This window comes from Furipterus horrens, unplaced genomic scaffold, assembly GCF_987537825.1.
Source record: "Furipterus horrens unplaced genomic scaffold, mFurHor1.1.pri manual_scaffold_1, whole genome shotgun sequence".
Classification (NCBI taxonomy): Eukaryota; Metazoa; Chordata; class Mammalia; order Chiroptera; family Furipteridae; genus Furipterus; species Furipterus horrens.
The window spans coordinates 181,818,144-181,933,335 of record NW_028327171.1 but is presented as its reverse complement, the minus strand read 5'-3'; the positions used below and the strand labels follow the sequence as shown (position 1 = coordinate 181,933,335).

Here is a 115,192-nt window from a genome sequence, read left to right as displayed (position 1 = left end):
AGCAAGACAACTTATACTTAGCCTATTATACAAGAAGTTAATGAACCAGCACAATATTCCCAGTTTGTTCCAGAGGGACAACATAAATTCCTATAGATTGGTGTCCTATGACAGTTAACAAACTAGCTGTCTTTGAAATACTTCCTGTTGTGGGAAATCCTGCTGTATTCAATGATTAAACAGTTAGCTGGTTTGTTTCAGAGAATGTTGTTATGAAATCACTTGAAAATGTGGCCCTTTCATTACTGTGAGGCCACCAGTCACTAGCTGGGCTGAAGGTAGTTTTCTGTTCTCTAACTATGTGCTTAGGTTTACAAAAGAATAACAATGTCTTCTTCTTGTTCCTAAGAAACCACAGTCATAATTCCATGAATGTTTTAGTCTGTGATATTAGGAAATACATAAAGTGCAGAGATCAAAATTTTCTTGGAAAAACAATATTCCACGGCTGGCATAACGAAGTATCACAGACCCAGTGACTTGAATAGCAAATTTATTTTCTCACAATTCTAAAGACTAGAAGTCCAAGATCTAAGGGTTCCTTCTGAGGCTGTGAGGGAAGGATCTGTCCCAGGCCCCTCTCCTTGGCTTATAGATGGGCATCTTCTCCTTGTGTCTTCACATTGTCTCCTTCTGTACATGCCTATGTCTAAATTTCCTCTTCTTACAAGGACAAAAGTAATATTGAATTGGGCCTACCCATTTTAATTTAATTACCTCTTTAAAGACCCTATCTTCAAATACTATTTCATTCTGAAGTACTGGAATGTTAAAACTTCAACATATGAATTTTTAGGGAGACACAATTCACCCTATAACATCAAGAGATTAGGCTAAAGGTCTTTAGCCCCTACTTGAGTCAGTGTAGGCCATGGGCTCTCAGGCAAAGGGACTCAAATGTGTCCCCAAACTATACTAGCATTGCCTGGAATGCACCCTAGGATTTCTATATCCTACTTCTTTTTCTTCAACTCCCACTTCCCCACATCTGCTCCTTACAAGGCTGCTTGGAAAAGGCTCACTGTGGCCACCAGCCTATGGGATCTCCAGAGTCTTTGTCCAAGATACAGGGTCTGCTCTTGTAACTGGTAGTCCTTGGGGTGTCACAGACATGCTCTAACCACATTTGTCATTGGGGCTCCTAAAGCTCTATGCCTGTACTCAGGGTCTCACAAAATCTCTGTGACTAACTCGCTCAGCTTCAGCCTCCAACCCTTTACCACACAGAGAGCTCCAAACCAGTCCAAGGGATTTGGAGCGGAGACTTTCTTCTGCCCAGTCCATCCTACAAAATGTCCTCATAGTTTGAAGACATGGACTATAATCTTGAAGAATGGAAACAAGCAACCTCTGGCATAAGACATACATGGGGTCTGAAGGTGGGAAGAAAGGGTGGTGACATGCTGTGCAGGAGTGAGGAGGTGTGTGGTGTGTTTATATGTATATAAAGTATTGGTTATTTTAGCACAGAATTAGATTTTTCAATACCAGCTGTCAGAATGATCAGTCTGTAGCCCTCTATCGCTGTGGTGATATAAAAAGAATCATAGAATGTTAATAAGAAAACTGAGAGATGCTTTTGCTAGTATCTTGGTAGTTCAAGTGAAAAAACTGGGACACAGAAATAGTGTGTCCAAGGTTACATAAGAGTTCATGAAAGAGTAAATGTATAAGACTGAAAGCTAAGATGTGTCATGATCTGGTACTATGAATTATAACTGTGTAAAGTTTAATATGAAAGCACATTGGAGTATCTTCCCAGTTCACATTTCCCCCATATAAGGTGGATGAACTACACCCCTCTTTCCACCATTGGTTAAATTGGAATGGACACCTGACCCAGGCTAAGCCAATCAGAATCCCTTCCCTGGGAATTTGGAATTGAAATTGGAGACAGAGAGCAGCAATCTATGTTGCTGGACCTTGTGACAAAGTCAGGTTCCCCACTGTCCAGTAGTATCCAAGTACAGGGGCAATGGCATCCTTTCCCCACTACCACCACCCCCTTCTGGGGCCAGGGCCCTCCTTCTACGGTGAAAGATTGAGGAATGTCCTGCTCTGTTGAAAAAATCTATTATCCACGTTGGGCAGGTCAGATAGAGATCCTCAAATTCCTGAGTCTGGAAGGCTCCCCCTCTGTTGGACAGGCCAAGGTAATGTGATATACTACCTGCTATCAGTGAAAGGGCAGCTACAGGTAGCAAAGTAACAAAGTTTAGCTAATTGTGGCTCCTTGATACAAAACAAAAGACAAAAAAAACAGGACAAGTGTGGGCTCACTCTAGCGGTGACTCATGGTCTACAGGCCTGGTGGGGCTCCCCCATGTGGCTCCCAGACCTGGTGAATAAGGTACTCACAGTCTCTCAAGGCCAACTCTTCCTCTATCCATGTGACTCCTCCAAGGTCCTGGTCCCCCATCCCAGGCACCACTGACCTTACCTTCCTTCTCCCTGGGGAGGGGATAATTATAGTCAGGGTCTTTTTCCAGCCTCTTTTCAATGTATTACTGTTAGGACATAAATTCTATGCCTCGCTTCCTTCAAGATTTTTCTCTTCAATTTTCACAATCCTTTTTTCTCTCAACAAAACTTACCTCATTCAAATTGAAAGCTTTGGTTTCTGTGCATGTGTGGAGGCAGTGAATTCATAGGGAATCTCTGTACCTTTCCCTCCATTTTGCTCTGAACCTTAAACATCTCTAAAAAAAAAGTAAAGTCCTACTGAAAAAACAACAGCTAACGCTGTGGCTCCCAGAACTATTGTTTCTGCTAGGCTCTTACAAAAAAGCCATTTTGTAAATTTAAAAAATATTTTTTAATAAAAAGCAAGTATTGACTGTTTCTTTATCTTTGCATACTAGCTGAAACCTTCCTAATTCTGTTTTAGTCAATGTGGATGGCTCTAGGGGAGCAGAAGGAAGGATAAAACTCACACACACATTCGTATTCCAAGAAAACACCTCACTACGTGGGCAAACACACTATTGTTGGCAGTCATACTCCACCCTGTGAGGTAGGCAGCAGGTAGAAGCCAGATGCCGGGGATAATAATGAAGAGGACTCCCAAAGAGAAACGGAGAAGACAATGGTGAGAGGACTATCTGTGGTCCTGATACTTTTTAGTTTCCCAGTTTCTGCCAAACTGGAGCTGCCCTTTTATCCCCATCTACTTATATGTCACTGTACTTTCAATATTTTTAATTTTTCTTAAGCTAGCTCAAGTGAGCTTATATATTTAGCAACCAAAACAGTGCTCGTCGTCGTCGGCAGCCGTCCGTCTCGAGAGACGATGGTGTAGCTTCTTAAGAGTCTATCTGCACCACCGAGAATGGCTGTGCAGTCCGACTCGGGAGTGACACGGTATCTGTCTCCTCCCGTGTTGAATCGACATCTTGCGATGACGCTGGAGTGTCCTCTCCAGTGAAGCTGAAGCTACAGAGCCTGGGCAGGGTGATATGTAGGGTCTGCTGTTGCCCATGCAGCAGATCCCCCCTCTCTTCGCAGCTGAAGGGTCCAAGGGAAAGACGGAGTCAATACAGCTTGGCTTCAGGTGCGCCGCAGGAGTTGCCGGTGTTGACTACAACGTCAAACCGCCTTAGGGACTCCGGCTCCGGATTTTCTGTCGGGGTTTACTCCCTTAGCCTTTCCCCTGAAGAGGTATGCCGCAAGGCAGCGGAGGTTTTTTGGAGTCAGAGTTTTCCTTCTCTGATGTGCCCTGACTGGAAGATCGAACCAGCGACACTTAGCTTGCAGGCCGACGCTCAATCCACTGAGCCAAACCAGCCAGATGCAAATACTACACTGTTTTATATAAAGGTTCTTGAGCATTCAGATTCTGGGAAAACAGTGCTAATTAACAGTTTTATAGTTTCAAAGCTAATCTATATTTTCCCAAGTGTCTTTTTCAAAACACTTTCAAGATTAACATTAATAGGTGAGTCAATGGTTCTATAACATTTATTATGAAAGTCTGTGTTATTTATTGCTATTTTGTAGTTAACATTTTCCTGTTGAAGATTTCAGAATGTGATTGCAACATAAAATCTTTAGTGTTGGTATCCATCTGGAAAAAGATATGAACAAGATAATAGACTAGCTCCCCATGCTAACTGGTAGTTGCTGGACTATGAACATCTCCAGATAAAGGCTTTCTGAGAGCACTGAGGAGTGGCAAGAAGAGCCTGGACCTTGAGAGCAGTAACAGTACTGCCTTCTCAGTCAGTCACCAGGTGCCCTGATATTGATTCTCTGCCCTTGATCTGAGGTCTGTCACCTAGTAGGGATGAAAGTCATTTTCTTTCCCTGTAATTTTCAACTGTACCCCCCAACACTCTCTTTTTTAGGGAAACTCTGCAAGTGCCCTTCTTGGGAATTTTGCTCCTATGGCACCTACTAAGTAGGTGGTAATATGGCCCAAGATCTCAGTTCCTCAGAAGAAATTCCTGCCGTAGGCTGGAGCAATCAAATTCTCCCTGTAGGGAATCTGGAATTGGGCTTTTGGAGACTCCCATTAGTCTTGGTTGGATCTGGGCAGAAAGTCATTGAGAGGCTAAGCCCAGCAGCCATGAGCATCCTGAAGCAGACACTGCTGACTGTGAGCAGAGCAGACAGACAGAGGGAAGGGGAAATGAGGAAATACTCGGCCTCTCAGAACTGAAGAGTCTTTGCTTCTGAATTTCTAGCTTCTTGGGCCTCAGATCTAGCTGAGGTTATGCTAATTCCTGTCCTGGGTTCCTTGAGATAGTCTTGCATTCTTCCAAAAAACTTCCCTGTATGCTTAAACTGATTTGAATGGGCTCTATTCCAGTCAACCAAGAGCTCACTGTAGGGGTCAGTCGTTACACAATTGGTAAGAGTATGTAGCTTGTCACCTATGCACCTGATTCTCGAAACAGGTAATAGCAGAGAAAAATAACATAATCCAAGTTCATTTCTTCCCTCTCCACATATGTATCTTCTCAAGCAGAAGGGCGTTTTGATTTCTTGAATTTGCTTTTTAACATGAACAGAGGTTGAAGAATTTGTTTTACACAGTGCCATTTTATTTTAGTTGCAGGCCTAGATGTGAGAGCTAAAAATTATCTATGCTTAAGATATGGATGACATATTCAGGAGTTCTCATTTTAAATAATATTGAGGTCATGAGATCCTTTTCCTCACAAATTTCAACTATTTGTGGGGTGACACTGTGCCAGAAAGTTCCTACCATCTGTAGAGGTCAGATTGAACACTAATGAAAAAAAAAAAAAGCTAACTGAGAATGGAGTGCCATCTTTGTCCAAAATAGATGGTGACAGCTTGGCTGTAGTTTTCCTAGATTATTAAAGCTAGAAGACATCAACGAGGTTAGGGCTTCTTAACCTGGAGTCCATTATATATCAGGTGAGGCTGTGAGTCCACTGAAATTTATGCAGAAGTTGAGGCCTGTGTATTTTATGAGGAGAGGATCAATACACTTCATCAGATTATCAGAAGGGCACATGACACAAAACATGAACAACCAGTGAAAGCCCAACTTCTTGTACATATGAGGAAATGAAGGCACAGCAAAGATGTGACCCGGCAAGTCACACATAAAGACAATGGCAGAGTCAAGGACTGGGACCCAGGTGTCCTGAACCTTATCCAGTATTCTTTTGCTGCATGACAGCACCTCTTGAGTGCTCGAATAAAAGCCCGTTTATTTTTTAAGTAGGATTGTAATGAATAAGTAAAGCATGTTCTTCAATGGAAAGAAAAATTGCGGACTCGAAGAATTTCTTTCTTAGCAACAATTAGCCATAACTTAAATATTTTTAAGGATAGCCTCATGATTCTTGGGGCTACTCATGAAATCTGGTAAGGTAGTATCTGTACCTCACGAAAGACTGTGCCCATTTTAGAGCAACTTTATGTCCTTTATATGCCATAATTCCACCATAATCCTGGGATTTGGAGATCTCATGGTTCACATTTTATAAGTGAGAAAACTGAAGGTCAAAAAGCTTTAATGATTTGCTTAGAAGTCATGTCACTTGAAGATAAAACCAGTTACAAAACAGGGGGCTTTTTGACCCCTGGTCAAGTGTAGTTCTCTGGATAAGGGACATGCAGCTATGGACCTGGAGATACTAGGTGACTTGGTGGCAGTCAAATAAATGGTAGAGGAGCCAGGACTCAAGAGTCATGTTACCTAAGTTTTCTCTATTTGGGGATATAATAAAAAATCTTACCTTGTGGTGAGGTGGGGTGGTGTGCTAGACTGGGGAGAAAGGGACTTGGGTTTTTGCCCTGATTCTGTCGCTTATTGGCTGTGAGACCATTAATAAGTCATTTAACAGCTGGGCCTGGGTTCATTTTGGGACTTGAACAGGTGATCTCAACATTCTACACTCTTCCATCTGTAGGTGAGTATCATAGACCATGTGGTAACATTTACCTCATTAGAATTCTGGTATCCCCATCTGCAGACAAACATACATAAATCGGGGATTTTGTGAGAGAGTTTGATGGAATGAAGTGCATTTTAAGTTATTTTTATTGTTAAAAACAGCAAGTTTCAAAGAATGAAGCTAATTAGCCTAATTTCCTTAACTCACAGACTTTTTTTTGGTAAAAGTTTGTACTTTAGCTCAAGAATTGTAGGCAACTGAAATTTTTTTATAGACCTTTACTTCCAATTCCTACTTCTTTGAGTTTAGGCACATCCTATCTTCCCAAACTGCCAAGGTACATACTCCTTTTAGGCCATACATTCCGTCCTTTGGTGGCAAAAACTAAGAACAGATATATCAAGTTTAATTTTATGGAATTAAAGTAATTAAAAGTCATAATTTCTGTAAGATTAGGAAGAATAGTTTTAGGGTGAAGCACAGCTACTAGAGTGTTCTATTCATACTTCAGAACTGCTCTTACCATAGCAGGAGGAAAACAAATACATTTTAGGGGTTAAATACATATATCTAATCTTAAAAATATATATTCATTGGTGAATTGTTATTGTTCTATTTTAAACATTATCTTTGTTCTTGATTTTTGCTATTTTTGAAGCCATAAAAACTGCAAATTAGCAGTGATCAAATAAATGTAGTGTTTTAAAACAAAGAAAACAAGGTTATTGTAAACAGCTGATGCTTTCGATGGTAGCTTGGCATCATGGGTCAAGAATCGTTAGTGTTTTACAATATTTTCTACACGTTACTGAAATGTATAGAAAAACAAATAAAATAAAAACAACCACAAATGTTTTCTTTTACACAGATCTGCTCTCCTGTAAAGTTTGTGTGTTCATAATCGGTTGTTATGGGATTCTATCTACTTCAGCCTTTTGAGATGCAGACTGTGACAGGGACTAGGATGAGAAGCTAAAGCTTTCTAGATGCATTGAATTCTGCCATCCATAGTGAGCTTGGATAGGTCAATTGGCAATAAGTAAATCTGTGGTATTTATTAAGAAATAAGCAACCTTTTGATTTGAATAAGAGATGGCTTATATCAGATCCATTACTAATTTTCATACTTTTATCAACATTGTTTTACTTTAGCAAATTGCTTTTAAAAACTGCATTAATTATTCTTCCCAATTAATGTGTTTGGTAGTACTCTCTTAAAAGGTTAACAACGATCTCCTTAATATCTAATCCAATAGCCTGTTCCCATCCTATTAGACTCGTACCTAATCTGACATTACCGACGACCTCTACTTAGTGGCTTCCAGGATTTCCTCCTGACCCCCATCTCTCTAACTGCCTTTTCTTAGTATAGTTGGTGGCTCTTGTCATTCTGCACTCTATTTAATATTCTCCAGGAGGCTATCTGTAACTATCTTCTATTTTTAACCATTCTCATCCACTCCCATGGCTTCAACTATAATTTATGAAATACCAGTAACTTCCAAATCTATGAGCTCCAGGCTTTTGTTTCTAAGGAAATCCTACATTGCTCCACTAAGATAAACTGAAGACCTCTATTTGCTCATCTGCAAACTGGGTGTGAAAACAATTACCTTCTGGAGTTGCAGAAAGGATTAAATGTATAGTACTTGGTCTAGTGCTAGGAAATGGTAAATTTGATACATAGCACTACTACAAATTACTACTAGATTAAGAGTATAAACTTCAGTTTGCCTTGACAGGTGTGGCTCAACTTGCTGGGCATCTTCCCAGGAAGCGGAAGGTCACCAGTTTGATTCTCTGTCAGGACACATGCCTGGGCTGCAGGTTTGGTCCCTTGTTGGGGTGTGTTAAGAGAGGCAACCGATCTTGCATTGATGTTTCTCTCCCTTTCTTCCTCCCTTCCGCTCTAAAAATAAATAAGAAAATTTTTTTTTAAAAAAAGAGTATAAGCCTCAGTTTGAGATCATTTGCTTTACAAAGAATTAGTTCTTGTCTTTTTAATAAGGGAAAAGTAAAAGAAAGTAACATTTCTTCTGTAAACTATCATTAGCTATTGTATTTAAAGCCTTGGGAAGTGAGATCCTTCTCATTTTTAAATTTTTTTTTCTTCTCTTTGAATAAATTAACCTCAAAATCATTTCACTTTGAAATGCTAACTTCTTAGAAGTATAAATTGCCTTTTAAGTACCTACAGTTAAGTACCTGGATGTATCTGTGATATCTGTCTATCCCTTATATGAGCTGTTTTGTCTTCTCATCAATAAAAATCAGAAAGATTTGGCCTAATTTCAGAATTAGCCAATGCATGCAAAAGTAAGTCATTCAATATATGGACATGTTCTTCCTGATGATAGAATAACTGGCTGAATTCAGAAAGGAAAAGGATAATCTAGTCCATTTTCACTATTGATGGAAAACATCCCTACATTGTCTTGCCAGGGACCCAAGTGTGGAAAGTGTGTACAGCCCTTGAACAACATGGGGTGCTGACCCTCGCAGTCAAAAATCCATATATAAATTTTGACTCTTCAAAAACTTAACTCCTAATAGCTGACTGTTAACTGGAAGCCTTAACTGATAACATGAACAGTTAACACATACTTTGTTACATGTCTTATATACTGTGTTCTTACAATAAACTGTAGAGAAAATGTTAGTAAAACCATAAAATACAGTTACAGTGTTGAGGAAAAAAACTGTATAAGTGGACCCACATAGTTCAAACCTGTGTTCAAGGGTCAACTACACTTTTTTTTTTTTTTTTTGGAAACATAACTGGAATTATGAGATCTGGAGGGCCAATAATATGAGGATATGGTACCAAACAAATCACGTTGTCTTCCAGCAAGGATAATAGTAGGGTATGGGGCTAGACCACATATGTTTGGTTTAACAGTTCACAGGTGGGGCTGGTAGGCAGTCTCAGAAAATTATAAAATTCCTCTGCTGAGCCAGTTACCGGTAAGATTCCACCTACGTACGTGCTACTTATCTTCCTACATACTTGAGCCCAAGTGACCTGTCAGCAGAGGATGTCTGTGACAGTTATGATGGCCTTACTAGTTTTGGATTGTGTGTGGGTGTTGAACATGGTACTTCAACATAAATTTATGAGGTGCAAACTTTTAATGCACAGATGACTCATAAGGTTTCAGAATGTGTAAACATGAAGCACAATCTAATTTATACCGTCACTGGTGCTCACCCACAGCAAAACTAGCCTGGGTTAATAACCAAATTGGATTACCAGGAAATTCACAAAATTTGTTGAGAAAAATTCTTGGGTTGATTTTAACATTTGTGTGGCATTACCATCTTGAGGCATTGTTCAATGTACCTAATCTGAATTTTGCAACATTGTTTGATTGCAGCATTGACTTAACTCTCTATTTCTCTGATATTGTGAAGTCAATCCTTTTGAGACCTAACACTGAAAATCCTATGGACAGAAATTGTATAATAAAAAAAATTAAACACAGGCACTTTCTCACTGAAGTGTTTTGAATCAGGCAATAAAACAAAGAAGTATCATAAGTAAACATTTCATATGAGTGTTGAAATAAAACTAAGATTCGTACTCTATGATTCATTTCCAATATTCCTTGTTTGAGAGTTTTATCCAATTACTACAAAAATGCCATAAAATTTCCTTTAATTGGAGATGAACTGGTAAAGACTATACCTTTAACACTATTGAAGTAGCTTATTTAGCTATCGGACAAATAACCTTGGAAATTGTGACCAAATAGACACCACCAGGAGACCCAGGATTCAATAGGATGTTATAATAATTTAAAAAAAATTTTGGCCCTTAAAACACAAAAAGAATATGAAAGAATAAAGAAATAGAGGAGTTTAATTAACCAATTTTGTAAATGGAACCAATCATTATTCATAGTTCCCATTAAAGTAGCTGATAAAATTTGATAAACTTATAAAGATTTGTAAGTTGAACTTAAAAAATAAATTCCTATCTTTTTCTGAACAAAAATATAAAGAACACTTTTGAAGTGTTTTTTCCTTTTTACATTTTCACAGGTCAGTAGAAACAGATGCTAGAAGAGGTTTTAAGGATGCAAACGTTTGTTGCATACTCAAAAATTGAATTGAAAACCCTTAGTCCTCCCATTTAGCTTTTGATCACTTCTGTGTAAAGCAATAATCATCTGGCAGAGTCCTATATAGTTAACAGCAAAGTTTCTTTACATTGGATCATTCTTTTATTAACTTTGTAGGCCCACTTGAGAATCTATTTATGAAGACACCCACAGACAATAATGAATAAATAAACCTGGATTCCCTGAAACAACACCCATGCACACAGCTGGACCATAAGGTGGTTTTTAGTTAAATAGCAGCTACCATATTTGGTCATATGCTTCAAACTGTAACAAACACAGAACACTTGCTCAGTATTAACTTCAGCTATTTACCAACTGAATTCATGTCCCATAAGAGACAGACCTAGTTTCATTAGGTTAATACCTTGGTTCATTTTCATTTGAAGATTCAGTGCAGTATTAAGGAGTCATAAACAAAATAGGTACTGTGTCAATAATAAACATTTGAGTAGCCAACCAACAAAATACATGTTAGGGAATTCCATGCATGTTTATTTAGGTTTTAAGTCTTAAATACCATCCATTGTAACTGTAAAGATACACTAGCTACTAGTAGCCTCGTAATCACTAAATTCTAAAGCTTTTACCCAAGTGGTTTTACTGATTAAGAACAGGGAAAGCCCATTTTTTCCTCCTGTCTTTTAACAGATTCAGTGAACTGTTAAAAGAATGACTATCCTGGTAAGATCTAACTGGCATTTAGCCTCAAAATAAAGCGGTAATGACTTTCTTTAAAAAGTAGCCTCAAAGTGGAACGCACTACCACTATGGTTTTATATCACATCCTACAACTTTCTGTTAACTATTTCACTCCTGATCTCTTCTGAGTCTCACTCACTAATGGGCTTTCTTTCACCTGTAAAGTGCCTACCAAACATCAAATGCACTTAAATGTCAGCTCCTTATTCAACTCGTCTGTAACACAAAAATTTGTATTTTTAACTGAGTGACGTGTTTCAATTCAACTAGGTATTGTGTTCCCAAAGGGCAAGGGTCATGTCTTCTATTTCTGTGGTCTCCACACTCACCACATCACCTAGCACAATGCTTGACACATTGCAGCTCTTCATTAATCTTCTAAGCTCATCAGTTAAAACTTTGTTATAGCCCTGGCCAGTGTGGCTCAGTTGGTTGGAGCATCGTCCCATGAACTGAAAAGTCACAGGTTCAATTCCCGGTCTGGGCACATGCCTAGGTTGCAGAGGCCTGCCCTGGTTAGGACATGTACAAATATAAAGGAGGCAACTGATTGATTTTTCTCTCCCTCTCTCTAAAATCAATCAGAATATCCTTGGATGAGAGGGGGAAAAAACACAACACTTTGTTGCAAAACTTCTGCTAATTTTCTACAACAGGTTAGCTCAATTGCATATAATTAGCTTAATATACTGAAGCCAAACCACATTAACACTTTAAACAGTATATTATAAATGTTAAATCCTAATTTTCCTTTTATTTATTAAATACTTAGTTGGTTAGCTATCGTTTTTAAAATGTCTTTGTAAACTTCTTGTTAGAACAAACTAAAACTCTCTCTGATAGACCAGAGTCAACTGAGTACCCGTTTGCCAAATAACTTTCTAGGAATAAAGGTAGCTGACAATAATATTTAGTCTTGACTTAAGACATAAGCCTCTGGTCCCTAAATCCCAAGCCCAGACCAAGTACTCAAAGAAGGAGGCAAAGTAGCTACTATCACCTACTGTGGAAAGAACTATGCAGAAAGTTCTATAAACATAAATGTGTGAGGCACAGAAAATCTTTATTGCCACAGGAAGCAAGAGCACTCATCCCACCTCACCAATAGCTTTAAGAGTCACAGAAACAAAAGACTTCACATAATAAGATACAACACAGGCTGAAGGAGAAATGGTCCCTTGTACTATATTGGCTGTAATACTGAGGTAATTAATTGACCTTGTTAGGTGAAAATACCTCTAACAGAATGAAAAAAATCAACCTGTTATAACATCTAACTCATATACACAATTCAAATAAAAATATATATTATTTGCTTCAATGTATAGCAAGTTTAATACATTAGTGTTTACAAAATAAAAACTGTATTCTACTGAAATTTTTGTTGTGCTTCCCTGTTATCACTAAGCTTGAAAGACCAGAAAAGTACGATGCTTAAGGAAACTTATTTACGGATTTAAAGATGCAGTTTATGGGGGCCATGAAAAATGGATAAATATTAGTTGGAAGATTATAGCATCTTTAAAAACTGTCGCTTATTAAAATCTACAAACTTGAACTATGTGACACAATTTTAAAAAACCCACAAAATTTCTCAACATAGATTAGAATACAGGAAACGTTTCATGAAACTACTGAGATACTAACCAGTTCTATGGCTAATATTAAAAACTGAACAATCTATTTAAATCGTACTCATACTATTTATACACACATTGAACAAATACAACCACAATAATCAACCTCAAGCTAGCAACAAAGTTGCAAGGTCCATAAAAAATTCGTCAGTGGGCAAAACACTATGGTACAATTAAAACATTTAGGAAGGGAAAAATGCTTTTTAATAGTATAGAAGTTGTTTACTGGTGTTTCTACTGTAAAATTATTCTACAAACCAACATGAAAAAGCAATTATATATGTGACAGTGATCAGAGACTACAGTACAGACATTTCATCTAACATTTGGCTGATGAATTTTAGTGTAACAGATTATGACTGGATATTTTTCAAACAATTATGACCTAAAGCAGAACTGAGAACAAAAAAACACATATTCCAAGTCAATATGCTCTTCTCAGAATATCTGGGTTTAGATGAATCTTAAGGAAGTAGGTAAAGTTGTCAAATATCTTCTTTTAAGCCAACAGAAAAAAATATGTTGGTAATAGTATCTTTTTTTACTATGGATTCTAATGTGAAATTCTCATAAGTATGCAAATATACTATTAACATTTAAGCACCCCCCCACATATATGCACATAGCCCATTAATGAGGGGGAATTAAAATATATTTTCAAGTGAAAATGAATTAAAAAAACCTGCATTCACAATTCTGAAAGGTGTATAAAAATGAAATAGTAAAATAAATAATGAATATGTCAACTAAACCACCATGAAAATATGCCTGCAAATGTAGATGCAGTGATTGTCCACACTTGTAAAGGTTTGGGTGGGAAGATAGTCCCTAGGGAGAGCAATCTAGTTTCTCTGACTCCAGTACATAGAGAAAAATTTCTGGATATAAAATGGTATTTACTTTATTATATATTACAGTCTGTTAACAGTCACCATCCTTATCACATTTAGGGTTAACTTACTTTATCTTACTCTATTTAACACATTCTGAAATAGCAATGTTTAAGTCAAGGCTTTTACACATCAGTCCACTTGTTTCAAGTTCTCTGTCCAAGGAATAGTTCCCTATTTTTGTTATTTTAAAGTAGCTATCATATAATGCAATCTGGGTCAACTAGGTAAGAAATATTTTCTACTATATTTCTCATCTTTTAAACTCTACTCCAATATTTTCTAATTGTGTACATATATCTGATTAAGTCAGTAAAAATGACATTTTACTACTGAAGAGGACACACTTCCTATTAAACAAAATGTTTCATCAAATATTAAATCCACAGTATTTTCCTTGGTTTAAACTGTTTGCTAAATTCCATTTTTCCAAAGTCACTGCAAGCTTGCCAATAACTACATTACTTAAACTTCCCTTTTTATGACTGCAAAGATTCTAAACTCTGGCACATAATAATATTTATGCTAAATACACTTAAAGTAGACAATGAAATTTCAAGTAAAATAAACTGTATCCACATCTACTGGACCAAACAGGTCTCAACATCTAGATTTTACTTCTATAAATTACACAAACACATTGTACATTCTTAAATAATAAATGCTTACAATATTAATTTGTAAGCCTTTCCACATAAAATGACTTACACAGGAATGTGAATGGATCAATATTTGTTACAACATTCTTTAAATTTTTTCTTTTGTGGCTATTGTTTTGTCTTCCTGGTTTCCACAGACTACTGTATTAGTCCTTACTTATACTTTGGCTATGAAATCTGTTTGCGCTGAATGAGGCAACATTGGTTATTAAGGCTTATTTCTATGATGGAGCATTATCCTTAAAACTGATGCCATTTCCAGAGAACAATGCGAAAATCACAGCTATCTTGAATCTTCAGGCTCTGTTTTAATGACTTTCTTTTCCAAAGTAAAAGCTGAGTGAGGGTAGTCTTTTAAAATCCCAAGGCTCTCTGCATAAAAATGGAAACACAAAGTATATTGATATTTTAAATCAGTGGATCACAAAAAACACACTCAAACAAATTTATAAAACCCCCAAACTCCAGAGCAAACAGTATCAATTATTCAAAATTCTGCAATTTCATATAAAATCTTTATATAGAGTTGTGGTCAAGAACTTGGATTCCATTTAAGTTCCATCTCTGCCAATTACTAGCTGTATCTATCTCTGGGCAATTACACATCTCTCTAGCATTAGTGTCTTCATCTATAAACTAGGGATAGTATCTCTATAGGGTGGTATGTGAGTTACATCATGAAATGCACGTAAAGCAGTTAGCATATAGAACATATTTTTATTTAATGCTTGGTTCAGTACGATAAATCACAAATATAAAATAAAACCAGTCACTTATAAACAACAAAGTTACTAGCTAAAATATTTATGATCACTGAAGAAAATAAGACATAAAAAACATCTTCCATGTTTAAACATGAACTATTTTTAAGTTTCTCTAGCCATAAAACATTAAGGTGGGAGAAAGTGGAATAAAAGAATGAAAACTACTTTCACAAGGAATCATTCCTTGGAGTTATGCATGTATAGTTATTTCGATCTCACACAAACACTACAGAATGACAATAAAATGTAATGTTTATGTGAAGTACTAATATTAGGGGATACATGATACACATACACATGCACACATGTGTGCACATACACCATACTGAAAAGGACTCTAGAAAGGTAACCAATACTAACAGCTTATCTGATAGGCAGTTCAATTTATGAATTTACTCTCCCTAAACAGAAGTAGATTTTGAATTCAGCAAAGAAGAGTAGTAAAAATAGTAGCCACCATTTATTAAATTCCTAACATTCCGGCAATTCATATACACTATCTTGTCTAATCCTCATAAATACTTATGAGGATGAAATTACTTCTATTTTACAGATGAAGCAACTAACTTTAAGTGACTGCTAATGTTACTTTAACTTAAAGAATGAATGACACCAGATTCTTTCAAATGGTGTTGGTCTCTAACAATTTAACTTTGTCTAACCTAACTCACTTTACTTGGGTAAAAATATGTAAACATCTAACTATAGTAAGGAACAGCTTATCCTTTTATGGAGTTCAGTTCACTTCTGAACTATGAATATCATCTCCAAATGTATCTGCATGGAATATTTAAATTTTGAAACACAAGGTTTTATTAGCATGAGAGCAAACATATAATCCATCAGTTTTGTATTAAGAAAGGGCAGGAAAAAAGACAGTTACGTAACTCACACCAGCCATTTATTATTTGGTTTAAATTTTTATATTAAGTCACCATTCATGTAATAGCTAATCAAAATAATCTCAACCTTCCTGAGATTTTTTTCCCTGCCAACTTTTTGGAATACCATGTTCTCAAAAAGACCGGCTATTATTATGCCAATTGATTATTTCTTCCAAGGGGAGAAAAACTTGACTAGTAACATTGTTAGTAATGAGCTTTTTAGGGGGGTGGAGGGGGAACAGTGGGAGGCAGAAGAATAGAATTTAAAGATGCTTTATTCAAGTTTTTCTCTCTCTAATCATATCCCACAGTCTCACCTGATGAGTGGGACTTGGACTCACTGGAATAAAGTCTATTCAGCTCCCCATCCACCACAAAATGATGTGGTTGTCTGTTCTGTAAATTAGGCATTCGGAGATTCAGAGGTCTTTCTCCTAATGAAAAGGAGAGAAAAAGCAGTATGAATAATATTAAAATTACACCATGGTTTTTAAAAAAAATAACTTTCACAAATTGCCTCAACACTCCTTAAGAAAGGAATAAGGAAAGTCAACAGGCACTGCAGAATTTAAGTAATAGTTGGAGAAATATTTTACAAAATAATATAGGAGGAAAATGGCAATTCATATTAGCCCCAAGATTTACAATTCTTACAGGACATTTCAAGTAAGCACTCCAACTTTGGCATATACTACATCTCTGTAAGGTAATTTTTTACTAGTGGACCATTTTGCCAAGGCATGTATGTCATTAACCACATAATAACAAATACTAGAGAAACAGAGATGGCTTCAAGCCAACTGGCCATTATTAAAAACAATAACAAAACCTATTAAAAATCCATGAAAAAATAGAATTATCACTGATTTGGTAAAAATGATGTGAACACCAAAGCATATTCTGTCATAAACTTAAATCCATCACACTTAGCAAATTGCCACCCCACACTGAATTATCCTGGTGTCACAAAGCAGTCATCAAAATCTTTCATTACTGCTTTTGCTTCTTAACTCTAAAGTCTTAACTGTCAAGGATAACTGAAGAAGTTAAACAAGACCTCAACTAAAGTTTCTGTAACGTTTAAAAAAAGGAAGAATATTCTCTGCCACTACTCTGATCTGCTGACATAATATTTTACTCTACAGCTGGAGAATGCTTAATATGATATTCTTACTTAAAAAATCTTTTTTTTTTTGACAATAGTAACCACTCTCTACAAAAGTATAACAATAATACATTTGAAAAGTCCTACAAAATTAGTTTTTCTTCATTTATTGTTATTTGAAACTAGAGGACACATTTCTATAGTTATATACTGCACATCTCCTTGCACTAGAGTGTAAGCTCCAAGTGAGCAGCGATTTTATCTTGTTCACTGCTATATCCACAGTGCCTAGAAGCGTGCCTAGCACATAGGAGATATGAACAAAATCTGTTGAGTGAGTGAATGACAATGACTTGAGATTTTCTTCACGTGTGAAAAAGAAAAAAAAAGGAAATAATTTTTTAAATGGTAAAAATACTCATAAATCATAGTTTCCTAACCTAAGAGTTTAAGAGAACAATTTCCAAAGGGCACACCACATAAAATATTTTTATAGGGACTGTAGGACAATATGAAGCTTGAGAGTAGACAAAATTGCTTCAAGTCTCTCCATTCCTTCTTTTAAAAATTTTTTTAAAATTTATTTTTAGAGAGGGGGGAAGGGAAGGAGAAAGAGAGGGAGAGAAACATCAGTGTGTGGTTGCCTCTTGCACACCCTCACCAAGTCTCTCCCTTCTTATACTGTCTCTTCAAACCTCTGGGCTCTGTCATAACACTTTAGGAAAGTGTCACCATATTCTCTTAGGAACCAAATGTTATAAATTTCACAGACAAATCTGTTTTTGAAGTAAAAAGAATAGGAAGTTTTGATCTTTTAAAAAACCTTTTTACAATATTTCTCATGGACTTCATTTCTTTGAGAAAAATGATCTGTACAATCAGCGCTCTTTATCCACGAGTTCCACATCTGCAGACCACTGCAGATCAAAAATATTTAGAAAAAAAATGGGTTTTTTTGCTGACATGTAGTATGGAGTTAGGTCTACGATGACTGCATCTGTACTAAACATGTATGAAGCTTTTTATTTTGTCATTATTCCCTAAACAATAGAGTATAACAACTATTTGTATAGCATTTACATTATATTAGGTATTATAAGTAATCTTGAGATTATTTAAAGTACACTGGAGGATGTGTACAGGTTATATGCAAATACTCGTCGTCGGCAGCCGTCCGTCTCGAGAGACGATGGTGTAGCTTCTTAAGAGTCTATCTGCACCACCGAGAATGGCTGTGCAGTCCGACTCGGGAGTGACACGGTATCTGTCTCCTCCCGTGTTGAATCGACATCTTGCGATGACGCTGGAGTGTCCTCTCCAGTGAAGCTGAAGCTACAGAGCCTGGGCAGGGTGATATGGAGGGTCTGCTGTTGCCCATGCAGCAGACCCCCCCTCTCTTCGCAGCTGAAGGGTCCAAGGGAAAGACGGAGTCAATACAGCTTGGCTTCAGGTGCGCCGCAGGAGTTGCCGGTGTTGACTACAACGTCAAACCGCCTTAGGGACTCCGGCTCCGGATTTTCTGTCGGGGTTTACTCCCTTAGCCTTTCCCCTGAAGAGGTATGCCGCAAGGCAGCGGAGGTTTTTTGGAGTCAGAGTTTTCCTTCTCTGATGTGCCCTGACTGGAAGATCGAACCAGCGACACTTAGCTTGCAGGCCGACGCTCAATCCACTGAGCCAAACCAGCCAGATGCAAATACTACACTGTTTTATATAAAGGTTCTTGAGCATTCAGATTCTGGTATCCACAGGGGGTCCTGAAACCAATCCTCCAGATACCCAGGAACAACTGCACCATTTACATCTCCCGTTCCCACCCAACCTTTACGAAATACCTATCAGCTGTATGTGCCAGCTATTATTTAAGAATGATAATGTTAAAAAAAACTTCAAAAATTAAATTTGCAGAGTGAATTTCTTCCTTTTTTGAAAAAGGGACAATTTGAAAACTAATTTTGATAGAGAACCTTTAAGATAATCTCCTAAAAATATCAATTTTAAAATCAGCAATTTTTGTTTCTCTTTGAAGTGCACATAATAGCTGGCTCTAAAGGTGTAGGTCTTTCTAAGAGATGTACCTTGTCCATCAGAGTTATCAGAAGTCAAGCCATTAGGGCTATGTTCTTCTGAGTTTTGCCTGTAAAGTCCTGTAGACAGTCTCCTTTCAGCATGCTGCAGTCTCTCATAGCCAGCTTGGGTGCAAAGGAACTCCATCTGCTTTGCCATCACCTTTTCAGGCTGCTAGTAAGTAAAGCAAAAATAAAATCAGTGACTAAAACATTCTAGATTTTTTAATGGTTTAAAGATGCCAATTTCAGAATCCAGCAAATATATTTAGGATTCATTAAAATTAGTTCACACTTTGTGTGGTATACACATTTCATAAATATGCATAATGTCTACATCATCATGTTAAAACATAAAATGTTAAGATTTTGTGCAAAAGAAAAAAATCTTTTTGCTCAATCCCATAGAGAATTCCATTTCAGCTCAAAAGCAAAACAACCTTAGCTCTGTTTTCCAAAGTACTGAGTCCTTTGAAAGTTTTTTTTTTTTTTAAAGATTTTATTTATTTATTTTTAGAGAGAGGGGACGGGAAGGAGAAAGAAAGGGAAAGAAACATTGATGTGGGAGAGAAACACTGATGTGTGAGAGAAACATGGATCATTTGCCACTCACATGCCCCCAAGTGGGGACCTGGCCCGCAACCCAGGCATGTGCCCTGACCAGGAATTGGAACTGGCAACATTTTGGTTTGCAGGATGAAGCCCGACCCACTGAGCCACACCAGTCAGGGGTTAAAGATTTTTTCTGAAAACGGAAACTTAGTACAACAGCAACATCTGCTATAAACTGCTTCTAACACACAGGGTGAAAGCCTGGCATTTTTATTTTAGGATTTGACACCACACGGACTCTGATATGATGACAGTATGTTGGGGGCGGGGTGCAAAATGGATATCTAGAAGAAGACAAACACACCTCTCACTAATATTAAACAATGCAAATCATGCAGAAAAAATCAGGGCCAACTAGGATCTTCACTTTCATCATGGAATGAAATGGCAGTATTTTCAACCAATCATAAGAAGACATGTTTTAAAATACACTATTAATTGGCTAAAATATAAATTTATCTCTGCATGTGTTTTTAAAGTTCCTTCTCTATGTACTGTTCTAAATTACTTATATGTGATATTCAAAGCACTGTATTGGTGATATTTGCCAAAGAGTAATAGTCAAAATGTAGGTATGAATCATTACCATGCTATATAAGAGTAATACAAAAAAGATGCTATATAATATCATTTACAAACAATCCTGATTCACAAGAGTAAAAATCAATAAGTGAAATATATTAATTTATAGAATCAGCTAAAAGCTTATACTATTTTCCTGAATGCTCATAAACCAAATCTAAAGAAAAATAACTTCAATTCATTTGAACTTGTTACTAATTGATAAAATAAGACTTCTGAGTGGGAAATTTATTTTTCATTCTCTTAACATGAAAAAACAAAACTTGGAACTACTAGATTTGACCAAAAGCAGCCACTAGGGAGAAGATTAACAGGAATAAAACTTACAGTGCTTTCTAAAAGGTGATGTTTGCAGAAATGACTTTTTAAAATGTTGATTTCAGTGTATACAATTAAATAACTTAATAGCAAAAGTACCTAAAGCTACATATTAATTTAATAATTTTTATAATACATTAATTGAAATGATTTAACAAAAGCTACAAAGTTGACTATTAATATTTTATTGAAAACTAGTACTATTTTATCTCAGAGTTGAACATAGTCAAATGGCTATTTTCCTGGTATCAAATTACTTCTTTTGAGTTTTTTTAGGTAGAGAAGCTATCTTACTTCCTACAAAACTACAAAGAATAAATAAGTATCACTGTATCAGATTCTGCTCAAAAACCAAATCAAACTAAGTTGTTCTTGCTACCTTGTTGATAATAGCTGTGGATCAGATGACACTTTAAGAACCAGATATAAATTCATTCTTTGGATGCTTAAAACTGAAGCTAGTTTAAGCAGCCATTTATTTTTCAAACTATATATAGTATTATAAAATATTAACTGGTGGTTTACATTACCTGTGAACTAAGAGCAGCAAGGTCTTCACTCTTAGCTTTAGCTTGCTGGAAGAGGGTTTGCACGGAGTCCTGGAAATCTGGAAACCCATCCTGTCGATCAAAGAATAAGTCCTTTTTATTTAGAGTTTGTAAGTAAAATAAACATATAATTAAAAACTCAGAATATGAAGCAAAGAAAACCACCTAATCCTACTACCAGAGTAATCATGATTAAGATTTTAATGTACAATATTTATTTTCAGTCTTTTGTGGTAGAACTACCTTATTCTACAGTTGTAACCTCAGTAAAAACATAAATGAAAAAGATAAAAAGATTTATAGATCCACACTGTTTTACACTAAAAGGCAGAATTCATGGTCATTCATAGTAATGTTATATAGCATTTCATATAACATTTCACCTAGTGATTTGAATTTTTCATCACTACCCTCTTATTGGACATTTAGATTCTTTTCCTTATTTTTGGTTTGAAGAATACTGTGAAAATATTTTCATGGGAAGAGCATTTCACATAGTTTAGATTATCCAATACAAGCGACTCTCAGAAGCAGAATTACTGCACAGAGATGCACGTTTTTATGTCTTGCACCTATTTTCTACAAGGGCCTTTAACTGGTTTGTCATACCGTAAGCAACATATGACAGTTCTCCTGCCCAGCACTGGATGTTGCTGTTTTCTTAATTTTTGCCAATTATATATTTTTTGTTTTGATATTCAAAATCTTTTTTAAATTTTATTTTGTGATTTCTTCTATTGCTATAAAGTTTACGAAACCATTTTGCTTTAGAGATTTGATAAGTATTCAAATCTACCCTCTAGTTTTTCTAAGCCTTTATTTTGTTGTTTGTTTTGATTTTTAAATTCAACTCTAAGCCATCTGAAATTTATCTTGTTATACATAATGTGGTAAAGATCCAAAGTAAATTTTCTTCAAGGTGTTACCCAGTAATCTCAATCTGAATTTCTGAAGAATTCTTCCATGTTGACTTCTGACTTCTCCTTTACAATTGCATATGAAAGATAATAGAGCTTTGGAATTAGAAAGACCTGCATTCATGTTCCAATTCCAACACTTCAGTAGCTTTGTGAAACAGACTGGGTAACTTAACCTTTCTGAATTTTAGTTTCCTCATGAAAATAGGATAAGAGAACTTATCTATTAGGGTTGTTGTGCAGACCAAAAGAGAAAGTAAATGAAATATTGCCTTTAGCATGTAGTAACTTCCAAGTAAGTGTATCTATACATACTAAATTCTTATATTAAACAGAGCCTATTCGGGGAACTACTCCTGGGCATCACTTGAACTTAAATTATATCTGTTTTATACAATACTTTATATACATCAGTGCCAATCCATCTACTACTTTTTTTCAAGTTTTTCTATTTTTGATCGTTTGCTGCTTCACATGAAATTTATGACTACAAAAATCATGGTGGCATGGTTTTAATAACTTTACTGAAAACTACCAAAGGATTCCTCACAGAAATAGCCATTAACTTACAAAACATTTCTTCCTTTTCTGACAAGCTATATATTTATACCAAAGAGTAAAGAATTAAAATCCAAAGTTCTTACAATAACAACAGAAAAAGATGTAATAACAACAAAGTATTTTACCTTCTTTAAAATATGATACTGCTTCAAAAAATTTTCCTCATCAGGGTCTTTTCAAAAAATTATTTCCCCACTACAGACCTCATGTTTTCAAATATTTCATCTATCAAAACTTATTTCCTAAGTAATAATTTGCTGTTTTTAAATCCAAAGCCATGAAATCAAATAGAGGAAAGAGCAAATAAATTTGACATATTGACAGTCATATGTAGAATTATGGTGGGTTAATATACAATTAGCATTTTTATTTTTTAAAAAATGTTTATTTATTTTTAAAGAGAGGGAGAGGAAGGGAGAAAGAGGAGGAGAGAAACATCAGTGTGTGGTTGCCTCTAGTGTGTCCCCAACTAGGGACCTGGCCCACAATCCAGGCATGTGCCCTGACTGGGAATAGAACAGGCAACCCTTTGGTTGACAGGCCGGTACTCAATCCACTGAACCACCCAGCCAGGGCTCAATCAGCATTTTTAAAGTATTGAAAATAGTCACCTTTCTACGTCACTGCATGTATGTGATCAAGGACACTTGGCTTAGAGGAATGTATAGAAAATACTCATTAAATGAGCTAGAATGAACTTTATACAAGTGTATATAGTCTAAATCTAAGTCATTTAATTTTTCTTAGTCATTCCATTTTTCTTCTTAGAACTTGTTTAGACCTAAAAATCCAACTTTCTCTTTAGCAAACTCTTGTTTAAGTTCTAAAATTCAATGAGATAAGCTAGTAAAAGAGTTAGAAAGCAACAATAAAAGCAGCTATCATTTTTTAACACATTGCATACAGGTGGCGAGAATTCTCGTCATTTCTAAAAGGCATTTAAATACCCCGGTACGCAACGTGTTAAGGTGCCTAGAATACACCAGTTCCTGACTATGTTCTGTACGTTATATATATTATCTCATTTAATCTGCACAACAAACATCACCAGGCTTCCCTCATTTTACAGCTACAGACATGGGCTTCAAATCTTGTACTCAAACCATAAATTCCTAGAGTTACCATCCTTTATAAAACTCACAACAGTAAATAAGAGGCATTTCTCTTACAGCAATGATTTTCATAAGCTCAACTGGTTTAACTGTATGATTTGCACTGAGTTTAAAATCCAATTCTAATACTTACTTCCTGCGATACTGGACAGGTTATTTCCTCTTTCTGTGTCTATTTCCCCCATGTATAAAATGGGTATAACAACAGTACTCAGTTAACTTTAGAATCACTTTAAGAAAACAAAAAAATTCATGAAAAAACACCTTGCACAATACTTTGGCTCACAGAAATTATCCACTAAAGGTTTGCTACTGATATTTATTAAGTCCCCCCACCCCCAAAAACGACCAGATTTAAGCAGAGTAAAATAGATAGCATGCTATGTTACTTACTGTATCTCTGATACTGGGGAAATATGAATAGATAAATTTTAGGGATAATTACAACATACAGAAATCTTAGATGAAGTGTAGGAACTATGCATTTAACACTAAAACCAGCAAGAGAATATTGAGTATATTGGTTAGAAACTGTTTTAGTGTAAAGAACAATGGAAAACTGGAAACACCTGCTTATTAATTCAACAAAAGTATCTCATTTGCCTAACAGGCTCTATACTCGTCCTCAAGGCAGGGGATTCGATGATTCCTGCTCTGCTGACAAATAGTCTAGGAAGACGAAGAGATCAAGAGCAGAGCAGAGGGCCTGTTTCTGGAAGGCCAGAGGCTGTGACACCTAGGCTGAGACTTGAAAGAAGAGAGTCTCAGGCTAAGACATCAGTTTATAAAGAAGCCTGAAGGCAAAAGAACAGGATACACTAGAGAAGCTAAAAACATAATTAGTACAGGTAACACAGGGGGTACACTGAGAAAGAGGGAGTGGTGAGAGAAGAAGTTGGGCACCCAAGCCTGTGAGGCCTTGTAAGCCATGTTAAGAATTTTAGTTTTTATCTTCAATGCAAAGTGAAGACATGAAAAGCCTCAAGGAAGAGACTAATGAGATCTGCATTTTACAAAATCCAACCCAATCTGAATGTGATGGAGACAATGGATTTGGAGTGGTTCAAGGATGGTGGCAGGGAACTGGTCAGAGGGCTGCAGCTGGAGACAGAAAATAGTGGCCTAGCACCGGACAGTGCCAGAGCCAACAGAGAAACACATGAATTCCTGAGATAGGGCTTTGGCAACTAGGAGCTTGGTAGTCATATTCATTAGAATAAGAAACTAAGGACCAGGAAAGAGGCTTGAGGAGGGAGCATGAAGTGGATGAATTCAGCTGGGGACTTGTTGAGCCTGATAAGATTTGCTGTTGAGACCTCCCTGTAGATTGACTCAGTAGGTAGGTGCACTGAGTTGTGAGGTTGGGCCTGGAGAACCACAGGAGAGTTCCAGCTCATCAACAGACCCTGAGTGGAGGTAGCCAGGCAAGAACTTCAGATACCTCAGAATGAGAAAGAAGTGATCTAGTCTTCGGTTAGGAACTAGATGTGTGACCTCAGGCAAAAAAGTTAACCTCATTATTTCCAGTGTTCCCAATTTTTAAATGGAGATTAAATCATCTGCTTTATCTGCCCAATGGAGATTTGTGGGGATTAAAAAAAGAAATGCAAATGGTAAATATTAGAAAAGTATTCACTGCTATACAAAAATATATGGTGGCACCATTGTCAGGATCATTCAACCACGGAAATATGCAAAAACTGCAAGGGGGAATTTCAAACTCTACATGTGACAGTTTTTGGAAAATGGACACTACTCCCTCATTAATAAAGAGAAATAAAGGCACAAAATAAGCAAAAAGTAACAGTAGCTAAATAATCAGTGGTCCCTGTAACTGAGCACATTAGTCATTTTGATTTTCTCCCCCAGTCTCTTAATAGTTCGTTGTAGATGGGAAAACTACAGGATTGAGTAGCTATCACTTCGTGACACATAAAGTAGGTTTTAGGAACCCAAAATATATGAGAAAAGTGAGAATATTCTCAAAAAATGGTCTCTTCCACATTATGTTTGGTGCAGGACTTTGTTATATCTCTCAAGCTTTTTTCCCCAGGAACCAGCTGTATTATGCTACGAACAATTTATCTTCATGTCATATTCTTGGCTGCTGCCATTAATCACAGTGTTCCCTTACTGGCAAGACTCTGAGTCTGAGCACTGAGAAAATAAAAGATACAGGGTGGGATGCTATTTGTGACCTAGTTTCTCTCATCTCATTGGTCTCCACCCCTATTCCTCCTCAACCTTCCCACCAAGTACTAGCAAGCTGCTTTAAAGTTACTGCTTAGCTGTCTTTAAAATGACTTGTTCAAGCAGATGTTCTCAGCCTCATCTCAGCTTCACACACGCATTTTCCTTTTTTCTACTCACACTTTCTATATGAATAGCAGATTGTAATGCTTCTGTTTTTCTGATCCAAAGGGGAAGAATCTACCTCAAATTAGACCAGCTTTCTTTCCAACAAGCTTAGTAACAGTGTAGGTGGATATTCTGACCCTCCGCCCCCACCTTCCTCAGACTCCCCACCCCCACCCCACTGGAACTGCTAGCAGATGTTTCCTCTAAGTCTGTCTTCTTCAAGCCCCAATTCTCTGACCTTCTGGTCTCTATTAACAAACTTCATTTCTTTCATCCACTTATCTCTGATTGCTTTGCGCTTCCCAGCCCACACAGGATCAGGAATGCTGTCACCTCTCATCTTTGCCTGGTCTCCAGCAATTTCAGTGAAAGAAAACGTACAGATGAGATGTGAACAGTTAAAAGCCCATCTCGTCAGCTACCATCGCCAGTCCTGAGGCTGGTTGTTTTACATATTCTTCCTCTCCTTCTAAGATACTATTACTTATAACACTGAAGGTAATAACAGGGTTTGTTCATGGAACACAATTATGTTCATAATGAAAACAGTTATCAACTGAAGCTACTTTAAAGTAATGTTTCAAAAAAAAATGAGGGGAAGGGAAGAGTGCTAGGGCCTGTGGTTCTTTATTTTTCATCTCCTTTAACTAGTTGTCAAGTTGTCTTAAATACCTTCTGTCACAGGTACAATATAAATATATCAAGCTAATTTTTATTTATTGTCTATCTTCCCAAAAGTTTTCCCTCATTCAAAACAATTAGTACGTCAAATGGTAATGTCTTATATTTACAGTGATACCTTGGCTAATGAGTGACCCTGCTAATGAATTTTTCAGCTAACAAAGATTTTTTTTCCGCTGTTTTTCGGGCTCGGCTAACGAATGTTTTAGTGGATGCGCGTGCTAACATAAAGCAGCAAACATGGACAGTCGGGTCATTCCAGGAGCTTATCTTTTCCGTCTGTGTGTGTTGACAAAGAAATGAGCTCACCGCATCACATAGGGGAGACCCACCAACCTGACTGGGTTGTTTACGTTCCAGACAGTGAGAAGTGAGACACCTGATAACATAAGCTGCTTCGGATTTGATGACGATGTATATCAGAAGGTGAGAGAGGGCCATCGCTTTGACCTTCTGGAGAGGGGCTTCCAGAATGCCACAGAGACAAACTATTCTCATACCAGTGTTGGTATGGTGCACGCTGCGTGGGCAACATCCAGAATGAATTAAATGATTTTCTATAGAAATCTATGGGAAATCACATTCCAGCTAATGAAGATTTCGGCTAACAAATGTGATTCTGGAACGAATTATCTTAGCCCAAGTATCACTGTATATTGTTAAGTTTTTATAACGTATATTATTAAGTTTATATTGTTTACAGTGTTATTTACATTGTAAGTTTTCTATTCAAGCCTTATTGTTTATTGGATAAGCTTCCTTGGATAGTAAAATGGTAACCGCCACTCTTTCCCCCTTCTTCAAAGACTGTCAGTCCCCTGCACATTTTGCCCTTCACACCATACCAGTAGGAAGAAAAGTATAATCCCAATAGTGTTTTTCACACCGAAGGTGCTTTGTGATTGTCCATTAGCATCCAGGAAGGTGGTATTGCTTGATTTGAAGCTCCTAGCTCTGCTACTAGATAGCAATGTGACAACCTGACCAAGTTACTGAGCCTTTCTGGGTGTCTCCTTGGCTGTAAAATGGAAATCATAAAGCCTCCCCCTACATATAGGGTAGACAAGATGGTGTGTGATAATGAATTTCCCTCAGACAAAACAGACATATAACAGATTCAATAAAAAGCAGTTATTTTTACAATGGCCCAGAGCTAGATCTGGGGTCTCTGACAAAAAAGAATAAACATAATCCACATTCATTTTAGCTGAAAGTGTACTCAGAGAGTAGGCATCCCAGGTGGACAAGGCAAGCTCTTCATCTAGCCTGGGCAGCAGAAGTATTCCCAAATCTCCCTCACTAACACAGAAGCCTCATTCCAAGTGGTGGGTTACCCTAAGGCTCCCCCAAGCTAGTAGGCTTTTTCCTCTGTGTCTATCTCACACATTCTAGCAATTATAGAAATAAAATACAAAATCCTATTTTTTAAATGTCTAATATGCCCTGTAGGAAGCAGTATTTTAGGACGACAGATATTCTGAGTACTTTAACACACCATGTACAGGGATTACACAACAACAACAAAAACGACCAAATAAATAGCTAACTATCCTTAAGGAGAACAACCTACTACAAAAGAAGAAGAATCAGACAAGGATTTTAAAGCTTCATTCCATCCAACCCTTCAGAGAAAGAACAGGAAAATAAAGCATTTAGCAATAAGAAAACATCTTACTGAACTTGAAGAAAGCACTAGTTTTATTAGTGTATCGTAATGTAGTGATAATGGCGTGGAAGAAAATGTCTTTCTTTCCCTTACATGTCTATTATGATGTCATTTCTATTTTATCTACTGGGCATTACATTTCCGTTTGTTCACTGTAAAGTTTATCTTTTAAAAATGAAAACAGTCAGCAACTTGGCATGTATGATCATTCATCACTGTCAAGGATTTTGAAAAAATGAAGATGAAAAGGAAGAGAAAAAAATGGTCTCATTAATTTGGGTCTAGTAATTAGAACTCTGTTACACTTTTACAGTGAACTCATCTTTTTTTTTCCCTTTAATAGAGAATTAATTAGCTAAGAATCACAAGAGAAATATTCAAATGAAATAAGAGAAACAAGTAAGTTCAAAGAATTCTAAAATCTTTTTAGTTTTACTTATGAAGTCCTTTGTGTCACTCACATATTCTGGACAAACTGGTCTCAATGTTCTCTAAACACACACAGTATTTTCTTACCTCTGTCTTTGCCCATGCTAGTCTATGTTTGTAATGCCTCTCTACCCTCCAATCCACATTCTTAACCTCTGAAATCCTACCCTTCTTTTTCAACTCAGCTCAAATGGTATTAGCTCAATAGAACCTCCCCCAATCCCTTCTCATGCCAGAAATTCTCCCCATCCTCAGCACCCTCACAAAAGGTAGACATAAACAAAGCACTAATACTTGGTGAAAAGTCTTAAGGAAGTAGCAGTAACGCTATACTGCTAATACTAACTTATTCAGTTTCAGCTTTCAAAACCAAATGAATAGTGGTAGTACTGTCTCAAATTTGTCTCAGAGTACACAAAAGAATTTAGACAATGATTTATGCCATATTTTGTATATTTTGCAAAGAATTACACCATATAATGTATATATATATACACACATATGTAACACACACACACACACACACTATAAAGAGATATTGATGCCCTGAAATACAGAGTGCTTTTTAAAAACTAAGTAAAAATAAAATTAAAAACCAACCAAAAAAGTAAACTACTGTCCTAAACTCAAAGCTAAAGTCCCTGTTTAGTTCTGGGAAACAAAATTAAGAGTTTAGTGTCTGTAAGAGCACTTAAAGAAGCTTGGGATTAATTAGTCACTTATTTTATTTAGAAAGGGTCAGAATTGTTATTCACAGAAAGGAAGAACTAATTATCTTAATTCTAGATACAGAACTGTTCAAAGAGCTTTGAGAACTCCAGTAAAATAATAAACTAACCAGACAGATCTCCAATTCCATTATCTCTAGTGGAATATATTTAAAAGAATAGAAGGGCCTCATCTAATGCTATAGCCCAATACTCCAAACTACTAAAAAGAAACTCAAAACACTGTAACTGGATACAAAAAACATTTTGCTTAATTTCAGGTCAGGGCCATTCAGAGAGTCAGAAAGACTTAATAATGCAGCCTAACAAGAAAAACTTCAATGTTCAATAGTGACTTCTGAAGCCAGACAAAAAGGAATGTGGGGTTTCAATGTGAGAGCAGCCTGAACCATGATCACATTAAGAGCTAATGGGAGAAAGAGATGTGGATGTAATTTCTAGGGTAGCAGCTGACTACCTTTCCTGGCCACTGGGTAGGTTTTGTACCTTCTTTCCTCTAAATTCTCCAATGGCACATGCCTTCTTAGCAGTTTCTGTGTTTTACCTGCCTTTTCTTTCAGGGGCAGACGCACTAATATCAAAATCCACAGAGATCCTCTCTTACTTGTTATCTTGAGGTGCAATAGGACAAAACTATTTCACTAGTTAAGATCAACTTTCAATGGCCTTTTAGATAATTTCAACAAACTTTTTGAGTGGTATCTGAGGCAACTCATCTTATACATTACTCAGAGTTAACAGTAAGGTAGGTTACAAACATAATCACAATTTTTAAAAAAATGTGCCCCTTTTTGGATAGAATTCTTTCAGAAGAATTGTTTAAGGCTATAGAGTTTAGAAGTCAAATATGCTTATCCAAAGCCACTCTTTATTTCATGTAACAGATTTTATTAAGTGCCTATTAAGTGTAAGTCATTATTATAAATTCAGTATAATGTAGTGGATAAACAGATAAAAGCTCTATTCACATTTAATGAGGCAAACTGATAATAAATTAAAAACAAATATATAGTAGTTACAGATACTGATAGGTGTCAGGAAAACAAACTAAACCACAAGAATGAGCATAAATGTGATTTGGGGATATGGGTATTCCTTTTAGAAAGAGAGGCAGCAAAGTCAGAGAGAACTCTCAGCCATGATCTGAAGCCATGTGACGATCTCGAGATCTAGGTAGGGATAACAGTGAGTGCTGAGACACAAATGAGTCTGGCATGTTCCAGAAACAGAAAATAGGTCCATGTAGCTGGGACACAGTAACAATAGTGGAATATGTCCTGGCCAGGTGGCTCAGTGGTTAGAGCATTGTCCCCTTACAACAAAAGCTTGCAGGTTTGATTCACAGTCAGGGCACATACCTAGGTTGTGGGTTCAATCCCTGGTCAGGGTGCATACAGGAGGCCACCAATTGCTGTCTCTATCTCTCTCTGTCCCTTTCTCTCTCTCTAAAATCAATAAAAATATCCTCAGGTAAGAATTAAAAAAAAAAAAAAATGTGGCAATGTGGTAGCAGATGAGATTAGAGATGCAAGCCAGAGTTGGATCATATAGGGATTTAAATGCCTCAGGAAAAAGTGTAGATTTTATTCAAGGTATGGTTGGAGAGATTTATGCAAGGAAGGGATTTACATTTTTAAAGGTAACTGTGGCTTTGGTGTAAATGAAAGACTGTTCTGGACAAACAGATGCTTAGTAAGAATGATGGATATTTAGGGTAGACAAACATAGCTTATTTGCTTTAGCTTGAAATTAAATAATGGATTTCTAAGAGTACTGACCCCTATCTCCCACACAAGAAAAAAAGAAAGGTGCCACCTAACTTCAAAATATCTAATCTGCTGCAGAATGGCCTCTGAAAAAGTATAGCACTGCCCCTGTATTCACAGAGAATACATTCCAAGACCCCCAGTGGATGCCTGAAACCAAACCCTATTTTTTTTCCTATACATACATACCTATGATAAATTTTAATTTATAAATTAGGCATATAAGAAGTTAACAGTATCTAATAATTTTAAAAGGACAATTCTAACAATATACCATAATAAAAGTTATGTGAACTGGCCTCTCTCTCCAGTAATTTTTGTATTTTTCAGCCTAAACCTATTCCTGAATCTGTATAACCATCCCTTACCTGCAGTAAATGGCCTGGTGTCACTCACTTCAGGGGACCCCTTACTGAAGTCTTCGTATAGCCTCAAAGCTTTCTGGCACAACACACTGCCGTCAACTGAAACACATTTTCTGTTCACGTCTTCCACCCATAAATTTAATGCCTTTTCCATCTTATCTAAGCACTTATCATGCACTGTAGCCATAACTTTTGCACCTTAAGGTACAACAGCAAAATTAACACAAATTTCTTTGTCCTAACCTACAATTTCACAGATTAAAAAAAAAAATCTGTTTTTACTATAGATCTTAGCAACATCAGCCTATTTTTTTTTTCTTTCCTTAAGTCAAGAACTTTTACCTTTTCACGTAAAGGAAGCACTTTATGGCTTCTCTTTGGCATATCGGAATTGCCAGCATCACTATCTTGCACCTAGGGGCCATTATTAAGTAAAATAAGGGTCACTTGCTGTCATATAGCAACAGTCAATCTGATAACCTAGACAGTTACTAAGTGACCATTGGGCAGATAGTATACACAGCATGGATACACTGGATAAAGGGATGTTTCACGTCTTAGGTGAGACAGAGCAAGATTTCATCACCCTACTCAGAATGGTACAGAATTTAAATCTTATGAGTTGTTTATTTCTGGAATTTTCCATTTATTCTTTCGGACTGCAGTTGACTGTGGGTAACTGAGACCACAGGTAACAAACCGTGGCAAGTGAAACCATAGCTGGGGTGGGGGGACTACTGTATTCAATCCAAATTAAGGAACAGTAGTTCTGAAATTATCCTATAGTTCTGAGATCCTTAAGAAAAGCACATTTTTCTTGCTCAACTCCCATCTTACCACTGGCAGGTCTAAAATCAGGAGGACAGCCTCAACCATGATCCTCGAAAAGAGACTTTAATTACAAGAAAGTCTCCATAATTTGCACCTACTAAATTGTAATTTCCCTCAAATAGTTAATGTAAATAAATTAAATCTTAGCTCCTTTAAAAATATTTGATAAGATGATTAATGATGTAAATAATATTATAAAAGGAATCATTTAACTAGTAGAGTTTTAAATCTGTAAAGAACGCCAATTTACAAATCAACTTTTGGTAAACTGACTAGACAGTTGTTTTCTTCTATGAAATTCCTTAGTATCCTACTTCAAATTACTTTAGATACTTCAAAACAAAAAATTCTATATTGTTTTTAAGATTCTGCAATTCACATTTTTCACTAGTTTATGGATGATCCTATTTCTAGTTTGAACTAAAGCAAACATTATTAGCATAAGAAAATATATCATCATACCTCCACTTTAATTCTCTTCGGAGATAATTCATCTCTTTCTCCACATTTTGACCTGAGGGGAATGGGAGGGAGAGACAAAAACTTGAGAAGGTATGAAATTTTATTCTAAAGGCATTTCAATCTATAAATTTCCACCAAAACATATAACCCTGAAAACCTAACACCAAAAATAAGACATGCATAACAAACACTGAAATAATAAAAGCTAGATTTTTCATGTCTAAATTAACATAAAAAATATGCAGATACAATTATATTATACATTTTAAAAGACCACTACCTAGAACTCCCCACACAGAAAGTAATAAGTATGTAATGATTACACATAATGAAAAAGGGAAAAAAAAAATCAAGAAGGATTTTATTCCATAATATCCCTTTATGGACTTAGGACAAAAATGACAACAATGGCCATTTAAGATGAATACTTGAAGCTCCATGAGATTAAAATGCATTTTGTCGAACTACTGAAATTACAGATGCATTTCCCCTTGACCTAAAGATCCCTCTGCTGGGAATCTATTGCACAAAGGTACCTATACATACATGAACCACTACTGCCAATTAAACTATGACAAGTCATCAATTGTAAGTTACATCTTCAAATAAAAGATGTTAAAATGTGGAAAAAGTATAACTCAGAATCAACAAAATAAGATATGAATAATGTTATTTATTGTGGTATTATTTATGATGAAAAAGACTAGAAGCAACTCAAGAATTCATCAATAGGGAACTAGTTAAATGAATCATAATACATCAATGTAATACCATGCAGCTGTAAAAAATAATGAGAAAGATTTATATATACTATGAGCGAGAACTCCAAGACATGTTAAAATAAAAGCAAAATACAGAAAAATGTAGACACATGCTACCTACTGATTTTTAAAGACCGATGGAAAATGAGAAACTGCATTTGTATTTCTTTGCATGTGCAAGGTACAAGGTAAAATGAGACAGAAACGGGAGTGCAACTTTTTGTATTACTTAGATAGTTTTGTCTTCTAAATTATGTTACGTATTTTAAAATATATTTAATTAAAAAAAATATATATATATAAGTAAATACTACAAGAAACAGCTAAAAACTGTTGAAAGTAGTTGCCTCTGGGGTGCTGTATTAAAGACGGGGAAGGAAGAAAGGGGTAGTGAAGGGGAACTGCTGAGTTTCATTATAAGCCTTGTGTACTATCTGACTTCTTAAATAATGTTCATATATTACTTTGATTGAAGAAATTTATTTAAATAAAACACTCAGAAGGAAAATTCTATATAACAAAGAAAATGAAAAATCACTACATCAGCTCTTGATTGGCCAACTTCCCCCCCAAATTCTTGTAAATAATCCTATGATATTGCTGTATACTCTTACCCTGTTTATTTAGTCTGCATATTTTTACTTGTCAGTTTGTAAATATGTCAGCTCCTGAGTAGGGTAAAAAATGAAGCAGCTATGACTTAGTAAAAATAATGGTGATGACAGCAAATGCCTTTAAGGGTTGTTTTCAAACTTGAATGTGCACAGGAATCATCTGAGATGTTTGTGAAAGTTTGAATTCCAAGTCTCTATCCCCAGAGACTGTGATTTATTAGGGCTGGGAAGGTGCTCAGGATGTGGCTTTTCAACACACACTCAGTTACTCTAATGCAGGTGGTCATCTGCATCTACTGAGAGAAGCAGTGGCATGCACAAATGATGATGCAGTGGAAATCAGGGTCCATGTGGAATTAAGGGAATAAAATCAGAATGGTCCAAAACTACAGCAATGCTTGGGGTTCAAGTGAGGAGAAGATAAAGAGCAATATGGTATATTTACATTAAACTTTAAAACTATAATGTTTTTTAACATGAAGTTTTTTAAAATTTCAAGCACATGTTCCATATTCCACTTGCTAGTAATAAAATTATCTTCCAATTTTCCCCTAAATACTGGTCAATGGAATATTTTAATCTATTTAGTTAATCTCACAAGATTGCAAACACCTGCAAAAGGAACTAATTTGCTTCCTCAGAGTTCAATTTCATGTAGTTAGTGGTATACAAATAAGTCTATAAATGCTGACTAACTAAACCCCATCATCATTCACAAAACCAAAGCATCTGCATGAGAAAATGTCTAAAACCCTTCCAGAAAAATACTACAGTGCTAGGGAACTATTTCTTAAAAGAAAAAGAGAATTAAACAAAAAAAACAAACAAAAAAACACTTTAGCAATGTTTTGAAATAATCACTTTTCTCTTTGATTTTAGAAAATTATAATCACACTTTTTTCAGAAATGCATGTATACTATCGATGGATGGTATTTCAAGCTCTACTTCTATCAAACAATGCAAAAGTGCTGCCAATTAATTAAACTTACTTGGTGGTTCTGTAAGTGTACTTATAGGTGACTTCTCGAGAAATCTGCCTAGCCAGGGCAAAAAGTTCATCTCTTCTTGTCAGTAGGCCATTATCCTTCACACAGAGCTGAGCAGCTGCTTCATTAACAGTGAGCTGCATAGCAAAATAAAGTTTTAAAAATTATAAGCATTTTATTTCATCAATATATAAAATATTTCATTTAAAAATATAAAAAAGTCCTAGCATGATATAATGAAATCATAATTGATAAAAATCAGGATGGTCTTTATTCCTAATTAGTCCTAATGCATAATTTCAAAAGAAAATCAAGTCATCTTACCATCTCTTAGACCTCAACCTAATCAAAATAGTCACCTTAATTTTATTTATTTATATGCTTGCATTTTATTTTATTATTTTATCTTATTTTTATCCTCACCCAAGGGCATGCTTATTGATTTTAGAGAGAGGGGATGGGAAGGAAAGAGAGAGGGAGAGAAACATCAATGTGAGAGAGAAACATTGACCAGGGACCTCTTGTATGTGCCTTAATGGGAACTGAACCTGCAATCTGGGCATGTACCTGACTGGGAATCAAACCTATAACCTTTCAGTTTATGAGACAATGCTCCAACCAAGTGAGCCACACCAGGCAATATGTGCTTTACTTATTTTTGTTTAGGTATGAGAGTTTATGGAAAATAAGCAAAACAAAATAAAAAGTAAAATATGTTCTGCATCTAATTTTTTTGCATTAAAAGAAACAAGGGATCTGACTATGTGATATGGTGATACTTCCCTAAAAAAGTGAGTATATATGATCTGGCAGATTTTTTTTTGCAATGTGAACCGACATGAAAGTTCCTGAAGGAATAAAAGTTAAATGATTTTAGTTAAATATTTACCAAATCACTTAGAACAGTTATCATAAACTAGGGCTATAATTGAAAAGCAAGGACTTAAGAGTCGCCAAATCTCTAAGGGTCATCTAATTCTACTCTTTCATCTAAGAGTTAAAACATTGCCAAGAGTTGCTAGTTGGCCAAACATCATGTACTAAAATTTAAAATAGCACTTATCTAAAACTCAAATAAACTAGAAAATGTTTTAATAAACTAGAAAATGTTTTTTTTCCATAGAATTTTGTCAATGTAAATAGATGTAGGGAACTGCCAAGAGTTATATTAGACTTTTTGTAAAAAGCAATAATTCTGACCCTGGCCGGTGGCTCTGTCCAATGCACCAAAAGGTCACAGATTAAATTCCCAATCAGGACACATACCTAGGTTGCAAGTTCAATCAGGGTGTGTACAGGAAGCAACAAATTGATTTTTCTCTCTCACATCGATGTTTCTCTTTCTCTCCTCTCTCTCTAAAATCAATAAGAACATATTCTTGGGGTGAGGATTAAAAAAAAAAAAAAACAACAACAAGAAAAACAAGAAACATGCTCATTCAAGGCATGAATGATGGCAAAAAAAAAAAAGAGGGATTTGATGGCAGACGCTTTAGTTTTCTCAGGGCCCAACAGGGGTAATCTCACTGCCTCAAATAATTCAAACAAGAAGTAAACGAGGAGACACATCTGACACAAAGTTGTTGTTAGTGTTACTTCTTGTTTTTCTTTTGTAAGAAATCAGGCATCTACTGTTTCTCTTGACTGAGACATCCCACTTTATTAACAATAATTTTTAAGTTTAAAAAAAATACAGAAAAGCAAAAGAAGACAATAAATACAGCATGCAATCTTTCCATCAAGAATGACTTAATATTTTTATTTATTTATTTATTTATTTATTTTTGGTTTTTCAATTACAGTTGTCCCCTTTTCTCCCCATTTCTCTCCCCCACCCAACCCACCCCCTCTCCCGCAATCATATCCCTCCCCGTTGTCCATGTCCATGAGTCAAGAATGACTTAATATTTTAGTGTATATGATTCCAATATTTCTCTGTGTACATATAAATATAAATGTGAATAAAGATTTGTAATCTCCTTTTTTCACTTATATATGCTGTATTCTTTACTTTTATCATGCATTAAGGCAGATGTTTGTCTTGTTTATATCACCATCTGGCATTGATTGGATGCTCAATAAAAATTTCTAAGGAAAATGGGGAGTATTTTAATGTTCAGAGTGAGACTGATTTAAATAGTAATTGATAACATTTCAGTACCAGCTTATGCACAACCACAGAATATAACTTTTCAACATAAACTGAAAACAAAGTTCTAGTATTCCTTCCATCATCCTACCAAGAAAAACAACACAACACATTCTTTGTCACTGAATTCAGGCTGCAAGAAACCAAAAAAGTAGACTGAATTTTCCAGTCCCTTATGGAGCTTTCTGGTAGAAAAACTGAGGTTGGAGAAATAAGTACAGCTCACCCCAAGTTATAGTAAGAAGCCAATCATCAAACATGCATTTTTTGCCTATGTTTTCTAGATTACATGCTCCCAGTCACTAGTAATTAAATCAACAGCCATTATATTTTTTAAAATGATAATACTTTTTAAAAACAATTATATTTTTAGATAATAAAATAAAAACAATAGTCACTGTATCATCATGCTAGTTTTTTTTTTAAATTCTAAGTTTCCAATTTTGTTAAAAGTATAAAATAAGATATTCTCCCTAATTGGTTTACTTACTTCCTCCACTTCCTCTTTTCGAGGCTAAAAATACCAAAATTCCATTCATAGCTTCGTGTAAAAAAATTTCTTAAAGTTAGCTTTCTATCATCAAAACTAGGCTTAAAAAGTCTCTTTTCTGGTAGTTAAAATTATAACCTTTAACAATCAAATGATGGCGACTTTGGGTTCATTGCTGATAGCATAAAATACTATGTGAATGCTTTGTGACAGGGAGACTCAAAAGGAAATCAAGATTTTCATTTCATCAAAGGGAGTTACAGGCACCATGACTGACCCCTCTCACAGATAACAACAAAAATTTTTGGATAAAATAGAGGGGAAAAACATTATCTTAAATACATCAATGAGCCAGTAAAGCAATAAGGACTACTGAGGTCATAATGAATGAAGAGAGTATCTCAACTGAGTACATTAAGGACAGCTGCTAAACCAGATGAACTTGGGCTTCAACCTTCACAGCCTAGTGCAGCTGGAGAGAGTGGAGGGAAAGTGGCGAGAGGGAACACCCAGGATGCACCAAAGGTGAGGAGTCTCAGACCTCTCCTCCATAAAGCTGAAATCCCAAAGGAGTATATGTCCTATGTAAGGCTGACTTGGAAATACACCTGTGCCTGCAGGGGCAATGCAAGGGAAATTACCTGTCTTGAACCTTTCTACTGATTGGGAGAACAGAAAATACTCTCTAAAGGTTTCATAACACAAATCAGCCCTCATATTTTCAGCCCTAATTCACACTAAGTAGGCTGAGGTTTTATTTTCACAGGGTCCCAGAGTTGTAGTGTGTAATACTATAGGTGCCTGGTAGAAGCAAAAGCAAATAACCTCTAGGAGAATCCACTTTCTTCCTAGGCCTCAAAACAGTCCCCTAATTCCAAGAAAAATGAGATCATACACAGAAATCATATAACATCTGAAAAAGCAAAGCATCAGAAGTACAAACCAGCAGAAACAATAGATAACAGAATCAGACTTCAGAGACTTCACTTAAAGAAATAAAAGTTGAAAACATGACTAAAGAGTAACACAGTGGAAAAAAAAAAAAAACCACAACAAGAAAAACTGAGAAATCAGAGGAGAGAAGAAACGGGCAGAGACAAAGAGAGGATTTCAAAAGCAGACAATAGTCAGATAACCACTGACTTCTAAACACAACAATGAAAATCAAAAGTCAAGGTAATGGCATCTTCAATTACTAAGGGAAAATAACTGACAATATAGAATTTGATACCCAAAATAATTATCAATTAACAATCAGGGCAAGGGATCAAAGATGGCGGTGGAGTAGGCGAAAGCTACACTCAACCCTCCCAGGACTAAATTGGAATTACAGCTAGATTATAAAAGAATCATCCTGAATAACCAACTGAAGACTAGCTGAAGAGAAGTCTTATAATCAAGGATTTCCAGAAGAAACCATGTTGACACTGATAAGAAGGGCAGAGATGCAAAAAGGGCTGGATCAGCTCCCATAGGCAACAGTTGAGGTTAGAGGGAAATCTCAGCTTTGGGGAGTTCCCCCTGAGATGCATGGGGTTTAAACCCCAAGCCATGCTTCCCAGCCCAGAGCACCAGAGCCAGGAAGAGATGCCCACATAACATCAATCTGTGAGAAGTAGGAGGGTTTCTGTCCACCAGAAAGAAATGAGAGTTGGCTAGAGATACCAGCACCTTCTTAAAGGACCATCACACAAAATTTTGTTTGCAGCCAGACCATGGGCTCCAGCAGAGGGAGGGTACAGCAGACTAGAGGCATGTGAGGAGAAACTGAGGTTTGTGGCTCTGGGAAGGGGGCTGAAGGAACAGTGGCCAGGATCCCTGTGCTGAGTCCCTCTCCCATACCAAAGACGCCATCTTTTCTGGGTGGAGGATTCCCCTCCCTATGGCATTAGCCTGGGGAAAAGCAATAGCCCCACCATCTGGACCCCCTCTCACCATACCCTGTGGAGCTTATGCCCTGCTGGGGAGTACAGCCAGAGGTTCTTTCAGTGTCTGAGCCTAACAGGCAACTGGCAGGCAGAAGCAAGCAAAGGCAGACCTAAGGGTGCCTTGGGACTTTTGCTGACCTGCTCCCAGGCTCAGTCCTAGTAAAAGTTGGGCTTAGTGTGCAGCTTGATACTTCCCATGCACACCGAGGCCCAGCAGAGGCAGCCACAAACTGTGGATCACTTGTAACTCCAAACAGGTTGCCCAGGGCCAGTAACAGGCAGCATCTTACACTGACCTACACCAGAGGCCCTCCCAAGAGACCCAGAACCAACAAACCTAGTGGCCAGCTTCAGGTAACATCAGAGCAGGATCCAATATGCTTCACAAGCAGTATATCTAAAGGAATATCTCAGCAGGCACCAAACCCCACTGAAGCAAATTCCATTTAGTGTGGTCAGCACCTACCTGCACAGCAGCTTGCATGCTGTGGATGGGGTTGAGCCCCACAGTTAGCCAGCCTAAAAGTCAGTCCCATGCACAAATGGGCCAATAGCAATCAAGACTTAATTACAACAGGAGGGTTCACATAACCCACACAAGGGACATTCCAGGAGCACCAGGCTTAGGTGATCAAGGAGACTGCACCACTGGACCCCACAGGACACCTACTACCCACAAAGACTAAGACCACCCCACAAAGACTTGGAGTCATAGAACATCTATTTAATAATACACAAAAAAAACCACAAAGAAGCAGCCAAAATGGGAGACCAAGAAACAAGACCCAAATGAAAAATTAGCAGAAAGCTCCAGAAAAAGAGCTAAATGAAATGGAGAAAAGCAATTTATCAGATATGGAATTCAAAGTAATAGCTATAAGGATGCTCAACAGCATGAAAAAAAAAAAGACATAGAAACCATAAAAAATAAACCAGTCAGAAATGAAGAATACAATATCTGAAATGAAGAATACACTGGAAGGAATAAACAGTGGGTTAGATGAAGCAAAGGATCAAATCAGTGATTTAGAAGTCAAGGTTGAAGAAAACACCCAATCAGAGTAACAAAAAGAAAAGACAATTTCAAAAAAATGAGGATAGTTTAAGGGACCCTTGAAACAACATGAAGCGTAACAACACTCATATCACAAGGGTACCAGGAGAAGAAAGAGAGCAAGGAATCGAGAATCTTTTGAAGAAATAATGATCAAAAACTTCCCTAACTTGGTGAAAGAAAAAGACATACAAGTCCAGGAAGCACAGAGTCCCAAACAAGATGAACCTAAAGAGGCCCACTGCAAGACACATCATAATTAAAATGGCAAAGGTTACAAGGAGAGAATCTTTTTATTTTATTTTTCAAAGTTACCACTTTTTATTTTTTATTGTATTTTTTCCATTACCACTTACCCTGCCTATACCCTCCTTCAACCTCCATCCATTCCAACCCACCCCCACCACAACCACCACACTGTTGTCCATGTCAACAAAGACAGAATCTTAAAAGCCACAAGAGAAAGACCGACTGTTATTTACAAAGGAGCTCCCATAAGACTGTCAGTTGATTCCTCAATAGAAATATTTCAGGCCAGAAGGGACTGGCATGAAATATTCAAAGTGCTGAAAAGCAAGGACCTACAATTGAGACTACTTTGCCCAGCACGACTCATTTAAAACCGAAGGAGAAATAAAAAGCTTCCCAGATGAGAAAAAGCAAAGGGGTTTGTTACTACCAAATCAGTATTACAAGAAATGTTAAAGGGCTGAGAAGGAGAAGGAAGAAGACAATGACTATGATGATAAACAGTTAAAAGAATAAAATAGCAATAAAGACATACCTATCAATAATCACTTTAAATGTAAATGGCTTAAATGTTCCAATCAAAAGACACAGTTTACCTGAATGCCTAAGAAAACAAGATCCAAATATATGCTGTCTACAAGAGATCCACCTCAGAATGACACACTAGAGCAAATGGATTTAATAGGTATCTTCAAAGCATTTCACCCTCAAGCAACAGAATATACATCCTTTTCAAGTGCACATGGAATGTTTTCTAGAATAGATGACATTTTAGAACACAAAGAAAGTCTTAATAAATTTAAGAAGACTGAAATCATATCAAGCATCTTCTTCTCTGACCATAATTGTATGAAACTAGAAATCAATAACAAGAAAAAAACCTGAAAAACACAAAAACATGGAGGCTAAATAATGTTACTAAACAATGTATAGGTAAACAACAAGATCCAGGAAGAAATCACAATATACCATGAAACAAATAAAAATGAGAACACAACAACCCCAAATCTACGGGATATAGTGAAAACAGTCCTAGGAGGAACTGATTGTTGGAGGGATTGAGGGAAAATAAAAGAGAGAGAAAGAGCTCATGGGCATGGAGAAGAGTGTGGTAATTACTGGGTGGTGAGGGTATAGAGAGGATGAATGGTGATGACAGAAACTTAACTTACAGTGAACATATGATGTGTTGTAAACTGTGCCCCTGAAACCTGTATACTTTTGTTAATCAGTGTCACCCCAATGAATTCAATAAAAAAAAAAAAAAGAGAGAAAATACAGAGTACCACCTGTGCATGATCTAATCGTCCCTAAAAAAAAAAAAAAAGGAACTAAATCTAATCAATTTAAGAAATTACTGGGTATATATGAAACAAGGTCAATAATTTTTAAGCTACATGATGGCAACATGGGAACTTATTGTATTAGTCTTTCTACTTTGTGTACATATGAAATTTTCCATTAAAACAACTTAAAATAAGAAGCAGGGTAAAGAAAAGATTCAGGGTAAAATATTTTCTAGTAGGGTTGGAAAGGACAGAGTTTGCCATTAGTAAACCTTCATTAAATAAATAAACAACAATTGAAGAAGAGGGATAAGAAGGAAAGATTATATAAAACAGATTAGAGATATAGTTTGTTTTTCCCTCCTTCCTTCCCCTCCTCCCTCCTCCCCCCTCCCCTCCTCTTTCAGGAAGAAAAGAAAAAGGAAAAAGGGAAAAAGGGAAAAAAAAAAAAAAAAAAAGGAATGTTTTTACTCAGTTCAGCCTTCTTGCGTCGTCTTCTTTTTATGTGTCCACAGCTAGTTTAGCCTCCCTTTCACTCTAAATAAATAGACTATAACTAATATTTAAATCCAATACTATATAATTCCACTTTCCTACTATATTCTGCACTCTTCCCCCCTTTTTTTCTAGTTATTAACATACAATGTAAATATTACCTACTGTCTTGCACAGTCTCATCTATTATTAACCTATTATCCCCTCTCTCAAAAATCATATTTTTCCTTCACCAAAACAACCCTTATCTATTCTTCCTATAGTGTAAAAGCTCTAATCTCTCTACATCTATATTAATACTGGCTCGTTGGCTGATGATAGCAGGATAGAGGGTGGGGGATATTTTTGAGGGTGCGGGTCTCCTGCTGGGGCTGTGTGTTTATGTTTTTAACAGCATCTCCACAAAAGAATTCGAGATAAAGTGGATAGAGTGACTCTCAATCAACAAGCCAGAAGGAATATCCTAACAAAAAAAAAAAATCTGAAATATAACCAGAGAGCATAAACAAACGATATAAAAGGTACCCCAAGAACATCAGGCTCAGGAGATCAAAGAGACTGCACCACTGAAACCCCCAGATCTACCATAAAAAATCTCATACCACAAAGGTGGGAAGGCAAAGCAGACAAATCCAAATAACAAAACAAACAAGAAGAATCCAACATGGTAAGATGCAGAAACAACCTCTCAATGAAAAGAAAAGAGGAATCCCCAGAAAGAGAGGTAGATGGAATAGACATAGCCCAAATGTCAGACATGGAATTCAAAACTATGGTGGTGAAGAAGCTCAATATGCTCGAAAACCTCAAAATCAACTATGACAACCTCCAAGGAAGTTACCAACAGCTCCAAGAAAATTACAGGGAACTTGCAGAGAACTACACCAGCATAAAAAAAGACACAGAAACTATCAACAAGAACCAGGAAGAAATGAAGAATGCAATCTCTGAACTGAAAAACAGTAGAATCAGTCAAAAGCAGACTAAATGAAGCAGAGGATCGGATTAGTGAGTTAGAGGATAATGTAGGTAATAATTCTCAAATGATACAGCAAAATGAAAAAAGATTGAAAAAATATGAACAAGATGTAAGGGAATTACAGGATAGCATTAAAAAAAATAATTTAAGGATCATAGGAATAAGAGAGGGAGAAGAAAAGGAGCATGGAATTGAAAAACTGATAGGAGAAATAGTGACAGAAAATTTTCCAAACCTGATGAGAGAAAAAGTTATGCAAGTCCAAGAAGCAATGAGAGTTCCAATAAAGAGAAACCCCCAAAAACCCACTCCAAGGCACATCATAGTTAAAATGGCAACATTCCACGACAAAAAGAGAATCCTAAAAGCAGCAAATAACTTACAAGGGAGCTCCAATAAGGCTATCGACCGATTTCTCAACAGAAACATTACAAGCCAGAAGGGAATGGTCAAAAATATTTCAAGCAATGAAAAATAAAGGCCTACAACGACGACCATGTCCAGCTTGAAGCAGCTAGAGGAGCTCGAGACCTTCATCCATTGTCCTTTATAAGATTGTAAAGGGTCTTAAGTCTGAGAGGGAGGAATTGTTATTTTTTATTGTTAAAATATTTAACTAATTAATTAATTAATTTTAAAAAAAGAAGAAGAAGAATATATGAAAGGGTGAGGCGGGAGAGCTTGTATGTACGACCCATGGGCATGGACTTGGAGAGGGGATTGTTGGGGAAGGGGGGTGCTGGGCGGAGGGGAGCAAAGGGGAAAAAAAAAAATTGGAACTATTGTAACAATATAATCAATAAAATATACTTAAAAAAAAAAAAAAGAAAAAAAGAAAAATAAAGGCCTACAACCAAGAATACTCTACCCAGCAAGGCTCTCATTCAAAATAGAAGGTGAAATAAGGAGTTTCTCAGACAAAAGAAGACTAAAAGAATACATCTCCACCAAACCAGCACTGCAAGAGATGCTAAAGGGAATATTATAAGAAAAAGGAAGAGAAAAAACAAAAAAAGGATAGAGGAACAGAGATACAAAAGGGAAATGAATAAATACATGTCAATAATAACCTTAAATGTAAATGGATTAAATGCTCCCATTAAAAAACATAGGGTAACGGAATGGATAAGAAAACAGGACCCACATATTTGCTGTCTGCAAGAAACACACCTCAAAACAAAAGATTTACATAGACTGAAAGTAAAGGGATATAAAAAAAAATTCCAAGCAAATGGACCTGAAAAAAAGCTGGGGTAGCAGTCCTCATATCAGACAAAACGGATTTCAAAGCAAGGACAATAAAAAGAGACAAAGAAGGACATTTCATAATACTTAGAGGAATGATTCATCAGGAAGATATAACACTGATAAACATATATGCACCCAACATAGGAGCACCCAAATACATAAAGCAAATACTAGACCACAAGAAGGATATTAACAACAACACACTCATAGTAGGGGACTTCAACACTCCATTATCAACAATAGACAGATAATCCAAGCAAAGAAACACCAAGGATATACAGGCATTGAACAGCACACTAAACCACATGGCCTTAACTGATATATATATAGAACTTTTCACCCCAAAGAAGCAAAATATACATTCTTTTTAAAGGCACATGGGACATTTTCAAAGATAGACCACATAATAGGACACAAAACAAGCCTCAACAAATTCAAGAAAATTGAAATTATATCAAGCATCTTTTCAGACCACAATGCCTTGAAACTAAAAATCAACCTCAGGGAAAAAAATCAAAGACACCCAAACTCATGGAGAATGAATAACATGCTCTTAAATAACGAATGGGTTAACAATGACATCAAAGAGGAAATCAAGAAATTTCTAGAAACTAATGACAATGAACACACAACAGCCCAAAACCTATGGGAAACAGCAAAGGCAGTCCTAAGAGGGAAGTTCATAGCAATACAGGCATATCTGAAAAGACTAGAAGAATCTCAAATAAAAAACCTAACCATAAAGCTACAAGAACTAGAACAGCAACAACAAACAAAGCCTAGGGCAAAAAGAAGAAAGGAAATCATCAAGATCAGAGCAGAATTAAACGACATAGAAACGAAACAAACAATGCAAAAAATCAACAAAACTAGGAGCTGGTTCTTTGAAAAAATAAACAAAATTGACAAGCCTCTAGCCAGGCTCATTAAGAAAAAAAGAGAGAAGACCCAAATAAACAAAATCAGAAATGAAAGAGGAGAAATCACGACTGATACCTCAGAAATACAAACAATTATAAGAAATTACTACAAACAACTATATGGCAAGAAATTTGACAACTTAGTAGAAATGGACAGATTTCTAGAAACATATAACCTTCCAAAACTGAATCAAGAAGAAGAGGAAAGTCTCAACAGACCAATAACAAAGAAGGAAATTGAAACAGTAATCCAAAATCTCCCTGCACACAAAAGCCCTGGACCGGATGGCTTCACAGGCGAATTTTACAAAACCTTTAGGGAAGAACTAACTCCTACCCTCCTCAAACTATTCCAGAAAATCCAAGAAGAGGGAAAAATCCCAAACTCTTTTTATGAAGCCAGTATTACCCTAATCCCAAAACCAGGTCAAGACACAGCAAAGAAAGAAAACTACAGGCCAATATCACTGATGAACATAGATGCTAAAATCCTCAATAAAATTTTGGCAAACCGGATCCAACAATACATCAAAAAGATCATACACCATGATCAAGTGGGATTCATCCCAGGGATGCAAGGATGGTTTAATATTCGCAAATCAATAAATATAATACATCACCTAAACAAAATGAAAGACAAAAATCACATGATCATATCAATAGATGCAGAAAAAGCATTTGATAAAGTACAACACCTACTTATGATAAAAACACTCAGCAAAATGGGAATAGAGGGAGCATACCTTAACATCATGAAGGCTATATATGAGAAGCCTGAAGCCAACATCATACTCAATGGACAAAAACTGAAAGCATTCCCCCTGAAATCAGGAACTAGACAAGGCTGTCCACTCTCCCCACTTCTATTCAACATAGTGTTGGAAGTCCTAGCTACAGCAATCAGACAAGACAAAGAAATAAAAGGCATCCAAATTGGGAAAGAAGAAGTAAAACTATCACTATTTGCAGACGACATGATAGTATACCTAGAAAACCCTATAAAATCCACTAAAAGACTACTTGATATAATAAGTGGATTTGGCAAAATAGCAAGGTACAAAATAAACATACAGAAATCTAAGGCATTTCTGTACACCAACAATAAAATATCAGAGACAGAAGCAAAAAAGAAAATACAATTTACTATAGCAACAAGAAAAATAAAGTACCTAGGAATAAACTTAACCAAAGAGATAAAAGACCTGTACACTGAAAATTATGCAACATTGAAGAAAGAAATTAAGGAAGATACAAATAAACGGAGGCAAATACCATGTTCTTGGATGGGAAGAATCAACATCATCAAAATGGCCATACTACCCAAAGCAATTTACAGATTCAACGCAATCCCTATTAAAATACCAATGACATATTTCACTGACCTAGAACAAATTCTCCAAAAATTCATATGGAACCAAAAAAGACCCCGAATAGCAAAAGCAATCTTGAAACAGAAGAACACAGCAGGAGGAATCACGATACCAGACATCAAACAATACTACAAAGCCACTGTGATCAAAACAGTCTGGTACTGGCATAAGAACAGACATATAGATCAGTGGAACAGAATTGAAAGCCCAGAAATAAACCCAGGCCTCTATGGTCAACTAATCTTTGATAAAGGAGGAAGGAACATAAAATGGAATGAGAAGAGCCTCTTTAACAAATGGTGCTGGGAGAACTGGACAGGGACGTGCAAAAAAATGAAACTAGACCACCAACTTACACCACACACGAGAATAAATTCAAGATGGATTAAAGACTTAAATGTAAGCCGTGATACCATAAAAGTCCTAAAGGAAAACATAGGCAGGAAAATTTCAGATATCACACGTAACAATATCTTCATGGATACATCTCCCAAGGCAAGAGAAATAAAGGAAAAAATAAACAAATGGGACTACATCAAACTAAAAAGTTTCTGCTCAGCAAAAGAAAACATCAGCAAGATGAAAAGGAAACCAACCATATGGGAAAACATATTTGCCAATGATATCACAGACAGGGGACTGATCTCCAAAATATATAAAGAGCTTATATGACTCAACATCAAGAAAACAAACAACCCAATTAAAAAATGGGCAAAGGACCTGAACAAACACTTCTCCGAAGAGGACATACAGAAGGTCCATAGGCACATGAAAAAATGCTCAACATCATTGGCCATCAGAGAGATGCAAGTAAAAACCACAATGAGATACCACCTTACACCTGTCAGAATGGCCATCATCAACAAATCAACAAACAACAAGTGCTGGCGAGGATGTGGAGAAACGGGAACCCTACTGCACTGTTGGTGGGAATGCAGACTGGTGCAGCCACTATGGAAAACAGTATGGAAAACAGTATGGAATTACCTCAAAAAACTAAAAATGGAACTGCCATTTGAACCAGTGATTCCACTGCTAGGATTATACCCGAAAAATCCTGAAACCCTAATTCAAGAGAACTTAAGCACCCCTATGTTCACAGCAGCACTGTTTATAACAGCTAAGTGCTGGAAACAGCCTAGGTGCCCATCTGTGGATGAGTGGATCAAAAAACGGTGGTACATCTACACAATGGAATACTATGCAGCAGAAAGAAAGAAGGAACTCCTGCCATTTGCGACAACATGGATGGAATTAGAGAGAATTATGCTTAATGAAATAAGCCAGGCAAAGAAAGCAAAATACCATATGATATCACCCAATACAGGAAACTGAAGAGCAACACAAACAAACGAACTAAATAGGCAAAGACTAGAATAGTAGTCAGTAAGGGGGAGAGGGGAGGGAGAGAAGGGGGATAAGTAAGGAAAGGGTTTAGTCAAGGAATGTATATGAATGACTCATGGACATGGACAACGGGGAGGGATACAATTGTGGGAGAAGGGATGGGCTGAGAGGGGGGAGCAATGGGGGAAAAATGGGACAACTGTAATTGAATAACCAAAAAATAAAATTAAAAATAAATAAATAAATAAATAAAGAATACTAACAAAAAAAAAAAAAAAAACCTTCATTAAGAAAATCCTACATGATGCACCTCAGGCTAAAGTAAACTTATTTCAGATGGTCAATTTGAGATATAGAGTTGAAAAGGGGAAGAAATACAAAACAAATTAATGGAAATAAATTCAAAATATTAGTCATTATAATAAATGTAAATGAACCAAATGTTTTAGTTAAAGACAAAGAATGTAAGACTGGATTTTTAAAAACTCCAACTACTGCTATTTATAAGAGATATATCTATAATATGGATTAGGAAAGACTTAAAAATAAAAGGCTATAAAAAAGGTCTAACAATCAATTACTAACAAAAAGAAAGCACATGTATCTACATTAATATCAAAGAAAATAGGTTTTTAAAGCCAAATGCATTATTAAAGATTAATAAGGTTATTATAATATAAAGAGAAATAGACAACTCCACAATTACAATAGGTGATTTTAACACACAATTCTCAGTTACTGGTAAAGTAAAAAAAAAAAAAAAGAGTAGAACGTTTGAATAACAGTTAATAAGCTTGTTAAAACAGACACACAGAGAACACTCTCCTACGACAACTACAGAAACACATAAAAAACACTCACCACATACTGGGCCATAACTGAAATCTCAACACATTCTAAAGGGCTGGTGGCATGCAAGCTACGTTCTCTGACTATAATGTTATTCAGTTAGAAATGATTAAGAAAAATGATTAAGGAAAAAGTCTTCGCATTTGAAAAATGAAAAAACACTTCTAAATAACTGATGGGTGAGTAAATAAATTATAAATAAAATAACCAGAATTGAAAAATAAGATAACCTCATACCAAGACTTTGAATAATGCTATTTCAATACACAGTGAGAATTTATAGCCTTAATTGCTTACATTAGAGAAGAACTGGACATTCATGAACTTAAATGAGAAAAGGACAATAAAATAAATAAAATAAAACACACACACAAACACACAAACAGCAAACTAAGAATGTCAATTAAACCAAAAGTTGTTTATTAGAAAAGATTAGGAGTTGGAAAGCTTTTTTCTGCAAAAGGTCAGATAGAAAATATTGTGCCTTTACAGGCAAAATAATCTGTTACAACTACTGAACTCAGACATTGTAACTCAAAAACAGTCACAGACATAAACAAATAGGTATGGCTGTGTTCCAATAAAAGTTTACTTGCAAAATCGGGAAGCGGGCCAGAATTGGCCCACGGGCTCTAGTTTGGATCTCTCTGAAAAGATTAATGAAATTGACAAACCTCTGGCAAGACTATCAGGGGGAAAAGGATTTAACTATACAAATAATATTAGACCTTAAAAACTATAAACAATTTTATGCCAGTGAGTTTGAAAAGTTAAGGTAAACTTAGGTAACATATTCTTATAAAAATGTGACTTACCAAAAGTGACTCAAAAAGAAATAGACTACCCTAAAAGTCCTATAATACATTTTTATTTAATGATCAAAAGGAAATGCCCAACATTTGGTATTAGATGCTGAAATCTATCCATTCTATGCTGCAAGTTCAGAAGAAAGCATCATAATTTAAGAATAAATATGTTCAGGTCTATGGGGTTCCTAAATTCAGCACTCTTCCTCTCTCAAAACTAAGATTGTTGAACTCCTCTGAAACACTCAGCCTTGATTTCTCAACACTACAATGGAAACTAACCTTAACCTGACATCATCATCCTTATCTAAATAATGTGCTCAGCACTCTAATTCCAGCATAAGTTCCACTAGGTCTACAAATTACCCAATGACTCTACCTACATGCCTCCTTCCCCTTCCTGTCTTTGAGTTCTAAAGCTGTTTCAGCTGGAAGTTGCTACCTGCTGACAAATATTCTATAATGCCAAGTTTTCTACCTACTTATGTTTCTGAATCTGACAAGCTCCCACATTCTCTACTGCCTTGCTATTCTCAACTTTGTAGTTTATTGCTCTTCATCCATTCATTGACTTAAGATCAGACATACACAGATTGTTCAGTTTACCACATATCTGCTAACACATCTTTGGATAGATGGAACACTGTCTGCCTAGACTTTTTTACAGTACTGCTTCTAGTTTTGTGCCTCAGCACCTGCCCCACATCAACAATTAGTGTGGTTCTAAGCCTAAGCCCTTCACACTACCCTTCATGGTCTGACTTCTATAACCCAGACCATCCCTGGCCAGTTCCTAAGACGAGCACTGATTCTTTAGCTTATAAAAGAAAAGTATTTATAACAATAATTCATTCCATAATTGTGAGTTTAAAAAATCTTTTCAGATGCAGATAACCTCCTTAGTTTCATCCACTAGTGACCTACATACAGCTCTATGTCTTAAAAGATTAAAAGAACATTGTCCACAGTGTTTATATATATATATTTTTAAAACCTCTCAGAAATACTACCAACAATTAATAAGTCACATTATTTCCTTATTTAGAAATTGAGAGCAAACTAGTAACATTCATTAATCTTAGGAATTTAGAAAAACTCAAAAATCTCTCTCATTTTAAGTAGTCAAGTGAAAAAATGTGAAATTATCAAAATACCTAAAAAGTATATCTAATAGTACTTTCATTCTTTTAATTCTCTCAGGATTTCATAACTTCTATCATGCTTTTGGATGGTTACTACTTTGAAAAAAATCCTGATTTATAAACTTCTGTCCTGAACTATATTATTAGACTAGATTCACATACTTGAGTTAGAAATTAAAAGTGGTATAAGTTTCAAAAACACAAGCCACATTTTCCAAAGCCCCCATCCCCACATCTCAGCCTACCAGCATCCATATTGTGTTCCCTTACTTTGGGAAAACCACAATGGTTTCATTACTTAAATACCATCTGTACCTATTTATCCAAAGAAGCAAAGAGCCCCGAAGCAAAAGCCAAGTGTGAAATAATTCATTTTGGATTTTTTAAAGTAGGTTATAATTTTTAAAAATAATGTGAGGTCAATTGGTTTATTAAATTTCTTTAACATACTTTTTCTTGATAAAAATAGCTCTTTTCACTAAACTTTGTTTTTCATCTGCTGTGTTTTATATATGCATGACCCATGGACACATCCATCGAAATGGGGATTGCCTGGGGTTGGGGCTGGGTAGAGGTGGGCAAAGGGAGAAAAAGCGAGGACAACTGTAATAGCATAAACAATAAAAGGCAATTAAAAATTATATGAAAACTGGATTAAAGCATGAAATAAAATTGCCAACATCTTATGCCCTTTGTTTTCTATTGCTGACTACCATAATAGCCTTTCTGCAGATTCTTTTATTGGTTCGTAGGTAGTGAAAGTGTCCAAGTGTATCTGAATTATAACACTAAGTGTGTTTTCTAGCTCTACTCACAAGTTCTCGTGAGTCAGATATTGGATGGCAACAATAATACATAACAATTGTAAAAGGATATGCCCAAAATAGATAAAATCACAGCTTCGCCGAGTTTAAGTAATTTTGCTAACCAATTGTATGATCTTAAGCTCCAGTATACACTCATATCTAAACTCATTTATTTAAACAGATCATACAGTAAACTTGCTGCAAACATGATTAATATATAGAAGTCAGCCAGTGAGAGCAATTTTTTAAGTGGGAAAAACTTCATTTATAAATTCATTTATAAATTCATTTATAAAAACTCATATATCTGTATATCCTATATTTAAAAATAAATTTACATATATATTACATAGCATTTAACATACAATATGTATAATACACAGTATATGACTTAACAACAAAGGTGAAAAAAACCTATATGAATTAAAAAACTTTAAAAATTACCAAGGAACATAAAACCTCTAAATAAGTAACTACATATACTATATTACTGTATGGGAATTTTCATTACTGTAAATATGCCAATTTTTTTTCCAAATTAATCTATACTTTTAAGGCATTTCTAATGAAAATACCAGCAGAAATTTTTGGGGAATGTGACAAGTGCATAAAAAAATTTCATTTGGAAGGAGAAATGCCTAAGATTACCTAAAAAAAAGGCTGATAAACTCACACAAGACATAAAATTAAACTTCCACATGGCAAACAGTCTGAAAGGTCAAAGAAAAAATGAGGATCTTGAAAAATATTTACAACATCAGACTAAAGGTTAATATCCTTAGGATATAAAAAGCTCTTACCAATCAATTTTTTTAAGACAAAAAACTCAACATCAAAACAAAGAATGTAAACATAAAATTGTATCTGTTAAATATATGAAAAGATATTTATCCTCACTAAGCAAAGTAAATTTGAGCAATAAAAATTTTTCCTCTACTAGACTGGCAAAAATTTTTAAAAAATAAGTCAATAATATTGTAATAACCATGTATGGTGCCAGGCAGGCACTGGAAATATCAAGGGAAACACTTTGTAAAGTATATGTTGTCTAACCACTATGCTGGACACTGAAACTAATACAAAATAATTTTATATGTAAACTGTAATTGAAAAAATTTTTAAAAACTTTAAAAAATGATAAACACAATACTGGCAAAAGAGCAAAAATAGCACAATGTGGCGAAATGGACACTTTTATATAATGATAATGGAAGTGTAAACCTGCACCTTTTAGAAGGCAATTTAGCAGTATCTACTAAAATATTAAATATACATATCCTTTGATCCTATAATTTTATATGTTGAAATCTATTCTAAAGAAAAACATGAAGTCTATAAAGGTTCATGTGTATAATGATCAAGTACCACCATACTTAATATCAAAAAATGGACATAACCTATATAATATCAAAAACTGAATGGTTAAGATAAATAATGGAATACAATGCAACCCATAAATAAGGTAGTTCTATGTGTATTGACTTAAAAAATATCTAACAGTATATCGTACTGTGCACATACTGTTAAGTTTTAACAAGAAAGGAATATGGAGAACAGTGTGCAAAATATGATCCCATATTTGCATAAGTAAAGTACCTGAAAGTTTATAGATTCAATCACTTTACATCCTTTTGCAATACTTGAATACTTTTACAAAAGTATATATTATTTTCTGGTGTTAAAGTACAAGTCTGGGGGAAAGATCTCATGTTTCTAACATGAAATTGTGCATCCAACTGAACATTTTTTCAAACAGAGCTTATTTCTTTCTCCTAAAAAATAAATGGCTATTAAAAGCTGAGCTATGAAAATGCATTTATTTCCCAAGCATTTGTTGGGTGAGTTAGCCTCTGAGGATATAAAAACGAGGGAGATGTTATCCCTGCCTTGAAGACACACAAAATATATTGAGAGAGACAGACCAGTATACAAATAAGTACAATAAAGTACTGAACTTAAAGTTACTGCAATGTAGTATATGTAGTGATAAAAATGGAAAGGTCATTCTAATTTAGGGAAAACATCAGAAAAGAGTTAAGCTTATGTTTGAGTTAAATCTTAAAAATATTGTATTAGCCAGATGGACAACAGAAAGGGAGTAAATGCAAATAATGTACACACACACACGTGTATATATATATACACATATGCATTCTTACACTTAAGCAGAATACTTCTGGATAGAGTGCTATGAAGATAAAGCAATAAGATATTTAAACGCCAATGTCAAACCAAAACAATATAAATCCAAATAAATGAAATCGAAGTTATAATTAATTCTTCTAACATTCACCTAATATAATTTTGCATTCTATGCTAGCTGAAAATTACTTTAAGTTCTGGTTATGTCTACAAACGTTTCTCCAAAAAAATTTCTACAAAAATTTTTTTAAATGATACACACTTAAAATCCTTTTTGATGTCTTAATTAAGAAACAAACTGCCTTGTAAAGGCAAAGACTTTATGTCTTCACTGTTTAAATTTTTAAGTCATCCTATACTGTAGTTCCAAAGTTCGACATAAAAATACCCTAACACAATAAATATGGTCTATTTTCAAGAAGTTGTATTTTGCTAAGAGCTAAATGTTTTTATACCGCTTTCAGGAGGTAGATCTCCTCTGCTGCAAATTCTTACCAAACTTTTCACTTAGGAACACAACATACCACATAGAGACAAGAGAAAAATGTGGTCTTTTTACCTCATGAAGTGTGAGATGTTTCCCATCTTTTCTCTTCGAGTCAAACCTGCCATATATTGCACTATATTTTCGAATTTCTTCCTCTTTGTGTGGATCATCATCACTCATTTCAAAGATGTGACCGATCATTTTGGCCAACTTCTTGTTGGTTTTTAGCAGCTCTTTCACTTCATTCAAGTCACTTTTGGGCAGCGTAGAGGCCATTCGCTCCACACACTCAGCTACAGAGAGCGCGGCGGCAGCATCCAGTGCCTCACTGCTTTCTTTGGGGGATGCTGGAGAGCCGAGGTCTGCTGGGGAGAGGCTGTGCTCACTCTCGGTGGCATGGTGGCCTTGCCAGAGTCTGGACTCACCAACACCCTGCAGTGCTAAGCTCCCCGTATCTGATTTCCCCTGTCCCAAGCTCTGCACACAAGTGATGGCAGCACACTTGGGGACTTTTACATGAGGTTCCCGTGCATTACTATTCCTTTCATAACTGTTACAGGATATTCCCAGCCATGTTGGTGATCCCTCTGGTAACTTATAGATGGGTATGCTGCTAACAGGCAGGGAAGTCAGAGGCTGATTAAAAAGGCCAGGGTTTGTAACCCAGTCTCTCAAAGCCTTCTGTAGCCTTCTAACATGAAGGGGCTTGCTAGCCATGCCCACAAGGGCCATGATTTCCAAGAATTCCTCTTCTCCAGCTTCACAGAGTTGCTGGACATCATCACCACCTTGTTGGATAAAGGCATCAAAATAAGAAAGCAGATTGGCTTTTTGTAATATTCTATACAGCTGCAACTCCCCCAGGGTCCTGGGTAAGGCCGCAGCCATTACTGTGAATGTGCTTAACCTGCAAAAAGAAGAAAGGAAATACTCATCACACTTGCTTCAAACATAATACTAGTATTTTAAGACGGTACAGAATTTAAGAATGCAGTATTGGCCCTGACCAGTGTGGCTTAGTTGGTTAAGCATCATTCCTCAAAGCAAGAGATCGCTGGTTGATTCCCAGTCAGGGCACATGCCTGGGTTGCAGTTCAGTCCCCGGTGGGGACGTGTGCAAGAGGCAACCCATCGATGTTTCTCTCTCACATTAACGTTTCTCTCCCTCTCTTTCTCCCTCCCTTCCCCTCTCTCTAAAAACAATAAATAAAATCTTTAAAATAAAAAAGAATGCAGTATGGGAAGAACAGAAACAAAAAGCATTTGCATAGCAACTGACTATTAAGGAACCATGCATGCTCTCTGTACATAAGTTATCTCATTTTTCTCTCCTAACAACCCTAATGGTCAGTATAATTGCTTCCATTTTAAAGAGAAAAATATAAAGACTCCAAGAAAATAAGTAATTTGCCTGCTAACATCTCACAACTGGTTAAGCAGAAGTCTAGGAACTCAAACCAAGGCTCACAGGGCTTTATATCCCATGTTTTTGACTATTCACTTTGCTGCTTCCATGGTGTGGACACAGAGATGAAGTGAGGGATAATCAAATTCAGAAGTAGGTAAGAAGTATATTATTCCACCATTCTCTGAATACTTATTTTGTGCCAGACAATAGGATAAACACTTTATAATACATCATGACTAATCCTCACCACAGCCCTGCAAGATAGGTATAGTTACTCCCATTTTTAAAGAAAAAATAGCAACATTCGTCTGGAAGGCAGAGGAAGATAGCTTTCAGTATGAACTGGAGATGAGAAGATAGAAGGTAGTATATTAGGAAACAAGAGAAAGAAGCAGGAAAAATTCAAACAAATAAATGACAAGACTTGGCCATCATTTAGGTATAAGTGATGAAGGAGAGTAAATGATTGCACTTTCTATGTCCCATGAAGAAAAAAGTAATAGATGACTACAGTAGTCCCTCTCTATATCGCAGTTTACTTATCGCGGCCTCACTGTATCACAGGATTTTTAAAAATATTATATTTAATTATTTATCGCGGATTTTTCTCTACATTGCGGGATTTTGCGGTACTGTATACGTATGTTGTTAAAATTACGTAGGTTTAAGAGTGTAGGATATGTTTAAGAACATTAAGTAGTGTTTATAAAAGCATGGAAAAGGTTAATAAGAGAGCGGGAAAGGTTAATAAGGGACTGGGAACGGTTTATAAGCGTGTGGGAAGGATTCATAAAGCCTTAAAATATATACAAATACTAAAATAAAGGTAAGGTTCCTACTTCGCGGATTTTCACCTATCGCGGGGTGTCTAGAATGCAATACACGCGATAAGTGAGGGAATACATGTTTGAGAGGCTAGAACTGTGACAGGCATTAGGGATATAGAAAAAATCAGGATGATGGGAGTCCCTTTCAAACACATCGCACTTTATGGCACAGAACTGGAGTCCAAGTGTGTGTAAGGGTTAGGGTTAGAGATACAAGAAGCAAAAGAAAGCCTAACATACAGCCACAGAAGAAACAAGTTTTAGAGCCCAAGCAAGACAGAGAAGCCTGCCTTTAAAGAGAAAGAACAAGACCCAGCAAAGTATGTCTTGACCTCTTAGCAGCCTTTAAAAGTTACTCACAGTTGCCTGGAGACCTCCCACATACAAGGAGCTGGCTAAATACTTCCATTTAAGAGAAACAAACATGTAGTAATGCACCCTCTTAGGATGAAAAGGATCCTGTAGCCCTCTATGGAGAAAATTACAGGAAACCGAAAGAATACATACATCAGAGGAAGATGGAAGCTCCACTTTCAATTCAAAATAATATGGAACAATCATTAACTGGGAGATAAGGCAAGCAGAGAAATACTAGGAACATCCCTGAAGGCCAGGAGACAAAATCTGGGACTTTTGCTTTATGCCATCAATCAGAATACTACACAAAATTCTAGTCCTGGTCACCCCATCCAAGGAGAATGCATTTCCCTACCACCGTAAGGACTGATTCCTGGGAAGCCCCATCTCCTGGAATCTGTGTGTTATCCACATTCTGCTTTGATTAACTAGTGACCCCTCAAATTTAAAGGCTTTTTATTTTACAAGAGTATTGCCAGGTGAACTGATGACTTTCCAAGAGACAAAAAATAAATTGAATTGGGACCCAGCAGATTCTATGAACATCCAGGAAATCACTTTGGGTGTTTTTGAAACAATACAGTTTTCCAGGTTTCTGAGCTACATCTCATGAGGCTCCCATAATTTGGCAAATATGGCAAACTACAACAGAAGATCCCTATTTAGTATACCCTCTGGGCACTGCAAACTCCTGTATGTTCAGTGAGCAGGTTCTTTAAGTCCACCTTCATGTTCTGTCACCTCAGTCCTCTGGACAAAAACATTCTTGTATCTTCTAAATCACTCACAGGATGATCTGCTTGTACTCCCACTGGAGGGGAGACTCTCCAGTGAGAGAGTCTATCACCCAGCTGGAAATTAACCCACAAAACACAGCTCTCCAGAGTTACAGACCCAAGTTAAATTGTTTTTCACCATTATACCAAAGAGAAAGGCTTCCAGAAAGTGTCTTAAGGTAGAAGAAAAGAAACTTACTTTCCCATCACACACCTAATGCAATAGCCCCACAGGCTGTCAACTCAAAAGCATACATAAATAAGAAAATACATATGCACACCTATGAGCGTGCACACACATACAAAATCTTTTTTATTAGAGGACTGTAACTATGCAAGGTTTATGCTATCAATTATGCATCATATGTACTCCCCCAAATTATGAACACAGGAAATACTACATGAGAAAATCTAGATGAATAGAATTTTTTAATCTTTTTATGAGCAATAAGAAAAAATGTTAGACAAATTTAAAAGAGAAAGAAAGAAAGAAACTTAAAAGGAAAACTAAAGACCCAAATTTTGGTTTTATTTTTCTGAGATAAGGCAATGATTTTATAAAATACTCACTTTAACTGTTTATCTTTTCTCATCTACCCAGAAATAAAGGAAACCCCCTAACTCCCAAGAGTAAAGGCTCTTGTACTGGTAAGAAAGTAGTTATGATTCTAAGCTCCATAACGACTGACAAGACCAAGTGTACATTACCAAAGTCAAGATATATAAACAGGTGAACTATTAAGAGTCCCAGGAGGCTTTCTAAAGGCCCACTATTACTGTTTTAGTTTCCCACAAAAGCATGTTGTGATTATTTAAAACCCCCACCATTTCTTATATTAATTGGACTTAATTTAAAAGAAAATTTTCATAAGATGAGATTTTCTGTTTTTACAAATTCTATTCATGCTTCAACATGAAGGTCAAATAAATCAAGAGAAAGCTTCTAGCTGCATCTCTCCAATCTGAAGTAAATATTAAAAAAATCCTAACACACTATACACAGGTAGCTATAACCGTAGCACAGTAAATCTACTTGGCTGTTCCATGATTCCTCATGTGTAACACTAAGCGTAGCATTTATCATAGTGTTTAAAGGGTCTGCTTCCTTGTCTGACTCCTCCCTCTTAAGTGATTCTCCGTGAAGAACCATCTTTCCTCTGTATTCCCGGGAATGACTCAGTAACTGGCATATTTGAATCAGTGAAAAATAAAATGAGAGGGAAAGAGAGAACATATTGTGGGGTTCAGAGGAGGCAGAGTACACCTATGGCCAGGGGTGTGGGAGAGGCTTTTTGGAAAAGGGCAGAGAGGTGTGAGGGAAGGAGGATGTCTGGCATGGGGTCAGAGAAGCAGCAGGCACATGTGAGGAACGCCAGTGTATCCGTTTGATAGGAGCACAGGGGCATGACAGGGACCAGAAACTTAGTTGGAAAGGTAGGTGTGGGTCTGGGATACCTACCTATGAAGTACAGATGAGTGAAGAGCCACACCTGTACTTTAGGAAATTAAAGTGGGCATTGCAGTGAGGGATGTACTGAAGGCGAGGAAACTGTTTTCAAAGTTGGGATAAGAAGCAGTGAAAACTAGAATTAGGCACTTTTGAGGCAGAGAAAAAAAAGGGTGGTAATGTGGCTTAAGAACATGTAGATTTAAGGAACAAAGAGCAAAACACAAAGATGGAATCCCTACTTTATTAATTCCAGAATCTGGAAGAGTAATGGTGCAACTAAAAGAAATAAGAAAGTTGGGAAAACAAATTTGGAAATCTGGAAGGGAGGAAAATGAGATAAATATACTTGCTTTTGGACTTATCAATTTTGAGATTTTGATAATCCCCAGGAGGTAGCCGACATGCTAAAATATCAGAAAAATGATCTGGGCTAATGGTTCCCTAACTTTTCATGTATGAAGATCACTTTAAATAAAAAATTGCAAATATTCATTGATAGTTTCACTTTTACTATTTGTTGATTAAGGATACATATGACAACTACTACTACGAATTTCATTACACTTTTAAATGAGTTTATATTTTATTGTCATAAAGTATTTATTAATTTATTTTTCATTTGCAAAATGGACAAGTGTGAGAGGCATCTTACTCCATAGCCAGTGCTTGATGTGCATCTGAATTTCAGAACTCTGTAGCAACTCATGGCCCCTGGCCCATGAACTACTGATCCAAGCTACATTTAGCAATTTGGAGATTAGTATGAGAGGTGATAATTGAGAGCAGATAGTATCATCAAGAGAGAAAACAGAAAGATAGTAGGAGAGAGATCTAATTTAAAACTTTGAAATTGAAATTCTGCAAAAAATTGCAAAGGGAACATAGGTGAAAAGCATTTCAAGGATTGATATCAAGGTACAAAGAGATTACAGAGGCCAGTGATAAGTAGTTACTCAAGAGTTTTGAGGGCTGTGGGGCCACACTGCAGGCTGAAGCTTGGAGCACACTGAGGCAGGATTGAAGGAACAGTTCTTTTCACTCGTGACCACTGAGGGCCTCTGTCTCCTACCCTAGGTCCCCACATCCCACCTTGGAGAATGTCATGGAAGTTTTGTTTCCCATAGCCATATTAAGTGCTTCCTTGCGGTTCAAGGACTAAGCAGGAGGTATCGTTAGGTTATAAGCTCCCTGAGGGTAGGGGCTAGGTCTCGTTCATCTTTTATCCCCATCTATTACTAGCAGAGTGTTCAATAACATCTCTATAAAGGTTGCTATTACATGAAACTCAACATTTGAGTCAGAATCTGATCAGCATATTCCAAAAGGGATGCCTTTTATTGATGTTCCAGTGCATTACCAATTTAATAACAGCACTTTACCTACAATGCTCTTCATTCTTTCATGCTCAATATTTTCTTTCTTATAAGGCTATGTGGTGAGTTCCTATAACATAGATATTTTTCTAAGAGATCAAAGGATGCTCTCCCAAATATAAGGTGAAGTTAATTTTAGTCATGAGATCCTAATTTATAGGATCTACAAATTAAAATGTAGCTTAAGCTATCCTCGAATAACAAACATCAATATTAGAAATGATCGTTATGGTCAAAATGGACTCATAATCATTACTCTTAAATTCTCCTCTCCATGTTGTAGGAAATATATATATATACACATATATATCTGCCCTGGCTGGTTTAGCTCAGTGGATTGAGCGTCGTCCTGTGAGCGAAGTGTCGCTGGTTCGATCTTCCAGTCAGGGCACATCAGAGAAGGAAAACTCTGACTCCAAAAAACCTCCGCTGCCTTGCGGCATACCTCTTCAGGGGAAAGGCTAAGGGAGTAAACCCCGACAGAAAATCCGGAGCCGGAGTCCCTAAGGCGGTTTGACTTTGTAGTCAACACCGGCAACTCCTGCGGCGCACCTGAAGCCAAGCTGTATTGACTCCGTCTTTCCCTTGGACCCTTCAGCTGCGAAGAGAGGGGGGGTCTACTGCATGGGCAACAGCAGACCCTCCATATTACCCTGCCCAGGCTCTGTAGCTTCAGCGTCATCACAAGATGTCGATTCAACACGGGAGGAGACAGATACCGTGTCACTCCTGAGTCGGACTGCACAACCATTCTCGGCGGTGCAGATAGACTCTTTAAGAAGCTACACCATCGTCTCTCGAGACGGACGGCTGCCGACGACGACACATATATATATAGATATTTCATACATCTATACACACTCACATACATACATATATAGCATGTGTATACACACACTTTATGAAATCTATGGCATTCCAAAGAGACACTCTTCCAGGAGTAGGGAAAAACCTGGGGCAAGAATCCCAGTAAAGTCTGGCTTACTGATAATACAAAGAACTATAAATTCCTTCCTCCCAACACAGCTTGAATTTTTTTTTTTTTTTTTTTAATTATCTAGTTAACAGCAACCTCTTACACTTACAAAAAATGTGAAAAAACTTGGGAAGAGTTAGCTTATGAGTCATTTACATATTAAGGTGAATTAGTTCCACCAGATTGTTTTCCTCTTCACATCTAGATGAGATCCGGTGCACACTAATGGAATGAAAAGACAGAGATGGGAAACGGCAAGGAAGGAAACAAGAAATCTGAGGGCAATGACTACATTTAAAGCCTCTAAAGCACCACCAAGTTTGGAAGAGGGTACCTTGAAGGCCTTGGGAGAAGGGTGTAACAGGTACACTTGAAGGCTGAAATGGAAAAGGTTTATAAAAAGAATTTGACTTAGGGAAGGATGAGCCTTAAGCCTAGGAAATGAATTCTTACTTCTGTCCTATCTTAAGCTAAAATAATTAAATGTAGTTTAGTCAAATCATGGATTACTTAAGATTAAAGGTTTGGAACTTTGTTTCAAGTACCAAACGGGTTACCCAGGGGCATTTATTAGTAAGCATTCAGCGATATATCTTAAATTAAGATATTTTTGGACCTTATTAGCCCTGGCCGGGTTGCTCAGTGTTAGAATGTTGTCCTGACAGGCCAAGGTTGTGGGTTCAATCCAGGACACATACAAGAATCTACCAATAAATGCATAAATAAATGAAATAACAAACCAATCTCTCTCTCTCTATCCCCTCTTTCCTTTCTTTCTAAAATCAATCAATAAACATCATCTTAAAAAGATATTTTGGATCTTATTACTGTCAGAGCTATGAATTAAACATTAGTTTCTAATGAATTAATGGTAATTTTTTCCTCTATTAATGATTCTTTTCTGAATTCTGAATGATGCTAGAAAAAAATTCGTACAGATTCCTTAAAATTTTAATGAAAGTGTAAGTTTAAATTTATCAAAATTAGAAAACAGTAAATCAGATTTATTGTGCAATTAAATAACAACTATACACAAACAACTATAATACCAATAAGTAAATACCAGCATCATTTAATATGGCTGCAAATTCTTCAATCAACCAACAGTCAAGTCATTTATCAAACATCACGTGCCCTCTGATCATGTGGTATGCATACAGGATATATAAACTTTATCTTTTCCAGAAATTTATTTAAAAATTATAAAATTAACATACTGTGTAAATTAATGCTCAGCCCCCTAAAGACAATGTATTGAGAAATGACAAACTACTTGAAAGCTTAATGGTTATGTTTTAGCTGTGAGAATTCTGACAAGATGAGGATTGCTATTTTTCCCCCAACATCAACTTCTCTAATTTTCCACCTGTTCCATCATTAAGTCTAGTAGAGTATATTCTATTGTACTAATTATTAAACATGTCAGATCAGAAAGGAATTTTGCATTTAATATAATATCTGTACAATTATTCATTCTACTAAAAAAGAATTAAAGAAGCAGGTAAGATAAAATCCAAAGGGGCTAGCGAACTTATACTTGAGTGGGTATTATTTATTCCTTAATTTATTTAATAAACTCCACAATGAAATGTATGTACACTAGTTGCTTATACATTAGCAAGATCTTAAACTTTTCAAAACATATAAAATGGTCATTTCCATGAAGATAACAAAATATATTATGGTTCTGTGGTATCCAGAATACAGCTTCATAATTAAATGTAATTTTTACAGAGCTTTCATTTCCAATAATGCACATGAGTAGCACAAACAAAAATAATTAGACTTATTATAATGGAATAGACGAGGCCTAAGTCTTAAGACAGAGTCTAAGTCAATAGACACAAAAACCTGATATACTTCTATTTCCATTCAACCATCTTTTGCTTTAAATATTTAAAGTTTATGCAATAAATTCTTCAAAGGTCTCCCCTGCTTTGTAATACGTGTAATTTCTTCTTTCAAAGAATCCACAGTACAAGCCTCCAAAATCCTTAATAACAAACCAATATTACCTTAAAGTAAGATTAAAAGAAAATATCTAATATTTTACTGATTCTCTAAACAAAGAGAATGAAAATCTATTAACTTTCCTATAGAGTGACGGATGTTATTTACTAGTCATAAAAAAGAAATTTTTAAATTAAGTTAGCTGAGGTTATTCAATTTTATCAATAATTCTGAAATATAAGATGTAAAGTATTTATTAAATAAAGCAAATTATTTATTAGACATATGAGCTTACTATATTTCCTTTTATCAGTTACAGTATTCCAAGGATTTTGTCATTTTAATCAGAAGGCAGAATGAAATAAAATAAAAAGCTACAATGCCTCACTGTTTTTATTACTATTGTTGATATTCACATATAACAGAAAATCACCAGAGCCAAAGAAAAGCAAATTTTTCTACTACTAAGGTGGCATATTAACTTTTGTGCAAGATGCTGAAAATATTAAAATTAAAACAAAAAAACCTTCCAATGGTTCCTTGAAATTATTTTCTTTCAAGACTTAATTTTCCAATATCTAACACCCAAACAGAAATAAAGAAGGCTGACGTTGCCAGATAACTACAAATTTTCAAGAGAACCCTTATATGCATGTCGTCAACTGTAAGGACAATATAATTTTTAAAACTTAACGGAAGAACAATATTATATATCAAATACCAAAAATGGAGGGAAAAGAATACCCTTGAACCTAAGAGCCACTTTATTGGCATTTAGATTAGATCAGATTAGATTAGGAGGAGCTTTTAAATCTGCAGAAAGACATCAGCCTCCAAGTAAACGCCATGCATCCTCTCTTCCAATATTGCTCCTTAAAACTCACACATAATTTGCTATGTTTTACATGGAGAAATTTTCAAAAAGTGAAAATCTAAGAAGGTAATTCACTGCATGCATACTTTCTCAACAAAACAGCCTAGCATTTCCTACGTGACTAATCTATTTTAAATTCCATTCCTCTATTTCTATGCAATCTAATATTACCTATTAAAACTGCCAAAATATTTTTAAGTAAGATCTGAGAATTTCCCTTTCAGCTTCTGATCTTTGCACTCCTTAAGTTTGCAAGTTTGCAGACACATCACTGGCAAACCAACTTGTAATGATAGGTTAACTCTTTCAGATAAAATTTTAAATTGACAGCTATCCCAAAATTTTGCTTCCAAGATCTCACGGAGTGAGAGATAAATATATGCAAGTCAACGATTCCTCCAGATCACCAGCTGCAAAACTTGGTCGGCGGACCCTATAAATACATATTCCTACTCAATTATCCTCTTCCTTAAGATCTTATTTAGGCGTTACTGCAAGGCTTACTGCAAGTATCCTTTCATATCTTAAGCCTTGTGAACCCTAGGGTTACAGACCATAAACATTGTATAGCACTTGCAATGTTTCTCCACGAATAAGGTTACACACCTCTGCATCCAAGGCTTGTATGTCCCACGTGTGCTTGCAAATTCCACACTCGGCCTTAGCGAGCACAATGAGTGTCTCGCTTCCCTGTACCTCGATGCCAAGTTTCTGCAAGCCACTTCCAAGCAAAACTCTCCTTCCGCTTTTAAAAAGAAAACTACATTTGGAGACAGGATACCCGGGACGAAAATTAAAAGACTGCAAGTATAACACTTTTATAAAGTACACAAAACAACAAAAAGATTCTGCTCCAGGGGAAGGTAGGCGCGCGCACCTACCACGCAACCCCACAACTGCTCCACGCTACGACCCCAGCTGGGTTAGAATGGACTCGGCACCCCGGGCTTTCTCGGAGAGGGACCTCACAAGTCAAGCCCTCTGCCTTGCCAGGCGTCTTCTCGCTGCCCTGTGCACCGAATTTCTCCGGGAATCGCCCACACAAGCCTGCTAACGCCCTCTCCTTCTGGCTGCGGCCGCGCGGGGCCCACTCCCCTGGACGTCCGCCTTGTTCGCCCCCAAGTGCCCGTCCGGCGCCTCCACCGCCCCAAGTTCGCCCGCGGCTGCACGAGCACAAACGCGTCCTGCACTAGGCAGGCAGAGAGTTGGTACGTACTCGGCCAGCGGTCTTGGCGCGCTCTCCCCCGATGGCTGCTCAGCCCCAACTCCGAAGTGACGGCCCCCACCTCTCCCTCCACAGACTGCAGCGGCGGCCGGGACGCCCCCGCGCCCATCGAGGGGGGAAGGGAAGATGGTGGGCACGCTCTCCTGCACCCCTCTCCCCAGTTCCGACCCGCCGCTTCTTCCCGCCCGCCAGCCCCGACGGCGCTCGCACGGTCGCAGTGGCGGCGGCGGCCGCGGCGGCAGCTCCTCCGCTCTCGGGCGTGCGGGCGGAGGCGGCAGCGCCCCCCCCCGCCTTGCCGAATCTTCCCTCCTCCGACTCCCTCTTCTCCCCTCCCCCGGCACTCTGCACCGCCCCCTCCCCCGTCCGCCTCCGCCGCCTCCACCCCCCGCGCGTTGTCACATTGGGAGATTCCGCTCTTGCTACATTCGCCGCTCCGGCTCCCGCCCACGCGCGGCCGAGTGACGTAGATCCCGGCGTGGGCCGCCGCCGGGCGGGGGCGGCGGGCCGCCGCCGGGGCCGGGCACGGCCTCTTCCCGCCGCCCCCTCCGCGGAATCCGGAGGGCGGCCCATTCACACGGCAGCTGGGAGGAACCAAGTGGGCGACTGGGAGGGGGCGGCTCCCGCGAGTCGGCTCCAGGCGAAGGGAGGGTGCGGGAAGGAGGGAAACGGGGGTGGCAGGAGGGAGGGGAGGCCGCCTCGGGCCTGCTCTCCAGCTGCCGAGTGAACTGGGAAGGTTTGCAATTAAAAAAAAAAAAAAATTAATGTGTGAGGTTCCCAATATAGTATTTCAAAGAGCACGCTCGGCCAAATCCTTCTCCCCCGGGAGACAGACTTTTGAAAAATAGTGTGCTGGGCCCACTAATCTGGGCGCCGGGTTCACCGCCATCCTCGCCCCCGCAGTCTGGAGGCTGGATGGGCCAGGTGCGCCCCTTGCCCAGACGGCCCGCGGGAAGTTGGCTACGACTGGGGTGGGGGCGGCAGGTGCGCGGCGCTGGGTGGGAAACTGGCGGCTCAAAGAGAATCGCTGCCTCGCCCATCTTGCCCGCTCCCCCCACCACCACCACCAGCCTTGGCTTTGCGAGTGGGGGGGAGGGGAGTTCTCGGAACCGACAAACCCGTAGCGCTGCTTTGAAAAGTGTCTTGCTTGCTGGTAACTTAATTCCAACCTTAATCCTCCCGAAAACCTGCCTGTTATTTTACTGGTTAATATTTTCTATTTTCATGGTGAGAAATCCGAACGCGCTAGAACAGTTCTGGGGTGTGTTAAAATAGTTCCCAAGGCATGCTATACAATTTTTTTATTTTGGCTTGCGTGAACTTTTCTACCAAAGAAGGTATTAAAACACCTCCAAAAATATACTTAAACAATTGCCAAAATTTTTGGAAATTTGTTATAGAATTTATTTTTACTTTCTTTGCAAAAATGGGAAAATGAAAGAATTCCCCGAATTTTAGCACTGTGTTCTTGAAGGGTAGAGAGCATTTAGTAAATATGAAACTAGTGCAAATACAGGTAGAATCCCGTTTTAGCCTACATGTAAAAATCCAGTTTTATAGGAGGCCATGCCCACATCCTGGCTGGCCTCCCAGAGTATGCCTACTTTCCTGATGAGGATACAAGGCATCCTTTGAGATAAGAAATTCTTCATACCGCATCTTTATGTTGGTGCAATGGATGGGATGATAACATTGAAAAAAAAAGACCTTATTAAAATACTGAACCTTTTCTTTCTGTGAAAACATGTTATAGGAATGAGTGATGCCACAATGGAGTATATATTTAATATAATTAAACCTTTCTCCAATGTTAGTAAAAGGTTCTGTCTGAGGTAGTTGTGTTGAAGTTGCAAATGAATAAGCATGTTTGCTTCCTCGAATTCTTCAGCTGAAGAAACTATTACTGGAAGTTTGTTTTAGCCGAATTGTCACGATTTTGCAATTGTGGACCTTGTTCTACTAAAGAGAAAGGTAACTTAGTTTGCTATAAAATAAAAACAATATCTTGAAAAGATATAGGTCAATAAATTTTCAGGCAGTGGAATCTGCAAAATTCTTCTCTTCCAGTTCTTCTCTGGAATCCTGATGTTTTGCAAACATTGTCGGTCCTGACCAGCCAAAGAAAAATAACTTTCTTTCACAGAAATATACAATCAGTGATTCATTAGTCATGTATCAAGTAGTTTTACCTGGACTAATGGAGCCTCTCAGTAGAATTGTTTCCGGAGTTGGAAGAAATAACATTAAGTCCTCTTTCTGAATTGTCTACATCTGTCCAATACTGAACATGAGGCTGAAAAGGAAATGTGTCAAGGCAGGTATTTTTTCTTCTGCCTTGCAACTAGTTATTTCTACAGTTAAATGCTGAAATCTCTCCTTGCTTTCTAGGCACGTTTAGATGGAATATTTTCCCCAAATTAAGAATGGCGTTTTGGGCCCACTTTGCATTGCCTTCAGTGCCCTTTCATGCTGAGACAGGTGGCAGGAGAAAGGAAAATGAAGGAAAGATGAAATTTTAAGCTTTTAGGCATCTAATTCTGTATGTCTATATGACAACACTTTATTCAATACGGCTGCTCAAAAAGAGAACTGAGGCATTCACCTATATCTGAGACAACTCAGACTCCTATTTATTTCCTTCACACTTTTGTCACCCGTCCCATCATTGAACACTACCTCCCCTTTTGACACTCATCCCGCTTCTAAACACCACTTCCATTCCTCCAGTACATACACACCCACGAGTACACACACACACACACACACACACACACACACACACGATCTTTTCCCACTACCAGGCCTTAGTGGTTTTCAAAGGGAAAGCATTCCATCTGTAAGAACAATTGTGGTGTCTAGTCCGTATTTCATTCCATCCTGTAAGTATATCTTATAGTTCTCTTGAATTCAGTAAATATATGTTTAACAGTGTTTTTTAAAAATATTGTTAAAAACGCTTCAATTATTCGTGCACTTGCAAAAGAAAGGAATTCTTTAGATTAAAAAAATTTTCCACATTGTGGAACTAAAAAAAAAAAAAAAAAAAACTTGTATAAAAAATAATGTAGAAAGTTGATAGTGGTTCTGACATTTGAGTGAAAATTTCACTGAAAGAGCATTAATTTATTACTTCAGAAAGAATTACTACTTTAAAATGCTTCAATGATTCAAACAAAAGAACTCATAATAGATTTAAAATGTTCTTAGAGGAGAGAAAGAATAACATGGTTTATGACCTACAAGAGCTAAAACACGATATAATTCTGTTCTCCTGTTCTATTATTACCTCAGAACAATTCTATACATAATGAATTTTCTGCTCTGTGTGGTGGTGGCCGTACAATTAACTGAGTCATGTGCAATATTTGTATTACCAGAAATATAATTTAAATTTCTCACATTTTATAATATTAAATTTAAAGCTTTAGATGTGTATTATAGATTAAATATATGGAAATTTGAATATTTTAAAATATATAGAAACTATAAACAACTTTCTTAAAGGTAAAATAAATAGGAATATATGATAACTTATCATTTCAAGAGGCATGACTTTAAAAATACCTGCTCTTCAGCCCTGGCTGCTGTGGTTCAGTGGATTGAGCATCGGCCAGCGAGCCAAGTGTTGCTGGTTTGATTCTCAGTCAGGGCACATGACTAGGTTGCACGTCAGCTCCCCAGTTGGGGGCGCGAGTGAGAGGCAACCACACAGTGATGTTTCTCTCCCTCTCTCCTTTCCCCTCTCTCTAAAAATAAAATAAATAAACAAACAAAAAAATACCTGCTCTTATAAAAAATAAGCAGATCTTCATGCACTGCATTTCATTACAAGATACTTTAGAATTTTAGGATGTAAAGGATTATGAAGTTCACCTAGCTAAGCCTCTTTTGTACATTCAAAATATAATTCAAATACTTTGCAGAAATTCAATATTTACAACATGTTTAGTTTCCAGTAGTTTATTTATAAGTTGGTTACTTTGAATTTGTAATATCAATCCCAGTTGGAAAAAGAAATGAGATTGTTAGATTCCCAGAATGGGCTACAAGTGCCCATAAAATGTGAGTGAAAAGACAGTATTATAGACTGCTGGGGGACTAGGTAGGATATTAGAAGTCATCTAATCCTATTGACTTCTACAGATAAGTAAATCTGTACTATACGTTGCTAATATAACAGCAGAAAATAGTCATATTATATGTATTAGGCAATAAATACAACTAAATATTTAACTGAATGAAGAGTAATTTCGGTCTTATTTTTAAAAGCTGTGTTTAAGACTGGAGGGAATGTAAACGGGAACTTTTAGAAGACTTTCTAAAGAGAATTTCCGAATATTTTTTAAGGATTAGAGCCTTGTTTTTTTTTTCCCTTCCTCCTCTATCCCTTCTCTGGCAGCAATGGTTACAACTCAGCTGCTCTTTCTCTTTTCTTCCCTTTTCTCTGGTATCCACTGTGTAACCGTATAACACTTTCAGATCTCAACAACACTGAGTATTGTCCACTCATTCCTGGCTGTAATGGACTGGATGTTGGTATTCCCCCCAAATTCATATGTTGAAATCCATATGTCTTTGGGAAGTGATTAGATCATGCGGGTGAAGCCCTCATGAATGGGATTCGTGCCCCTACAAAAGAAACCCGAGAACTCTCTTGCCCCTTTAGACTTGTGAGGACACACTGAGAAGATGGCCATCCATGAATCAGGAAGCAGCCTCTCACCACACACTGAATCATCTGTTGGTGCCTTGACCTTGGACTTCCCAGGCTCCAGACTATGAGAAATAAATGTTTGTTGTTAACCCACCTAGTCTATGGTATTTTGTTATAGCAGCCTGAATGGACTAAGATGCTGGCCATTTATAATTCTCAGCCGGCTACACAGGCAGGTTGGAGAGTAGGGTAAAAAAAAAAAAAATCTCACGGTGTCTGAAATTTATTCAAACCATCTCCCATTTGCACACTTTATTCTTGGCTTTCTTGTTTCTCATGATGCCATGTTAAGCTTTTGGTCTTCTCCACCCAGTTTGCTGAGATTGATAGCAAGTCTGTGCTCACTTTTCCGTCTTGTCTCAGTGTGTCTCCTCCAGATCTACACTCTGCAAGCAAAGAACCCACCAGCTCGAGTACCCCTTTAAGCATTCCACATGAGGGTGTATAGAAGATTTTGTTTCTTTTACAAAGATGTGTGACCTGTCAGCCAAGATGTGAGGCTTTTTCTAGCTCATAAAAGGAGCAAGGAAATGGAGAGAAGAGAGCCTTTCTTGAAGTAAATCGGCAAGAGTTGGAAGAAAGTGGGGAGAGAGCAAGAGATGAAAATAACTGCACTTGTGAGAAGCTGACGACAATGGACATAACTATTCTGGTAGAAGTGAAAAAACAAAAAAATACCAAAGAACATAACTTTCCCGAAGGGGAAAAAGGAGAAGAGATCATCTTCACATAAATTCCTCTAAGCTATAAAAGTGTGCTCCTAACCTGGGACAGATGACAACAAAAGGATGGAATAGTTAGGACAGATCTGCAGAAAGAATGGACAGAGAAACAGCAGTCAACCTACTCTTCACTTGAAGAGGGCCTGTATACGTGTATCTTTTAGTTAGATTGGAAGAAGTGGTGTATATATCAGGTATAGGTATATATCAGAAAAAGGAAAAAAAAGTAGAATAAGTTCAAAAAACACCACACCAAGTGCATTCACCATGATAGTTAAGATATAAAAAATTGCTCTGGCTGGGTGGCTCACTTGATAGGAACATCATCCCATACACCAAAACATTGTGGGTTTGGTCCCCAGTCAACGCACAAAAGTAGGTTGCGGGTTCAGTCCCCTATTGGGGCACATACGGGAGGCAACCAATCAATGTTTCTTTCTCACATCAATGTCTTTCACTCTTTCTCTTTCCCCACTTCCTCTTTCTAAAAAAATCAATAACCATATCCCAAGGATTAAAAGGACAATGCTCGTATTGTACAATAAGATTTAAAACTGTCGAAACAAAGGTAAATAAAGCATGATTCTGTTCACATTTAATTGCCAAGTGACATGTTTACAGTTTAAACTATATTTTTGTGCTTACCCAGATTTAGACATCATGGCTCATCAACTGGCCCAGGATTGGCAATAATATATGGTAGTCAAAAAACTTAAGGACCTTGATTTCTTCATTTTAAATCTATTGCTATATTTTTTACCTTCTACTATAAGAACAATCTCTTAATAGTGACAAAGTGAGAGTAGCCATGTACCTTTCCAACTATAAAATATGTTTCTTGAATAAAAGTTCCCAAATTTTCCTGTTATGCAAATTGCTGTTATGCAAGGTTCTGGTAAAAAGGTAAACAACCTTTATAAAGCAGTTTTTCAAATTGAACCACAGGTTTCAAAGTTTTTACATGATTTGTTCCAACAGATTTACTTCTAGGATATTATCCTAAGTTTATAAACAATTTTTATTTTTTTTATTGTTGTTCTATTACAGTTGTCCCATTTTTCCCCCCATTGCTCTTCCCTGCCTGGCCCACCACCCCCATCTCCCACAGTCAGTCCCCACCTTGTTGTCCATGTCCATGTCCATTTAAGATTATAAACATTTATAAGAAGATATTTATCACAGCTCTATAAAATTGAAAAATCAAAACATTCAAAATAATGATTTTGTTGATTATATTCCATCCTTAGAATATGTTTAATTAATATTTATTGGTATTGGGAAATGCTCATGATATAATATTACTGGTAAAAATAGAGCAGAACAATCTGTAATCTCTCTACCTAAATGTATATGGTAGGAAAGTTACCAAATGTTAACAGTGGTTATCTCTGGCTGATGGTATTATAGATAATTTTTATTTTCTTTATGTTTTTTTAATTTTCAAAAATTTCAACAACAAATGTGTTACTTTGAAAGTCGGGAAATTTTTAAATGTTATTTTTAGCAAAGATCTTGCTTTAAAAGCAGCTTACAATGAAAAAATTAAACAAAATTGTACCATATTTATCTACTTGTTTGAAGAGGGTAACAAAAATCAGGAAATTAGCCAGCAAACAGATTGAACCCTTTGTATATAACCAGTCTTATATAACCCATTTGTCTTGAGAGTCTACCACCTGTCAGATAGATACAAGATAAAGTTTGCTTGAACTGCTTTAATTTGTCATTACAGTCATTTATTTTTCTGATTAATCATTCAAGCATGTATCTACTTGTGTCTTCTTGAAGATACCCCTGCTCCAGGGACTTATGCAGTCCCAAGGCTTTGTAATTCAGAGTAGCATTAGTTCCTTTGGCTTCCACATCCAAGCAGTGACAGAATTGGTGGTGCCAGGGCAGCCCCTGATGTCACAGTTTCTCATTGCCCCTGTTTTGCTGCTGAAAACTGGGCTTACCAGATGCAGTGCTGGTCCAGTGCTGCTGGAGACCCTCTTGAGGTCGCTGTGATTATTTAGAACAGTGGTCCTCAACCTTCCTAATGCTGCGAGCCTTTAATACAGTTCCTCATGTTGTGGTGACCCCCAACCATAGAATTATTTTTGTTGCTACTTCATAACTGTAATTTTGCTACTGTTAAGAATCATAATGTAAATATCTGATATGCAGGATATATTTTCATTGTTACAAATTGAACATAATTAAAGCACAGTGATTAATCACAAAAACAATATGTAATTATGTATGTGTTTGCCGATGGTCTTAGGCGACCCCTGTGAAAGGGTGATTCGACCCCCAAAGGGGTTACAACCCACAGGTTGAGAACCGCTGACTTAGAGGAAGACAGAGGAGCCCACTGTCTCCAAGACTGCAGCTTACAGGGCTCTGCTCTTTGTTCATTTCACAAGCACAACCATCTCCTAAGAGTGTAGGCTCCAGGCTGCCTTGATCACCTCCAGACTCAAAGCCACCCCGTCCCCATCTCCAGGATTAAACCAACAGCAGTGGCTCTGCCTCAAAATACTTTTTGATAGAATTTAATCTTGTTTTACAGTATCTTTTCTGGATTATATCCATTTTGAGTCATTCTTCTCATTCCTGTTCTTTCAACCTCTCAGCTTGCCTAACAGTCGACGTTCATTTGAGTAAGGACTATTTACATTACTGTGAAGGTTCCTGTGGCAGGCTGCCCAGATGCTTATGATCCAGATCCTCTGAGCACCAGAGCCATACACAAGGCCCTTCTGTGTGTCCTGTTGTTGCCCTCCACTCCTACTCACGCATACTATGGTTGGATAGGAGTCTTGAAAAACTGAATGCTCCACCTTCTTGTATGCTAAGGTCAAGAAATAGGCAGGTTCCTATAAGGTGACATTTCTCAAGCAAGAATGGGCACTCAGAAGCAGATGGGCAGTCTGGGGATACTTAGAGGCGGGAAAAGATGTGAAGAAGATAGAACAGTCTAGGCTTCCCACACAGCGCAGTGATCTGACAACTAGGGCTCCTATCTGAGAAAGAAGGGGGCACTTGGACAAGGCAGGTCCCCCAGTGTGGCCTGGAGCAGTCTGATTGCTCCTTTCTCTGCAGGGCCCCATCACTAGGGGCAGCATCACTCTGGCTCCCTACCTCCCCCTTTATTATTCATCCCACTTCCCTTATTTGCTTTCACCTCCCTTTCAGGCATCCAGCTTCTCCTAATGTCTTGAGTTTGTTTCCTGACAAGGAAGAACAGGACCTGATCCAAATCTGCCTGGAGGTGTTAATGTTGCAGTGTGCCACTTTTCCAAAGACCTGAATTCCTCGAGATTATTTGTTGAACAATTAAGCACCTACTGAGGGCCGCAGGCTAAGCCTATATACTCAAGAGAATTTTAAAGAAAGAACCCTCTGCCCTGATTTTTGGTTTTGAAAGGAGAATAGACATGTAAAAGAACATTTGTTCCACATTATAAGATGTTCATGGTCACACAACTGGAAAGAGTGATGATTCTGCCTTGGATGGGGGCACAGCATGAAAGTCATGACACTTATAAGAAAGTGATAATTGGACAGGTCTTGAAAAATGACTTTAATTGAAAGACTCAAGAACTAGGGGCACTCCCCAGCACATACAGAGGCAGTGAAACAGCATGAAGCATGAGCAATGAATTAGGGCAATAACTGTAAAGTGAAACATAACTGGTTCCAAATGACTTGGGAATGAAATGTGACGAGGGTAGAGGTAGAAGTTGAGGTTACAAAGATCAAGTTATGCAGTGGCCTCACTTAAACTCTAAGCAGTAAAGATTTTTATCCTGTCATTGTGGCTCCTGTCTCCAAAGAATGTAAGAATTGAACTGGTAACGTTAGCCATCAGAAAGTAGTTACAATGAGGGAAGAGAGAGGTGATTAGAAACGGCTTCTGAAGCGCTGATGAGGCTCTCTTTGTTGTCCTAGGCCCTGGTTATATGAATATTCACTTTCAAAGAACTTATTGTACTGCATATTTATATTTTCACTACTTTTCTTAATGTGTGTTAGACTTCTTAATTGTGAAAAAAAAAAGGTTTTGTTTTTGAAATTATACTCAGACATTTCAGTTGAGAAAGCCTGGTCTAGGACTAAGGAATCTGCATTTTCAAAACAATTACCTTAGAGGATCTGAAGCTATCAAAAAACCCCTTGACCAAACTCTGAGAACACTGCTAGGGCTCTTGGGGAGTTACCCAAAAGGTTTAAGCAAGAAATTAAGAACAGAAGATTTACCTGTCTGAATGTGCTGGATTAGGGAGAGGAAGTCGGGGATGGCCTCCATTGTATACCTGATAACATTTGCATGTCCAATGTCCCACTCTCTGCACTTTTGAAAGAGACGTGACAAATAAGGTGCTAATGATTTTTAAGAACTAAATGTATTTTCTGAGATGTGTTTTCTTTTGGAGACTTTTTAATATGAAAAAATTTGACCCTAGTACATTAATTTCTAATAGTTGGATTTAAGGCATGGAACAAGCCCCTGGGGGTAGATATTCTGGGGCAACGAACAGCTTTCTAGAATTTTTAAAATTAGTGCATTCCCAGCCTATGAGTAATAGTTGTTCAACTATTGACCCACCATTGTTATGGCATGTGCTTAGTGATAACAGATTTGCATGGATGCAGCTACATTCTTTGTCTTGTGCCCCTTTATAATCAGAAGGATGTTTTAGTGATATAAAGCAACCAACATTGCATTCTTCCAAACCCTAATTCTTATGGGGGGAAAAAATGACAGATTTTGTTACAAAGTTGTTTTTCCTTAAGTATTCACAGAATTGGAAGGAGAAAGAGGAAACTGGTTGGTTTTAAGCAGGGAATGGGAAAGTCCAAAAATCTAACACAGAATTAGCACATTTTTTCCTCATAATTGAACTTCCGGGGAAATGCCATGAGGTTTTTTAATTGCCATGGTTATTAATTTCTTGTAACTAGAGTACATCTGTGCATATTCATTAGATCAGCAAAACTTTTCAAGTCTGACAACACGAAGTGTTGGCTAGGATTAAGAACATAGGGACTCATTTACTTCTGGAAAGAATATAAATTGGTGCGTTTTGAAGAGCAGTTTGGCAAGGTTTAGTCAAGTTAAAAGTGTGCATACCCTTTGACCCTGAAGTTGCACTCCTACTTTTTTTTACATGTGCCCAAAAAGATATGCATGAGAACATTCACAGCAGCATTGATTGCAATAGTGAAAAAATGGGAAAGAGCCTACATTGGATCAAGAGAAGAATTCATAAATAAATTGTGATAATTCATACAGTGGATATAGCCATGAAAATAAATTTAAAAGATCTATATACCTTCCATGGAAGAATCTTACAAATGTGATGTTGACCAAAAAAAAAAAAAAAAAAAAAGCATGTTACAAGTGAATACATACAATATGATGCCACTCTTATCCAGGTTAAAAACTTGTAAATACAGTTGTTGTATGGGAAATTACCTTGCTGTAACAGAAGCCTGTAAGTATAATAACAGGTAGGCTTTCCAACAGATCACATAATAAAAGATCTTAAAGACAAAAACAATGTGCTTATTATATGGTTTATTAAATCAATTGAAAACATAACAAAAAGCAAGGTGAAAGAGATAGGATAGGTTAGCACATTTCAGATATGGTGTACGCAGGGTGGAAAGATGAATCCTCAGTCCTGTCTCTCTCTTCTTTGACAAGGGTATGCTTGCAAGGACCAGTATTGAGATTTGAGCAAAGTGGCCCAACATGTAGAAGGTACCTAGGGTCAAAACACAGTTACTCTGTAGACTTGGAGAAAGTGCATCTGGCTGATAGCTATAGCTTACCAATTAGCCCAGTGAACAGCTATGGATTTTATTTTGCATTCCTTGTAACGAGGAGCCAATGGTTGACCCAATTAAGACCTTATAATTAAACGAACTAAATAGGACAAGGAGCAGAATAGCAGTCAATAGGGGGGAGGGGGGAGGGAAAGAAGGGGGATAAGTAAGGGAAGGGTTTAGTCAAGGAACGTGTATAAATGACTCAATGACATGGACAACAGGGAGGGATATGATTGTGGGAGAAGGGGTGGGCTGGGTGGGGGAGAGCAATGGGGGAAAAATGGGACAACTGTAATTGAAAAACCAAAAATTAAATTAAAAAAAAATCTTATAATTAGTAAATGCCTTGTATGCCTTATTTATCTTTGGTGTGCCATGAATATTGGATGATTCACAGCCTCATATATGTTTAGTGTATCATGATTTCTAGGTGTCTCTTGCTCTTTTCATCCCTTTCTAATTATGTTCATTACACAAATGCTCTACTTTATCTATGTCTAACACATCTCAGAGGTTACCAACTTACTTATTCTTATTTAACATATTTTATGAATTTTGCCCTTCTTACAAGCTATTTGATTCTGAATTTAATTTTTCTCCTTATGTATTCATTTCTTTTATTTTCTAAGCAGAATTGAATATTCTTAAATATTTCAACAAACACACAGTATAAAATATATATATATATATATATATATATCACATGGTTAAAAAATAAAATAAATACTTGGAAAGAGTCAATTCAAAGTTCAGTATTTGAACTTGGTGGAGAGGGAAAGACGTGTTCAGGATAGACTTAACAGGACTTTAATTATATTGGCAATGTTTTCTTTCTAAATACAGATAGTGGGTGTGTGGGTATTTATTATATTATTTATAATTTTTCATATCTGAACTTTTTCCAAATAAATTTAAGGAAAGTTTGAAATAGTGAATACCTGGTGTCTTACATGTATTAGGCACTTGATAATCATTATTTTGATTTAAAGAATATGACTGGGCTAACTAAATTGATATTTCACCTTTCTATTGCTGGTGCATACATATATTTTTCAACAAATATTTACTGAGTACATGTTTTTTGCAAGAAAGGCATTGTACCAGATGACATGGAGGATAAAAAATTGAGTAGAACAAAATCCTTACTTTCAATTAAGAATTACTCTCAAGGTTGCAATTTAGTCAGGAAGTTAAGACTACTGCAAAAATATGAACAATACAAGGACATAATAATATAAGTACCTTTAGAGAGGTACAGACTATGGTTAGAGTAGGTGGAGCTTCCACCAGCGGATGAGTTCAGATTGAAGTCCCTTCAATCTGAGCCTTGAAAGAGGTAGATATCAACAGCCAAACATAGTGAAGAAAGTATTTCAGGAAAAGGAAATACAATGGAGAGAGAAAGTAGGGTTTGTTTGGAGAGCAGTAGCTTGTCCAAATTGTTGTGTCAAGGGTGAGTATGAGAGAGCAGTGCAAGAGGGGGTTTGGGAGGTTAAGTTAGGACAAGATTCCTTCTATACAACATTAGCAGTGGCTATCAATGGTTGGGATTATGGATAATTTCAATTTTTTTCTTTGTAATATACAACATATTCTATAGTGACCACATATTACCAAATACTAGTGACCGCAAAATTATTTCCTGATGAAATAGTTGTATATTTTGAGTATGGAGCTCCGACCATCTGTAAAGGCAGGGAAAAGTATTCTACCTTACTGTTTCTGAGGTTTATCAGGGTAACCTGACCAAAGTCGATTATCAGAGAAGAGCAATGAAACCCTAAGTAAAATTATCTTCAGGAATGAGCAAACCTAAGTTGGTGTTCTGACATAAACATAAGGGCCTAGAGATTCTTGGAAGAAGCATATCACGCAGCTAAGCCGGAAGCTTCTTGGGACCCAGCACCTTGGCCCATTACTGCTCATTAGGGGAAAATGGTGGCTCTTGCTGAGTATGTGAGGGACTTCAGGAGAGTTCTAACTGCACACCCCCAGGTCAGGGACTTGCCTGGCTGGACAGGGGCCAAAACCACAAAGGGCATTACCACAACATGGACTGCGCCTCGTGAAAGGGTCTAGAACTTTTCTTTCTAGATCAATTCCCTCTTCACCTGGCATTGGAAAAGCACCCTGTCCTTGGGACTAAAACCCTGGGGTCTTCAAACAATTTGAGGAGAATCTATATTAGACTTTCTGCTGATAGGGCAAGTAAGGATCTAAGAAATTAATTATAAAAATAAAAGTTATGACTATAGCAATAAAATTATTTTGTGGATTAGGTCACACAGTATTGGTCTATATAATCCAAATATTCTAAAATAAATAGGTTAGTATATATTCAGATAGAAATAACTTTTATAAGCCTTATTCTAAATACCAAGTTAACTTTAAAATACAACATATGATCTTTGATGTATAAATCAATATAAAAGTAGTAAAAATATTAGTGTACATATTTCCATGCATTAATTGTATAAAATCAGCTTGTTATTATAACTGACCCCCGACTGTCTCAGTAAGGTTTGTGTCCTTGACAAAAAGGACTTAGCTATATTCTCAGCATAGACAGCCTGGTTAAGAGTTCAGCATAACCATATCAAAGTCGTACGACCTGTTCCACACAGCCAGTGGGGGGAAGTTCAGTTGTTCATAAATCACCTGATTGGATATGTAAATGTCTTGGAAGACACTGTTTTGTCCTCATCTAGAACTCTGCAACATTCATTCAACATTTTTGAAAGAATTTAAGTTAGTCACACTTATAAAATTCTTGGAATTTTTTGTAGTTAATGATCATGCTTGGCCTTTTGAAATATTAAACAAACAAAATATGCAAAGTAATATTATAATTTCTTAATTAACATTGAAGTTTTTATTGCGAGTAATGTTAAAGATGACTGGATTCTTTCACCAGCACACATCAGAGAAATATGGTCTACTCTACTCATCTAATTTCCCCGGTAGATTGAAAGCCCTCAGGAGGGACGGGAGATGTTCTCAATGGCTTTCAAACCTTAAGCATTTGTCTTAGTACACAGCATATATAGTAGCTGCCTAATAGAATGTTGGTGAATTGCTTTTTTTTTTAGGAGGGGATAGTTGGCAGGGTTGGGAGTAGCCAGGAGTGATGCTACGCATCATTCTGGATCAAAAACATACCTTCTACTATTTGGGTATGTAGTATCATTACTTTCTGGGTTCTTCATCGTAGTGCAGGCTCTTGAGAGTTTGGATAATTGAACTTGATTTAAAAAATTATGATTGTGCTTTTAACCAGGGAACTTGTGAAATCAATGTTTTAGGAAAGACTTTTCATTGCATATAAGAAAAATAAATTTCAGGCCAAGGGTGGAAACAGCCCAGTCTCCTGAGGGACTAGAACCAAGAGCCAGGAAGTTTGTAGAAAGCCAGGAAGCATGCTCTCTTTCTCCTCTCTGTTTTTCTCTCTGTAGCTTTATTTTTCTTTCCCTCTTTCTGCAGATGTTTTCACTGCCTCAGGGCACACAGCTCCAAACACTGCTGATCCTCCCCAATACACATGTTTTCTGTTGGAGAAAATCAGGACAGACTGAGGTGAGCATTCCTGTCTAAATTCCAAACTTCTGTGAGAGAGACTCTAATCCACCCAACTCAGGCCAGGGGGACACTCTTCACTCGATATTTTGTGTGACAACAAAGACAGGGGTAACAGGCATTACAGAACTGATTTTCTGTTTTTTAAAGAAAAATGTGTACTGTGTATATATATATATAGGGTGGGGCAAAAGTAGTCTTACAGTTGTGAGTATGCAAAACAAAGCCTATTCTTGCCCCACCTTGTACATAGTACATGCTAGTGGAAAGCATGTTGCAATGTTGGGCTCTATATCACAGAAGCATTAGAGGTTTCCTTCCTTGAGGGGTGAAGAGTAGTAACAGACACACCTCCCTCATCAGGTCCATCTCTCTCGGCACCTAGAACACTTCTCTTGACCTCTGCTTTAAGAGGAGACTGAACATGCCCAGGAGATCACAGCTGAATCTGCTAGTCCCAGTATCTTCTCTAGCCCTTCCAGTGGGTGAAATATGAAGAATCTAAAGCAGAGTAAATAATGTGCAGAAATTCAGTGGTGTCAAAGGGGCCAATCCAAAGTCACACAGTGGTACTATGATTTTAATGACACCCAGGAACACAAGGCCACACAGCAGCCCAGAAGCATTTCAGCTGCTAGGGGAGTAGCTAATGAGGCTTCTGGTGGCTGGGGGCAACAGGGTCCCAGCAGAGGAGGAAGAGCCTGGGGAGGGGGCGGCTAGTGGCCATCCTCGCAGCACTCTGTCGCAGTCTGCTTAAAGGGTTGTCACATGGATTTAAAAATGTATGTCTAAATCTATTTCTGGCTTTTAAATGTGTGATGGAAACTTATAGCTTATTTTCTCAGTTTTGTCAAGTTAAAAGACAAGAGACAGATGCTGTTAAAATACTGTATATGCATTTTCTAAGGAGGAGTTCCTGTTCTTTGGTTGTGCATCTTTGGAAAAATCAAGGATAAATAGGTCATTCCTCTAAGTTTTCCAGAGAAATATTGGCAATAAAAAGAATAGAGTCAGCACTGGTAACTAATGGAGATGTGAGAAATAAAACCAGAGAAGATGTTCAAATTTTTTTAAAGAATTTTTAAAGGAAAAACAATGAAGTAAGTGTTGATGTATCACGAATTCAATTGTTAAATGTCAAAAAGTACTGCAGATATAACCTTTTAAAATAGAAACATGTGAACACCTGAAGAAATTCCCTCTCCAGAGGTGTTCAGAAATCTTCAAAGCTTAATGATATCCTTTTTGAATAATCAGAGTACATTGAGAATGAAAGAAATCTGGAAAAGTAAAAGCACATTACCAATACAACAAATATATTCCTGGGACAGGATGTTATGATAAATTTAACTTTGACTTTAGTCCCTCAAAGAAATATCAAAGAAAATCTTATAAAGCAAAATATTATAGAAATTTATTTATTCAAAACTATTTTTGAGCACATCCTATTTTCCAGGCTCTGTGCTAGGCATGGGGAATATACTGGTAAATAAGATGGATGCTGTCCTGACACAGATGTCCCTGCCCAGTCTTGGAGTTAATCAGGAAAAATATCATAATCACCAAATCAAATAGCTACATGGGAACCAAGAGATTAGTTAGTCCATACTTTTATTTTATAAATGAGGAAACTGAAGCCCCAAAATGCCAGATAAGTAAAACTATGTTCTTAGCCTCTCTAGTTATGCTATCTAAAGAAAGCATTTCTTAACTTATAGGTCCCTCCAAAGTTCTCAAATTGTATGCCATGTAACAAATGAAGCTATTAATTCATTTCAAAAATACTCTTTATAGATTTTAACTATTCCTATGCATTCCTGGAAGTAAAACAGGAAATCAAGTGAAAAAAAAATACCGAGGTCCAATTTTCAATATCCAATACAGTTTTCTGTTTTTTTTAAGGAAGTGTTAGCCATGTGATTCCTGTTACCATCAAAAACAGTCATATTGTGTGATACTGACCATCTGTTTAGGATATGGGAGATGCACTTGGGAAATCCAGAAAAATGGGAACTCAAAACCGTCTTCATTAGGAAGGTTATTGGTCCAAGAAGATGCCACTTTGGTCAGATGAGGGAGGACGAGGCATTGTTAGATGGACCATCTGGATTTCACACTTACCTGTACTCTAGACTTCATGTGATGACTGTCCATTGGTTGCATGGCCCGGGTTGTACTGTACTGTTAGCACTATGCTTGACACCCACAAGGATGTTGTGACAATTGCTGAAGTAAATGCTGTAAAGCATTCTGAGCAATTCAAAAGAAGGATGCTGGCTAATTACCCAAAATCATTACACACCCACAGGTACAGCTCCTTTTTTAATGTACTTTTAATATGGTAATATAAAAGGGATTCCTCAGGGTACATTTGAATGTCCCTGTGTGTTCCATTCCATTTGTTATTCATTCTAACTTTTAAACTGATTATTATTTTTAGGATATTAACCTGGCATTAAAAGGGGCAGATCTTCAATTTAATAATTATACATATGTCACCATGTTTGAAAAGAGAAGTATTTGGGTCTCTGGAGGCTCCCTGTCTGTTGATCTATGACAAAAATGAATTTGGTTATGATTTCTTATCTGAATCTGGATCATTTGGCCATGGATTCAGATATGTTGGAAACACATGTTTGAGAATCTATTTGGCTGGATGACTTGGAATGAAGCCTCAAAATGAAAAAAGAAATAAAAGGAAAAAAAGCACAACTAAACACAAGCTAATAAATGCAAATACCTGATAGCACTGAAGCTGATGGTGATCTAAACCATCACAGATTAGTTTTGTACAGTTCTCTTTAAATTTTCCTTTCAACATGTGCAGTCCAGTGTTTTTAGTATATTTACAAAGTTGTACAACCATCAGCATAAATTTCACATTTTTATCACACCAGAAAGAAACCCATTAGTAGTCATTCTCCATTCCCTGGCCCCGGAGGCCCAGGCAACTACTTATCTACTTTCTGTCTCTGTGGATTTCCCAGTTCTGGATATAATACTTGCAATACTCCATTCCTTTTAATGGCCAAGTAATATTCTGTTTCATACACACACACACACACACACACACACACACACACACACACATATATATATCATTTTTTTTATCCATTCATCAGTTAATGGACATTTGGGTTCTTTCTACTTTTTAGCTATTATGAATAGTGCTGCTATGCTTATTTATATACAAATTTAGTGTGGACATATGTTTTCAATTCTCTTGGATGGCTACCTATGACTAGAATTGCTAGGTCATATAATACTCTGTGCTTAACTTACTGAGAAAGTGAAACTGTCTTCCAAAGCAACTGCATCATTTTCATTCCTGTCAACAAAGAATAAGAGTTAAATTTCTTTACATCCTTGTCCACTTTTGTTCAAATTCTTGATGATAGCCATCCTAGTGAGTGTAAAGTGGTATCTCATTGTTTTGATTTGCACTTTTCTAATGACTAATGATATTGAGCATGTTTTCATGTAATTGTTGGTTGTTTGTATATCTTCTTTGAAGGAATATCTAAATTCCTTTCCTTATTTTTAACTGTGTTATTTCCCTTTTTATTATTGAATTTTAATAATTCTTTATGTATTCTGGTACAATTCCCTTATCAGATATGTGATTTGCAAATGTTTTGTCTCATCCTATGGATTTTTTTTCACTTTTTTGAAATTAAGCACAAAATTTTTTTATTTTGATGATGTTTTACTTATCTTCTTTTGTTGATACTGTTTGTGCTTTTGGTGACATATCTAATAAATCATTGCCCAATCAAAGATCACAAAGGTTTACTCCTGTGTTTTCTTCTAAGAGTTTTATAATTTTTAACCCTTCCATTTAGGTGTTTTACCTATTTTGAGGTAATTATTTGATACAATGCCAAGGTCAGGATCCAACTTCTTTCTTTTACATGGAGATATCTGGTCATCCCCTAAATTTTATAGGCCAGCTCCCTTGTAGAAAATCAGTTGACCATAAATGCTAGAGTTCATTTCTAGACTTACAGTTCTATTTCAGTGATCAATATGTCTATCCTTATGTCATTACCACATTGTCTTGATTACTGTAGCTTTGTAGTAAGTTTTGAAATAGGGAAGTATGAAGCAATTTCTGCAAGAAAAGCCAGCTGGAATTTTATGTGTATTACATCGAATCTTAGATGAATTTGAGGAGCACCACAATTTTAACAATGTTACGTCTTCCAATCCATGAGCCTGGGGTGCCTTTCCATTTATTTAGGTCTTGTTTAATTTCTCTCAATGATGTTTTCAAGTTTTCAGTGTACAAATCTTTTACTTATTTTGTTATATTTATTCATATTTTATTCCTTTTGATGCTGCTATAAATGAAACTGTTTTCTTAGCTTCAATTTCACATTATTGCTAGTGTATAGAAACATATTGATATTTGTATATTGATCTTGTATTCTGCAACCTTTGACATTGTTTATTAGTTCTAATATTTTTAGTAGGTTCTTTAGGATTTTTTAATATACTGGATCAGGTCAGCTACAAGTGGAGATAGTGTAGCTTTTTTCTTTCCAATCTGCCTTCAATGTCTTTTTCTTGCCTAATTTCTCTGTCTACAGCTCCAGTAAGTGTCGAACAGAAGTGGCAAGAGTGGATATCCTTGTCTTTTTCTTAATCTTAAGGGGTAAGCATCTAGTATTTCTCCATCGTGTATGATGTTGTGGGTTATTTGTAGATGACTTTTATCAGGTTGAGGAAGTACCCTGTATAGCTTTCTTTAAATGCCATTGATGGGCAAGGCTGAATTGTTAAAACCAGTGAGAGCTGAAAGTACTTTCAGGACTTCATGTCCTTTTCAATACTGTAAAAAGATGTAAAAACAATGCCCACTAGAGATAGATTATCTTTTTTTTTTTTTTTTTCTGGAAAGAGCTGCATGTTGCAGAAGGAATTTTTCTATATCTCTTTTCCTAACCCCTAAGCATTCTTTCTTATTTTTCACCACATGAGAACAAACAGCTGATTGAAGCAGGTAAATATAATAGCTTCTTTCCATACTATCCTTACAATTGTAGGATGCAATATATTTGTCCATAAATTTTAATAGTACATATGCCATGAATGTTATATAAAATAGACTGCAGGAAGTCAGTAAAGGTGTCAACTTCAGAAAACCATCTCAATAAACTTCTAAGGAGAATAGACATGATCATATCCACTGAGAGTTTAGTTCTCCAGAAATCTGGGAAATTGGGACTTGATCCACAACTTGGGGAAAAAACTGCCAATTTGGTGGTGATGGTGATGATGATGATGATGATGATGATGATGATGAAGCATTATCAGTTTTACAGTTTAAGAGCTGCCAGTGCTAGGTGGTACCTTTAAGAAGCTGATGCCTAAGAGCCAATGCAGGACTGACCAGCTAGGTAAAAACTGTCCCCACCAGGGAAGACACAGTATGGTAGAATGAATTAAGTGGCTTTGATGACTCTTCTCCAATTTTCTGTTGTCTGTTAGCTTGCCATTTTCCCCTATTGTCAGTAGTCATCTCCCACTCTCACTTCAGCACTTTGCCTTTAGCTCCATGTAGTGCCTAAAGACCAGTAAGTGCTAACCTTGACTGCCATGTGAACTTCTCCCTTAAATGGCAGAATAGAAACACCACATGTCTCCTGTTTTCTGGAACTGACCCTGTGAACACTTCAGGTTTGATTCTGCTCAGCCTTGCATTATCTATGTATAACAGTTACGATCTGAAAAGCAAACCATAACATTAAAAAGAATTAAGGTCTACCTACTGTGCTTTCAGAGCCAAGTAACAAATGGGCTGTTATGAGTCTTAATAGCAAGACCAATTTTGTCCTTTGAATTGAGAACCAGCTTTGCTATCTTTAATAGAAGAGATTATTCTTTGCTTATTTCCATTCCTTTGATGCCCAACATCTTAGGAAAGAATTATAGGAATAAAAAAAAAAAAAAAAAAAAAAACTTTGAAGGAACAAAGAACCTTCCTCTGCTTTTAGGTGAAACTATAACATGATCACAGAGTAAGTTAGAAGTTAGGTAATTGGAAATTATCTTCTTTCTTTAAAGATGGCATAATTTATCCCTATCTAATAACTTCTTTTTGGTAGAAGTGGGGGAAGGAGAGATGGTGAAAAAGGGGGATACATGAAAACTCACAACAGTACTAGACATTTTTCGGGTCTCACTGGGGAGTTTGGGTGTTGCTCATGAAGTGCCATTGATCCCTGTGAGAGATATATGTGTAGTGCTCCCTGCTGGCCTGGAGAGGCCAGGAACTTTGAGAAACTGATGGTAAGAACTAAGGAACTGCATGGTACACCTGGAAAAAGGTGAAGAATTGGTAGACAAAAAGAGATGAGACTTGATAGTAATTTGGGCCACACTAAAGCAAACAATGAGACAAAGCAGAGGAAAGGCAGGATGCTTTTGCTAAAGCCTTAATGAGTTATCAAATGGAGAAGCTGTGAAAAAAATGGAGATCCTGCTCCTATCTGGGCTGCTAATCCAGCTCTGTGACCCTAGTTCTGGCCTAATTCTCTGATAAGACAGCATCTCCTTGGAGGCTTCTCATGTGGCCTCCCTAAGAATCCCAGGAGAAGGATTTTTCCATTTAGCTACTTGATAATAAAATTTAAGTCTCAATTTTCAGACAGTTTAAAGGAAGGACAATAGCTAACATCATAGTAAAAGCATGACAGACAGAAACAATTAAAGAGATGATCACAAAACTCTAAAAACCATTTCCAAGATTGAATCATGGAAATGCAGGCTAAAAACTTAATAGCAATTATCATAGTGATGAGGATAAAGAATACCATACTGCAACCAAAGAAATCATTCAATTCCCATGTGGCTGTCCTAAGAGAAATGAGGCTCTAGCCTAAAGGAAATATCAAAACTTGTTTTTAAAAAATGTATAATTTTGTTATTTTCCAGAATATTTGTATTTGGGGGTTTAGTCTAAGTAAGTTTCCCCAGAGAAACGTTATGTTCTTTTAGTCTCAGGATGTAGCATATACAAATAGGGTCAGAGAAAGAAATGGAAATGACACTCAGAAACTAAAAAGGGGTCAAATGGAAATTCTGTGCAGGTGAAATTTTTTTGATTAGTGTAAATTCCTAATCTCTCTGATAGGGGTAATTTCGTTTGGGACGAGTGTGAGGTGGGATGCTGTAGAGTGGGAGCAGGGTATCTTTACAACTAAAGGACTAGGAAGGCAACTGAAGACTGTAAAATCCACCTTTTGTTGTTTCATCTGGATTTCCCTAAAACCACATCCAAATAGAGAATACTTTCTCAGGAATACTTTTCAGAAAAAAAATATTACTGAGTTCAGATGACATGAAGGCCCTGGGTAGTGGACTTCAATTTAAACTTGAAGTGGAGTGGGTTACCTAAAGGCTCAGATGTTGACAAATGTTTGTAAATCCAATATTTAAACACTCTAAAAATTATTTTTAGGAAAAATGCCACAAATGTAATTATAGTACACAGATAAGATTATTAAGTAGACATTTTTATCAGAAGTCTCAGAATGTAGGATTAGGAACTCAGTTCCGTATCTGTGAGAGCTACGGTGAGCTGCAGGAGGATCCAAAAGAGGGCACCGCTGTGAGTTTTGGGGCTCTGAGCAGATCTCCCTGCTGTGTAAACAACAACTTAAGAAGTCCCATATTTATGTAAGAGTTTGCCATTCTAATCAAATACAACTCGAAATAGGATTTAATTTTCACATTTAAATTTTAACACATTTGATTACATACTGGATTATTTATTGTACTGCATAAAATTAAACATATTAAATTTGTATTTTTTCTTCTCATTTTTCCATTTCCTCAACACCTATCACTAAGGTCAATGTTAAATTATGTCCCTAATGCCAAGTACTATTTGATCATCATCTTTTTTCTTCTTAACTTTATCCTTACGTACATGCTTATTTGATTCAATATCTGCCCCTCAGTACCTGAGCCTAGGCTCTTGGTCTGGGGTTCTCTGTGCCAAAGGATTTTATCCCAACATCACTCTGCTGTTCACTCATCCCATCCACCTATTGTCCTGGATTTAAACAACTGCTTTCTGCTTGCATTCCTGCTCATTGTCTCTTAGGTGATGAAAGGCTTGAGATGGCAGGAACTCATGGCGGTGACATTAAGCTGCAATCTTCACCAGAAGGGCAACAATGATGTTACCGTGTTGTAGCTGGAGAACAGAGGCCAACGATGTGAATGTACGTAATCCCATTAAACTGTACACTTGAAAATGGCTAAAATGAACAATTTTATGTCATGTATATTTTATCACAACAAGAAATTACCGTATTTTTTACTCTGTAAGACACACTCCCCCCCAAAAAGTGGGGGGAAATGTCTGTGCCTCTTATGGAGCAAATCTTGCATCACAGACCCTGATGTGTACTACCTGACCTGTTAGCAGTGGCGACAGCTGTTAGAAGAGGAAATGGTGGGCCCACGCGAAACCCCTGGGGACGCTTAAATGTCCTACTTTACTGCTGAATCTCAGGGTGTCTGGTCAGTTGCCGTCCGCCTCTGCCCACCACCCAGGACCAGGAGAGTGCAGAGTGCCACCAGACACTCCCAGCTACAACCATTGACCTGTCGAATCAGCTGAGGCTAATAACAGGTATGAGGCACTGTGCCAATTGCCAATTGTCTTTGACACTGGGTGGGGTCTGTGTCAGTAGAACTGCCTCCAATCACCAGTCACTGTGTCTTAAGCTCTGCCAATCACGAGAGATGAAGTAACGTTCTCGGCTGGCTGCTGGCTCTGATAGATGCTACAGCTGTCTCGTCTACCTCCATACTGTATCCAGTGCACACCAGATTTTTGTGTGGGGAGGCCAGCGGTAACTAGGTGAGCAGTCATATATGCTGAAGTTTGTAATATATGAAGGGAGTTATGGTGGGGTCACTATTCTAGTAGTAACACAGGCACTGAGGGGATTAAGGGGAATCACTAGCCATAACAGGCATTGGGGGTAGTCTGTCAGAACCTGTAACTGGGACAGGGATACTCTCAGCGACTGTTAAAACTAGTGATACCTCTTAACTCCCTCAGTGCCTGTTATTAAAGGCCCCCATAAATTCTGACACTAGCAATGATGAGTTCTTGGGGTTCCCAGAAAACTAGAAGAGTACTTGAACCTTAAAGTCTCTCCTCATTTGTTGACGACAGTGATGATTATTCTTAATACTGCTGTTGACTGCTTTTCACTTTACATTGTTGAAATATTATTCTGTTATATTTTATTAAATATTTTAGTACACCATTTGATTCAGAATATTTTTTTCTTGTTTTCCTCCTCTAAACCTAGGTGTGTCTTATGGTCAGGTGCGTCTTAAAGTACAAAAAATACGTTAGTTAAGAAAATACAGGAGTAGGATCAGATGTTTTCAGTTTCCCCTTTGTACAATAAATTACCTTCACACCCAAATTTGGGTTGGTGTGATTTTAGGGGTTCGATTATAGCAGTTCTCAATTTCAGCTGCATATTGGAATCACTTTGGGAGTTGTTGTTTTTTCCAATGGACATTTTGGTTCCACTGTAGTGATTTTAATTGTTATTGTTTAGGGGCCTAGGCTTTGGTAGGCTTTTTAAAAGCTTTAGGTGATTCCAGTATGCAAACACAGTTGAGATTTACTGGGCTAGAAGAACCCCAGCCCACACCTTCCCCACCCACTTGCTGTTGCCCCTGAGGAGTTGGCCACCTGCTCATCTTTCTAGCCTCATCATTCCAATACATCCACTCCTACACACACACAAGCTACAGCTGAACCAAGTGACTTGTCATTTATCCTCTCCTGTCAAACCCTGTCTGACTTATTTTCCTTTGCTCATGCTTCCTCTGACAATATTGCCCTCCTCTGACTGTTTCCAGCCCTAGTAAACCCCTTTTTTGAGGAATGTGCCCTGGGCATCCATCACTAGGCTGTGCCAGCGGCCTTCCTCTGAACTCTGGGAATGCTTCATTTGTAAGACCCTACACTGCTGACCTTATCACGGAGGTGGGACATCCCACTCCCCACTGCTGGGATCGTCTTTCTTCCTGTGTTCCCAGGTGTAATGCAAGGCACCAAGGAAGTTATCAATAGATAGAAGTTAAACAAATCAGTCTCTTTGATAAGAGATCATTCATTCCACATTTAAATAGCAAAAATTTTAAGTAAATGTATTCAGAAGAATTAGTATATCATTATAAGTGAGGCAACTTTCTTTTTTCTTTTTAAAATATAACTTATTGGGGGGACATTGATTAATAAAATTATATAGATTTTAAGTGTACAATTTTATGATACATCACCTGTATGTTACATTGTGTATGTACCATTCAAAGTCAAATCTTCTTCTATCACCATATACTTGACCTCCTTTGCCCTTTACTATGTCTCCCACTCCCTTTTCCTCTGGTAACCATCGTACTATTGTCTGAGTCTGTGAGTTTTTGTTTGTTTGTCTTATTTACTTATTGCTTGCACTTTTATATCCCACATGAGTGAAACCATATGGTTCTTGACATTTTTGTATGACTTATTTTGCTTAACATGATATTCTCAAGATCTACTCATGTTGTCACAAATGGCAATATTTTATTTTTTCTTATGGCTGAGTAGTATGTATTCCATTGTCTATATGTACCACATCTTCTTTAACCAATCATCTTTCAAGGAATGCTTTGTTTATTTCCATTTCTTGGCTGTGAATAATGCTACAATGAACATAGGGATGCATATATTTTTGTGAATAAGTGTTTTCAAAAAGTTTGGAGTAGATACCCAGAAGAGGGGATGCTGGTTCATACTGTAACCCAACTCTTAATTTTTTGAGGACTCTCCATACTGTTTTCCATAGTGGCTGTACCAGTGTACATTCCTACCAGCAGTGAATGAGGGTTCCTTTTTCTCTACAACCTCTTCTACACTTGTTATTACTTGTCTTGTTTGATGATAGCCATTCTAACAGGTGGGAGGTGGTATTTCACTGATGTTTTGATTTGCATTTCCCTAATAGCTAGTGAAATTGAGAATCTTTTTATATATCTGTTGGCCATTTGTATGTCTTTTGGGGAAAAGTGTCAAGGCAGTTTTCTTTTAACATAACTGAGCAATTATCATGTGCCTAGGATTGTACTATGTTTTACTTAGAGCTTCTTATTTAATCTCCATGGCAACCTTAGGAGGCAGGTTTTATCATCTCCATGTTATAAATGATGAGGAAACAACTTCAGACAGGTTAAGAACTTGCCCAGGATCCCAGCTGGTGTGTAGCAGAGCTGGGAGTTTCAGTTGGAATACAAGTGATTATTCCAGTTTCTTCCTGATTTGGGAAAAGGGACAGACCCAAAATATAGGAAGTCAGTGAGAGTGTAAAATCAGGAGAGGAGCTACTACTGGTAGGAAAAAGGAACTAAGAGAAGAAGTCACAGACAAAAAAGACAAACCCTGAAGTCTTGCCTACTTTGCTCAGGCCTCAGCTTACTTGTGAGAAGGTATTTAAATAACAAACACAAGGCCAGAAGATGACCATCATGAGACCCTTGTTCCTCATATACACTTCAATTAAATTCAGCCCAATAATATTTATTGAGGATCTATCATGTGCCAGAAACAATGCAAGGTGTCTGAGTTCCAAGCACAGAAGATACTAGATCTTTGCCAAATATAGAATTTTCACTTTGGTGGGGGCAACACGTACACTATCAACAGACACTCCCAGCACAATGGTATGTGTTCTTATAATCAGGGTATATATTGACAGCTGTGGAGGTGCAAAGGGACCAAGTTTTCCAGAGAAGTCAGGGACGGTTTTACAGTGGAACTAACATTTGAACTGGTTTTGTTGTGTGACTAGGAGATGACCACATGGAAAACAAAAACAAAAACATGAAAGTTGAGCAAGTGCAGAAGCCTAGATTCAAAGGATTTAGTGGAATGGGGATAGGCCAGGGAGTCAGGGTTGTGGCAGGGAATAGTGGGATGGGAATGGGACAGATTGTAGGGGGTGGCCTATATCATGCTAAGGAATTCTGACTGTATCCTGTGAACTTAGAAGCAAGAGAGTAACATGATTAAATGTGTGTTTTAGAAAAAAATTTATTCTGATGGCAACATGGAAGTTTGAATGAGAGAACAGTCAGATATGAAAATGAGAGTTTAGGGCTTGATGACCAATTAAAAAAAGAGAATGAGAAAAAGGAAAAAGTCAAGGGTCCCAGGTTTCTAGTTTAAGCAGATGACTTGATTAAATTAAAGACTGGGTCATGGCAGTTTTATATTCAATTTTGATTTCATGGATTATGAAGTGCCCCAGGGACATTCAGATGGAGGCAGAATTAACATAGGCAATATGATAATGTGATCCAAAATGTAAGGTTAGGGAGACTGCAGAATAAAAACATTAGCCATATTTTAAGAAGTGAATTCCAGACTGCCAGATGACATTAAAGCACACCTGGGAGGCATGGTGGTACAGTTGGCATGGGCTTTGGAGTTAAAGAAACCCAATCTTCCTCACTTGGTTACTTAGTACTGTGTGACCTTGTAAAATTAAAACAACATTGACCTGTTTTGCAGGGTTGTATTCAGATTAGCAATAAGGTTTGCAAACTCCTAACAAGTGCTGGACTAATTGAGTTGGCACATTGTTATTCTTGGTAGAGCTCATGGATGGAAAGCTTTGGGAGACGGGACTGTGCAGTGTTGAGAAGAAAGAAAAAGGGGCCAGGGAAGAGACTGTTTGCCTGAAGTGCCTGGGGTAAGGCAACATAGACTTACCATCTGTACAGAAATGGATTGCCAAGATTTATAGCCTTGCTCAAGTTCCAGAAGTAGGTGTTGGGGCCGGATGAAGACCATGACCACTTTTTCTATTTGATCCCCTCTAGTCATCCTCAAAGGATTAAAATCATTGTATCATTAGGATTGGTCTTTAGGGCGACCCTATCTATGCCCTTTTCCCATTCATTTCCCAAGAAGAAAAGGAGGTAAAAAAGGAAGGAGGCAACTATAGCTGGACAGAAGGACCATTGACATCTGCTTATTTATACCTCGATTTCCTTTCAGAGTGTAACACATTGTTCCATTTTATAATAGAGAAAAAATTCAAGTGAAATTCACTATTTCCAAATTATAATCAGTAGATTAATTTACAAATAAAAATTATTAAAATGAAGTCTTTTTCTACCGTGATAAGAAGAAGGAATGGAAGGGGTAAGGGAGATGTGAACATGGATAGTCTTTGACCTGAGGCAGCATAGCTCCAGTTTTCATGTGGCATTCTTTTTGTGTGTGTGACTATGTCCAAATTTCCCTTTTTCTTAGGACACCAGTCATGTTGGATTGCAGACACACCCTACTTCAGTATGACCTCATCTTAATGACCCTGTTTCCAAATAAAGTCATATTCTGAGATGCTGGGTGTGGGAATTTAAACATATGAATTTTGGTGGGTTGGGGGTGCAGGACACAATTCAACCCACAACAATTGTTAGTACTTCCTCAGCTCTTTCCTGAGCAGTCTTCACAGGAAGGCACTAGAGCTGTGAATTCAGGAAGGCAGGAATTCTGGCTGTCAGAACACATTGCTACTGTTCGTTGGCTCATGATTGCTGCTACACATTCCTATGCCAAACAGATAATTTCTGTTCTGGCAGCACCAGCCTCACTCCAAGACTCATGCTGATAATTCTTCCCTTGTACCCATCTTTAGTGAGCCTCCTTTACTTCACAACATCTTGTGTTGGTTTTTAACCTATTTCCTTGCCCTCTTAGGAAAGAATAACCAAGAAACAAGAATTAGAAACCACATAAGAAGAAAAGAGTGATAAGGAGAACAAAAGAGAAAATTTCTAAAATAACAGTTTGTTAAAGATGGCAAATGTCTTTTGTTTTCTGTGACATATACAACTGAGGTTAGAAACCTTCAATAAGTAGTTTTATAAGGCTCTAGGTGCTTGGCATCACTGGGGCCAGCTGTAGGTGGAGCAGCAAGAGGATGGCACTCTGCAGTGGGAAGTATGAAGGCCATCTTGCTGCTGCACACTCTCTGTATTGGTGCAGGAATGGGCCATAGATCTGACTTTTACCAAAGACAGTCCTCCTAGGCAATGGGGGAGAGGGAATGTGACTGGGATTGCAGGGTGGAGGAGCTTCAAGGAGTTGGGTGAGTTTGTGGAGACAACTTGCCTAAGGGATGCTGAAAATAGGCCCAAGTGCCATCTTTATCATACTTGCTACAGGTCACAGACCTACCCTTGGAAAGCTTCCATTGTAGGCCCTGAGGCATGAAGAGCTGTGAACACCTGGCTTACATCAGTTGGATAATTTTACATAACTCCTACACAGCTGAGTAAATCAACACCTGATTAGAGGCCCGACACCTAACATAAAAGACACAGAATCTAAAAGCAAGTTTGTAATAATTAGAGTTAAAGAATTTTTTAAAAATTTAAGTGTATCAGCAGTACTTATGCTATTTCTATTTACTGATACTTAACATATTACTAATAACTCAATAGCAAATATGAAAAGATATAGCAAATTATTTACAGGCCAGAAAGTATATATTTTTCTTCCAGAACTCATCTGAAATTACAGATGTTTCAAGAGTTTTACCTGTGCTGTTCTTCTGGATTTGTCTCTATCCAGGTGTGTTCTTAAGCTTCAGATTAATTCCTAGTAATTCTTAAGGTATGAAGTTTGGTCATAAGTCATCCAGTAAGGTTATTGTTGTATGCAAACTATGATTCTGCTGGTTGCAAAATATTTTAAACCTGTGTGGCACCATGGTAAAATGGATCTAGGTAAGTATGCCCCAATTACATTTAGATAAAAAATAGTTGCTCTCCTAGATAGTAGATAGGTGGATTCTTTAATTTGAGAACCACAGTAAAAAATAACTTATCCTGCTAAACTGGATTTTCAGCCATGTCCAAAGTACTTTACAACATTTTGGGGAAAAAAGCAGAACATCGCTTAATGCTCTTCCAAGTGGAAGGCCAGCAGTGCCACAAGTGTGAACACAATGAATGAATAGCATTCTTCAAGACAAGTTAATCCACTGCAAACTTCTGTAGAAAAGCAGTTATAAGTTACAATTTAAAATAATTTTTGTAAGATTGGCCTGCTTGGAATAAAAATCAGTTTCCTAAAAATGCTTGTGCACATCTTTGGATAACTTCCATAAATAGAATAACTTGGAGAATAAATATATGAATCCTGAGAAAGTCCATTATCCTTATTCTCTCTCATTCTTCTCTTCTGCTCTCATTAAATGTCCTTATCTCAGCCTAAAGTGGTGATTTTTCAACCAAGGAAGATTTTTGTCCCCCAGGAGACATTTGGCAATGTTTAGAAATATAGTTAGTTAGTTGTCACAACTGCAGGGGAGGGGTGATGTAGGGAGAAAAGGAAGTTCTACTGGCACCTGGTAGGTAGAGAACAAGGATGCTGGTAAAAATCCTACAACGCACAGCACAACCCCACAATGAGAATTATCTGGCTCCAAATATCAATAGTTCAGAGACTGAGAAACACTGGCCTAGAGCTCTGGCTGGGTCTCTCAGTTGGTTAGAGCATCTTCCTGATTCATTGAGGTTGTGGGTTCTCTCCATGGTCAGGGCACATGTAAGAATCAACCAATGAATGCATAAATAGGTGGAATAACAAATTAATGTTTCTCTCTCTAAAATCAATTTTTTTAAAAAAAGAAGGAAGGGGAAAAAAGAAAAAAAGAAAGAGAAAGAAAAAGAAAGGAAGAAAGAAAGAAAGTAAGAAAGAAAAGAAAAAGAAAGAAAGAAAGAAAGAAAGAAAGAAAGAAAGAAAGAAAGAAAGAAAGAAAGAAAGAAAGAAAGAAAGAAAGAAAGAAAAAGAAAGAAAAAAAAAGAAAGGGAAGGGAAGGGAAGGAGTGAGGAGGAAGGGAGGGAGGGAAGAAGTGGGGGAGGGAGGAAGGAAGGGAGGGAGGGAGAGAAACACTGTCCTGGAGATATAAACAGGGTGTGTGTGTGTATGTGTGCAGCACTGGCACACAAGTAGAATACATCTGTATTTGAACTCTGAAAGGCCTTTGAATCCTTCATAAACAGGTAGTCTTACAGATCAGCAGTTCCAGTAAAGAAATTCAACATTCAAACTAGATGTGAGGAAAACTCACAGTGAATTATTTTTATTCTTTGCTCCACCCCAATTCTTCAAGTAAAAGTTCTAAAGGAAGCATGTGGCTGTGTCTTAGCCTAGGATTCTCCACTACTTTGTGGGGCACCTCCATGGCTTTTTTCTTCTGTCCTGAAAGTTTTGACTGTGTATTTAACAATGGCTATACATGGGCATTCTTTATTTCATTTCTTTCAGTTAGATCTGTTTTGTTCTTTGCACCCTCCAATCAACCCCTTGGTGAAGAAAACAGGACATTTCTATTTAATATGTTTCCTTTCCAGAGAGTTGTTTTGTGACTGGTACTGGAGTCTTTATTTAGCATTCATAAGATTGAGGGGACTTCAACATAATTTTATTTTCACATACTATTGATCATTTATGGCAAGTACCTTTACCCTCTTGAAAACCATATGGCACACTTACTTCTATGTCCCCATTCATTCCTATGTCTCTGGCCAGAGCTTGAAATGACTGTGTTCTTTACCTCAGTCTTTTTGAGGCAGTTCACCACCTCCTTTTTTTTGTGTGTGTGTGTATTTTATTGATTATATTGTTACAATAGTTCCAATTTTCTCCCCTTTACTCCCCTCCCCCCAGCATCTCCCTCCCCCAGCAATCCCCCCCCCAAGTCCATACCCATGGTTCGTGAAAAATAACTATCCCTCCCTCTCAGATATTAAGACCCTTTGTAATCTTGTAAAGGACAATGGGCGAAGGTCTCAAGCTCCTCTAGCTGCTTCACGCTGGACATGGTCGTCGTCCTACCTACCCTTGGGTCCAGAAAACCCTAATAATAGTGGGGGTGTGGAGGAGAGGGTGGCCTTCCCACATGGGGAAGGATCTTGCAGACTCCAGGTCAGTTGGCTGTCCCCGGACAACGGCGTGCTTGGTTTAACAGGCTGGCATCCTTGTTGTGTTCTGGGGGCAACAGATTTGGCGAAAAGGGTTAAAAGACATCATTCAATCCATAACCACTAGATGACAAAAGGCAGGGATTAATCACCACCTCCTTTTATGAACAGTGACCAGCATGGTAAAGCCACTTGAGGAGGGTTTTGGCTCAACTGAAACCTCAGCCAGCATCCAAGTCTTTCAAAGTACAAGTGATAAGACACCAGAAATTCCGGTCATGTTGGTAGATATCATACAAAAAATTTTAAGGAGATAAGGCACCATTTAAGCAAAACTACCTACCAATGTCTTTCAAACAAACAAAAAGGCAGAGAAAAAAATAGCAATGGCCCATACCTTTAATCTCTACACAATAACACAATTAATATATTTTTAAACAGTAATAATTACAGTATGCCAGACCTGGGTGGAATGTTATGAACTACTTAGGTGGGGTATGTGGCAGACTAGTATTGACTTCTTTCTTTTTTTCTCTTGCTTTATTTTGGTGATGAAAAAATGAAGCCTCAGGGACGGGAAGTGACTTGGCCAAACTGATACAGGAGAGCTGAGCAAAGTCAGAACTGGAAAAACAATGTCCATCTTCTTCTGTATATAAAAGACTGAAAACATAAAAGACTGTGATATTTATATGCTTATCTTTTCAATTTTTTTCAGTGCTTTCTTCTTCTCCCCTTACTGTTTAACTCAACCTTTTAAATTCATTTCACAGGCTATTTTTGAAATTAGAAAACATATTTTTAATGCAAATAATGCCTTTTTAAAAAATGTTGTAAACACCCACAACATTTTTATGCTTAGTGACTCGATGCCATCTATATATATTCATGGGTGGATTGGTATATTTGAATCTATAAAAGTCATTTGTATATTCATATACATTTGTATTACAGATTTCCAAATTGAGTTGTTTCCCTCAACTCCCAGGAAGACAGCACCCCTGGCATTTTGATAGCAAAAGCATAGCTGTACAATTCTATCAGGGGAGTTCGTGTTAATACAAGTTTATGATAAGGTAAAAATACATGGGTTAGTCATTTTCTTCCAGAGATACCCTCTTTTGCTAGAAAAGATAAAAGACAAGCAATCAATGCTTTTCTACAGAAAGGAAGGAGCATTAGATCTAAAAATAGGAATCATCTCAGGCTTCAGGAATTTTTCTAGAGTATTCTTTTTTTCCTCTGCTTTGCAGAGATCCCCTGGCATGGGGCACAAGTTCACCTGCCTATAGATGTGTATGTAAACCTTATTCTTTGTTTTCTATAATCACCATCTGAAATATGTAAGTAAATCACAGGATTTAATTTATCTTAATGTTTGTCTTTAAACATTAAACTAAGCATTATTTCTTGGCAAGTATACTTGGCAAGTTTTCCACTGAAACTGCATGTGTGGTATTGTATCGATTTTTAAAAATTGTGTGTGCACGCATGTAGGAGAAAAGGCTATATGCATTTTTACCAAGATATTAACAATGGTTTTCAATCAGTGGCAAGGCTTTACTTCATACTTCTCTGTATTTTTTATAAAGCTTGCTTTGTCGTTAATATTCAGAAAAATGTATTTAAACACAGTGTTTATGTAAAGCCTTTTCAAATAGCACCCATTGTCTCTCTGAATCACTGAAATTTGTAGCTAGTCCTAGCTAATAAATATTTATTGGATACCTAGGTAAAATAGTTTTACTATTTTACAAAGATCAAGCCTGTCAGCTAACAGATATCCACAGAGTGTCTGCTCTGTGTTCATAGCTGCCTGCTAGGAGCTCTGGAGACAGTGGGGAACAAGACAGTGTTTTTGTCTCCAGGAGCCTGTATACTATAAACATATAAATAAGTAAGAAATAATAGTGGTTATGATGCATATTATAAAATATATTTTTGAGTAATTAACAGATGGTCACAGGGGGGAATGGGGCTGCTTTAGCTGGGGCGGTCCTAGAAGGCCTCGCTGAAGAGGTCACATTGGGTTGAAGCCTGAATATCCAAAGGAGGTAACTTTGTGAAGATAAGCCCTCTAGCAGAAGGAACAGCAAGGGAAACACTTGAGATGAAAATGAGCTTGGTACAGTAATCACCCCTTCTTCTCAGTTTCTCCTTCCCCAGTTTCAATCATTTGCAGTCCAAAATTAGTAAATGAAAATTTCCAGAAATAAATAATTCATAAGTTTAGATTACATGCCATTTTTAGTAGTGATGAAATCTCACGAGTCTTGCTCCATCCCACCGAAGACACGAATCCTCCCTTTGCCCAGTGTAGCCACGCTATATAGCTCCCCACCTGAAGCTATCTTGATTTCAGATCCATCGTCGAGGTATCACAGTGCTTGTGTTCAAGTAACCCTTATCTTACTTAACAGTGGCCCCAAAGCGCAAGAGTAGTGATGCTGGCAATTCAAACATGCTAAAGAGAATTCATAAAGTGCTCACTTTAAATGAAAAGGTAGAAGTTATTAACTTAGTAAGTCATTGTATCATTTTATCATCTCACATCACCACAAGAAGAAGGGTGAGTATTGTGCAATAAGATATTTTGAGAGAGGAAAAGACCACATTCAGTTAACTTTTATTACATATAGTGTTATATTTATTCTATTTTATTGTCAGCTATTGTTGTTAATATCTTATTGTACTTAATTTATAAATTAATCTTTATTATTGGTATGTATGTATGGGATAAAACAGTATGAGGGGGGATCCAAAAAACTGGAATTTATTTATAAAATGTTGTGTATTTATTCTTAAATATTTAAACTTTAGTCACCTTCAAAGTACTCTCCATTTGACACAATACGCCTATCAAGACATTTTTTCCACTGCTCAGAACAGTGTTTAAACTTGTCAATTTTGATGCTTTTTGGTGCTTCTGCCATTTTTTGTTTCACCTCTTCCACACTGGCAAAATGTTTCTCTTTGAGGACTTTTTTCAACTGGGGAAACAAAATAAGTTGCTCCAGATGAGATCTGGTGAATAAGGAGGGCGGTGCAGAGGAGTCATGCCCTTTTTGGTCAAAAACTTCTGAACACTCAGAATGGTGTGGGCAGGTGTACTTATAAATCACCCATTATGAAATGGGCAAACACGTTGAGAGGGTCTTCAAAAAAAATTCACTGAAGCCAAATGCAGCCTCTCACAACAATGCCAGCTAGCACACTGATACCAATGGATTCCTAGAACACTCACCTAGTGGGGAAACCTGTACTACAAGGGGCCTGCTCTCCAGAAGATAATTCCAGGGGTTTTTTTTTTTTCCTTCCTCATATATACATAGAGGGTTCAGTTTCAGGCATTCACTGGGGGTCTTGGAATGTAACTATACCTAAATCTGGGAGCTGGTTTTTTTTAAGCCTATCTCAAGGATATTAAGGGCAGCACACACACACACACACACACACACACGCACACCAAAGTGAATTAAATGATACTAAATATTAAGTAGGTAAGAAAATCTTCTTCAATATGGGGGAAACACTACTTCCCTTATAGGTTTTTCTGAGAATTAAAAAAAGAAAATGTATGTAAAGTGACTGGTAAAAAAATTATGTTGTTGCTGTTGTTAGTTTCTTCTTTTCCTACAATCAATTATTTGACTTTCATATTCCAAAATACTGTGAAATCTTCCATGAATTCCTGAAGAATGAACAAATGATCGTTACCAGAAAACTGGTCACTTGGCTTTTCCAGATCACTCAGTATAGGGATGGGAGAGAAGGGTAAGAGGACAGGAAACTTACACTTATGGAGTACCTATTATATACAGTTTTGATTGGTTGTTTTCTTTGATCCTTGTAGCTCAGGGGGACAATACTATCATTCCTATTCTAATAATAAAGAAACCACATTTAACAGAGGTTAAATTCCCTGCTCAGTCACATAACTAAGTGGTTATTCATAGGTAAGCTGAAATTTAAACCCAAGGCTGTGTGATTCCAAAGCCCACTCTTCTGCCTATACCTCTGGAGAGGCCTAAGCCTCATGGTTCAGAGAATGTAGGGTTATATACAAAACTCCCAAACACAGTAGTGAACCCCCAAACCACTTTCCACTCTCAATTTTCTTTTTTAATCCCTGGAAGGATTAGTCATTTTCTTCTCTGCATTTCCATTTAACATCTTGTATGCAATCCACATTAGAGTAATTATTGATTTACAGGCCTATTCATGGTGGCCCCCACTGTACTTACAGCTTTTCATGGACAAACAGTGTAGCATCTGTGTACTCTCGGTGTCTACTACAAGACCTGCTGATAGTAAGCACTCAGTAACTGTTTATTGAATAATCCACAAATTCCCTACCAGCAGTAATGTGTCATAGTCCAATTGCCCATGACCAATTCCAGATCTATCTCTGAACTGTCTTCAGGCTCCAGTCCCCTAAGCATCATGAAGTTTCCATGAGCAGCAGCTATTGCATGTGTGTGAAGATATATGAAACACTGAATATCAGAACTGTGACACACTGACTAATATAAACAAAGGCCTTTTGAGGTTGTGCTTTATAGTAACCTCAGAAACTTCTTTTAGTAAGTGAGAAAACAGCTCTTTCACTCTGCCTGAGTTTAAATGCATTAAAAGATCCTGAAAGGCAGCACACACACACACACACACACACACACACACACACACACACACACAGTAAGCTAGCATTATCTCTATAGTATCAGGAACCTCCTGAACTGTAATCTCACTGCATGGAGGCTGAATTATAATAGTAAGTGTAAGAGGCACTTTCACAACAAATTCTTTAAACATATTCATCGCTATCAGCAACAATATCAGATTCAATTACGCAACCCTGATTTGAACCGCATACAATCTTGACTGTAATTAGATTCTTTGTGTCACCACTGAAGAAAGATCATTAAGAGGCACATCCTCCTATAGGTAATCACACCCCGGACCCTCTAAGTGTGATGGCAACTAACAAAGAAAATATAGTTTCTTGACCTGCATGGCAATACAAAGGGAACAAATAGTGCCTGAATTCTGCTCATTTACATTTTTGTCAAAATATTCTTAATATAATCTTGCTGAGTCCTTAAGAATAGATAACAGAGTTATCACCATCAGTTTGACACCATCTAGGTAGAAAGGTGAAAACCAAGCATCACTTCTGTAGAGCTCGATGCTTGATTGATGTATTATAATCCAGACAGTTGTTCAATGTGGGGACAGTGTCAAGAACTGTGAAGAGTCTGATACTGTACTCTACGTGCAAGCTAGTAAGTTAAACTGCCATAGTTTCATATATTGTGGTAGAAGAAATAAGAAAAAATTAAAATACATCAATTACAAAGGATAGTTTATTACTTACAGCAATAGTTGGTGAATCAACCAGGCTGGTCTGGGGTTGCCATTAGTAAAAAAGTAGAAGCATCATGCTTGGGAATGGTCAGAGTAGATTCATAAATTTCCTAATTTAAACACTAACTTCCTACTCCTTGCATCCTAATAATTACCCAGGGAAGGAGCTGAGAGAAAATGACCCCCTTCTAGGAAGAGTTGCATCCATTTGTCAAATTGTCTTACTAAGGTCCCTGGACCAGGAGGAAGAGAGCGAGGTAGAGTTGGAGGTATTATTGAGTCAGTTGTCAAGGAGGCCATTTCAATGCTCAACAATACCAGTTGTCCATGGATGGCAGGGTGCATGGATGGTCCAGCAACTACCTGATTATCAGCCTATTGTTAAGTAGCTTGTGATAAAAGGCACATTATTATCAGACTGCAAATGGCCCGGGCAGCTAAAAACTTGACATGGATTAGTTTCAAGGGCCACAATGTTGTGGCCAGAATTGGCTGATCAGACTGGAACAAAAACACCATAACCTGAAAAAGTATCAACAACAGTGAGGCCTGATGAATAGCCCTGAGAGGGAGTCAAAAGTCAAATTTGGTGCATATACCAAGAGTGGGTTCAGGAAGGGACCCTATGTGGTGCCCTCCCTCATCACAAGATAAACGGGTCAACTTTTGGCAGGAGTTCCAAGTCTGCCAGGCAGCAGTAGCCTATATATCAGAAACATAGAGGCCTTTACTTTGTGCCCAGTCTATGACAATGGATATGTTTCCGTGTCCAGTATGGTGATAGATTCAGGCAGGATGGTAGAAATCTGGGTAGTCTAGGCTTAATCAGTAACTTGAGACCAGCCAGTCTTATCAGAGAATTGACTATTAGCATTGGCTGTTCCAGACAGTGCTCTTAGCAGCCCCCATTTATTTTCACACTTTGCAGCCCTAAAGAGGGGTGTCTTCAACATGCCAGTCTTTAGTTTCTAAGTGGCAGGCCAAATGGCTGGACCACTGACAACAGCCCAATAGTCAGTAAAAAACATAACAAGTTTCTTCAAGGACAGAGCTCTGAGAACAGCCTTGAGTTCTGTCCACTGAGTGGAGCAACTTTATTTTTGATTTTACATCACTAGCACTAAAGTTGAACAGCCATAGCAGCCCAGCTAATACCTCCAGGTTTCAGCTTAACAGGACAATCAGGCCCAGGCATTTAGGGGAAGTGCTGTGAACTGAGGACTGTATAGAGCCAGTGCTATTGCTTCTGCTGGCATAGTGGGAAACAGGTTTTCCCTAAAGGAATAGTTACCACTTTCGCATGTAAAGCCTAGATGCCGCTAAGGCCAAGTTGGCAGTTTCCTGAATATATTGTTTTCACTGAAAAGTGAAGCTTTTTGGGACCATCCCCTTTGTTAGTCATTGAATCTGAGTTGACTCACCCTGAAATAGAAATATCACATCAGAGAGTCACAAGGCTTTCACGTTCCAGGTATTCAGTATTGATAAGAGCACAGTAGCAAGCTAATAGCCACTTTTCAAAAGGAGTGTTCCTGGTAGCTGCATCTGCGAAATAGTGAGTCCAAAACCCCAAGGCACACCTCTGGGTGGGGGCTGCCTCCAATCAACAAAATCACAGAGACTTATAGCTCAGAGTGGTCATCAGAGTTACAGGCCCCCAAATTAAGAGAGTGTGTTATAACACTCAGGACATTTCCAGGGCAGCTTGCTGGTTTGGGCCCACTCAAAGGTTGCTGATTTGCACTTTAGCTCACTTAGAATCCTAAGTGAGGCACATGCTGTCTCTGATACCCATATCCAATATGGGCCTCCTCATTGGTGGTAGGGGATCAAAGAGACAGCAGCTTTTCCTTGACTGCCAGAGAGATTGAATGTTGTGAATGTACCCACATAGTATCAAAAAACTTTACCTGGACATCAGGCTCCTGAATTTTGTCAGGGTTATCACAACCTATGATAATAGAGGTATGATAATACTGTAATCATAGTAGTTGCACTGAGGCTCCTGACCTGCCAGTTGACAGCATATTATCTAGATAATTAAAGATTTGGACTTTGGAGGACAGAGGCAGTCACTAAATGAAAACACACGCACTACCAACTAAATTTCATTGTTACTCCCATTAGGACCAACTGTGTCAGATACTGTGACTGTAGCTGAATCCATTTTACAGATTGATTGCCCACATACCACTGGTGCTTGAAGGCCTCCAGTATGTTTTTAGTGCTCCTCCAGGGGTACTTAAATTCCCTGGACATCACTAAAATTATTTATGTATCCTGTTAGCATTCTCTACGTGCTGCTCTTCTTATTGAGAAGAATCCTCTCTGGTATTTATAAGACAGGGAAACACAAGCAATTCTGTTGACATTAAGATTTAGAGGCAGCAACAATAGTATATTGAATTGGCTCACCAAGTTAGTCTAGCTTCCTTCCCCCACTATGAACCTTGCCCAAACCCCATTAGCTGAATCTGCATGACTTTTCTTTTCACACGTACAGGTGGGATAGTGAATTGGGCTCCCATACCCAACAGAGCCATAAAAGTTTTGTTTCACTCCAAGATGGATGGGTCTCACTAAGATAAATATGTATGGCCTTTGATCCTTCTTGAGGATAGGGAAATCTTGGCCGACCCGCCCCCCCCAATTGTTTCTCCTTAATGTGGGGGAGGTCAGAGGAGGCAGAGAGCAATCATTTTCTCATTCTCATTCATCAACATTGTAAACCCAATCCAGCGTAGTAAGACCCTGGATCCTAGTCAATGTCACATATGTGGTTTCCCACAGTTTTTCTACCTCAGAAAAATCTCCCAAAGAAGGGAGATTACAGCAGCCAGGATCCACTGTCACCTCCAAATGGATCTAAAGTTAGGATTATAGATTGCAAGAGAGTTTAAGCCATAAGAAAGCCCAGCTGTTGCCATTCTTCCTTAATAAGCATATTACATACGCCAACCCGTCATTTCCCAAGAGACCAGCCAAAGCTCTAATGACTAGTCTGGTTTTTGTCCATAGTGGTGGCAAATTTTCCTTCCTTTTATACTGACTGTGGGTGTGTCTCTGTAACTTGCCTGAATGAGGATGGAACTTTCTGCCCACTTGGGATGAATCTTAGTACCAGCTGTTACAATGAGCATATTTGAGGTTGACCCCTTGGTTGATGAGGAAGTTCCTCACCCAGAGACTTAGCAATAAGCAGGACCCAGGTCAGGCAACTCTCACTGAAGTTATTTCCTTCCAGCCACCTCCCCAATTCTTCTCATTAGTAGGCAGTAAAGTAAAAAACAAACACATGAACAAAAATAAAACATTTATTTCACAGTTGGTCACACAATTTAGTCAATCACTACTGATTCCCATGGACTTCCCTCAAATCCTATTAAACAGCATGTAGGGCAATCATCCTTCCTCTTCCAGAAAGCCATGTCTTTGTCAGCATCCCAAAAGCATTGCCAAAACTTTCAAGAACTGTGAAGGGTCTGGCATTTACCCAACTTTCAAACCAGTAAGTTAGCCTGCCATAGTTTCATGGATGCTAGTACAAAACCCAAGATTCCTAGGTCAAAGATGAAATTTACCACAGCAATCACAACAACCAGAGCATTGGCATTTTTCCATCAAATCCTCACATCCCAGTTCACACACAGGGGGAAGAGAATAGGATCAGGTGGCAGGAACTCTGAGCTCACGGAGCCAGAATCTTTTTATAATGGTCAATAAATATCCCTGCTGTGTGCTCCAAAGAGAGAGACACTACCTGTCACTTTCAAGTATCTTGGCTGTACAAACATCCTTTTAAAGGAACAAAGGAAAATCATTGAGTTGCTCACAGGGCTGTGTAGAAATATAGAAGATCCATGGAGAATTATTTCTTTTTTTATTTTCTCATTTTTTTGAAGAATTATTTCTATTAGTGTAGAGAAATATCCAGCAATAAATATTATGGGACTAGCACTCAAATACTCAGTGACTAGGAATTAAGTTTGCAGTTCATATCGTTCTGTAGATAACAAATAGACGTGTTGGGAACTTACGATTACATAAATAAAATTGTCTTCCACAAGAGGTTGAAATAAAAATTTCCTTAAGAGGAGGAAGTACCTGAGAATTTCAGGTATAGAAGGGACAACAGAAGTCAAGGCATGTTAAAAATATACCAAAAAACTAGATTAAATTCAAGAGTTGTTGAAACTTTTGAAACTGGATGATGGGTATCTGGGGTTTCCTTTTACTATTGACTCTATTTATTGTGTGTTTAAAAAATTTTATAATAATATTTTACATTTTAATTCAGTATTTTGATATAGAATTCTCCATTGAACAGAAAATGCTTAGGATAAAAACGTCTATTATTTAAGAGTGACACAGAACATTTCTACCCCCAAAAACCTCTACTTTAGTAGAATGAAGAAAAACATGTAAGCATTTTATTTATAGATATATTTGAAATTGAAATTTCAGTTTTAGCAATACTTGATATATTTTAAATAGGGAGACAAAGACCTGGGATGAAATAAAGTTGAACAATCAAAACTGGCTAGATGACTAAGTGCTGTGTCCAGCCTACTAGAAGTGTTAACACACAACCTGTGCATCACTACAGTTCCAGTGCTCACTGAGCAGAGCAAGGAGAACAAGGGCCTTGCAAATGTTTACAACAGAGACTGCTTCAGTATAACAACAAAGTAAACTAGAAAAAAAGTGATTTTAGAAGGAACCTAGTCACTCCTTCTTTCCTTGAGTATCAGACAAGTGTCAGACACTGTGCTAGTTAAGTGTATCTAAAAAGAGAGTAGGCTTAAAGATATTTTTTTAAAAAAGAAGGGAATAAATTTGTGATATTCAGTAGTTTTTAAAAGGTTGAATTATTTAAGGTTATATTATTTTTATATTACCGCCATAGTTTTTGTATGATTTAGGATTAAGACATATTTTTGGAAAGGAAATACAGAATGAAATATGGAAGGTTACAGGCATAGGTGGTACAGTTAATAGCTTATGAAAATAAAATGAGGAAAGACCTCAACAAGCTTACAAAAGTATCCAAAAACTCTGCATAGGCAACAAGCAGACAGTGAGTCTGGGGCAAATAAATCTAAACTGATTATAAGATGATGATCTCTGAATTATCCATTTGAACCCCTGGAAGTGGAATCTATGAATCAGGTTGTTCCTCTGGCCTATGTTTTATAGCTCGAGCTACAAAAGCCCGAGCACCTGCTGAGTGTCACTGGATCCAGAGGGTCCTAGGAGAGAGCAGCCTGAGACCTACATTTAGGGAAAGGCAAAGAAGGGTCAACAGGCTCTCAATTAAGAATAAACAGGAAGACAAAGATCCCTTAGAAAGATGGTATGTGAGAGAAGATAGTATCAAAATCAGTAAAATCTTTGAAGGACCTATGCAGGAGGCCCTGGGACCACTGCAAGAGCACTTGGCCAAGGGCATGGTGAGAAGGTGGGTGCGGGAAGCGGGCGGCATGCTGAACTGAAATCTAGCTGTGCTCTGTTCACTGAGTCATGCACCTGCACGAGGTTGCATCAGCCCGAAAGAGGGAGCACCCATTCCTAAACTGAGTTCACAGAGGATTGCTTTCTTCTTATTTGCAGAAAGCCCAGTCTGTGCTAGCTGCAGCTCTGGAGTGAGAACATCCTCAAATCCTTGAATGCTAAATCTCAAGGGCACCCGTTGAAATTCTATGAAAGTAGTTTAAAGATAAATAAAAGATGGCATTACTTTATACAGTGGGTAGTAAACATATGGAACTCATTATCCACAAGATGTTGCATAGTCCACAAATATAAATAGGGTAAAGAAAGATTTAGATAAATTCGTGCTTGTTAGATTCGTATGAGCTGCTAGAGCATTGTTAGAAACACACATGGAATGTCTCCAAATGCTTTCAGGGAAAATACCATGTTTCTCTTAAAAATGTCCTGTAGTGCAAGTGCCATCAATTGAACAGGCCCATCTCTGGCTACCCAGGTCTCTCAGGGAAATCAACATCCACAATACCCAAGTTTTCCAAATAATGGAGGGTTAAGCTACTATATGACAAGAGTTTTCCTTATATTAACAACTTACGTAGAAAATATTCCTCTATAGTGATACAGACTTTTATGGGATTTTAAACTGAATTTGCCAGATTTTGAAAGTTTCGAGTTGTCATAATGAACATGCATTATAGTACTGGGCTCTAAGAGAGTCATATACCTTAGGACCCCAGGCATCAGCTGAAATGTGTGGCACTGTTTGACTATACCCTGGTCCCAGGGAGCTGTGGCAGTTTGTTCTTTACATTTCTTTCAGTATTTGTGCTTACTTCAAATAAAACTTTTGACCATCTACCCTGTTCTTCAGGTTTGTTTTCACTAATGTGAGTGGGCTTGCAGAATAAAACCCTTTCACTCCTAATATTTTGCTCCCACCTCTGACTTCAGAGGAAAGCACCCTACTTAACTCTCTTCTGTGTCATGTCCTCTCAGCTGTGAAACAGACCTTCTCTTTATTCACTACAGCCCCCTGAAACCATGCTGCACTTTTAACAAGCTTAATTGAGGGTTGGATAAAGACGGGAAGAAAGTACATTGTAGTTCTGCTGCTGGGTTTGGCTCCCAGATGAGCTTACCCCTGAACCCAGGGATGCTCAAACCCATTCGGAGTCCTCCTCAAGAATATGCCTGTTTAGTTCCCACCCCTGTCCACCTCGATCCATCCACAGAAGCAGGCCAAAAGTATCCAGAACTCCAAGCACAAGCCCACGGCCAGGCTCCAGAGAGGGGAGGGAGACATTTCCACCCTCCAATGCAAGGCCCACTTATCCAATAATCATTTAGGGGTACCAGTATCTTACTACTTTTCCTAAGATGACAGACCAGCAGAATCATGAATTGGTCCCATGGTTCCCCGTAGGATAATGCATCAACACATAACAGTTAAACAGCAATATATTCTACATTATTCCCCCTTACATAGCCTACAGACATTGACAGGCCCTGCCTGGTAGAGCCCTACCAAGTCTAGTTTTGTTCGTGTGGTCTGTCTGCTGGTGTGATAGGTAAATCTCGTTGGCTCATTTTTCATGCAATACCCAGATTTTGCTTCTGAACAGGAATACACACAAATATCTAAATGAATAAGTGATATTTTTCAGGCACAATGAAGTCTAAATTCACATGTAGAAGAAAATAATATTTACTTAAGGGAAATACAAAATACAGAGATGTAATTCTGCAGATTACAAAACAGGCATTTGTTGTTGAGTTATAATACAGAGATGTTTATCAACTCAGAGTCACCCAAATTGAAAATCACCAATTCAGAAAAAGGCCTTTGCTTATGTTTAAACACCTAGATGACTCATTCTGATGATTTTCCAAAAGTAAAAGAACAATCTGCTCTAAAGGTGAATTCTAGCTGCCATCTCTAGGGATCCAAAAAACTGCTATGACTTTTAAATCACTGGGCTTTTCTCTCTCTTTCTACCCATTAAGTTTTCAAAAATCTTTAAGGCTAAGTTTCAGTTCAAGCTCTCCTTTCAGAGAATATGACATTTAATAGATTCCAAACACACATTTTATTTACTTTTTATATTTCAACATCTCTGAAATCAGGACCTATCTTAGAATCTATGGCCTTCCACAATCATCTTCAAGCAAGCAGGATTCATGACGTAGCTGCCTGTATCGCTGAGAAATTAGTCCATTAAAAAACAAGCTTGCTGCTCTCTTTGTGTGCTGCAGCAGGTTGGCCCTGGAGCAGATGAGCACAGAATATTGAGGTGAAAGCATGACGAGTGGGGGAAGAGGGGCACTCAGGGCAGGAGGCGTACCCAAGCAAAGGAAGTTATGCATGCATTAGGGGAGCTCTGAGAGAATAGCTGTGGAAGCTGTGCACTGATGTTGGAATCCATGGGGTATTGAACACCCTGCCTGTGATGAAGGTATTGAACTACAGATTGAAAGTGGATGTGTTGAGTCTTAATCCGTTAAAAAACAAAAACTTCCAGAAGGTACTTGACCAAAAAGGAAGCCCAAAGTGACTGCAGGCAGAAGCTGAGACAGCTAAGTTGGTTATGGTGAAGCTGTCAAACCAGCAGCTCTGTAAGTGGTTGAAGAAACACTTCAGAATCAGTATAAGATCTACAGTGAATCATTCAAACAGTACAACATAACTAGGTGAGACTTGCTGAGACTTATTGATAAAAAGCTTGAGAGAATGGGGATTGCCCGGGGGAACCTCTGGCAGCACATCTGACAACAGGTGCTCTAGCTAAAGGTGCGAGAAGAAGTCAGAAACCTACAGTTTCTCACACAAGCCTCAATCGAGGGTTCTCCATAATTGTGAACCTTCCAAGCTGCTGTCCTGCCCGTTGATATGTACATGATCTGCTCCTCACAGGAACACTAAGTTTATGTCCCTGACAGAAGCTACCCTTGGAGCATTGAGAGTTTAACCAGATTAACTAGAGGGGGAAAAAAGGAAAAAAGGAAAACCACCCCTTCAGTTGAGATTATGGGCTTTGGAAAATCTTGGTTTACTGTGGATTTTAAAAAATGAGGTGCATAATATGCAGTGCCCCCCCCCAAAAAAAGCTTGCTTAAAATATAGTGTTTCTATCAGGGCCTGGCACAGCTCCAAATAATAAATCAGTAGAAGATATTTGAGATAGGAGTATAAACCTCTTGTCTGAAAACTTCCATGAACACCTTGTAGTGGGATCCATAAAGCTCCAGAATTAAAACTTGCACATTGGATGTCAGTGGTTTGGAGGAAAGTATTATACACAATAATGAGGTGCTCTTACCCATGCTTTTCATGGCAGTGTGTGTAGACAACCACAGATACCAATGACTCCAAAATCAAAAGTGATTTAGAAGAACCAACCTCTGAATGTGCAGAAATTTTAGAGAATGCACTAACCAATTTGTTTTTGTTAATTTACTCTCTTTCGTATGCAAAATAGTGATAAATATTTTAAAAATCCATGTCTGAATAACTCATTCTATATTATAAGAGAGCCTTAAGTCACAGTTTAACTGATAGTAGGTTTTTTTCTTCTATAAAATACTGGTGTATGTGACTGAAACAGTGGTGCTCACTGATATGTGACTGGTTCTGGCCAGAGGGATGTGAGTGGAAAATGACTTGTATTATTTCTGGGTCAAAGTGTAGAAAAATTAGGTCTTGAACTCCAGATACTTTTCTGTCACCACAGGAAACCCTGAAGCCTCTTATCGAGACCATAGAGCCTTCGTCAGCATATGGCTCCTGAGTAAGTAGCGCCAGAGGCCCCTAGTGGCCCTCAATGTAGCATGAAATAAACTTCTGTTGAGTAAGTCAGTGGTTAAGGGTTGCTTTTACTAGAACATAAATCTAGCATACTCTTTTTTTCTTTTTTAGTTTAGTATTTTTTTTTCTTCATTTTTAATCATCACCCTAAGGAGATCCCAGCCCAGCTCACACAGATTCATATTACCTCACATACACCAGTGAAAAGAGCCAAATTGTTTTTAGATGGCATCTCAAAGCTCCCCTTCTTTTATGCTATTAACTATGTAATTCCATTGATGGCATAATATTGAATTTTATCCCTAGCGTGAGTCCTTACCCAGGAAAATAGTTAAGTACCTAGAATTCCCTTACCTGCTTTCATTTACAGTCTTGCTTCATTGAGTGGTCTATGGTCAAGCATCATCAGCTTCTTTTAGAAATATAGAATCTTAGACCTCACCCCAGGCCTGCTAGATGAGAATATATATTTTAATAGGTCCCCAGATGATTAAAATACACTTTAAAGAGGAGTTCTGGCCAAGATAGAGGTGTAGGTAGACACACTTCATCTTCTTACATAACCATAAAAGGGGTCACAACTACCATCAAAACGAAAATGACCAGAACTGCCAGAAAATTGAACTGTATGGAAGTTTGACAACCAAGAATTTAAAGAAGAAATATTCATCCAGACAGGTAGGATGGGCAGAGCCAGGGTGAAGGACATGATGTGGCAGCAGTGAGGTGGGATGGGCAGGCCCACATTCACATGTAGTGGAAAAGAGCCAGGAGGGACACCTGGGGAGTGATCCCAGCCCCAGGCCAGACCGTGCAGCCCAGAGTCCCATCGTCAGGAAAGTAAAGCCTCATAACTTCTGGGTGTGAAAACCAGTGGGGGGCTGGGGCAGTAGAAGAAACTGCTCATCTCTCAGGAGAGTCTGTTTAGAGGGCCCGCACAGTCCTAGAATGCACACAAACATCTCCACTCTGGGAACCACCACCAGGGCAACAGCTAAAGGAGTGCCAATCCCATACAGGAAGAGGGTGAAGTGACTGGAAAAGGGGAGAGTGCCAAGCAAACAGCATAATTTTTTCTCTGACCCTTCCCCCACATACAGCACCACAAAGCAGTGAAATGGGTTGCCCTGCCCTGACAAATACCTAAGGCTCTGCCCCTTACAACATAACAGGTTCACCAAGACAGGGAGTAAAAGCAGCTCTACCTCACACACAGAAACAAACACAGTGAGGCTGCCACGTTGAGGAGACAAAGAAACATGGCCCAAATGAAAGAATAGATCAAAATTCCAGAAAAAGAACTAAGTGAAATAGAGATAACCAAGCTATCAGATGCATGGTTCAAAACGCTGGTGATAGGATGCTCAGAGAACTCACTGAGTACGCCAAATGCATAAGGGAAGAAATGAAGACTACACTAACTGAAATAAAGAAAAATGCACAGGGAACCAATAATGAAGGGAAAGAAGACAGAGTTCAAGTCAATGATTTTGAACATAAGGAAGAAATAAACAGTCAGCCAGTATAGAATGAAGAAACAAGAATTCGAAAAAACAAGGAGAGAACAAGAAGACTGGGACATCTCCAAAAGTGCCAACATCCAAATCATAGGGCTGTCAGAAGGAGAAGAGGAAGAGCAAGAAATTGAAAACTTATTTGAAAAAACTTCCTTAATTTGGCAAAAGAAATAGACATCCAAGCACAGAGAGTCCCTAACAAGTTGAACCCAAAGAGGACCACACCAAGATACATCATAATTAAAATGCCAAAGGTTAAAGATAAAGAGAGAATCTTAAAAGGAGCAAGAGAAAAGCAGAGAGTTACCTATAAGGGAGTTCCCATAAGACTTTTAACTGATTTCTCAAAAGAATCCTTGCAGGCAAGAAGAGATTGACAAGTGTTCAAAGTGATGAAAAGCAAGGACCTACAATCAAGATTACTCTACCCAGCAAAGCTATCATTTAGAATGAAAGGACAGATAAAAGTGCTTTCCAGACAAGGTAAAGCTAAAGGAGTTCATCATCACCAAGCCCTTATATGAAATGTTAAAGGGACTTATTTAAGAAAAAGAAGAAGATCAAAACTATGAACATTAAAATGACAACAAACTCACAACTGTTAACAACTGAATCTGAAAAACAAACTAGAACAGTAACAGAATCATAGATATGGAGATCATAAGGAAGTTTGTGGAGTGAGGGAAGGGGGAGAATGAGGGAAAAGGTACAGGAATT

General features: G+C 37.5%; 1 protein-coding gene and 1 pseudogene across 2 annotated transcripts; one reads left to right on the top strand and one right to left on the bottom strand.

Annotated features, from left to right (window-relative positions):
- Positions 1-14,135: 14,135 nt before the first annotated feature.
- On the bottom strand, positions 14,136-66,724 carry NAB1 (NGFI-A binding protein 1). 2 transcript variants are annotated; one of them, XM_090281930.1, is made up of 8 exons: positions 66,449-66,724; positions 55,314-56,148; positions 35,498-35,631; positions 33,133-33,184; positions 21,239-21,328; positions 19,209-19,371; positions 16,346-16,462; positions 14,136-14,752 (listed from the first exon to the last, which is right to left on the bottom strand). In XM_090281930.1, the coding sequence occupies exons 2-8, from the start codon at positions 56,127-56,129 to the stop codon at positions 14,664-14,666; spliced, it is 1,461 nt and encodes a 486-aa protein (XP_090138056.1). In that variant the 5' UTR covers positions 56,130-56,148; positions 66,449-66,724; the 3' UTR covers positions 14,136-14,663. The 2 variants fall into 2 exon arrangements, with proteins under 2 accessions (XP_090138056.1, XP_090138046.1); XM_090281920.1 differs by having other exon boundaries at positions 19,209-19,368; positions 66,449-66,506.
- Positions 66,725-111,578: 44,854 nt separating this feature from the next.
- LOC150022404 (sterile alpha motif domain-containing protein 12 pseudogene) lies at positions 111,579-112,007 on the top strand (annotated as a pseudogene).
- Positions 112,008-115,192: the final 3,185 nt, after the last annotated feature.

What these genes read in the sequence shown, in the direction of transcription:
- NAB1 (XM_090281930.1), bottom strand. Translation starts at nt 56,129, where the DNA reads ATGGCTGCGGCCTTACCCAGGACCCTGGGGGAGTTGCAGCTGTATAGA. An exon ending in TTGCTGCTCTTAGTTCACAG is followed by an intron (nt 19,372 to 21,238) that starts GTAATGTAAACC and finishes TTTACTTACTAG; the next exon opens with CAGCCTGAAAAGGTGATGGC. An exon ending in GTCCAAGTCCCACTCATCAG is followed by an intron (nt 14,753 to 16,345) that starts GTGAGACTGTGG and finishes ATTTTTATGCAG; the next exon opens with AGAGCCTTGGGATTTTAAAA.